Here is a 140658-nt window from a genome sequence, read left to right on the forward strand (position 1 = left end):
CTCATGGTTCTCTAGAAGAACTACAGGTGCTGCCGGAGGTTTCCAAAGGTTGTCACATCGCAGAATGTGGATATGCTATAAATTGTGAAACTTGCAAACTGGCAAAGGTAAAAGGATGCAGTTATCCAAAAGTGGAGAGGGTAACCACGAGACCTTTTGAACTGGTCAACATAGATTTGTGGGGTCCTGTAAAGGAACCAAGTCTGGGGGGGGCAAGGTATCTGCTGACGGTGCAGGATAATTTTACACAGAATACATGGACCCATGGTCTCAAATCCAAGGATGATGCAGCACAGCTGATCAAAGGATGGATTGAGGAGGTGGAACAAAGGTTTTCCACCAGAGTGCAAGCGGTGACCAGTGATAGCGGAGCCCAGTCAACAGGTTCTGCTTTGCAGAAGTTCTTTCGCAAGAAAGGGATACGTCACTCAGTGACTTCACCCAATCAGTGGGGGGTGGCAGGGCTGAGACGCCAGGCTCTGGTTCAGGCTGCACAGGTGTTGCTGAAAGATTCTGAGTTACCTCCAAGGTTTTGGCTGGAGGCAATCAAGTATGTGAGCTTCACCTGGAATCGTACTTACAATACGCTAGTAGGTGACACACCTTTTAGATTGTTGCATGGCAGGAAACCCCAGATTCATTTTTTGCGTATGTTTGGTGCAAGTGCATCTGTGCCGGTACCTACTGCTTTGCAGGGGCCAGATGGATCCAAGTTCCGGAAAATGATCTTCTGTGGGTATGAGCCAGCAGCGAGTGCATGGAGGTTCGCATTTCCATCAGGTGATCAGAGTAAGTTACTGATCAGTAAGCACGCTGAGTTCTATGAGCAGGAGAAAAGGTCAAAAACTGCTGTCCAGCGTGATCTGCTCTCAGAATGCCTATCTGATTCTGAGGAGGAAAGAGAAACAGAGGCTGATCCCGATGATGAGGACCAGGTACACGATCAGGGTTCAGAATCCGATGATGATGATCAGATCACGGGCCAAAGTCAGGAGCAAAGTCAGGAACAGGAGGAGGTATCTGTAGTTTCTCCACAAGATGTAAAAAGAACACCCAAAAGCGAGCCCAGTTCTCCTGTGAGTGTAATGGAAAGGATTCGAAAACGTTTTAAGTCAGAGGGGGAATCCCGTGATGCTGAGGACACATCTTCTGGTGGCAGTGAGTCAGAGGTAACATCTGAGTTTGTGCCCAGAAGGTCTAGTCGCTCAACAAAGGGCGTTCCACCTGAAAGATACCAGGCAACAAGTGCGTGGGCCAGATTCGCACAGTGTGATTCTGGAAGTGTTGAAGGGGTTCAACAGGTGCCTGAGAAAGATGCCGAGAAGGGGCACAAGGCAAAGGGGAAGGTGTTGAACTCAAAAAGGGTCTTGTCAGAATGGGCGGCAAAGGGGGGTGTTGGGATTGGAACTTAACAGGTTAAGTTATTCCCATGGTGCCACCATTCTGACGTCAGTTTTCGAAGGTGGGAGGAGTTTGTCAGTCTCACTCTGTGTTGTGAGGGGAAAAGAGCAGTTTTGTAATGGCTGCAAGCAGTCCTGGATTTTTCTGAGGAAATGATGAAATAAACGGCTGTAAATAGACAAACCTGTGCTCTGTGTGTTCGTCTGCAAGCTGAGCCGAGAAACATGACAGTTTTACACCGCTGTGTGAAACCCTGCTGAGACGTGACTGAGAGCTCCGCTGCGGAAGTGTGCCGGGCGGCCATAAATCGCTAATCGAGGATCGCAAATCAATTAGCGGGAGGCACGTGAGATTAAACAGTCCAATATGATCAGAAGGTCGGTGGTTTGAATCCCCACGACGGGGTGAGCTCCCGTTGCTCGGTCCCTGCTCCTGCCAACCTAGCAGTTCGAAAGCACGTCAAAGTGCAAGTAGATAAATAGGTACCGATCTGGCGGGAAGGTAAACGGCGTTTCCGTGCGCTGCTCTGGTTCGCCAGAAGTGGCTTAGTCCTGCTGGCCACATGACCCGGAAGCCGTACGCCGGCTCCCTCGGCCAATAAAGCGAGAAGAGTGCTGTAAACCCGGAGTCAGCCACGACGGGACCTAATGGTCAGGGGTCCCTTTACCTTTTTAAGGAAAAGAGGGACATTCCATGATCAAATCAGAAAACGGAAAGACTTATGTAAATCTGGGGCTGACCTTGGAAAATAGGGACACTTGGAGGCAGGGCCGTCTTACCCATAGGTGCTAGGGGTGCGGGGCAGCCAGGCACCGGGCTTTCAGGGGCACCAAGCCGAGTCTGGGGCCGAGATTTGGAGTCCAGGTATTGGGAAGAGCCAGCAGTTGCTGCCAAGCAAAGTAGAGCCCTCAGAGCGCTGCAGCTCTTCTGCTGCAAGCGAGCGAGGCGCTGAGGCAGCCGGCCAACTCTGCCCTCCTGCGCACCTGGGATTGGCAGGCTGTTGAAAGGCCTACCCAGCTTAAGACAGCCCTGCTGGGAGGGTCCGTTTAAACTACTTAGTTTGATTACCGTATTTTTTGCATCTTATGGAGCGAATGCCGGCTGCGCAGCTATCCCAGAAGTCAGAACAGCAGGAGGGATCACTGTTTTCACTGCACAGCGATCCCTCTTGCTGTTCTGGCTTCTGAGATTCAGAATATTTTTTTTTCTTGTTTTCCTCCTCCAAAAACTAGGTGCGTCTTATGGTCTGGTGCGTCTTATAGAGCGAAAAATACGGTAATTCAACAATGTTAACGAACTTCATCCAGGGATGCCAGCTTTTCAGAGATTGATTGTGGTTTACACCTCCAGCAGCCCTTGAAACTCTCTTACCTCTTTGCCCCCCCCTAGGAATTCTTAGCCCCCCATAGCTATGAATATATATCCTTTGGGCCACAGCAGTGAGGCTGAGGGGGGGGGGTCTTGTCGTCTGGGCAGCCCAGGAGCTCCAGACACCCTGCCCAGGCTTGCACCCGGGGAGATCACGTCGGTGAAGCAAACACCCCCAGAGGTGCACTCCATTATCTCTTGAGCCGGAGAGATGGCAACATTCGTAGCTACATAAATATAAGCAAAATTGCATTGAGAGGACGTGTTGACGGCCACCCAGCCAGGAGCTGCCGTTATGCACCGGTGCAATACTTCAACCACATTCTGAGTTTCAGTCAGTTAAAAAAGAAATGTTTCTGTCGCAGGTCCTTTGCAAGGTTCAGCTCAGAGCAAGACAAGCCTCTGCGTCTCCAGCTTCCAGCACCAACCACAAGCCTCACACATTGCTCCTTCTTGGCCTATTGCTCTCCATTCTAGAATGGGTTGTGAAAAGTCCCGTCCATTTGCCTCTATGGCAACAGAACTCCCTCTTTGGCCATGTAAACATCCGTCTGTGCTTAACTGACTAGCTAAGGCCATTATCTTACCAATAAACCAGTATGACCGATTCACCGTGCTTCCTCTTGTAGAATCTAGACTCACAATGGCAGGATCACGGGTGCGCAAGGGACTCACGGGTTATGACCCGTGACTGACCAGCCCACCACCTATAACACTATTTTCAATGCGATCGGCTTGTGCATTTCCTTTCTGTAAATGGTGTTAGATGAGAGATGCTGGTGGTTTTTTTCATTTGCTTAGTCTTTTTGTTTTGTCAACCACGTACCCTGAGGCTTATTTTGGTATAATCAGCACATAAGGAACAAATAATGAGCCCTGAAAATTGCATTTTGGTGGGGAGGGGTCCTGCAGGACAGCAAGCAGCCCAGGCTTTGCTGTAGCTTCAAAATGCTACTCCAGAGTAATTCTGCTTCAAAGTGCAGCAGCCCTTAACAGCGGCCTCCTCCCTCTATTTTCCGCATGTTCCTGTTTTAAACTTTTAACAGAGAAGCATGCCAGCGAGGCTCCTTTCCTCAGTGACCCTAGAACATGAGTCTCCCGTGGGTGGGGGTGGGCGGGTTGGGCTCCAGAGCTGTCATGCTTTTTTGAGCTAGAGAGGGAAGTACAGGGGAGAGGGATGTTTCCTCTTTTCTTCTCCCCAGAGAGTGCAAGGTTACTTATTTATGCAGTAGAAATAGACTGAAAGAGCATCTTCACCCCCATCGTTCAGCCCGGATACAGAGGTCCAGCTCCGAGGGCCTTCTAGTGGTTCCCTCACTGCAGGAAATGAAGCTACAGGGAACCAGGGGCGGCCGCCAAGACCACGTAACACCGGTCTTGAAAGACCTACATTGGCTCCCAGTACGTTTCCGAGCACAATTCAAAGTTTTGGTGTTGACCTTTAAAGCCCTGAACAGCCTCGGTCCAGTACAGTGTTACCTCGGGTTAAGCACTCAATTCGTTCCGAAGGTCCGTTCTTAACCTGAAACTGTTCTTAACCTGAAGCACCACTTTAGCTAATGGGGCCTCCCACTGCTGCTGTGCAGCCACCATGCAATTTCTGTTCTCATCTTGAAGCAAAGTTCTTAACACGAGGTACTATTTCTGGGTTAGCAGAGTCTGTAACCTGAAGCGTATGTAACCCGAGGTACCACTGTATACCTGAAGGAGTGCCTCCACCCTCATTGTTCCACCAGGACACTGAGGTCCAGTTCCGAGGGCCTTCTGGCAGTTCCCTCATTGTGAGAAGCAAAGCTACAGGGAACCAAGCAGAGGGCCTTCTCGGTAGTGGCACCCGCCCTGTGGAACGCCCTCCCATCAGATGTCAAAGAGATAAACAATCACCTGACATTCAGAAGACATCTGAAGGCAGCCCTGTTCAGGGAAGTTTTTAATGTGTGACATTTTAATGTATTTTTAATCTTTGTTGGAAGCTGCCCAGAGTGGCTGGGGAAACCCAGCCAGATGGGCGGGATACAAATAATAAATTATTATTAATATTAGTATTATTAGTATTATTATTATTACCACCAGGCAGAGAGCTTTCCCTGTAGTCGCACCCTCCCTGTGGAATGCCCTCCTGTCAGATGTAAAACAGATAAACAGCTCTATTACTTTCAGAAGACATCTGAAAGCTGCCCTGTACAAGGAAGTTTTTAATGTCTGAGGTTTTATTGTGCTTTAAATATTTTGTTGGGAGTCACCGAGAGCAACTGGGGAAATCCAGTCATGTGGGTGGCATATAAATAATAAAACAGAAATCAACATATAGATGATCATTAAATGAAGGATTATTAAAGAAGCCAGAGCTATAGGGGAAAGGGATGAAAGTCCTAAAAGACTACGGTACTTTGAAATAAATTTAAGCAAAGGGACAGACTTAAATATGGTACAGGATGCCGGTAAGGCAGTAATAAGAGGCTTCTTTATATACAACTAAACACTTCCCAAAATAAATCAGAAGACAAGAAGCGAGAGATAATATAAGAACTTAATATGAATGAAAATAAATGAAGTGAAAGACTGGGAAACACGGTTGTAATGCAGACTATTAAAATGCTACAAACACAGTTATCAATTCTGACTCTACATGAAATTAAAATATCCTAAACGGAAAGAGTCTGAATTTGCAAACAAACCTGGAAGATTGTTGCTGTGGCAATTAAAGAAAGAAAAGAAATCTAATGTGATTAACCCACCCACCAGCCGCTGACACTCTGGAGGGAGTAAAGAAAGTGACGTTTTGGTTTTAAGTGACTAACAAAGCAAAAATTGCAACACTGAGCTGGGTATTTGGTGGCTGGATTGCCCGACCACAGGTGACCCATCTAGCGCAGCATCCTGCTCCCAGAGTGGTGAACCTGATGCTCAAAGGTAAGGCCATGAGCAGGATGCGGCCGCAAGAGCAGTGGAGGGAGATAGGAGCCGATGGTGGCCTCATCCTACGTGATTTGGGGGTGTTCAGAAGTAATAATAATAATAATAACAATTATTATTTATTATGTATACCCCGCCCATCTGGCTGGGCTTCCCCAGCCACTCTGGGCGACTTCCAAAAACAAAAAAATTAAAATACTGTAATACATCAAACATTAAAAGCTTCCCTAAAGAGGGCTGCCTTCAGATGTCTTCTAAAAGTCTGGTAGTTGTTCTTCTCTTTGACATCTGGTGGGAGGGTGTTCCACAGGGAGGGCGCCACTACCGAGAAGGCCCTCTGCCTGGTTCCCTGTAACTTGGCTTCTCGCAGTGAGGGAACCACCAGAAGGCCCTCGGCGCTGGACCTCAGTGTCCGGGCAGAATGATGGGGGTGGATACGCTCCTTCAGGTATACTGGACCGAAGCCGTTTAGGGCTTTCAAGGTCAGCACCAACACTTTGAATTGTGCTCAGAAACGTACTGGGAGCCAATGTAGGTCTTTCAAGACCGGTGTTATGTGGTCTCAGCGGCCGCTCCCAGTCACCAGTCTAGCTGCCGTGTTCTGGATTAGTTGTAGTTTCCGGGTCACCTTCACAGGTAGCCCCACGTAGAGCACATTGCAGTAGTCCAAGTGGGAGATAACCAGAGCATGCACCACTCTGGCGAGGCAGTCCGCAGGCAGATAGGGTCTCATCCTGCGTACCAGATGGAGCTGATGAACAGCTGCCCTGGACACAGAATTGACCTGCGCCTCCATGGACAGCTGTGAGTCCAGAATGACTCCCAGGCTGCGCACCTGGTCCTTCAGGGGCACAGTTACCCCATTCAGGAGCAGAAGGGGCAAAGTGCATTTTGGATAGCAGCTCCACCCTACATTTCGAGAGATGAACAGCAGCACATTCCACACAAACATCTGGCGGCTTATTTTCTCCGAAGGAAGTCCTGTTGGGTTTTTTTCAGGAGTTAACGTTCCAGTAAGTCTGGTTAAGGCGGCACCCTTATTTGATTTGGATACGAGCAGTGCAAGTAACCACAGGGGTCCAGTTGTGGGGTGGGGCAAGTAGAGTAATAAGCTGCTTGCCGTTCCCTCCTCCCCTCTCTCTCCCCCCCCCCCCGCACCTGCCGCAACCCTTTAACCACTTGAGAACCTCTATGCAGGGTTCACATTTCCATATTGCAAGGCAAAAACATAATAAGAGCTTGTTGTTGTTGTTTAGTCATTTAGTTGTGTCCGACTCTTCGTGACCCCCTGGACCAGAGCACGCCAGGCACTCCTGTCTTCCACTGCCTCCTGCAGTTTGGTCAGACTCGTGTTTGTAGCTTCAAGAACATTGTCCCACCATCTCGTCCTCTGTTGTCCCCTTCTCCTTGTGCCCTCCATCTTTCCCAACATCATATCTTTTCCAGGGAGTCTTCTCTTCTCATGAGGTGGCCAAAGTATTCGAGCCTCAGCTTCAGGATCTGACCTTCCAGGGAGCACTCAGGGCTTATTTCCTTCAGAATGGAGAGGTTTGATCTTCTTGCAGTTCATGGGACTCTCAAGAGTCTCCTCCAGCACCATAACTCAAAAGCATCAATAAGAGCTTACTGGGTCAGATTACCCCTAGGGGAAGTGCACGAGCAGGACCTGAACACAAGACCCCTCCTGTGGTTTCCAGCAACTGGGATTCAAAAGCATTTCTGCCTCCAACTGTGGAGAGCCATCGTGACTGATAGCCATCAATACCCCTTTCCTCCCAAGAGTATGTTTAATCCTTTTTAATTCTTAAAGGTATATCTCTAATCCCTCTCTAACACCATCTAAGTTGGTGGCCCTGTCTCCTGTGGAAGGGAGTTCCACAGATTTAATTCTGCCTTGCAAGAAGAAGTCTTTCCTTTTCTCTGTCCTGATTTGTCCAACCTTCAGCTTCATTGCATGCCATAGAATTCTAGAACTGTAGAGTTGGGAGAAGGTCCGTCTAGTTAAAGCCATGGTTTTCCCAGTAGTGATGTATGGAAGTGAGAGCTGGACCACAAAGAAGGCTGATGGCCAAAGAATGGATGCTTTTGAATTATGGTCTGGAGGAGACTCTTGAGAGTCCCATGGACTGCAAGAAGACCAAACCTCTCCATTCTGAAGGAAATCAGCCCTGAGTGCTCACTGGAAGGACAGATCCTGAAGCTGAGGCTCCAAGACTTTGGCCACCTCATGAGAAGAGAAGACTCCCTGGAAAAGACCCTGATGTTGGGAAAGATGGAGGGCGCAAGGAGAAGGGGACGACAGAGGATGAGATGGTGGGACCGTGTTCTCGAAGCTACCAGCATGAGTTGGACCAAACTGCGGGAGGCAGTGGAAGACAGGAGTGCCTGGCGTGCTCTGGTCCAGGGGGTCACGAAGAGTCGGACACGACTAAACGACTAAACAACAACAACAACAAGAGTTGGGAGGGAACTCGAGGGTCATCTAGTCCAACCCCCTACAACGCAGAAATCTTTTGGCCATCACGACCCTGAGCTTGAGAGTCTCACGCTTCACCGACTGAGCTAAAGAGTTCTAGTGTTCGGAGGAGAGAGGAAGGAAAACGCTTCTATCCAATTTAGCCATGAATTTGCCTAGTCTCCATCCGAAGTGGTGACCGCCCTTTGCCTCTTGCGAGAGTGAAAGGTAACTACAGTATTTGCTGAGAGAGAGCCCTCTTTAAAAAAAGTTGAAGGGCTGGTGGGGACGAGGAGCCTGGGGGGCGAGGCCTTCGGGAAAGAGGCGCGGCCGCCGTGGGGCTGGGCGGTTCTTAAGCGCGCGGCTTCCCCATCGCGGGCGCGTCGCCTTCTGCTTCTGCTCGCGGACCGTGAAACCGTCGGGGAGGCGCAACAACTGCTGTTTTCTTGCTTTGCTGCAGCAACTGCGCGGGGCAGAGACCTTTTCCTCTCCCCTTGCCGGGCATTTTTGCGGGGTGCGTCCCGCCCGAGGACTGCGTACAGGCGAGAGCCATTCTGGAGATGCACCTGGCCCCCGAAGAGGCACCAGCGAGCGCGCAGGAGCTGCCGGGCTGCTGAGAACGCGCCGTCGAGGGAACGTCGGAAGGCGGCAGGCAGGTGAATCTGGGGAGAGACGGCGGGGACATGGGAAAGCCGCGACCCTCCGCTCCCCCGGGAATGGCAGGAAGGAGATGGGTCGCACGAGGGAAGCGTAAGGAATGCTTAACCCGGAGTCTTGTCTGTGTGTTTAAGGCCCTGGAGCCTGTGGAATGATAAGGCAGCGGAGAGCGTGCTCTAGAGCATGTGCAGAGTTTGTTTTCCTCTTCCCCCGAGTCATCACTCACCTGCGCTTTTGGCTCATCTGGGTAGTCGTGAGCCAAGGTACTTCTCTGTTGCGAAGGCTCTGGGTGCCTTGATCAGACGTCTCCTTTTTCAGGGGGGTTTGTAGGGGACGTGCCCCCCCCCAAACCCTCTGTTGTTTGCATTGTATAGCTCATAAGTCACCCCACTGAATTTCAGTGGCTGTTGCGGCAGGAGCTGAACCTTGCAGTCTGAAACATCTGGAGCCTGGAGGGCACCCAGTTGGAGAAGGCTGCTGGAATATGTAGCCAGGTGGTGAAAGAAAGGAGTTTCACAAGGACTCAACTCACCCTTTCAACTAAATGTATAGCCCTCAACCGTGCTATTCAGTGTGCACCTGAGAACGTGCTGTACACTGCAATTGAACCGGAGTTAAGTCGCGCAAGCTCTGGTGCCCTAAGGCTTTTCAGCACATCATAGATTCTAGAGGCACAGCAAAGATATTCTAAGGGAGGGAACAATGGAGGAAATCTAGCATCTTGATTCTGTTTTAGTCTGTATCGCAGCTCCGTGGGAGGGGTGTCCAGCTCTGTCCTTCTGGTTGTTTATACACACTTACTCCTCCCCCTGCAAAAGCTGCAATCCACTGCTCACCCAGTGGGGGTAGGGATACAAGTACCTGCATTTTTCTTCCAATAGTTGTGTGAGGAAAGACTAACCATTGGCCTGGCTGCCTCAGAATGTTAAAAGGGTAAAAGGACCCCTGACCACTAGGTCCAGTCGTGGCCGACTCTGGGGTTGCGGCGCTCATCTCACTTTATTGGCCGAGGGAGCCGGCGTACAGCTTCCGGGTCATGTGGCCAGCATGACTAAGCCGCTTCTGGCGAACCAGAGCAGCACACGGAAACACTGTTTACCTTCCCACCAGAGTGGTACCTATTTATCTACTTGCACTTTGACGTGCTTTCGCACTGCTAGGTTGGCAGGAGCAGGGACCGAGCAGTGGGAGCTCACCCCGTCGCGGGGATTTGAACCGCCGACCTTCTGATCGGCAAGTCCTAGGCTCTGTGGTTTAACCCACAGCGCCACCATGGTTTATTAAAATCACACACACAAACTTTGTCCAGAGGTATAACTATGGTTTCCAACAAACCATGGTTTGCTATTGGTTTATGAACCTTGGTTTGTTTTAACTGCAGCTTGTCATCATGCTTGAACTCGACACCCCCTCCTGAACCAAGGTTTGTTTGGCCACACCACCTCAATTGCAGGAGCAACTGGAAAAACAACAAACAAACAAACAAACAAACTTAGGATTGTTTGTCTGATTGTAAGCCATTGTTTGTCTGATTGTCTGTGCAGCAACTCATGGTGAACTTGTAGTTTGTCAAACCACAGTGTAGTGTTACATGGAAACCTCCAACACTGCTGCTTTTGGGGGTAGTAGCAGCTGTAGTTTGGACTGGAATGTGCACTTAATATTCTTATTGTTGTTTCCTTAGTTTTGGTATATTTGAAAATCATCTCTCTTCCTCTCTCATAAATAAAATGAAATTGGTTTGCTTCTGTGACCCAGATGGCACGTCACAGTAAACCATAGTTGATGGTGGGTTGTCCTGTCCCCTCAATGCACAGAGGAAACAAACCATGGTTCCTAGTGTCAGGAGCATTGCACATAGGTCTAGGGCACAAATTTGCATTAGCTGTTGCATAATGTATGAATGCTTCTGAGCAAATTGTGCAGAGTGTGTTGTGTGTGTCATAGATATATCTCCACTGGGTTACCCCCCAACAACTCTCCTGCTGGGTGAAGTATGTCCATTGTGGTTGGTTTTGCTCCAACAGAGCACGAGGTCTTTTAGAGGCCAAGGGATGCTCAGCGCATGGGCTCCGGAAGGCCAGGGATGCTCATGTGAGCCCAGTAAGATCTCGCAAGAGCACTCCAGAATTGGTGCACCAACAGGGCTTTGCCCCCCACCCCGCCCCCCCTCCAAGCAAGGCAGAGAGCTGAAGAGCTCATACCACGCTGTTTCTGCTTGGCTTACGTGGTGTGGAAAGAGCTTTCAAGCTCTCGGCTTTGCTTGCATTAAACTTGCAGAATTCAACCAGCCGGCCCCTAGCCACACATGGTTGAAATTGCGCGATCTAAGTGGCCAAAAGATTCAATTGCATATTCTCTCTGCAAATGCTTTAGCTTTAGCGTGACTCGGCAGCTTTGATGTTTCAGACAGGTGAGCCCCTGCTGTCACTCCTCAACTTCAGCACGCCTTGAAAATATTCCCCGTCTCGTCAGCACCATTTTATTCGAATTGATCTCATAATTTGTACTTGCACACACTTTTGCCAATTAAAAAATATTTGTGCAATGGTGCTTAAGTGGAAAAATGTGTTGATGCAAGTTTAACACCGGTCTTGAAAGACCTACACTGGCTCCCAGTACGTTTCCAAGCACAATTCAAAGTATTGGTGCTGACCTTTAAAGCCCTAAACGGCCTCGGTCCTGTAGACCTGAAGGAGCGTCTCCACCCCCATCGTTCAGCCCGGACACTGAGGTCCAGTGCCAAGGGCCTTCTGGCTGTTCCCTCATTGCGAGAAGCCACGTTACAGGGAACCAGGCAGAGGGCCTTCTCGGTAGTGGCACCCGCCCTGTGGAACGCCCTCCCACCAGATGTCAAAGAGAAAAATAACTACGAGACTTTTAGAAGGCATCTGAAGGCAGCCCTGTTTAGGGAAGCTTTTAATGTTTAATAGGTTATTGTATTTTAGTGTTTTGTTGGAAGCCGCCCAGAGTGGCTGGGGAAACCCAGCCAGATGGGCGGGGTATAAATAATAAATTATTATTATTATTATTATTATTATTATTATTATTATTATTATTAAAAACAGATTTCCTTCTTTCTTTTAGAAAAGTGCAACATGCGCCCTTTCCAACTGGGACAATTTCAGGCCACATTCATGCCATACTTTTAAAGTTCTGTGATACCACTTTAGACAGCCCTATTGTATTCCCCAAAGAATTTTGGGAGCTGTAGTTTGTGAAGCTTGCTAAGAGACACCCCCCCCATTCCCCTCACAGAACTACAATTCCCAGAGTTCACTATGAAGAGAGATTGGCTTTTAAACCATTCTGGGAATCATAGCTCTGTGAGGGGGATGAACCTCAGTAATTTTTGGTCTTTTCAGACAGGCCCCCTGGAGTTATAAAGTTTGAGAAGCCTTGGCCTAATCCCCTTTTAAAGTCACAAAGCTTATCTCATCGTGTGACAATGAATGCAAACAATTAAATTCCCCACATTTTTCTTTGGCCAACGGACCCATTTGGAAACTTCAGAAGGCTCCGTGGGCGCCGGTCACAAAATGGCTGCCATTAGGCAGGAGCGTAACACCTAATAGCTGCCACATCTGAAAGATCGGGGGGGGGGGGGAAAGAGATTGGGGGCCCAAAATGGAGCAAGCAGCTCCTACCCCCCCCCCCCCCCGTCTTGGGCACTGTAGATTTTTGAGGGTATATTTACTGGAACACTTGTGGCCACCATAGGAAAGAGGAGCTGGCAGGGCCCCTGAATCAAATTATGCACTGTGGGGAAAAGTCTTAATTTCCTGAGAAAGTTCCCCTTCCTCATGCAAAAGCATGGTCAGTGCACAGGGGCTGCCTTGTCTGCAGATCTGATGAGCCAAAAGACAAGTTCTCTTTTTAAATTATTTTTAAACCACTGCTAGGAACCAAAGGGGACGGGGGTGGTACTGTGGGTTAAACCACAGAGCCTAGGACTTGCCGATCAGAAGGTCGGCTCCCGTTGCTCGGTCCCTGCTCCTGCCAACCTAGCAGTTCGAAAGCAAAGTGCAAGTAGATAAATAGGTACCACTCCGGCGGGAAGGTAAAAGGTGTTTCCGTGCGCTGCTCTGGTTCGCCAGAAGCGGCTTAGTCATGCCGGCCACATGACCCAGAAGCTGTACGCCGGCTCCCTCGGCCAGTAAAGCGAGATGAGCGCCGCAACCCCAGAGTTGGCCATGACTGGACCTAATGGTCAGGGGTCCCTTTACCTTTAAGGAAAAGGAGGAAATTCCGGGATCAAATCAGAAACTGGGATGGCTTCTGTAAATCTGGGGCTGTCCCTGAAAAATAGGGACACTCAGAGGGTCTGATCTACTTAGTTTGTTCTACACACTGACAGCTGACAGCTCAGCCAGGCCTACCTGGAGATGCTGCTGGCCCTATATTTGCAAATGTGCAATACATTAAAATGCTTAATATTGCACTGCTGTCGGTTTGGGGGGTCAGTCTGGATGATGTCCTGAGTCCCTTCCAGTTCTTGGGGTCCAAATGCTTGTTTACAAAGCTGTTGTACTACCAACCTTACTGTATGCTTGTAAAACATGGACCACTTATCAACGCCATCTCCAACTCCTCAAAAGATTCCATCAACGGTGTCTCCGAAAAATTTTACACACCACTTGGGAAGACAGGCGAACTAATACCAGTGTACTGGAAGAAGCAAAGATCACCAGTGTTGAAGCAATGATTCTTCAACGTCAACTTCATTGGACTCTATGCCGCAACTCTATTCCTGAACTTAAAAATGGAAACCGTAATGCTGGTGGTCAACAAAAGAGGTTGAAAGACTGTCTCAAGGCAAATCTAAAAAAATGTAATATAAACACTGACGACTGGGAAACACTGGCCTGAGAGTGCTCCAGTTGGAGAACAGCCTTTACCAAAGGTGTCCTGGGCTTTGAAGACACTCAAACTCAGGACGCAAGGGAGAAACGTGCTAGGAGGAAGGCACGCTTGGCAAATCCACACTGTGATCAGCTCCTGCCCGGAAACCAATGTCCCCACTGTGGAAGGATGTGTGGATCCAGAATTGGCCTCAACAGTCACTTGCAGACTCATTGTTAAAACCGTGTTCATGGAAGACAATCTTACTCAGCTACAAGTGATTGCCAAAGAGGAGGAAGAAGAAGAAGGAGGAGGAGGAGGAGGAGGAGGAGGAGGAGGAGGAGGAGGAGGAGGAGAGAATCGCCAAACTAGTTAGACAATTCTCTTAGGACAATGACCTCTGCAGGCCACTTAAGCGTCCTGGTCAGCACCTCAAAAAATGAGCTAGGTTGCAAGAACTACAACTGAGTGGTGGCACCATCTGGGCAGATAGGTGCCCCTCATCTCCTAGCTGCTAGGTAGGAGAACAACTGCCAGAGTTTTGGGGTGTGAGCTGAGCTGGAAGCAGGCAGGAAGCTGGATGCACAGACCTGCTTGCTCTGTGCTGGGTCCAAAGCAGTGACTCATTGAGAAGCAAGATCCTTTGGGGTATTCATGCTGTCGGCCCCTCTTATCTGAGCCCCCTGAGCTGTCGGCTCAGGTTGTAGATACAGTCATACCTTGGTTATTGATTGCCTTGGTACTCGGACGTTTTGGGTCCCAAATGCCGCAAACCCAGAAGTGAGTGTTCCGGTTTGCGAACGTTTTTTGGAAGCCAAACGTCCATCACAGCTTCCAACTGAGTGCAGGAAACTCTTGCAGCCAATCGGAAGCTGCACCTTGGTTTTCGAGCATTTCCGGGAGTTGAACGGACTCCCAGAACGGATTAAGTTTGACAACCAAGGTACCACTGTGTGTGTAAATAAAGCCATATATGCAAAAGACTAGGGACGCAGGTGGTGCTGTGGTCTCAACCATTGAGCCTCTTGGGCTTGCCGATCGGAAGTTTGGTGGTTCGAATCCCCATGACGGGGTGAGCTCCCATTACTCTGTCCCAGCTCCTGCCAACCTAGCAGTTTGAAAGCATACCAGTGCAAGTAGATAAATAGGTGGCAGGAAGGTAAACGATGTTTCCTTGCGCCCTGGCTTCCATCACGATGTCCCATTGTGCCAGAAGCGGTTGAGTCCTGCTGGCCACATGACCCAGAAAGCTGTCTGTGGACAAACGCCGGCTCCCTTGGCCTGAAAGCGAGATGAGCGCCGCAACCCCATAGTTGCCTTTGACTGGACTTAACCATCCTTTACCTTTTACCTATACAGTGGTACCTCAGGTTACAGACTCCGCTATCCCAGAAATAGTAGCTTGGGTTAAGAACTTTGCTTCAGGATGAGAACAGAAATCACACGGTGGCAGTGCAGCGGCAGTGGGAGGCCTCATTAGCTAAAGTGGTACCTCAGGTTAAGAACAGTTTCAGGTTAAGAACGTATCTCCAGAACAAATTAAGTTCTTAACCCAAAGTACCACTGTATCCAAAATACCTCAGTCTCTGCTGACCTTCATTCCGAGGAAATTGAACCCTGAGTAAGTGCCCGGAAAGCCTTGGAGTTTCCCCGCTCACAGAGTGAGGTGGCGTGAAACAGCACTTTATAGCAAAAGAACTTCCCGTTTTGAAGTTCTGCTAGTGCGAACCCCTGCAAAGTGACAGGCTGAGCTAGATGGACCAGTGTGTGGAGCGGCTTATGACAGTGCTGCAAACAGGGCTTAATTTCCCCGAAACACACAGTTCCACCCCAGCAGTGCCTTGGTCTATTGTCGCAAGTATGTTCAGAGGCACTTTGGGCCTGTTGTTGCATGTCACTCTTCCTTGGCTTCTGACCAGCGTTCAAAATTAGCCAGGCGCCAGGCACATTTTGCGACTGATTGCAAGCAGTTTGAGAAGTCTTGGCGACTCAAGATTTAAAATTGCTGCCACTGGCACAGAGGGCGCAGGAGGAGAAATGCCTCCCCGATGTTTTGGGGGCAACTCGCAGCTGTGCCGGCCGGAGCTGGCGCGAGTTGCCACGCAAATGTCTGGAGGCCGCCATTGCAACAAATGCAATATGTAAAGATCGAAACCCAAAATGCTGGCAGGCGGAGGCCAATTGAAACCAGTAGCTTGTGTGTGTGCTTCTTCCTGTCCCCGGAGAGAGAGAAGAAACTTTCTCTTCCTCCTAACCAACTTCCGCTGTGCTGAGGAAAGCTTATCTCATACCCTTGTGGCGCCGCTTTGGGCCGGTGGCCCAAATTCTGTTCCCTGTGTGCCATGCCTCTGGATCCACTGAGTTGAGAGCGCCTTCTGCTTTTCAGAGGCTGAGAGGGGATGTTAAATGTCTACAGGGGATCATGTCAGCGGGGAAGGAAATGGGCTTTCCCCACTTGCCTCCTATCACAGCTCTGTGGTTATTGTGGTGGCCATGGTTTGTAGGGAGATAATGCTCTAGGGCGAGTGTTTTTCCTGAGAGCGTAAGGTGTTAAGAATAGTCTGCTATTCATGATATGTGGTGCAAATGTAGAGAAATAAAAACAAATTGGGAAATGATATATAATGAGTTGAAGAAAATGTTTAAATTAACATTTGTAAAAAAACCAGAAGCATTTTTGTTAGGGATTGTAGGAAAAGACCTGCCAAGGAAAATAAAGAATCTATTTACATATGAGACATTAAAAAATTCTGGGAAATGATATATAATGAGTTGAAGAAAATGTTCAAATTAACATTTGTAAAAAAACCAGAAGCATTTTTGTTAGGGATTGTAGGAAAAGACCTGCCAAGGAAAATAAAGAATTTATTTATGTGTGCGACAACGGCAGCAAGAGTCTTAATAGCACAAGGATGGAAGAATGAGGAAATCCCGACAAAAGAACAGTGGCAAGAGAAATTGATGGATTATGCAGTACTGGCAAAATTGGCATGCAAGCTGCGAGACAAGGACAACTGTGACTTTAAAGAAGAATGGGAACTTTTTACAAACTACTTAAAAAAACAACAACATGAATTGGACTCCTTGGAAGGTTTTGTATAAACACACACAAATTTATTGATTGTTAACATAATAGACAGAGAATTTGAGGATCTTTACAATTTTACAATATGCAGAGAATAACATGTGTTGAAAAATCAGAGGAGCTGAGGGAAGTCTTGGGGTTTCTTCCTGGGGTTGCGGAAGGGGGAAAAGGGGGGGAAACAATGAAGATGATATGTTTTGATAATTTGTTTTGTTGAAATTCTTAATAAAATTATTTAAAACAAAAAAAGAATAGTCTCCTGGATCAGGCCAATGGCTCATCTGGTCCAGACTCCAATTGTGCAAGCCGGATTCAAGCGCAAGGGTGTAGCACCACATGAGTGAAGGCCTCCACCTGACCAAAGCATAAGCACACAGCCAACACTTCCCTGCACATGGGGAAAAGTTGGAAGCAAGATCATCTTCCTGAAGGGCTTGCTTTCTGTGTGCAGGGAACTCGGTTTCCACTCCCAAATTTTTCACCTGCTGCACAGCCTCACAACTCTGACCATCTGTGAGGGAAAATTCCTGTTCCTGATAGCAGCAGGAGCACCGCCGCTGGGTTAGTCTTTTAAATATTGCTTTGCCTATTTCAATAATGATGGACGGGCCACGGGGTTAGCTTGAAGCTTCCAGAATTATGTTGGCTTGAGTTACAAGGACAGAAGAAGAAAGGGTCTGTTTGGGATGCAAATTGGATGCAGCTCAACTCGGACGCTGAGGGTGCTGCGCTCATGGATGCAAACTCTGAAGCTTATGGTTGCCCACAAAAGCTCACAGTGTTACTATTGGTTTGCAAATCCCTTAACGGCTTGGGACCAGTTTACTTGTGGGATATGCCCTCTTGACGGCACAACATCATACTTGTTCTGCACTTGCAAGAAACCAATCTGTTAGTGTGGCAGCACCTGCACTTTGGAACTCCCTGCCACTTGACGCCTTGGCTGTACTTTTTGACGTTGCCTTAAAACATTGTTATTTAGGCAAGCCTACAGACGTGTCGAAGTTACACGTCTTTTATTTCTTTTTAGCTGCTGTTGATTTTAACAATCTTCTGAATATTTTAAACCACCTGCTTTTACTTGTTTTAATCAGCAATGTTAATGTTTTGTTTTATATCTCTGTAAACCGCTTGGAGATTTCCTTACCATCAAGCGGTACATAAATTTTGTTAGATAAATAAAGAAAAAATATGTATTTCTGTCTATAGCCTGGGCTTAAGATCTCTTCTCTCTCTCCCTCCCATCTCCCAGAATGGGCTGCATGAAATCCAAAGAAATCAACCTCAGTGAAAAAGTCTCAGGAACTCGCCAGAGCTTGGGTGATCCGAATAATTACATACCAGACCCCACTGACTGTGTAAGTCTAAATTATTTGCCAGTCTCAAAGAAAAAGTCAGGAGAGATACTGTATTTTTTGCTCCATAAGACTCACTTTTTCCCTCCTAAAAAGTAAGGTGAAATGTGTGTGCCACTTATGGAGCGAATGCAGGCTGCGCAGCTATCCCAGAAGCCAGAACAGCAAGAGGGATTGCTGCTTTCACTGCGCAGCGATCCCTCTTGCTGTTCTGGCTTCTGAGATTCAGAATATTTTTTTTCTTGTTTTCCTCCTCCAAAAAGTAGGTGCGTCTTGTGGTCTGGTGCGTCTTATAGAGCGAGAAATACGGTATTTTATGAAGTGTTAAGGGTATTTAACGGAGTGTTAAGAACTTTCTGATGGTAAGGGCTGTTTGACAGCAGAACGGATTCCCTCCAAAAGTGGTGGACTTTTCCTTCCTTGGAGGTTTTTAAGCAGAGGGCTGGATGGGCATCTGCCATGGATTGGTTAGCTGTGTTTCCTGCATTTCAGGGGGCTGGAATCGATGACCTTTGGGGGTCCCTTCAAACTCTTGAAGTATTAGCTTTAAAGGCTGGTATATTTGTGATGGGATAAGCTTTTTGGGGGTTAGAGCTCACCATTAGAGGAAGCAGTCTCTAACGCCTAAGAGCTGATGCCATCTTCCGTAAGGCCAAGAGAAAAGAGCACACACCAAGAACTCAGGCCAATATAAATTTCAGTAGTGGGAGTGGTCCCTACTCGCAAAAATCAATAGTCAATTGTAACAAGAACTACTCCATTCAAAAGTATGTATTCTGACAAGAATTACAAACTCAAATAGAGTTATGACTGTTTTACAATTTATGTGAATTTAAATGTATTTTCATGTAATATTTGATACTTCCAGCTGATGAAGGTGAATACATCGAAAAAGGGCTCTGTCCTGGTTTCTGATCCGTAATTGACTTCTGACATCTGCTCAGTGATCGAAACTAAGACCTTCTCGTCAAATCTGACTTAGGACTAACATGAACTTACTGGTTTCTGATCCGTATACAGTGGTACCTCAGGTTACATACGCTTCAGGTTACAGATTCCGCTAACCCAGAAATAGTGCTTCAGGTTAAGAACTTTGCTTCAGGATGAGAACAGAAATTGGGCAACAGCAGCGTGGCAGCAGCAGGAGGCCCCATTAGCTAAAGTGGTGCTTCAGGTTAAGAACAGTTTCAGGTTAAGAACGGACCTCCGGAATGAATTAAGTACTTAACCTGAGGTACCACTGTACATATCCTTATGAGTTTGAGTTGGTAATCTCTGTTTGAGTTTGCAATCCTTGTCAGAATACATACTTTTGAATAGATTAGTACTTGTTACAATTGACTATTGATTTGCAAGTAGGGACCACTCCCACTATTGAAACTTATAGTCATACCTCGGGATAAATACGCTTCAAGTTGAGCGCTTTCGGGTTGCGCTCCGCAGCGACCCGGAAGTAACGGAGCACGTTACTTGTGGGTTTCGCCGCTCACGCATGCGCAGACGCTCAAAATGACGTCACGCGTCTTACGTTCTGTTCGGGATGTGAACGGGGCTCTGGAACGGATCCCGTTCGCATCCCGAAGTACCACTGTATTGGCCTGAGTTCTTGGTGTGCTCTTTTCTCTTGGTATAAAGGTAAAGGTAAAGGTACCCCTGCCCGTACGGGCCAGTCTTGACAGATTCTAGGGTTGTGCGCCCATCTCACTCAAGAGGCCGGGGGCCAGCGCTGTCCGGAGACACTTCCGGGTCATGTGGCCAGCGTGACATCGCTGCTCTGGCGAGCCAGAGCCGCACACGGAAACGCCGTTTACCTTCCCGCTATAAAGCAGTCCCTATTTATCTACTTGCACCCGGGGGTGCTTTCGAACTGCTAGGTTGGCAGGCGCTGGGACCGAGCAGCGGGAGCGCACCCCGCCGCGGGGATTCGAACTGCCGACCTTTCGATCGGCAAGCCCTAGGCGCTGAGGCTTTTACCCACAGCGCCACCCGTGTCCCTTTCTCTTGGTATATTTGGTATATTTAATAACAAGACCTCCATCTTCCGTAAGGCCTGCAGTGATGTGACTTGTCTGCTGAAACAGCTGGAGGGCACCAGTTTGGCAAAGCGTGCTACAGAGACTGTGGAGCAGACTGAGGATTAGAAATGCTGTCTTGCGGAGGTTCTGTTTTCCTGTTCATAAATTATTTCTGTTCTCTTGCATCCCAGCTTGGCCCAGCACCCAGCAAACCGAAGCCTCCCACAACTGATGGTATGTATACCTGCCTCAATGGTCTGTCTTGGCGGGAGGGAGACCCATAGATCTATGGCCCCTGGCCTACATCAGAGAGCTGTGTGCTGCAAGGACATACGTCCCCTTGTCAGCCAGGGGCTCAGCTTTCCTCAACCATAAAGAGATAAAGGGTAGAGGGACCCCTGACCATTAGGTCTAGTCGTGACCAACTCTGGGGTTGCAGCGCTCATCTCGCTTTACTGGCCGAGGGAGCCGGCGTACAGCTTGCGGGTTATGTGGCCAGCATGACTAAGCCGCTTCTGGCGAGCCAGAGCAGCGCATGGAAACGCTGTTGACCTTCCCACTGGAGTGGTACCTATTTATCTACTTGCACTTTGACGTGCTTTCGAACTGCTAGGTTGGCAGGAGCTGGGACTGAGCAATGGGAGCTCACCCCATCGCGGGGATTCGAACTGCCGACTTTCCGATCGGCAAGTACTAGGCTCTGTGGTTTAACCCACAGCGCCACCCGCGTCCGTTGTTCCACATCCATACCTGCCTATCAACCAGCTGGTTTTATTTGTTTTATTTTGTAACGTTTATATACCAATTGCAAAAACAAAAATAAAAAATCAGAGTGGTTTACAAAAAAGAAAAAAAGATAGAGGAATAAGACCATCAATGAGGAAATTCAGCAACAATAACTTAGCAATAATTTAGCTGCCGGCGAAGTGAGGTTTGTCCCTGCGTCCAGAGTAAACACTGTTTTGTGTGAATACAACCCTTGCTCTTCTCGCAGGAACAGAGGAGTTTATCGTTCTGGCTCTTTACGACTATGAAGCCATCCACAAGGAAGACCTGAGCTTCCAGAAGGGCGACCATCTCAAAGTCCTAGAAAAGTAAGTACAAGACCCCTTCTAGTGGAGCTGTTTACTGAGCGAAGGTGGGGGGGGGGTGTCTTATCTGGGGCCCTGATCTGCTGCCTGCTTTCTTTGGGAATCTGGTTGACCCAATTTGTTATATCCTATCTGCTGGATCCCCATAAGTGTTAGGGCTGCTCTGCAGGGGTGGTTTTCCCCCCTGCTTTCAGTTTGGTGTGGCAAATCCACCCCCGCCCCTCGCACAGTAAGGGGTTAGGGTAATCTATTAGTTCATTTGTGTTCTTGCTAAATAGCATAAAAATATGTTTAATATATAATACAGTACACTTCCTGGTGGCTATTTGCAGATTAGCTGCGCCGCAGAAGGCGTGCTGGGGAGACCACACATTCAAGAAACGCAAAATAACTTTTGCTAGGTTTTAGCTACAAAAACTCCTTTTACACTAAACTACAATATATCAATAAGCATGACCCATCTACCAGGGTACTGAGAGAGCTGCATGCTGCTCTTTATATACCATACCCAACAAACAGCTTAATTACCACAACTTAACAGCACATGCTATACTGCTTCACGGCTGTAAAACTAGGTCACGTTATTTGCTCTGGCCTTTAAAGAAATACACACCTTGTGGAACCATAATGAACCTTCAAATTTAAAGAGACCATTCAACACTTCTATGCTACAAGTCTAAGACACAGAAAGCCATAGCTGTCAACGTTTCCCTTTTTTAAAGGGAAATTCCCTTATTCCGAATAGGATTCCTCGCAAGAAAAGGGAAAAGAAAAGGGGAAAGGACATGGGTGGCGCTGTGGGTTAAACCACAGAGCCTAGGGCTTGCCGATCAGAAGGTCGGCGGTTCGAATCCCTGCGACGGGGTGAGCTCCTGTTACTCGGTCCCTGCTCCTGCCAACCTAGCAGTTCGAAAGCACGTCAAAGTGCAAGTAGATAAATAGGTACCGCTCTGGCGGGAAGGTAAACGGCGTTTCCGTGCGCTGCTCTAGTTCGCCAGAAGCGGCTTAGTCATGCTGGACACATGACCTGGAAGCTGTACGCCGGCTCCCTCGGCCAATAAAGCGAGATGAGCACCGCAACCCCAGAATCGGCCACGACTGGACCTAATGGTCAGGGGCCCCTTTACCTTTACCTTTACCTTTACCTTTATGCAGAAAGCATGTAGCAGCATTCATATCTCTACACTACGAAGCAGCTTTGGTTGTCTACCTCTTTACCTGCTGTCGCTTCCTTCCAGGGTATTGTAGTTCGTTTATGGTACTGAGATGTCTGTTTCCAGCTCCCTCTAACAGATCCTAAACTTACGTAGCAGAGGTATTTCCCCTGGGGACAAGGAAGGATTATAAAACCTGTTTAAATCCATAGCATAGGTAGACTTGCCCCTGAGACTCCTGTTATACCCCACCCATCTGGCTGGGCTTCCCCAGCCACTCTGAGTGGCTTCCAACAAAATATTAAAATACAGCAATGCATCAAACATTAAAAGCTTCCCTAAACAGGGCTGCCTTCAGATGTCTTCTAAAAGTCAGATAGTTGTTTATTTCCTTGACATCTGACGGGAGGGTGTTCCACAGGGCGGGTGCCACCACCGAGAAGGCCCTCTGCCTAGTTCCCTGTAACTTGGCTTTTCGCAGTGAGGGAACCACCAGAAGGCCCTCGGCACTGGACCTCAGTGTCCAGGCTGAACGATGGGGGTGGAGACGCTCCTTCAGATATACTGGACCGAGGCCGTTTAGGGCTTTAAAGGTCAGCACCAACACTTTGAATTGAATGCAGCCATAGACCTTTGAGGCCCATTCAGACAACTACATAGACACGTGTTGGTGGACCCTGGGAAAGTCTGTGGCTCATAGCCCTTGAACCCTTGCCACATACCCTTTAAGATGCATTTTAGCATCTACCCAAGCACAGCATCTTCTATCATGCCTCGATTACGTTTTGGCCTTTGGCAAACCTCAGCAGCAAGCGGTCTGCATTGCAGGGGCGTCGCTGCGGGGAATGCCTCTCTGAGCACCCGTTTTTGAACTTGCCATTTGAGCGTGTGATTGCTCCTCCTCAGTGACAGAAGATTGATATTCTCGACCTCTTTCCTCCCCCCTTCCTCTCTCTTTCTTTCTCTCTGCAGCTCGGGCGAGTGGTGGAGTGCCAAAGCCCTCTCGACAGGCCAAGAGGGTTATATCCCCAGCAACTATGTCGCCAGAGTCAACTCCCTGGAGACGGAGGAGTGAGTCTGCTCTGTGGCTGGGGGGTGGCGAAGGGGGTATTCTCTGCACGGCGCTTATCTAGGACTGCAATTAAAGTGCCCTTTTTGCTGGGGGTGGGGGGTGGGATAGTGAACAGGGGCAAAAGACCCTCTCCTCCTAGCCCTGCCAGCTTCCACCAGCATAGAATTCACTAGTATCAACCCAAGTATTGATGGATTTTCACGAGGACTTTAAAAAAAAAAAAGAAATTAAGAAAGCGGACCAAAGACTCTTTATGTACGCCACAGCAGCGGCAAGAAACATGCTTGCCCCAAACTGGAAACTGCAAGAAATTCCTACTATTGCAGAGTGGCAGACAAAATTGATGAGTTATGCAGAGCTAGCCAAACTGATGGGAAGAATTTGGGATCAGGACAATCAGAGGTTTCAAGAAAGTTGGAGTAAATTTATGGTGTATATAAAGGATAATTGTAAAACTTTAAAAAGACTGGCAGGATTGAAATAGCTCTTACAATGTACGACAGATAGAAGGTTAAAAAGTAGAATACGCAATATAAGAAAATAAGGGATACCCGCTGAAGGGAGGGAGGGAAGTCGCACGCTCGGCAGAGCTAGAGGTATTTATGTGATTTAATGTCTTGTATTGCAAAAGTATGTATAAGGAAAATAATAAATACAGAATTGCAAACTGATGTGGAAATGTGGAGAAACAAACTAAAGTTCGGGAAAATGAGAAACTGAAATGGACCGATTTGCCCCTGCCTGCTTGGGAAGGTGCGCAGCGCATGCAAAGCCAGATCTGGCTTGCTCACCCTCCTGTCTTGTGACTGTTGCCCCCCCCCCCCAGGTGGTTTTTCAGAGGCGTCAGCAGGAAGGACGCTGAACGGCAGCTGCTGAGCCCTGGGAACGTGATAGGCTCCTTCATGATCCGAGACAGTGAGACAACCAAGGGTAAGTGGCGCTGGTTCATGTGTGCATGTGCCAAATCAGCTCTTCCCCACAAACAGCTGGACCTGCTGGAGAACAGATGCCCTGTTGTTCAGAGAGGAGCTGCTCGCGCATAGAAATAGCCTGCTGGATGCCTCTGGGAAACCCACAAGTGGGGCAGAGCGCATGTTGTTCAGTTTGCTTTCCTCTTCCACCGTCCAGTGGCGTAGCAAGGTCAGGTGGTACCCAGGGCGGAAAATTTCTTGTGACCCCACCCCCACATTGAAATTTATTTATTTTTGCCTGCAAAAATGGTTTGACTTTACAGTCATACCTCATGTTACGTTTGCTTCAGGTTGAGCGTTTTCAGGTTGCGTCCTGCAGCAACCCGGAAGTACCGTAACGGGTTACTTCCGGGTTTTGCCGCTCACGCATGCACAGACGTGCAAAATGATATCACGCGCATGCACAGAAGCAGCGAATCATGACCCGCACATGCACAGACGTGGAGACGCGGGTTGCGTTCTTTTTAGGTTGCAAACGGGCCTCCGGAACGGACCCTGTTCGCAAACAGAGATACCACTGTATTTCATTTTATTTTGCGGAGCCAAAGTTGTGGGGCTATTTAGTTGTGGAGCTTTCTTTGGGGAAGCCGAAGTCACACACCCTACAGCCTGCACGCCAAAACCAAAGCGTCTCTCGCAGACCTTGAGTGCCGCACAGCATTTTGTCACCCCCCCCCCTCGGAGGTGGCACCCAGGCCGGACCTCAACCCACCTTGCAATGCCTCTGCCACCATCCTGATACACCATCTTCCTTTCCCCTCTCTTCCTGTGGGGCAGTCCCAGAGTGGAGGGTTTGGGCAGGCCCCACTTGTTGTGTGAGCCTCTCCCGTGCAGGGGGCTGAAATTGGGTTGGGGAGGAAGTGCTGGCGATCCAGTGGCACTTTCCAGTTCTCCCTCCCAGTGGCGTAGCGTGGGGGTGCAGGGGGGGGCCGGCCGCACCGGGCGCAACATCTGGGGTTAGGGCAAATCCACAGGTTAGGGGGCGCAAATCCACGAGTTAGGGGGTGCAAATCCACGGGTTAGGGGGCGCAAATTACTTGCCTTGCCCCGGGTGCTGACAACCCACGCTACGCCACTGCTCCCTGCTGCTGCTGCTGCTGCTGCTGCTGCTGCTGCTGCTGCTGCTGCAGGACAGCTTGACCCACCTCTGCTTCTTGCAAGCTTTTCCCTATGTGTGACTTGCAGGAGGAGGCGCTGACAGCGACAGGGAGGTTAGATGGCCAGGTTCCTGCCTGGTGCTTGAGGACAAGTCTTGCCCAGCGCCTGAGGACAGGTCCTGCCCTGCCATCTGTATCTCTTGCTTGAGCAGGATGTTCTTCTGCAAGGACCACAGGAGAACCCAAACGGCCCCTTGCAATCTTCCCCAATTCCTGGGTGAGTCAAGGCAATCGCAGGGCAGGGGTCAGTAGGCTGACTTGTGAGGGTTGGGCTTGAACATAGGAAAGACAGACTCTGGCCTGGTTTGTGTGTAACACACAGTTTAGGAAAATACCGTATTTTTCGGTCTATAAGACGCACCAGACCACAAGACGCACCTAGTTTTTGGAGGAGGAAAACAGAACAGCAAGAGGGATCGCTACGCAGTGAAAGCAGCAATCCCTCTTGCTGTTCTGGCTTCTGGGATAGCTGCGCAGCCTGCATTCACTCCATATGACGCACACACATTTCCCCTTACTTTTTAGGAGGGGAAAAGTGAGTCTTATAGAGCAGAAAATACGGTACCTTTTCATCGTTCAAACCCTGCCTAGTGGTTTGTTTCCTGCCAGCAAACCACAATGGGGAAGCCATGGCTTGCTAGTTAACAGACCTTGGTTTGTCTTAACTGTGGCTTGGCATTATTGGCAAAACCTATTTGGTGTTTCGCAACTTTCTAACTAGTTGCAGGACCTCAGCCAGACCTAGCAGAGTAAACGCAGAATCCATGGAAGCAATTGGCGACTTGGCTGCAGACAGGATAGACGAAGCAGGAACCAGGAACTTGTAGTTAGGTGTTTATTATATACAGTGGACTGTTTACAGGAACAGAACACGGATCTTTAGCTTGCTCTCTCTGAAACGACTCACAACTCCTACACTGACACTGACCCACCAAACTAACAGTTAGCAGGCCATTAATTATCACTCCCTTGAGAGAGCTTGACCAATCATGGAGCTGTCTCCATGCCTCTTTATCACCAGGCAGACTTACTCCTTCACATGACCTTTTGGCTGTCTGCCAAACCCTAATTGACTCTGTGTGAGTAGCTGCACGTACACAATTTCCCAACAGGAATTGCATGTGAACCGTGGTTCGCTTGGCCAGCCCACCGGAGACACTTGCCAAGCTAAATAGGCATGAGGCGAGAGCAGTTGGTAAACAAACCATGGCTAACTTGTGGTTTGCTAAACAAACCATGGCTTGAACCAGCCTCCCCCAGCCTGGTGCCCGCCAAACCATGGCTTGAACCAGCCTCCCCCAGCCTGGTGCCCGCCAAACGTTGTGCACAACTCCCATAAGCTGTGTGGCTGGGGCTGATACTGGTCCAGTATATCTGAAGGAGCGTCTCCACCCCCATCGTTCTGCCCGGACACTGAGGTCCAGCTCCGAGGGCCTTCTGGCGGTTCCCTCACTACGAGAGGTCAAGTTACAGGGAACCAGGCAGAGGGCCTTCTCGGTAGTGGCGCCCGTCCTGTGGAACGCCCTCCCATCAGATGTCAAAGCGATAAACAACTACCTGACATTCAGAAGACATCTGAAGGCAGCCCTGTTCAGGGAAGTTTTTAATATGTGACATTTTAGTGTATTTTTTATCTTTGTTGGAAGCCGCCCAGAGTGGCTGGGGAAACCCAGCCAGATGGGCGGGGTACAAATAATAAATTATTATTATTATTATTATTATTATTATTATTATTATTATTATTATTATTGGAGTTGTAGTCCAAAACTTCAAGAGGGCATACCGGGTTGAGGAAGGCTGCCTTACACAAACCATGGTGTAGTGTTACATGCAAACCAGGTCATTGCACCCAGCCTGAGGCAATGTCCATACGGCAGATATCATCAGTAGTTTTATATGTTTCTCGTTGAAGCTGGCTCCTTAGAAACACTCCCCTCCTCCCGTTTATAATGGTCTAGATCCAAAACCCCAAGAGCAGGTATGGGAGAACTGGTGAAATGGTCACGTGAACCTCCTTTCTCAGTATGCATTCCTCCCTCTTGGCCCAGGTTCTTACTCCTTGTCTGTGCGAGATTTCGACAACCAGAAGAAAATGGAGACAGTGAAGCATTACAAGATTCGGACGCTGGACAGCGGCGGCTTCTACATTTCTGCTCGGAACACTTTCAGCAGCCTGCAGGAACTGGTCAGCCATTATAAGGGTGAGCCTGACCTGGGTGCTCCCTGGAACGCCTCCATCTCTTTGTGACTGGCTCACGGTCACCCGGTGTGTTTTACAGCCAGGAGGGATTTGAACCCTGGTCTCCAAGGTCTCTAGTCCAGAACTCTAACCACTACTCCACGCCACTCTCTCACGTATCTGCGATGGGTTCATATCATAAAGATATTTTTTATTAAAATTTTCAACATATTACAAAATGAAAAAAGAAAAATACAAAATAAAAATAGTTAAAAAACAATTCGATCTTTCCATTACTTATCTTTCATTTGCTTGTTTCCCGGACCTCCTCACACCTCCCTTTTTGTATTCCAATTCAATTTGTTAGTTCAGCAAATCCTTCCCCTCTTTGTTTATCCTAGTCTTTAATCTTAAAATATTGTAACATTAAATTTTTACCTGTTAATAATCCATTTTTTCATATTCCTTATAGCGTTATAACTAAAAACCACTTAACTTTTTATCCAACATCATTCTAACATTCATTAATTTTACAAAATTTCTGTAGATAGTCTTTAAATTTCTTCCAATCTTCTTCCACCGACTCTTCTCCCTGGTCTCGGATTCTGCCGGTCATTTCTGCCAGTTCCATATAGTCCATCACCTTCATCTGCCATTCTTCCAGAGTGGGTAGATCTTGTGTCTTCCAATACTTTGCAATAAGTATTCTTGCCGCTGTCGTGGCGTACATAAAGAAAGTTCTATCCTTCTTTGGCACCAATTGGCCGACGATGCCCAGGAGAAAGGCCTCTGCGATGGGTTCATATCAAGGCTTCTCCATGGTGGCACAAGTGTAACAAAATTTGTGGTCCGTTTGGGGCCTTGTTTCCAAAAGCGCCAGCCTGCAGCCTTGCCTTGGGATCCTGCGGGGTAGAATAACCTGGTGTTCTCTTCCAGGGCAAGCTGATGGTCTGTGTCAAAAGCTGACTTACCCGTGTATCGCTCCGAAACCTCAGCAGCCCTGGGAGAAAGATGCCTGGGAAATCCCCCGCAGCTCTCTGAAACTGGAGAAGAAACTGGGAGCTGGGCAATTCGGAGAAGTCTGGATGGGTAAGAATGTCGGAACCGGCCTGTCAAAGGATGAGGCTGAGGGTCTCCCTAGTCCTCTATGTTAGTTCCCTGTGATGGCCAGCCAGATGGGCTTTGGGAAGAAGAGTTATACTGCCTCTGAACATGGAGGCCACATCTGGTAACCATCTGTTGCAGCCAATTCCATATGTTATAATAATAACAATAATTTATTAATTATACCCCGCCCATCTGGCTGGGTTTCCCCAGCCACTCTGGGCGGCTTCCAACAAAACACTAAAATACAATAACCTATTAAACATTAAAAGCTTCCCTAAACAGGGCTGCTTTCAGATGTCTTCTAAAAGTTTGGTTTTTTCTCTTTGGCATCTGGTGGGAGGGCGTTCCACAGGGCGGGTGCCACCACCAAGAAGGCCCTCTGCCTGGTTCCCTGTAACCTCACTTCTTGCAGTGAGGGAACCGCCAGAAGGCCCTCGGTGCTGGACCTCAGTGTCCGGGCAGAACGACCGGAGTGGAGACGCTCCTTCAGGTATACTGGACCGAGGCCATTTAGGGCTTTCAAGGTCAGCACCAACACTTTGAATTGTGCTCGGAAATGTACTGGGAGCCAGTGTAGGTCTTTCAAGACCGGTGTTATGTGGTCTCGGCGGCCACTTCCAGTCACCAGTCTAGCTGCCGCATTCTGGATTAGTTGTAGTTTCTTCATATGTTCATGAAGAAACCCCAGGAGTCTGGAACCGTGCTGCCTGATGTGCTAGCTTTCTAGATGCAGGGTGATTCTGACACTGGGTCTTGCCAAATAACGCCCTTAGGCTTTGGGGGCCTGTTGTTTTAGTCTAGAAACTGTTCTTAGCTAAAGCTGAAGAATTCCATAGCCCATTCCACATTCTGCTTTTACACCGCACCCCGTGCTTGCCTGGAAATCACAGACTGCACAACATCCCTGGGCATGAGTTAGCATAGTGTTTTGGGTCTCATATGGCCTCCCTGGGTATGGTGATGGAAAGCTCCATTTCCCATGATGGATAGCTCACTTGGTAAAGCATTGGACCCTTGACCTCAGGCTCATGAGTTTGAGCCCCATGTTGGGCAAAAGGATCCCTGCATTTCAGGGCGTTGGAATGGACGATGCTCTGTGATTCTGCCGCTCTGAAACAGCCCCTTCTCTCCTCTCCAGCCACCTACAACATGCACACAAAAGTGGCCGTCAAAACCATGAAGCCAGGGAGCATGTCTGTGGAAGCCTTCCTGGAAGAGGCCAACATCATGAAGACCCTGCAGCACGACAAGCTGGTCAAGCTGCATGCCGTCGTGACCAAGGAGGAGCCCATTTACATCATCACCGAATACATGGAGAAAGGTGAGACGCAGGAAGGAGCGGAAGGTTCCGCAGCAGCCTTTGCCAACCTGGTGCTCTCCAGATATTTGGGGCTACAGACTCAGCCGGCACATCTGGAGGGTAGCAGGTTGGTGAAGCCTGTTCCATCCCCAAGCTTCTATCCCCAAAAGGAGGTTTTCGCAAAAGGCACCTGCCCAACAATACCTTTTTCACTCGTCCTTCTCTTTTTTTACTTTTTAAAATAATTTTTTATTGGACATTTTATTTACAACATAACATAAACCCCCACCCCCCAATACAGAAATCCACCCTCATTAAACATAACATACAATAAGCATAACATACAACAATACAAACAACCAAATAAAATACTTCCTTTATCCTGTATCTGACCTCCTTGTTTACTTCTTATAAGCTGTTTCCTTTATGAGTAATTATTAAGATTTTTCTAATTATAACTTGAATATCCACAAAGTCTCCTGCAGACATTAATTGAAACAAGTCCCAGGTATGTACTTTAGGGCACTGTTTTGTGAAGTATTCACTGCATTTTCCCCATGCTTTTTGAAACTCTTGTCTAGTGTGATCTCTAACTTCCTCTGTTAATCTAGCCAATTCAATATACTCTAACAGTTTGTTTTGCCATTCCTTTTTTTTCCCACTCGTCCTTCTCTATCTGTTTTCAGCCTTATCATCACAAACAAGAAGGCTAGAAACTGGAAACATTTTTTTAAAAGAAACATGAAACCCGAGTTCCTTAAGAATCGGGGTTATTGCCTTGTTTTTGGCAGCAGGCAGCCTTCCTCACTGTCTCCCAGCATCTACGGGGCTGGTACAATTTAGCAGCATTCTGCGGAGGCGCCGTCAGCTCCTAGCACACGAGTGCCACATGCCAATGAGGTTGCGCAGGATGCAGCACGCAGCTGGGAGGAAGAGATAGCTGGGTGGGGAGCAGCATGAGAACGTGGAGGAAGAAGATACTAGAATTGCAGAGTTGGAGGGGACCCCGAGTGTCATCTAGTCCAACCCCTGCAATACAGGAATCGCAGCTGAAGCATCCCTGACAGGTGGCCACCCAACCTCTGCTTACAAACCTCCAAGGAAGGAGAGTCCACCGCCTTCTGAGGGAGTCTGTTCTGCTGTCTGACGGCTCTTGCCGTCAGAAAGTCTTTCCTGATGCTTAGCTAGAATCTCCTTTCTTGTAACTTGAATGCATTGATTCAGGTCCTGCCCTCTGGGGCAGCAGAAAATGAGTTTCTCCGTCTTTCATGCAACAGTCCTTAAGATGATGATGATGATGATGATGATGATGATAATAGAAATAAATAAATAAATAAATAAATAAATTATTATTATTATTATTATTATTATTATTATTATTATTATTATTTATACCCCGCCCTCCCCAGCCAAGACCGGGCTCAGGGCGGCTAACACCAGATATAAAACAATTGATTGAAATACAACTTTAAAAAACAAGATTAAAATACAACATTAAAATGCAGCCTCATTTCTGCAGAAACTCAAAAACTTTTTTGGGGATGAAAATGTCAAGTCTTCACCAAGGCTAACTATCCAGACTGGTCCTACGTGGACCAGAAAAAAGCCAGCGAAGTCCCCAAATAGGAGTTCCATCACAGAAGAAAAAAGGGAAAAAGAAAGAGGGGAAGGGGATCAAGTTGATTCCAAGCCAAAGGCCAGGTGGAACAACTCTGTCTTACAGGCCCTGCGGAAAGAAATCAGATCCCACAGGGCCCTGGTCTCATGAGACAGAGCGTTCCACCAGGCTGGGGCCAGTGTTGAAAAGGCCCTGTCTCTGGTTGAGGCTAGTCTGACTTCCTTAGGGCCCGGGACCTCTAGGGTGTTGCTATTTATGGACCTTAAGGTCCTCCGTGGGGCATACCGGGATATTTGAAGTCAGAAAGTGCCTTTAACTCTAAGATGGGAGTAAGCCCCTCTGGAACAGAGGAGATTACTCCAGAGTCCAGATGCAGAAGACTCGGCTGCATCATTGAGAGGCCACCTTACCAGATGTCCCTGCAAAACTCTTTGGTGCTAATTATGATATAGGGCAGCTTTTCCCAACCTGGTGCCCTCCAGCCGTTTTGGATTACAACTCCCACCAGCCCCTGGGAAAGGCTGATTATAGGGAGACAGGGTGGGGTAAGTCCGTGTCTCTGAGCATCCAGACACCCCATGTCTATGTGAGCCTGGGAACAAAGTATGTGCTGCCCCACTGAGCAATGGGTCGCTTCCTAATGGAAGATCTGGCCCCCTCTGAAGAACACAATGGACTGCGCCCTGATGAGTTTATTTCCTCTCCGCAGGTAGCTTGTTGGATTTCCTGAAGAGTGATGAGGGTCACAAACAGCAGCTCCCTGTATTGATAGACTTCTGTGCCCAGGTGAGTGTGACCTAAAAGAGAGACCAGCTACTGGATCAGGCCAAGGGGAGCTCCTCTAGTCTAGCATCCTTTTCTCTCTCTCTCTCTCTCTCTCTCTCTCTCTCTCTCTCTTTAAAAAAATTAATTCATTTTTCATTTTCATTCATTACATACATCTCAAATTTTTAACGTTTCCTATATATTCCTCCCCCCCCCCCCCAAGACTTGCGTTTCTGGTTTGTTTCTCTTTTCATCTGCTTTGCTATCTCTCTACAGAAAAGGTTATTAATAGCATAACATCAAACCTATAAACCTAAAAATAAAATTAACTACATCATCTTATTTCTCTATCTTCTAAACATTTTCTGATGCTAATGATGTGGATGTTTATTTAAATCCTGCCATCAAGTCTATCGCCTTTCTTTGTTTCTGCAAATATAATATGAATGGTTCCCAATCTTTTTCAAAGTCCCTGTTGTCTTTTTCTCTTAGTCTTTCTGTCACTTTTGCCAGTTCTGCATAGTTCATCAACTTCTCTTGCCATTGTTCTTTAGTTGGGATTTCTCCAGGCTTCCAATTTTGTGCAATCAACATTCTTGCTGCTGTAGTGGCATACATAAATAAAGCCCTCATTTCTTTTGGTATGTCTTGACCTAAAATACCTAATATAGCATCCTTTTCTCACAGTGGCCAACCAATGCTTGCGACAAACGCACAAGTAGTACTTGAATCTCTCCCCTCCTGTGGTCTCCAGGATTTAGAAGCCTAGTAGCCATTGATAGCCCTCTTCTCAATGAATTTGTCTCATCCTTGTTTAAAGTTGCTGGCCATCCCTGCCTTCTGTGGCAGCAAGTTCTGTAGTTGTCAGGTGTGCGTGCAGGAGCCAGGCCCTGTGACCAGTAGGGCTTCGCAGGACTGGGGCCTTCCTAAGTTTGTTCTGAAGAGGCAAGACGCAGCCACACAGGTGAGGCCGCTTGGTAACTCACTGCACCTGGTGGCAAGAGCCGGGAAGGAATATAAGGTCAGCATTTCTTTGCCACAGCAACACGCTTCCTGCCTTGCTGCGTTTGACTCCTTGATCCTCGGACCCCTGACTTCATGACTCTTTGCTTCTTGATCCTCGGACCCTTGACTTTGTGACTCCTTGCTTCCTGATCCTCGGACCCCTGACTTCTTGACTCCTTGCTTCTTGATCCTCGGACCCCTGACTTCGTGACTCCTTGCTTCTTGATCCTCGGACCCCTGACTTCGTGACTCCTTGCTTCTTGATCCTCAGACCCTTGACTTTGTGACCCCTTGCTTCTTGATCCTCGGACCCCTGACTTCGTGACTCCTTCTTCTTGATCCTCTGACCCCTGGCTTCATGACTCCTTGCTTCCTGACCCTCGGACTCTTGGCTTCCTGACTTCTGGCTTCTGGACCCCTGTTCCTGCTCCCACCCCGCCATCTTGCCCCCGGTCCTGACGTCCCCTGCAGGACCGTGACAGTAGTTTTATCTGTGCACTGTGTGGGAAAGGACTTCCTTTCATACCTCTCATAGCTATAGGCAAGAGACACTTTTTAAAGCCTGACCCAAGTTGTCTCAACCCAGTGGAGTCTCTGTTCCCTCTCTGCAGGGCAGGGTCATCCCAGCTAGAATTCCACACCTGCCCTCCATCCTGCGCAGCCAAGGAGCTCCTGCAAAACTGCATAGAATCATAGAATTGCAGAGTTGGACCACAAGACTCATCTAGTCCAGCAGTGCAGGAATGTTTCACCTGACATGTGGCTGAAACCCAAGACCCTGAGCTTAAGAGTCTCATGCTTTACAAAATGAGCTATTCCAGCTCTTGAATTTACTCAGCTGATGCTAAACTTGTCCAGCTACTAAAAAGTCCCCAATGCTTCAGCCTTTCTTTATAGGGTGTCAATCATTTTGGGCGCCCCTTTCTGAACCTTTTTCGACTCTGCAATATCCTTCTGGACAGGGGCAATGCCACCTCACCTCTACCTGAGCCTCCCTTACCTGGTTTGTGTTGTGGCAAAGTGGCAGTGGCAAGTTCTGGTGAGTTCTTGCCAGGAACCGGTACTGCTACTGGCACCAGCCTGGTGGTGTGGCGCTCTTGGGTTCTGCCCTGCTTTTTGAGGCCAGGTGGCTAAAACTCTGCAGAGGATTCCAAATGCAGTCGTACCCTAGATTCGTACGACGGCAATAGGTTTCGCTCGCTGCCCAAAACAACTCTACGAGGATTGTCCCACCTGTTCAGGGCCAAAGAAGCTGTCCAACGGGTCTTTAGGTGTGTGTGGGTCATTGGGCCATGCCAGCCGCAATGGCTGCTGGGAGTTGGAGTCCTACGACATCTGAAGGGCCACAGGTTCCTTCCCCTGTCCCTGCATGAGCAACCCTGCAGATGTGAGAGTTCCTAGGCTTAGAGACCCTCCAGTGGGTTCCTAACAGCCAGGCACCAATTCGTTGGTTGGGTTTTGTTGCATTTAATATCTAGGGATGTGAGAGCATTGGGCCATGGTTGTGAGAACCCATTGTTTCCCGCAGTGATGCAGATTTGAATATGCAAATCTGCCTAGTGTGCTTTGTTTGTGTGCATTGACTCCTAAGGAAGTAGGAAACCTGGAACGGGTCCAAGGGCATTTCCTTCCTCTGGGTCTCCCTCCGCTGCTGCGGAACAAGGAGGCCTTTGTCACAACGGTCTGTGCTCTCCCTCCCTCCACCAAAACCAGTCCATCAAAAGAGCAGGTGTGCCCAGGGTGCCATCCGTCTTGCTTAGGTTGGTGGGGCTGACAGTTAACCCCTTGGCTTCAGGTCTCTGCGGAGCCCCAGAGATATGTCATCCGATAATCGCTCAACGTGAATCTCGGAATCAAAATCTCACCTCACCCATGACATCACATGGTTTTTGACAAGCCGCTCTCAGGGCGTAGAATCATAGAATTGTAGAGTTGGGACCCCGAGTGTCATCTAGTCCCACCCCCTGCAATGCAGGAATCTCGGCTAAAGCATCCATGAAAGATGGCCACGCAACATCTGCTTAAAAACCTCCAAGGAAGGAAAGTCCACAACCTTCTGAGGGGAGACTGTTCCACTGTTGATCACCTCTTAAGGCCAGAAAGTTCTTCCTGATGTTGAGTCGGAATCTCCTTTCTTGTAACCTGAAGCCATGGGTTCGAGTCCTACCCTCCAGAGCAGGAGAAAACAAGATTGCTCCTTCTTCCATGGGACAACCCTTAAGATACTTGAAGATGGCTCTCATATCGGCTCTTAAGTCTCCTCTTTTCCAGACTAAGCATACCCAACTCCCTCAACTGTTCCTTATAAGGCTTGGTTTCCAAACCCTTGATCATGGTCGCTGCCCTCTGCACTCGTTCGGCTTGTCAACATCATTCTTAAATTGTGGTGCCCAGAATAGGACACAGTATTCCAGGTGTGGTCTGACCAAGGCAAAATACAGTGGTACTATTACTTCCCATGACCTGGACACTATACTTTTGTAAAATCGCATTACAGTGGTACCTCGGGTTACATACTCTTCAGGTTACAGACTCCGCTAACCCAGAAATAGTACCTCGGGTTAAGAACTTTGCTTCAGGATGAGAACAGAAATTGTGCTCTGGCAGCGTGGCAGCAGCGGGAGGCCCCATTAGCTAAAGTGGTGCTTCAGGTTAAAAACAGTTTCAGGTTAAGAACAGACCTCCGGAACGAATTAAGTACTTAACCTGAGGTACCACTGTAGTGTTTTCTGCTGCTGCAGCACACTGTTGACTCTTGCTAAGCTTGTGGTCTACTAAGATCCCTAAATCCTTTTCACATGTACTACTGGCATCTTCGGGTACAAGTAGTTATACTTTCAACTGGGTTTATAATGCTGTTTCTGGGTTTGGAGTTGCCTTATTTGACTCTCACCATAGTTGAGAATGAACATAGTTCTTTGGGGTTTGGACGGTACAGCAAGCTGCAGTTGACTGAAGCTTTAGAAGTTCTCATGACTTGCACGGTGGGAAGAGAAGGTGTGATTTATCAACCAGCCCATGATTCCTCAACCTCACCTTACAGGGTTGTTGTAAGGGTGAAATGGCGCAGCGGGGAGAACCATGTGCCCCTCCTTGTGCGCCTCAGAGGAAACTTAATAAGTGAAAAGGAATCCTGCCTGCCGCAGTTCTCATCAGCATCACAAATCTCTCTCCTTCACTTATTTATTAATGTAAATTATTATTTATTTCATTTATTAACCGGCTTCCCATGAGGCATCCCAAAGCAATTTAATATAGCAACGTATATACAACTGTTGCATACTAGAAGGGTCAGCCGGTGTCTTGATTTGCTGTTCTGTTGTGGAGACTGCTTTGGTTTGCATTTGGGGGCGCATGAGACTTGTTCCATTAACATAGCCTGGAAGCAAAATCCTCCCCCCAAAGGGGGGAATTCCGTGCAACTGCAAGAAAACTTGTTTAAGGAAAGCTGCAGACTTTGCAGGTCATCCTTGATTTCATTTTACAGAACATACTCGCCAGAGGCTGCTGCAAAGATTTACTGGGGCTGTGGAGGGATGTGAACCCAGTTCTAAGGGTGTGTCTAGTGAACCCCAGTGGTACTCTCAGCACACCAGTCCTTTATGTTGTCCCAGCCTCCCCAGGTGCTGCACTATCGCTCCCCTTACAATAGATCTATCTCTCTTTACTGCAGATTGCAGAAGGCATGGCTTTCATTGAGAAGCGAAACTACATCCACCGGGACTTGCGAGCTGCCAACATCTTGGTCTCGGCCATGCTGGTGTGCAAGATTGCCGATTTTGGCTTGGCTCGGGTGATTGACGACAATGAATACACAGCCCGGGAAGGTGCAAAGAGAGGCTTTTTGTATGCTTGGTTGCACAAGCCAGCCCCTCCTGCTTTTGTCCTGTCAATCTTTCTGTGTACAGTATGCATTAGGGTTTAGACACTTAATAAGGATGGAGGGCAGAGAAATTTCAACCCAGTTTGCACTGAAAGGCAGACCTACCCAATTTGCACTTTCCGAAGCAACACGCGAACCAAAATTCACACTTCTCTGAATTTTGCAAGGCGCTTCTCCGGAGTATTCTGAACAATCACAGGCAACACGCGACTAATAATGTTCTAACAAAACATTTATAAGATGTATTCTTTCACAATTCTTAAACAGAAAAAATGTAGTAAGAGTCACAAATAATAGAAGTCAATCAATATTGCATGAACAAATTTAGAAAATGTAGTCAATCAGTATCAAAGAGGCAAACAAGCCTTTCAACAGTCACAATCCTGTAACGGTGCGGTAATGGATGTTCCAAACGTAGCAATTCTGAAACAGAAAATATGTAATGGAGTCACAAATAATAGAAATCAATCAATGTTGCATGAACAAAACTAGAAAATGTAGTCAATCAGTATCAAAGAGGCAAACAAGCCTTTCAACAGTCACAGTCCTGTAACCGTTCCAGACGTAGAACAGTTTTTCCGGATGACGAACTGTTTCGACAGTCACTCTTCATCAGCGAATAAATGGTCCTAACAGGTACATCAAGTAGCCAAGGATCAGTACTCACTTAGAAGTGTAGCAAGCTGATATTCTATGGAATAAACCCGCATAGCTTATTACTTGCCTTTTCTCTAAACTAAAAAGTCCCGAACACTGCATCCGGAGGAGAATCGCTTCATCCACTTTAGGATGCAGCTTCACGAACCTTTAGGAGCCAGATTTCCTTGCAGTAAAAGACCAGTAGTGCAGGCTCTTGCCTGTGTCCACAATGCAGTTTGGAAAGCAAACCTGCTATCTGCTGATAAGCCACTTCTTGCCGCGCATACCATGCCACCTTTCTGAGCCTCACCTTCTTTGTTTTGACCATCCTGGGCAGGTGCCAAGTTCCCCATCAAGTGGACTGCGCCCGAAGCCATCAACTACGGCTCCTTCACAATAAAGTCTGACATCTGGTCTTTCGGGATCCTCCTGATGGAGATCATTACCTATGGGCGGACCCCATACCCAGGTGCGTAATAAGAAAAGTCTCTTTGCAGGCACCCACACCAAACCTTTAAGGCACATGGCTTTTCCTTGGAACTGCACTTTGTTAAGAGTGAGTTTGAGGGGTAAGCTGCAGTTCTCGAGAATCTTGGGGGGAAGCTGTGACTGTTAAAGTCCTATCAATATTCTTTAGATACAGTATATGGCGCGGTTTTGATGTTCAAGTCTCCAGATTTTTTTGGCTCGTGGATACTTGGTGGAAAGGAGGAGCAGGGGGTGGTGATGGTCGCAGAGAACCCCACAATAACTTTAAGGGCTGGGACAGCTAGGTAGTTATCCACCCTTGTTAGAAACAAACGTCCAAATAGCTCCACCAAGAGATCTTATTTTAATAAGAATAGCATCCTGGTCAAGCTTCCAAGAGGAATTGGAAAAACTGCTTAGGCAATAAAACAATTTAACCTCTTGGATGGGGCTATTTTGAGGGACGCGGGTGGCGCTGTGGGTTAAAGCCTCAGCACCTAGGACTTGCCGATCGAAAGGTCGGCGGTTCGAATCCCCGCGGCGGGGTGCGCTCCTGTCGCTCGGTCCCAGCGCCTGCCAACCTAGCAGTTCGAAAGCACCCCCGGGTGCAAGTAGATAAATAGGGACCGCTTACTAGCGGGAAGGTAAACGGCGTTCCGTGTGCTGCGCTGGCTCGCCAGAGTAGCTTCGTCACGCTGGCCACGTGACCCGGAAGTGTCTGCGGACAGCGCTGGCTCCCGGCCTCTTGAGTGAGATGAGCGCACAACCCTAGAGTCTGGCAAGACTGGCCCGTACGGGCAGGGGTACCTTTACCTTTTACCTTTATGGGGCTATTTTAAACTGCCCGATTAAATATGGGAGATTGTTTACCAAATACAACCATGTGCTCTCAAAAATCTCTGTTTGGCAGCTTTGTATGTTCATATTTTCATGCAGTGTTCCAACTTTTCTGCTTTCAGAAGGGATGTTATTTGGTGAGCAGATGGGTCCAATTTTACTCCCTTTTTTAGTGGGCGATATCCAATGCATTTGTTTCCATTAGCAGAAGGACTGCACTAGCACATCCAAAATTCTCCCCCCTCCACCCCCGAATGTGGGCTGGGCCCTCCTCAAATCTGCTACAAAGTGTTGGGGGCAACTCCTAGAACAGATTTAGGAAGCACTCAGGGGAAGGAGAAGGGATGCGTGTAGCGCTGTGGGTTAAACCACAGAGCCTAGGACTTGCCGATCAGAAGGTCGGCGGTTCGAATCCCCATGACGGGATGAACTTCCGTTGCTCGGTCCCTGCTCCTGCCAACCTAGCAGTTCGAAAGCACGTCAAAGTGCAAGTAGATAAATAGGTACCGCTCCCGCGGGAAGGTAAACGGCGTTTCCGTGCGCTGCTCTGGTTCGCCAGAAGCAGCTTAGTCATGCTGGCCGCATGACCCGGAAGCTGTACGCCAGCTCCCTCAGCCAGTAAAGCGAGATGAGCGCTGCAACCCCAGAGTCGGCCACGACTGGACCTAATGGTCAGGGGTCCCTTTACCTTTACCTACAGGGAAAGGAGAGGAGAAAGGTTCAAGTGCACAAGGAGAAATCATTGTGCTGATGGAATGAGTCACATAGCTCTGCTTTGGATGCAACCCTTAGCTTCTACAAGTCCATAGGAACCTAGGAATGCTGTCAGAGCATTGGTCTACCTAGCTTAGCATTGCCTACAATGACTGGCAGCTTCTCTCCAATATTTCAGGGCTGGGATCTCTCTCAGCCCAACCTGGAGGTGCTGGGAACGGAACCTAGCACCCTCTGTGTGCAATGCAGGTAGACAACCACTGAGCGATGGTTTCTCTCCCTTCCGTTTGAATTCAGGGATGTCACACCAGGAAGTGATCCGTGCCCTAGAGCGTGGCTATCGGATGCCACGCACAGAGGACTGCCCAGAGGAGCTCTATGAAGTGATGATGCAGTGCTGGAAACGCAAGCCTGAGGACCGCCCGACGTTCGAGTACAATCAGAGCATCCTGGAGGACTTCTTCACTGCCACCGAAAGCCAGTACCAGCAACAGCCTTAAAGGAGATGGAGGACCTAGACAGCAGAGTGGGACAGTCACTGCAATACGATGCTTGAGAGAGAGCCAGTGTTTGATGTCAAGATCGCCCTGTGGCTTAGGCAAAAGTAGCTGCCTCCATCTTGGGAGCTTACAAAGGAACATTTTATTGACTGCTGTTGGGAGACGGGACTGTACTTGATGGACCCTCAAGACGATCCGACATAAGCAATTGTTGTGCTCATAGCTAAACTGCCTTTTAAAAAACTCCATTCAGTAGATGCCATTTCTGCTGAAGCATGCCATGCACTTTTTGTCTCAAGGTTTTGTTGCCTGCTAGAAAACCACTGGCTGTTGCTCTAGAAGTGTCTGGTGTGAGTGTGTGTGTGTGTGTGTGTGTGTGAGAGAGAGAGAGAGAGAGAGAGAGAGAGAGAGAGAGAGAGAGAGAGATTGTCATTTGACGGGCGTGGAATGCAAGAGAATCTGACTAATTGACCAGGCAAATAATATTATAAATATACAGTACCACTACTTACAGGCATTCTAACTAAGCTTGCCACCTCTTTCTTAATGCAAGCGATGGTTGCTTATTTAGCAATATGAAATTTTAATTCTGGATAGGAATCTGTTCCCTGAAATAAACCACAGATGGTGAACCTAATTGGCTTATATTGATCGCAGGAGCCCTGGTAGCAATGAGATTAAATCCTAAACTATTCTGATCAATGTATTATTTATAGGTTATAATATTATTGAAATATCAGTGTATGCCGACAATATTCAAGGGAACAAACTGTTATTCCTGGTTTTTACTTGGAGTGCCAGGGAAGGGCTGACTGTTACAGACAAAATGAACGCATAATGAGAAGCAGGTTTATTTTTTAATTATGGTTGCAGTTGTGTGTGTTTGTGAATCTAGATTCCTGAAGTAGGAAGGAGTTGCTTCTACCCTATCTTTCAACTTGAATAAAGCCATGATGGCATTAAAAGGGCACTGAAAAGCTATCCTTAGATTCATGGAATACCTGACTACAGTCAAATATCAGGCATCTCTGCTGCCAGTCAGAGTAAACAATATGCAGCTGAGTAGAGAAACAGTCTGCCCTGGTATAAGGTGACTTCCTACAACCATTACAGGTAGACTGGACATTTGTATGGTCTTTCTTCTGCTGAATCAGGAGTTTACAAGGCTCTTGTGGCTTAGGCACCCTTTGATCCTTGTGCAAGAGAAAGGGCACTAAGACCACATCTGTTCACAAGAGCAGGACCGCACTGTTTTCACAACTGTGCATTTCAAGTTTGGGGCGTATGTATTTTTATAGAAAATTCCCAAACCAGGTAACAATAAAACAACATAGAAAATAGAACTGCAAAGTTGCAGAATCCTAAAACATAAAAGATTGAAAGAATGAGATTTTTTTAAAGAAATATGGCAGAGAAGTAGCATAAGGAGCAATAATGGATCAGTGCCAGTTCAGTGTATATTTGGAAAAGATGACCTCAGTAGATCTCCTCCCAAAGACCCACCTCCTCCTTAGGGCTGTCCCCACTGCCCAATCCCTTGCCCCTCCCAGACCCAATACAAACGGAGGGAGTGTGGAATTCCTTCACCTGCCTACTATTCTCTCTCTCTCTCTCTGGACCAGAGGGAGAATGGAAAACCAGTCAAGGCTACTGTCCCATCTACATGATCTTGCATGCTCAGAGGAGTGGCAGAGCCAGGAAGCTCTGGGGGTTGACAATGCACCCCCCCCCAAAGAAAAAGAGTGTGGATAATGAAAGTTGACCAACAATGCTGACCCCTGCCGTTGACCCTGTATCAGATAAAAACAGCATATTAAAATAATTCGGAATAAAAATTAGCCAGTTAAATATCCATATATCTAGGTTCTATCATTTCAAGTTCAAGGTAGGTAGATTTCATGCCAAATTATACATTTTCACAAGGGGGTGGGGAGCTGTCAAAGGGTTATTTCAGCGGGCTATATCCGTTTCCTCTTCCCTCCACCCATCTGCTCTGCAATTTTGTTGATGTTTTTCTTTAAAAGTTAAATTAAAATATACAGATATTTTATCTAGTGTAGAAGGGAGGAAGAGGAGAACTTTTCACTTTTCACACATCCTTCGTGTCTGCCCATTTTGTTAGTATCTTTGTGACGTCATCTGGTGAGCTGTCCACAGGCTGGACCCAGAGCGGGTGAAATCCAGAACCTCCACAACTTGGGATGTTTGCATTTTTAATGCCAGTGAAAGTTGAGGAAATACTTTCCGCAGATAAACAGAAGCACCCTTACAGCCGGCCTCTGCCTTGTCCTCGTTTTCTGCCTGAGCTTAACAGCTCTGCAAAACTAGGATGCTCCGTAATAAATAAAATAGGATTTGTTTCAGGATATTTTGAAATGTTTGGATGTAAACTTTTTTGCATGTTTTGTAATGATAAAAAGGTTAAGAAGTCAAACGTGTGTGTGTGTGTGATTTGGACATGGGCTGTGATAATTTTGGAACAGTGCATTTGGAAGCCAGTTTGAAACTATATTGGCAGGATCTAAATAAAGTTGGATCCCGTGTCCATATGATCAGAAGCAACTCCCTGAGTTAAATGTGGGTTACACCCCCATGTAAATGTGCCTACAATTCTCTTTAAGGAACTGCAGTCCTGACAATCCTAAGCATCAATAGGACACCCTCTTACTTTTTCTAAATGTTTTCAGGCCTTAAAATACTATAGATTCCACACCACAACTATGAGCAATGTCCAGCATAACACTAAAAGACAGCAAAGGGTGTCATGCATGTACTAGATCGGGTTGTCCTCCTTAAAAGAGCAGATCAGCAGCTATGTATATACCCTATGCCCTTTTAAAATATGGGGATTTGGGGGGGTTATTGGGTTGTTGTTTTTATTTTGATTACATATTTTGTGGTTTTATATTTTGATATTCTGTGAACTGCCCTGAGACCTCCAGGTATAGGGTTGTACCTAAATTCAATAAATAAAATTATAATGATGTTCTTAGAGATCTAGATGCTTGGAGTTCTCTGATGCTTTCCCAGTGAACTGCTGTCGCTCCTGTTAATGGAGAAACCTGAGGGCTCCCTTGGACAAAAAACAAGGACACCAGCCAGGAATACCAGAGCAAAACAGCAGCCAGTAGGCTTGGTCTTTATTGAAGACTGTCGCGACAGGACTCCCACCTGCCACAAGGTGGAACAAGATGGAAGCCCCAAACAAAAGTGCCCCCAAACTTTTATTAGCTGCTAATCCCCATGTTACACCCCCCCCCACAACTACATCACTAATACATCATGGTTACATGGTTATCCCATGTTGATGGCCTTTCAGCTGATTCCCTGGTGGCCCGCTGGAATGCGGAGTTAACCAGGGCTATCGACTGTCTGGCTCCGAAGCGCCCTCTCCGATTGCATGGAGCCCGGACAGCCCCGTGGTTTTCTTCGGAGCTGAGGGCGATGAAACAATCGCTGAGATGGCTAGAGCGTCGGTGGCAGAAAACTCACTCCGAATCTGACCGGACACAGGTTAGAGCTCAACGTCGAGCCTACCAAGTGGCGATAGCGACGGCAAAGAAGACTTTCTTCACCGCCTCTATTGCATCTGCAGAAAATAGTAGCAGGAGACTCTTTCAGGTGGTTCGCAATTTAACGGAACCACCTTTACCACCGGGGCCTTGTAAAGACCCCAAGATCTCCTGCAACGATTTTGCAAAGTTTTTTGCAGATAAAATCACTCATATTCGGAAGGAGCTAGACACCACCGTGGGAGCAGGGCTGGGGCGGGAGAGTGCTGGAGCTCTGTCTGGTCAAGTTGCATGGAATCAATTTCAATCCGTTACCCCCGAGGATGTGGACAGGCTGCTTGGACGCGTGAAACCAACCACCTGTCTCCTTGATCCTTGCCCATCCTGGCTAATAAAAGCAAGCCGGGAAGGGCTGGGCGATGGGCTCTGCGGGGTGGTGAATGCTTCCCTCTGTGAGGGAACATTCCCAGATCCGCTGAAAGAGGCGGTCGTTAAACCGCTTCTTAAAAAACCATCTTTAGACCCGGCCAGTATGGCCAACTATCGCCCAGTCTCAAATCTTCCATTCTTGGGCAAGGTGATTGAGCGCGTGGTTGCTGAACAACTCCAGGCACGCCTGGAGGATGCGGACCATTTGGATCCCTTCCAATCGGGATTCAGGCCTCACCATGGGACTGAAACTGCCTTGGTCGCACTGGTTGATGATCTCCGGCCGGCTAGGGACAAAGGTGAGAGTTGTTTCCTAGTTCTGCTGGATCTCTCAGCGGCCTTTGATACAATCAACCATAACATCCTTCTGGACCGCCTAGAGGGGCTGGGAGCTGGGGGCACTGTCATACAGTGGTTCCGCTCCTTCCTCCTGGGCCGTGTTCAGAAAGTGGTGGTGGGGGATGAGTGTTCAGACCCCTGGGCCCTCACTTGTGGGGTGCCTCAGGGTTCTGTCCTCTCCCCCATGCTTTTTAACATCTATATGAAGCCGCTGGGAGAGATCATCAGGGGGTTTGGACTGGGTGTTCATCAATATGCAGATGATACCCAGCTCTACCTCTCTTTTAAATCAGAACCAGTGAAGGCAGTGAAGGTCCTGTGTGAGTGCCTGGAGGCGGTTGGAGGATGGATGGTGGCTAATGGATTGAGGTTGAATCCTGACAAGACAGAAATACTGTTTTTGGGAGACAGGGGGCGGGCTCGTGTGGAGGACTCCCTGGTCCTGAATGGGGTAACTGTGCCCCTGAAGGACCAGGTGCGCAGCCTGGGAGTCATTTTGGACTCACAGCTGTCCATGGAGGCGCAGGTCAATTCTGTATCCAGGGCAGCTGTCTACCAACTCCACCTGGTACGCAGGCTGAGACCCTACCTGCCCGCGGACTGTCTCGCCAGAGTGGTACATGCTCTAGTTATCTCCCGCTTGGACTACTGCAATGCGCTCTACGTGGGGCTACCTTTGAAGGTGACTCGGAAACTACAACTAATCCAGAATGCGGCAGCTAGACTGGTGACTGGGGGCGGCCGCCGAGACCACATAACACCGGTCTTGAAAGACCTACATTGGCTCCCAGTACGTTTCCGAGCACAATTCAAAGTGCTGGTGTTGACCTTTAAAGCCCTAAACGGCCTTGGCCCAGTATACCTGAAGGAGCGTCTCCTCCCCCATCGTTCTGCCCGGACACTGAGGTCCAGCTCCGAGGGCTTTCTGGCGGTTCCCTCATTGCGAGAAGCCAAGTTACAGGGAACCAGGCAGAGGGCCTTCTCGGTAGTGGCGCCCGCCCTGTGGAACGCCCTCCCATCAGATGTCAAAGCGATAAATAACTACCTGACATTCAGAAGGCATCTTAAGGCAGCCCTGTTCAGGGAAGTTTTTAATCTGTGATATTTTACTGTATCTTTGGTTTTTATGGAAGCCGCCCAGAGTGGCTGGGGAAACCCAGCCAGATGGGCGGGGTACAAATAATAAATTATTATTATTATTATTATTACATCATGAAAAGGGAGGTCTGGTGGCCGTAATCTGAGCATCCTGGACCCTGCTCCACGGTTCTCCTTGCCCTCCACCAAACACCCATCAAGTGTATCAAAAAAGATATTTACATTTATCTGTTTCCCAGCCAAGTTACTGTAATCACACCCTTTTGTCTTCATCTGGGTTTGTTATTTCTGGAATGGCTACCTGTCTGGCACTCAGGTATCAGGAGGCCAGGGATTATCCCTCAGGCAGAGGGGCCGCTGAGTAGCTGAGCTCACATGTCTATATGAATTTCTGAAGTTTCCCCAGTGAGCCAGTACATAGATACATTTATCAGTGAATTGTTACATTTGGTATTGTGCAGAAAAGGCCCTTTGAATAGATAGGAAGAAACTGTGACGGGGTGTTTCGTGGGGACAAGTCACAAAAGCGTTTGTGCTGATTTTGGTAGTGGGCTGCATGTGCATGATATCTGCTGGAGGGGCAACCCCCCCAACCTATACATAAATTCCTACAACACTCCTAACAAATAATAATAATTGCACATGGCGTCTGAAGTGTCCAGGGACCGTGGCTTGAAGATCAAGGAACTAATGTTCTTTCAACTGAGTCGAGGTCCTTCGGGAGAAACGGCGCCCCAAAGACACCTGCCCTTTGCAGCGCACACACCTGCCGCCCTTACCAAAGATGGCGACTATGCTTCGAAGCGTAAGGTCACGGTGGGGTAAAACACCTTCAGCAGCCAATGACGCTCCAGGCTGTAACCAGAGCGCGTTTGCCAGCACTAAACTCGCGTTTGCCAGAGCACGGTATCTGAAGAAGTGTGCATGCACACGAAAGCTCATACCAAGAACTAACTTAGTTGGTCTTTAAGGTGCTACTGCAAGGAATTTTTTTTGTTTTGCCAGCACTAAAGATGACGTTCCGGTCAAACCGCCGCATCTTACCCACGAAAAAGATGGCTGCCTCACTTATTCCCCGCTCCCTTGCCCCTAGTAAAGATGGCGAGGAGAGGGTAAGTAGCCATTCTGCCAATACCCAAAATGGAGACGCGGAAAGGAGGGCCGCTTATTTCCTCCCCTCTCAGCAACTAAAAAAAACCCCACGGCTAAACTGTTCTCGCGAGCTGACGCTCCTTTCGCGGAGGCTTCCTGCCTTTGCGAGCGGGAGAGAGCGACTCCGCCGGGCAGAAGCGGAAGGCCCTTTCCCCTCAGCGGCGACGGCCTGCTTCCGTCTCCATGGCGACGAGCCGCCTCGGCCAACCGCGAGCCGCTTCCGCTGACGTCGCCGCCGACACGTGGATCCAAGATGGCGGCGTCTGGGGTGCTGGTGAGTGGGGAGGCCGGGGAGCCTCCTTCCCCTCGCGCTGTCTCGCGGCCGCCGGGGGCTCCGAGGGCCCCTTTCCGGGGCGGGGGTCGCTTCGCATCGCGGGCCCAGACCCCTCCCCGGCCCTTTCCGGAGGGGGGGGGGCGGTGGGGAGGGGGCGTGGGGGGGATGAGGGGGCCTCGTTTGCGCGCCTGACGGGACCCTCCTGAGGTGACACCCGCACCCCAGAGAAGCCCCTCACCCAACCCCCGAAGTAGCCGGCCAAGGCGTCCCTCTCTGCCGCCTACAGCGCCGGGCGCTCCCTCCGGAGGTCTCCCCGGGAGGGAGCCCGGCAGAGGCGTCCCCGGCTGTTGCTGCTCTCGCTTTGGGCCACCCGACGAGCAGCAAGCCCTGAGGGCTCGCCTCGGTGTTTGCGTCCCTTCCTTGCAGGGGGTGGGCTGGATGACCCTCGGGGTCCCTCCCGGCCCCGCGGTTCTGCGACAGGCGACAACGGCGCGTCCGCTTTTTGTTGCTTCCGCATCGCGATCCTGCGTCTTTACTGAACTGCGTTAGATGGTCTTGGTGAACTGAAAAACCAGCAAGACATTGCGATCTCTGTAACGTCAAACGGGGTAGCACATAAATGAAGCCAATGGCAATGAATTCGTCCAAGCAATGCACAAAAAAGGCGTAGTAATTCGAAATGATATTCTGTTGCAACTGTTTCAAAAACGATGGGTAGGAATGCTTTGCCACCTGTTTTGTGAGGTCTGCCTGAAAAGCGGTATATCAATCAGTGCTGGTGGCACTAACAGACTCAAAATAGCCGAAAAGGTGGAAACTGCAACCGGAACCAGATATAAGCTACTGATGGGACATTATTTTTCCCATCCTTGATAGCTATATTTCATAACATGCCTTGCTGGTTCACTGTGTTCTGTGTGCAACTGGATTCCAGTCTCAAATCTCACATTCCCCATAGAGCTCTTGTTTTACACAGCCAGATTGGGCCAGGAATGATGCTGTTGTCCATGGGAAGGCAAACTAAGGCCCGGGGGCCGGATCCGGCCCGATCGCCTGCTAAATCTGGCCCGCGGACTGTCTGGGAATGAGTGTGTTTTTACATGAGTAGAATGTGCCCTTTTATTTAAATTCATCCTTGAGTTGTGGGGTATAGGAATTCATTCATTATTATTTTTTTCAAAATATAGTCTGGCCCCCCGCAAGGTCTGAGGGACAGTGGACCGGCCCCTTGCTGAAAAAGTTTGCTGACCCCTGCTGTAGTGCCTCTAAAGAGGTTGCCATTTTCAAGGACTCCTGCTGTGTTTAGACAGCTGTGGTCCAGCTTTCAGGAAGTTGTTGGGCGTGAGTGACCGACCTGAGATTGTGTTCCTGTCTCGAGGAAAATTACTGGTGAATTTGCTCTGAATCGAGATTGTGTTCTGGATCCCATGTTGCAGGGACTCCTTGCACAGCCTGAGACAAAGTTTGTGTCCTTTGTCAACCTTGTGTTTGCATTCAGAACTTTCTTGCAACACGCCTGGAGGCAGAGAGTAGCATCACTTCCTTTTCTGTATGCTAACAACCAGAAGCACTGAGTTTCGGTGCACTGCACACCAAAGCTCTGCCATAAACTTGATAAGAATCACACAGGCTGGAGCAGCTTAACGGGCTCAGTCACGGCAGTGGAATTTTGTTGGGCAGGGCACCTTGTGGTCACTTGATGATCTCAAGGATGATCTCAAGGTTTGTCTAAAGGCAAACAGTTTTGTGTCACAGTTTTTCTAGTGCTGATGCTTCTCTTCTGTACTCTTAACTTGCAGAACATGTTGTTTCTGCAAGGAGGCTGATACTCAGTGATGATGTGAGAAGGTATAGAGAGTTCTTATCTCATCCCCTTTCTACAGAGGATTATCTCTCTGGGAAGGAGGAGGGGAGGCCTTATTCCTATTATTCCTATTCCAGAAGTCCATCTGCTCCAGCACCCTTTTCACGGCATAGGCTGGCCATATACTTTGGGAAAGACAGCAGCTCAGTGATATATTTGCTTGGAACATGAAGTTTCCTGGTTGGTTGATCCATCTATCCATTTCCATGAACATGCCTAATTCACTTTTGAAGCCATCCAAATTATTCATTATTATTTTTGTTATTTATTGAATTTCTATACTGCGCTTCGTCTGAAGATCACCAGGCGATTCACAACATAAAAATAAAAAATGAAAACACAAAATACATAATAAAGCAAAAGCAAACAAAAGTGACAAGCCCACTCTCACAAACACATTTAAAAGGCCATAGAATGGTTAATCAGCCAAAGTGCCTCAGAAGATAATAATAATAATAACAATAATTTTTATTTATACCCCACCCTCCCCAGCCAAGGCCGGGCTCAGAGTGGCTTACAAGCAATAATAAAAACAAGTTGAATGATTACAACTTAAAAACAAAATTAAAATACAACATTAACATATTGAAATATTAAAATATTAAAATTTAGCCTCATCGCAGGAGGAGAAGGAAAGGAAAAAAGAAAGAGAGGGAGGGAATCAAATTGGCTCCAAGCCAAAGGCCAGGCGGAACAACTCTGTCTTACAGGCCCTGCGGAAAGAAATCGGATCCCGCAGGGCCCTGGTCTCATGAGGCAGAGCGTTCCACCAGGCCGGAGCCAGAGTTGAAAAGGCCCTGGCTCTGGTTGAAATCAATCTAACTTCCTTAGGGCTTAGGACCACTAGGGTGTTGCTATTTATGGACCTTGAGGCTCTCCGTGGGGCATACCAGGAGAGGCGGTCCCGTAGGTACGAGGGTCCTAGGCCATGAAGGGCTTTAAACATCAAAAGCAGCACCTTAAATCTGACCCTGTACTCTACCGGGAGCCAGTGCAGTTTGAAAAGCACTGGGTGAATATGCTCCCATGGCAGAGACCCCGTGAGGAGCCTCGCTGCAGCATTCTGCACCCTCTGGAGTTTCTGGGTCAGCTTCAAGGGCAGCCCCGCATAGAGCGAATTACAGTAGTCAAGCCTGGAGATGACCGTCGCATGGATCACTGTGGCCAGGTCAGGGCAGGAAAGGTAAGGGACCAACTGCTTGATGCGGCGAAGGTGGAAAAATGTCGCCTTGGCTGTTGCTGTAACCTGCACCTCCATGGAAAGGGAGGCGTCAAACCCAAACTCTTTAACGGAAGGCAATGGCACTAATTGGGCCCCCGCAAGAGAAGGGAGTTGGTCCCTCATCCCCATACTATCCCGACCCAGCCAGAGGACCTCTGTCTTCAAAGGATTTAGTTTCAATCGGCTCCCACAAAACCATCCAGCCACAGCTTCCAAGCATCTGGTCAGTGTGTTCGGGGCCGAGTCTGTGTGGCCATCCATCAGCAGATAGAGCTGAGTGTCATCAGCATATTGGTGACAGCCCAGCCCAAAGCTCCGGACAATCTGGGCAAGGGGGCACATAAAGATGTTAAAAAGCATCGGGGAGAGAATTGCGCCCTGCGGCACTCCACACACCAAGGAATGGCGCGACGACATTTCCCTCCCTAGTGAGGAGGTGAGCTCACTAGATGAGCTCAGGGTCCAAGTTGGTTCATATTGTGAGAGGCGGTCCATGAGGTATTGGTGTCCTGAGCCGTTTAAGGCTTTATAGGTCAAAACCAACACTTTTAGTTGGGCCTGGAAAACAATTGGCAGCCAGTCCAGCCCAGCCAGGATCTTGTGATCATCTCCTCGCCTTGTGACAGCAGATGCTATAAATTAACTATGCATAGTGTGAAAGGGCACTCTCTTATCTGCCCTGAATCTCCTGCCAGTTTCATTAAGTTACGTCTGCCCACCTTCTCCGCACAATGCTTACTGGTCTCCAGCTTTTGTGAACTTGCTATGAGGAGGTGAGCACAAGGAGAAATTGCCAAGGGAGATTCTGTGCATCAGTTTTCGCAAGAGTTTAGAAAGCCCCATTGGAACTTGCATCTCAGTAAACATGCCTAGGATTGCCTTTGCTTCAGATAGCAGGACAATATGTGGAAACTGTGAGGAAGCAGATATAGGTTAAATGAAACAGTAAAAACTGTTTGGCAGTGGAACCTTTGGGTAGGTGTGGGTCTCTCTTCCTGGAAATGTAAACAGAGGCCTGGGCATCAGTCAGCGAGGCTGTAGATGCAATATTTTTTGTACTGGGCCAGGAGTTGGACTAGATGCCCTTTGAGGCTTCTCCCAACTCTGAAATTATCTAACTCGGTACAGTGGTACAGTTAAGTACTTAATTCATTCTGGAGGTCCGTTCTTAACCTGAAACTATTCTTAACCTGAAGCATCACTTTAGCTAATGGGGCCTCCTGCTGCCGCCGCACTGCCGGAACTCGATTTCTGTTCTTATCTTGAAGCAAAGTTCTTAACCTGAAGCACTATTTCTGGGTTAGCGGAGTGTGTAACCTGAAGCGTATGTAACCTGAGGTGCCACTGTACTTTGAGACCTGAGTCTTGTCTCTTCCTTCCCTACCACACCCTCAAATTTTCTTACCTAGTTGCGTTAGCTTCTTGAGTTGTGATGTTTGCATAGTTTTTAACTGTCCTGGTTTTGGAGAAGGGCTGGTTTATTTTATTTTTTAAAATGCACATAGCTTAAAAATGCTGTATATGGTTGAGACTTTTAGGGAGTTATTCGTAAAACAAGTGACTGCTCTACAGCACCAACTTAAGGCTCACCTCTGTTGTCTTGCTTCCATTGCTGTTCCCCTGCCTCCCCTTTGTCTTCAATTTTTTATATATATAAAATTTTTGAACCCTGTTTTTGTTTTGAGCCATGCATTTACGTTGGACACAATCAGTGAGCGACTTTGCCTCACATTCTGTTGAATGAATGTGACTTAGGCAAGAGCTTACTTCTGCTTCAAATGCAGCTGTTTCTCACACTTGCTGAAAAACTCCTTAATTCTGACACTTGCTCAACCACCCAAGTGTGGCCTAGAAAGGTTGCTGACCCTGGTAATAGATAGGCTGGTTGGTTAGGAACATAAGAAGAACACAGGAAATGGAGTCAGACTGGTGGTTCATCTAGCTCAGTATTGCCTACACGGACTGGCAGTGGTTCCCCAGGGTTTCAGGCAGGGAACTATTCCCAGCCCTACCTGAAGATGCTGAGAATTGAACCAGGCATCTTCTGCACGCAAGGCCAGTGCTTTACCACTAAGCTGCTGCCCTTCTCAGTTACGGTTGTAGTTGATTTATAGAAGTGGCTGCCAGTGTGTTTTGTAAAAAGGGTATTTTGCTACTCCTGCTTGGTTATGGTTTCTAAAGTTTTGGACGGGAGTTGCTGTCTATCCTCTGCTGCTTTTCAAGACTGTGTGTGCGTGTGCACAGTGCACCACTTGATGTGTCAATATGTCTTTAATTACTTTTTTATTTGCTTTCATTCAGTTACACATTTTTAACACTCTTTACAATACATTCAAATTATAACTGTTTCAATACTGTGTGTGTGTGTGTGTGTGTGTGTGTGTGTGTATTCCTTTTTCTTATCCTTGTAACTTATCTCCACCACATTACAGCTTCTATTGTGTTGTGAATATTGTTTTTATTTTTATCCATACAACATCTATCCATATTTTAGCTGTACGAAATGTAATCAATGCATATCAATGGTTTTGTTTCAGAGCAACGTTTTGTCACATATTCTTCCACACATTCCCATTCTTTCCTAAATTTCTGATTTGATTGATATCCAATAGCTGCTGTCATTCTGGCCAGTTTTACGAATTCACATACCTTATTTTGCCAATCTGCTTTTGATGGGACTATGTCCCCTTTCCAATTTTTAGCTATTAGTATTCTGGCTGCAGCTGTGGCATATAAAAACACCTTTTTCTTGTCGTTAGGGATATCTGTTGATAAGATACCTAATAGAAACGCTTCTGGGTTGTTTTTCCAAATGATATTTTGAACATCTTTTTCCATTCTACATGTATACTACTCCAGAATTTTTTAGTTTTTTCACATCCCCACTATACATGATACATCGTTCCTTCTACCATATTGCACCTCCAGCAAGTGTTAGATTTTAATTTATATATCTTAACTAGTTTAGTGGGAGTCATGTACCACCTGTACACCATCTTCATGAGATTTTCTCTTATTGTATAACAGGCAGTGAATCTTACGTCTTGTTTCCACAGTTTTCCCCATTGTTCCATCTGGATGGGGTGGCCAATATCTGGGCTCACTTGTGTCCAGATCTGTGAGGGTAGCTGAGCGACCGTTTTCTAGTGCAATGTCTAAAGATGAGAGTCATGTTGTTTACGGATACAGTACATGTCAACTTTGCCTTCTTTGTATTAGAGGAATTAGTTACTAGATCAGTCATCTGGGTCCTCTCCTCTCCTAGTCATCCTGGATGAAATTGTGAAGAAATTGACTTTTGTAAGAATGGGTTGGTGGTGTGTCACTTAGAAGCAGGAGTTGGAAACAAAGGCCTTAGTGGACTTGTAGGCCACAAACCCTTTCTTCGGATGAGACCCTTTAGTTGGACCTGTGATGATGCCTCTTACCTGTTGCAGGTGAGATGTTTGTGCGCCCAGAAGCTTTTAACTTTTGTGTGGCTGGAATCCAGCCAACTGTACATAGCCCACCCTGTCTCATAGCCCCTTGAAAGCTGCCCACAGTGGAGTGTGGCCATTGGTTTCGTCTCCCTTGCTTTAAAGTCTATAGTTTGAGATGTTGATCTATGTGATGGATTTGTTGCTGTACTACAGGCTTCCTCAATCTTGGCCCTCCAGATGTTTTGAGACTACAGTCCCCATCATTCCTGACCACTGGTCCTGCTAGCTAGGGATCATGGGAGTTGTAGGCCAAAAACATCTGGAGGGCTGAGGTTGAGGAAGCCTGCTGTACCATTTGAGCCTGCAAGTGGGTGAACAAAATGTTGGAAAGTATGTGTGTGTGAAATGCTGTAGTCCAATGACACATAATCACATGGTACTTTCTCTGCTTTAGCTCGCAGTTAAAAGTAATAGTCATTCCGCAAGTGTGTATGAGAGAGAAAATACTTGGGGAAGGAGGTTTAAGGCAGCAGTGGGGAATCTCCACCCTAAAGGCCTCCTTAGGCCCACGAGGCCATTTCTCCCAAACCTCAGCTGGTTGCCCAACACATGAGATACGGGACTTGCTGTTGTCAGGGGAAGTTCAGCAAGTGGATCCTAGAGAGGAGGCCTTCTCAGTGGTAGCACCCCACTTACGGAATAGCCTACCCAGAGAGGCTCACCTGGTGCCCTCCGCATGGTCTTTTCAGCATCTTTTTATTACCTAGGCATTTTAAAACAAACCCAGGGCTTAAATTAACTGCGTTCTTGGTCCTCGAGTATGCTTTGCAGCTGAGCTGAAAATATGTTTTTTGTTTTTTTTAAATGATTTTTTTTTTTTTAAGATGAAGATTGGAAGAAAGTTAAAAAATTTATTTAGAGAAATATTGTAAAATTAATGAGTGTTAGAAAAATGTTGGAATGAAACTATATGGCTTTAGCAGAAATGTTATAAGGAGTTATGTACAAATAAGTTTTAAGTTTTAAGTTTTAGGGTTTTTTATGGTAAGATAAGGTTAAAATAAATTAAGACAATTAAATGATAGAAAATAGTGAAAGATGGAAAGGATTTGCTGAAATAATTAATAACTAGAATACAAAAAAGGGAGGTGTGAGGAGGTCGATGAAACAAGTTAATGAAAGATAAAGATATGGAAATATTGGATCTGTTTTTAATTTTTTGCTTTTGTTTTTGGTTTTGATGTATTTTGTCTTTTGTTCTTTTTTTTTCTTTTTTATATGCATTGACTTGTATTGTTTAATTTCTTTTCTCTCTTTTTTCCCTCACTTTTTTCTGTAATCTTAAACTTTCAATAAATATCATTTTTTAAAAAAAGCTGAAAATATGTTTTGTTCTAAATTTTACTGATCTTTTTTCAGTTACTGTACTTTTAAATACTACCTGCTTTTTGTCTTGTAAACTAGAGAATTTTAGTGATTTTAATGATGGATGAATGTATAAAGGATGTTGAAATGGGTCTTGAATGGGTGGACTGGATTGCTGCCCCCCTAAACTCGAGAGTTGCATTCTTATTGTAAAGAAGGCAGAGAGAGTAGTGGTGGATGAGAGAGCTACGCACTGACTTCGATACCCTGCATTTCTTAAGGGTTTCTCTTTCCTCGAGAATGGAAAGTTTTCTGTCTCCAGTAAGACAGGGTTCAGCTTCCTGACCTGGCCTACACCTGACAGGCTTAGATGTGTTGCCTTCTGCGTGAGGCCTCATGATTGGTCTCTGTTTCTCAGCTAGAATTCCCTCTTTCTTTTAAAGAAACAAGTCTTTCGGGGTTTTAGTGGCAGCAAATAGATTAGGTATCACTCTTGGTTTCCCCTCTGTCTGCGACTTCTGCAGTTCTTGCGGATTTGCCCAAAATTACTGAGCCAGCTTTGTGGCTCAGGTTTGTGTTCAGACTTAAAAGCAAACAAACAGCCAACCAGTGTTGGGAATTGCTTGCATCTCCCTGAATGCCTTTGGCTATGGAGACAAAATCTCCTTTCTCGTTGCAGGAGAAGCTCACGTGTCCATTGGTGCTACTGCTCTTGTGCCATGGGGTGAGCAGCTTCTACGTGCCGGGGGTGGCACCCATCAACTTCCACCAAAAGGATCCTGTAGAAATAAAGGTAGGTTGGTGATGTGGTTGACCATTTGAATACAGTGGACGCTCGGGTTGCGAACGTGATCCGCGCGGGATGCACATTCGCAACCCGCAGCGTTCGCAACTCGTGTCTGCGCATGCACGGGTTGCGATTTGGCGCTTCTGTGCATGCGCAAAAGTACGATTTAGCACTTCTGCGCATGCGTGACCGCCGAAACCCGGAAGTAACCCGTTCCGGTACTTCCAGCTTTTGGCGGTCCACAACCTGAAAAAAACGCAAGCTGAAGCGGCTGTAACCCAAGGTATGACTGTACACACACCAAGTGTGTGTGTGTGTGTGAAATAATAATTAACAGTGGTACTTATGCCAGCCTGGAAAACCATTAGTTAGCTATATTTGCGAAACAGTAATAATGCCCTTTTAAAAAAGGATGATTTATTACGTTAAACATTTTGTACTTTCCTTCCCCCATAAGAGCTCAGAGTGGAATGCATAGGTTTATTATTACTTATTATTTTATTTTTATTACATTTATATCCTGGCCTTCCTCCCAAAGTCGCCCAGTGTGGTGTGTCTCATAACATCCTCCTCCTCTCGCGTTGGGCTGAGTGTCTGTGAGACTGGCTTGATGCCATCTAATGAGTGAGGGTTGCCTCCCAGTTTGGAGATGCTTGTAGCTCTAGCCAGCAGGAGAAGCGTCTGCTGTGCATCTAAGTTGGCCCCAGCTGCCGTAGGGCTAGCGAGCAAGCTGCCTTTAGGAAAGGGTTCGCTAATGAAATTGTAAGGAGAAAAGGTACCTATGACCACGATCAAACAATACATGATCAGCCGGCAATATTTGACAGTTCGGTTGGGCCATTTGCGAACCCTGGAGGGAGCCTTGGAGGAGCTGAGAGCAAAGTAGTGACAGCATTCCCAAGGAACATTTTCTTGAGCTGTGGCTTTCGGACATTAATGAGAGGAATATATCTCCCACGCCCTACAACATGAACTGCTAACATGGCACCCACGGGTGCATGTGGGCCTTCAAAGTCTCTTCGTGGTGCTGCAGGGTCTGATCCCCCAAGCCTGTGTGTGGTGTGAGGGTACAGCTGATCAGGGGAGAGTCGACTCCCATCATCCCTGACCATTCGCCATGGTGGGTGGGGCTAATGGGGAGTCCCACAACGTCCAAAGGGCCACCATGCTGATTTCCCTTCCTCTAAAGCGTAGGTCTGTGTAGATACGCCTGGCAAAAGAGAGAGCGCAAGGGCAAAGGGACATTTACTTTAAAAAAATTAAAATTGGGAATCATGTTGCAATAAAACTGCATCCCAAACCTGAAAATGTTGAAGTCTGTTCTAAAGTGTTGTAGAAATGCGGAATGCCCTGTGAAACCTTTTAAAGAATTGTAGGTTCCATTCCCGCAATGTTTTCCTTGCAGCTATAACAAGCTGAAAACCACAGTGGTTTCCTCTGTCTGTGCTTCAGCATTTTTGAGGGGTGTGGGCAGGATCAAGTACTACAGGAAGTTACGTTCTCCAAGACCATTAATACATGGTTCTGGGGTTGTTTGCAGCCTCTTGGGGGTGGGTCAGACATAGGCTCAAACCTTCCGTGGCCTCGTTGTTTTTGTTTTTTTTACTAAAGCTTTATCTTGCCATGTAAGCTTCCACACCGATACCAGCAAGGTTTGGCAAGTCCTGCAGAGCATAAAAACATTTTTATGCGGCCAAGCCCTGGTGTCTCGATGACCATATCCTGTCTTGTATGTTTCCTCTGTGTTACATAATTTATCTCCGTGGAAGGGGTAGAGGGGCATTGGTCCAGCTGTAAAGGTGGAAACTAGGGAACTTCCTTCTCTCTCGGTAGAGCTGGGACAATGAATCTGATAATCCCCTTGTTTTTCCAGGCTGTGAAGCTCACCAGTTCACGAACACAGCTACCTTATGAATATTACTCCTTGCCTTTCTGCCACCCTCAGACAGTCACATATAAAGCTGAAAACCTAGGTAAGGGCACAGAGTCCTCCACTTTCCTTTGCGTACTTTGGTGTCTGTGGTTGACTGCAGGATCCGTGCACTGTGTACATGAAGTGGGGGCACCCATTCCAGGCCTTTCCCCAAGGCCCTGGCTCCAGCATATTGCAGTCTCCCCTTGCTTTACTATTGCCTGTAGTCTAGAATGCAATGGGCAATCAGTTATTCATTTGGGCTGATGCTCTTTCACTCTCCTTGTGTGGATCTCTCTAGGGAAACTGGTACAGTGGTGCCTCGCAAGACGAAATTAATTTGTTCCGCGAGTTTTGTCATCTTGCGATTTTTTTCGTCTTGCGAAGCACGGTGTTGGGAAAGTTTTGGGGAAGCTTCAAAAATCACCAAAGTCTTTAAAAACCTCAAAAAAGGCTACCACACCGCGTTCTATGAGTTGCTCCTCGAAGTCAAGTCGCAACTGTATTAACGGTGTTAAGAAAAAGGAAACAAACTTGCAAGACGTTTCCGTCTTGCGAAGCAAGCCCATAGGGAAAATCGTCTTGCGAAGCAGCTCAAAAAACAAAAAAACCTTTCGCCTAGCGAGTTTTTTGTCTTGTGAGGCATTTGTCTTGCGAGGTACCGCTGTAGTTTCTAAAGGGAGGGATGAGGTGCCAGTTCCACCCAGATTGCCTGGTAAAGAAGAATAAAGTAAGCGCATTGTCCTCCCAATAACACGGATGGTATATTCCAGTAGTTCCCAAACTGTTTTGGGCCACCGCCCCTTAGTTCCATAAAGTGATTCCAGTGCCCTCTATCCTAGGAAAAGCATTATTCAGAATGGCCGTTTGCATGACCCGCTAAGGAAGATAATAACACTCTTAAAATTCAAAACAGTAACAATTAATTGCACATTTATTCCAAATCTAGTTGAAATTACTTAGCTGAGTTAATTCAACAACAGCAGTGAACTGGATTCGGTGATACCAGCTTTTCAAAATATGATTGCTATTTACACTTCCAGCACCCCCCTCCTACCCCCTTCCTCTTAGTGCCCCCCCCTCCGCCAGGTAATCCCCCCGCAGGGGTGGTCCCGTCCCCTTTGGGAACCACTGGTGTGTTTGGATGATTTAACCTATAAAGCTGCCTTGTCCTGAATCAGACCATTGGCCCATCTGGAAGAGCGATGGGGAACCTGTGTCTTTCCTGAAGTTGCTGAAGGGCAACTCCCATCATCCCTGACCATTAACCAAGGTGACTGTGGCTGATGGGAGTCATCGAAATCCAAAAACATTTGGAAGGCCACAGGCTCCTGGCTCCTAATCTTGCCCAGTAGAGTCTGTTCCAGCTGTCAGCTTGAGATGTTAACAGCAGGAGATGCCAAAGTTTGAAGGCTGGGGGTTTGTTCTGCCACTCACTGCTGTGAGCTCTCTCATTCTCATTCTCCCTGCCTGCCTTTCATTTGCAGGTGAGGTCCTTAGAGGGGACCGGATCGTCAACACGCCATTCCAGGTCTTCATGAACGTTGAGAAGAAGTGCGAGGTCTTGTGCGAATCCCCCAGCAAGCCTGTAACCCTGACCAAGGAAGCGAGCAAGCTGATCGCCGAACGGATCCAGGAGGAATACTATGTCCACCTGTGAGTCTCTGTCCTCTGAGCATGAGACAGAGCAACTCAGTGGGAGTCCTCCTTACTTATGGCGAGTCAAGGAGGCATAGGGTGGCAGCAGTGGGCAAGTAGTTCTGACTCGAGGGCTTATCTTTGCAGCATCGCTGACAACCTGCCTGTGGCCACGCGGCTGGAGTTCTACTCGAACCGCGAGGAGGAAGAGAAGAACAAGGAGAAAGACATACAGTTTGAGCATGGCTATCGGCTTGGGTTCATGGACAGCCGCAAGGTGAGGTTAATAATAATAATAATTTATTATTTATACCCCTCCCATCTGGCTGGGTTTACCCAGCCACTCTGGGCGGCTTCCAACAAAGTATTAAAATACAGTGGTCTGTTAAACATTAGAAGCTTCCGTAAACAGGGCTGCCTTCAGATGTCTTTTAAAAGTTTGGTAGTTCTTCTCTTTGACATCTGGTGGGAGGGCGTTCCACAGGGCGGGCGCCACCACCAAGAAGGCCCTCTGCCTGGTTCCCTGTAACTTGGCTTCTCCCAGCGAGGGAACCACCAGAAGGCCCTCAGCACTGGACCTCAGTGTCCGGGCAGAACGATGGAGGTGGAGACGCTCCTTCAGGTCTACTGGGCCGAGGCCGTTTAGGGCTTTCAAGGTCAGCACCAACACTTTGAATTGTGCTCGGAAACATACTGGGAGCCATTTAGGTCTTTCAAGACCGGTGTTATGTGGTCTCGGCGGCCGCTCCCAGTCACCAGTCTAGCTGCCACATTCTGGATTAGTTGTAGTTTCCGGGTCAACTTCAAAGGTAGCCCCACATAGAGTGCATTGCAGTAATCCAAGCGGGAAATAAGTAGAGCTTCGGTCTCAGCTTGCGTACCAGATGGAGTTGGTAAACAGCTGCTCTGGACACAGATTTGACCAGTGCCTCCATGGACAGCTGTGAGTCCAGAATGACTCCCAGGCTGCGCACCTGGTCCCTCAGGGGCACAGTTACCCCATTCAGGACCAGGGAGTCCTCCACACCTGCCCGCCTCCTGTCCCCCAAAAACAGTAGTTCTGTCTTGTCAGGATTCAACCTCAATCTGTTAACCGCCATCCATCCTCCAACCTGTTCTTTTGCCTGGGGGAGGAGGGGATGATTCAGGGGCGCCACAACAGCATGAACCCTCTGAATTTTACTTGTAGGCACCTGTTTCAGTTGTTGTGGAAAATAAAGCAGTGACCACAGCAGCTCCCTTTAAAGCACACTTTATTTTGCATTGTAATATTGAATGTACCAATCATAGGCCTTTGAACTTTGCTGTGAATGTTGTATGGAAATCTGAGTGCGCATGTGCACACATACCAGAAACTGAAAGGTGGCAGGGAGGAAAATTCAGGCAGTGTTTACCACAAACCTGCATGCTGCTCTCCCAAAGTATTCGAGCTGCCTGGACACTAAGCCTGCCCTCTCCTTCCTGCCCTCTGGAGATCAGATGACACATAGGCTGGTGAATGTGTGAGATCTGAGAATTACTGTTTATTTGTCAGGCACCTAAAGCTTTTCCTTCTGTGCTGTACAAAGATTTCCGTGCTGTACAGGGATTTTAAAAAGCCAAATGCTGACAGGCTTGCAGTCTAATACGCCCCATACAAAACAGGAAGCCTGGATTTTTAAATATTAGCCCAATGGTTTGATACGGGCAATTTATTCTGATTTCCAAATTCTGAATTATCTTCTGCCGGGGGAGCGGGGGCAGCATCCTAAATGGGTTGCACGATCACAGCTTAACATGCTGGGCGGCTGGCCAGCTGCGATTGCACAAATTAAATGCACGCAAGATGGATTTTCCATGCTGGGTTTTCCTGCTGTGGAAAGCACTTTTAAGCTCTCTGGCTTGCTTTTCTGGGAGGCTCTTGCATGAGACCTAGCAGGCGCCTCCCAGAGCCTCATAAGCAAGTCAGAAAGCTTAAATGCTCTCCGCCTTACATGGTGGGCAAGGCTCACTTAGTGTGTTGGCTCTGGAATGGTAGGGGTGGTTGCACAGGGGGTGGTTCTGGCTCTATGTGATAGCAGCTTTACACACAATCCCTGGAACCCACCCCCCAGGGCAAGTTGTGAGTCTGTAGTTTGATGTACAGTGGTACCTCTGGATGTGAACGGGATCCGTTCCGGAGCCCCGTTTGCATCCTGAGCAGAACGCAACCTGCGCGTGCGCGGGTCGCAATTTGCCGCTTCTGCACATGCGTGTGACATCATTTTGAGTGTCTGCACATGTGCGAGAGGCAAAACCCGGAAGTAACCTGTTCCGTTACTTCCGGGTCACAGTGGAACGCAACCTGAAAACACTAAACCTGAAGCATATTTAACCCGAGGTATGACTGTATCTTCTAATCTGTACTCCCTTATCATGAAGAGTTTGAGGAGAAGTGCAACACACGAAGGAGACCTCTGAGCCTGCAAACCACTTGGAGAGATAGTGCACATCACCCCAATTAATTTGTATTTTCTTCCTCCAGGGCTTCTAACATCTCTCTTGATATCCCATCTGTTCTAGTTCTACCTGCACAACCACCTCTCCTTCATCCTTTACTACCACAGAGAGGATGTGGAAGAGAACCAAGAGCCCACCTACAGGGTGGTCCGCTTTGAGGTCGTTCCGCAGAGCATTAAGCTTGCTGGTAAGAGAAGAGAGCAAGGGCTTTGTGTTGACAGGGAGGCCAAGCTCTGGACTTGAACTAAGAGGGACATTTTGGAGGAGAAAGTACAGGTGGGAGAGGAGATCCCCTGATTCGGCCCCAAACACACTGACCAGATGTCTGGAAGCTGTGGCTGGATGGTTACGTGGGAGCCGGTTGAAGCTAAATCCTTCGAAGACAGAGGTCCTTTGGCTGGGACGGGGCGATATGGGATTGAGGGGGCAACTCTCATCTCTTGCGGGGGCGCAATTAGTGCCAACATCATCCGTTAAGAGTTTGGGTGTAATCCTCGATACCTCCCTCTCTATGGAGGCGCAGATTACAGCTATAACAAAGGCGGCATTTTCCCATCTCCGCCAAGCTAAGCAATTGGCTCCTTATCTCTCTCGCCCTGACCTAGCCACTGTGATCCACGCGACGGTCACCTCCAGACTGGATTATTGTAACTCGCTCTACGTGGGGCTGCCCTTGAGACTGACCCAGAAACTCCAGCAGGTGCAGAATGCCGCGGCGAGACTCCTTATGGGGTCTTCACTGCGAGATCATATTCATCCGGTACTATACCAGCTGCACTGGCTCCCAGGTGCTGGTTTTAACCTTTAAAGCCCTATACGACCTAGGACCCTCTACCTACGGGACCGCCTCTCCTGGTATGTCCCACAGAGAAATTTACGGTCTGCAAATAAAAACATCCTGAAGATCCCAGGCCACAGAGAAGTTAGGCTGGCCTCAACTAGAGCCAGGGCTTTCTCGGCTGCGGCTCCAATCTGGTGGAACACTCTGTCACAAGAGACTAGGGCCCTGCAGGACCTGACATCTTTCCTCAGGGCCTGCAAGGCAGAGCTGTTCCACCAGGCCTTTGATCAGGGCACAGCCTGACCCCCTCCTCTGGCAATCTGCACAGAATTTTGCTTGATGGTTGCCATTAATTTGATTTTAATTAATTTTATAATGAATGTTTTTAGAATGTTGGATTATTTTGATTGTTGTTAGCCGCCCTGAGCCCAGCTTCGGCTGGGGAGGGCGGGATATAAATAAAAAATTATTATTATTATTTATTATTATTATGATGTGTTTGGGGTGAGCTATGGGAGGGAGAGAGCAGCTCTCGCTCAATCTTGAGGGTTTCTTGCATGTTCTCTCTGGCTGGCTTTAGGCATGGACCCAGAAAGCAGGGAAAGTGCACTGAATGGGATTGGGAAACAGGAGCAGTTTGGGACACCGGGGATTCCTGTTGCCTGCTACCCAAAGCAACTCTCTTATCAATCACAGCTCCGACTTCACTCATTGGCAAAAAAAACCCATGGGCAGGCAGGTGCAGCCAGCCTGGTCCATTTCACAGAAATCGTTTAGAAAGGGACCTGCACGTTTTGCAGAGTCACTGCCGCCCAGTGCAGGTGAAGGGTGGGGAACCATAAATGGTTGGGACTCCAGTTTCCTCGCCCCTGACCATTGGCTACACTGGGTGTGCAGCTGATGGGAGTCCTCTAGCACCATGAGAAGGGGGTGCATAGGCCATAGGCTTCCATCTCTGGTGTGGCGGGATCAAAGGTCTGACTCCATGAAAAAGTGTTTCATGCGTTGCTGCTTTTGCAGCAGGAACATGGTAGGGATACGTAGCTCAGGGCCGTAGCTCAGTGGTAGAGCATCAATCCTCACCATCTCTAGTAGGGTTGGGAGACACTCCGTGTCTGAAATTCTGGAGAGCCTCTGGCAGTCAGTGTAGACAATACTGAGCAAGACGGACCAATGGTCTTACTATAAGGGCAGCTTCCCACATTCCTGTGTATCCGTTTGTTCAACCGGAGGAACATGCGGGGCAGCGCAGCCAGAGGATTGCCACACGAGGCTAGTTGGGGGTGAGGGGACCCCAAGCTTGTATAGGGCCTGGGTCCCTGGAGTCAGGCTGCTGCTTCTGACGCGTGAGGCTTTTTTGCCCCCTAGATCTGAAAGCTGACGAAAAGGGTGCCTGTGTCTTGCCTGAAGCTGCCAACTCTGCTCCTCAAGAGATTGACCCCACGAAGGAGAACAAGCTGCTTTTCACCTACTCTGTGCATTGGGAGGTGAGGGCTGGCTTTTTTATTTGGGGAGGGGAGGGGAGGGGAGGGGAGAAAGAGGGGAGGAGGTGGAATTGGTGTAGGGGAAATGGTCACTGTGGGGAGAAGGTGTCCGAGGGCTGGGAAACCCTAATTAAAAAGAAGAGTGGGAGCCAGTGTTGGAACATGGATTTGGAGGGCCTCAGCTGTCTTTAAGGGAACTCCTTTCATCTCCTGTACATTTCTTTTAAAAACAAGTAGGTTTCCCACCACAGGTTAAGACTCAACAGGAGAAAGCTTGCTTCAGGTGCTACCTTCAAAGAAAAAATTACGGAGTCACAAAAGCACCCTTTCCCAGGTTAGGACTACAACTCCCATCGGTCCCAGCCAGCATACGCTGATGGAAGCTGCAGTCCAAGGCGTCAAGAGGGTGCCATGTTGAAGAAGCAGAGCTTTTTAGGTGGTGGCACCCATCTTGTGAAAAGCCTTGCTCCATTTCAGCCTTTGGGGAACCTGTTAGGGTGTTTCTGGCTGGTGTGCCTTTTTGTCCCCTAGTCTGCTGCTTGGGAATTGGGTGTGATTTGCCTTTGCGTGTCGGTCGTTCGTTCGTTTATTTATGTACAAGATTTAAATCCCTCTTTCTGTCAAGTGAATTGTAGCATGAACTTAGCAGCCTTTAGACCTCTGGCTGATGCATGGGCCCAGAGTTTGCATTCCCAGGGAATCTTGTCAGTTGGAGCTGAGTGTACATGCTAACAGGGAAGTGAGCTGAGGGGATTCCAGGTCCCTGCAAGTTGCTCCTTCCCTGGTCAACAGATGGAGCCAAGCTGGTCTTCTCTTGATCTTTAGGATTATTGTCTTGCTTTCTTCTTGGGCAGCGGGGTATGTATGTGTTTGCATCCAGTGCCAGTCATGCTCTGAGTAGTCCCACTAAAATCCATGGGCATGGCTAGCTTGGGGCCATTAATTTCTGAGTGGAACCTAGTTGAATACAACTCCTGTGGGTTATTTCTTTATTCATAAAGCACTGATTTGCAGAAAACCAAATACCCCACTTACCCCTTTGCCTCAACTTTCCATCTCCAGCGTGGGAATAATAGTGGACCAACTCAATTAACCTACTAACTAGCTAAACTTCTCCTATAGGAAAGCGACATCAAATGGGCTTCTCGCTGGGACACTTACCTCACAATGAGTGACGTGCAGATCCATTGGTTCTCCATCATTAACTCTGTCGTGGTCGTGTTCTTCCTTTCGGGTAAGAGAGAAGCCAGGGGGTTTTGTTGGGTGGGGAGGGGTGATCTTGCCACTATACGGTAGGAATAGAGACTTAACTAGCCAAGTCGTGTAGACCCAGCTGGGCTATCATTTATGGATATGCTGAGCGAAAGAGTAACAAATCAGAAATAGTCCAGTGGGCTTGGGTTCGCATCCTACCCTCACCACATGGCCCGATGATCCTGGCTGGGTCTACTACCCATGTAGAAGGACTTTGGAAAGACTGCCTCATAATAAAATAAAAGGGAAACCCTGCGCCAGTAGAAAACCCAACGCATAAGGGCTTCATAGAATCATAGAATCATAGAATCCTAGAGTTGGAAGAGACCACAAGGGCCATCGAGTCCAACCCCCTGCCAAGCAGGAAACACCATCAGAGCACTCCTGACATATGGATGTCAAGCCTCTGCTTAAAGACCTCCAAAGAAGGAGACTCCACCACACTCCTTGGCAGCAAATTCCACTGTCGAACAGCTCTTACTGTCAGGAAGTTCTTCCTAAGGTTTAGGTGGAATCTTCTTTCTTGTAGTTTGGATCCATTGCTCCGTGTCCGCTTCTCTGGAGCAGCAGAAAACAACCTTTCTCCCTCCTCCATGTGACATCCTTTTATATATTTGAACATGGCTATCATATCACCCCTTAACCTCCTCTTCTCCAGGCTAAACATGCCCAGCTCCCTTAGCCGTTCCTCATAAGGCATCATTTCCAGGCCTTTGACCATTTTGGTTGCCCTCCTCTGGACACGTTCCAGTTTGTCAGTGTCCTTCTTGAACTGTGGTGCCCAGAACTGGACACAGTACTCCAGGTGAGGTCTGACCAGAGCAGAATACAGTGGCACTATTACTTCCCTTGATCTAGATGCTATACTCCTATTGATGAGGCCCAGAATTGCATTGGCTTTTTTAGCTGCCGCGTCACACTGTTGGCTCATGTCAAGTTTGTGGTCAACCAAGACTCCTAGATCCTTTTCACATGTACTGCTCTCAAGCCAGGTGTCACCCATCTTGTATTTGTGCCTCTCATTTTTTTTGCCCAAGTGCAATACTTTACATTTCTCCCTGTTAAAATTCATCTTGTTTGTTTTGGCCCAGTTCTCTAATCTGTCAAGGTCGTTTTGAAGTGTGATCCTGTCCTCTGGGGTGTTAGCCACCCCTCCCAGTTTGGTGTCATCTGCAAATTTGATCAGGATGCCCTTGAGTCCATCATCCAAGTCGTTGATAAAGATGTTGAATAAGACCGGGCCCAAGACAGAACCCTGTGGCACCCCACTAGTCACTCTTCTCCAGGATGAAGAGGAACCATTGATGAGCACCCTTTGGGTTCGGTCAGTCAGCCAGTTACAAATCCACTGAGTGGTAGCATAGTCAAGACCACATTTTACCAGCTTCTTTACAAGAATATCATGGGGCACCTTGTCAAATGCCTTGCTGAAATCAAGGTAGACTACATCCACTGCGTTCCCTTCATCTACCAGGCTTGTAATTCTGTCAAAAAACGAGATCAGGTTAGTCTGACATGACTTATTTTTCAGAAATCCATGCTGACTATTGGTGATCACAGCATTCCTTTCTAGGTGCTCACAGACTGTTTGCTTAATGATCTGCTCCAGAATCTTCCCTGGTATTGATGTCAGACTGACTGGGCGGTAATTATTTGGGTCCTCTCTTTTCCCCTTTTTGAAAATAGGGACAACATTTGCTCTCCTCCAGTCTGCCGGGACTTCGCCTGTTCTCCAGGAATTCTCAAAGATGACTGCCAGTGGTTCTGAAATCACATCTGCCAGTTCTTTTAATACTCTTGGATGCAGTTCATCTGGCCCTGGAGACTTGAATACATCTAGACTAGCCAAGTATTCTTGTACTATCTCCTTAGTTATTCTGGGCTGTGTTTCCTCTGCTGAATCATTTGCTCCAAATTCTTCAGGTCGGGCATTGTTTTCTTTATCGGAGAAGACTGAGGCAAAGAAGGCATTGAGGAGTTCAGCCCTTTCTGTGTCCCCTGTTTGCATTTCACCATCTTCTCCTCTGAGTGACCCCACGGTTTCTTTGTTCTTCCTTTTGCTACGAACATACCCATAAAAGCCTTTTTTGTTGTTTTTAACCTCTCTAGCAAGCCTGAGTTCATTTTGTGCTTTAGCTTTTCTGACTTTGTGTCTACACGTGCTGGCTATTTGTTTGAATTCCTCTTTGGTGGTTTCCCCCCTTTTCCATTTTTTGTACACATCCTTTTTTAATCTTAACTCAGTTAAAAGTTCTTTAGATAGCCACCCTGGCTTCTTTAGGCACCTTCCATGTTTCCGTCTCATTGGTATTGCCTGAAGTTGTGCTTTTACTATCTCCCTCTTAACAAACTCCCAGCCATCTTGAACTCCCTTTCCTTTTAGTATTACTGTCCATGGGATCTCACCCAGCACTTCCCTAAGCTTTATGAAGTCGGCTTTCTTAAAGTCGAGAAATTGAGTCCTAGTATGCTTGGCTGCTCCTTTCCGCTGTATAGTAAACTTCAGAAGAGCATGATCACTCGCGCCTAATGATCCTTCCACTTCTACCCCACTAACCAGGTCATCAACATTGGTTAGGACCAGATCTAAAATGGCTGTTCCTCTTGTTGCTTCTCCCACTTTCTGGACAATGAAGTTGTCTGCAAGGGCAGTGAGGAATCTGTTTGACCTTATGCTCTTGGCTGAGTTTGACATCCAACAAATATCCGGGTAATTGAAGTCCCCCATTACTACTATCTCCCTTCCTTTTGCATGCTTGGCCATCTGTTCCAGGAAGGCATCATCTATGTCCTCCGTTTGGCTTGGGGATCTATAGTAAACTCCCACAATGAGGTCACTGTTATTCTTCTCTCCCTTAATTTTGACCCAAATGCTCTCACTTTGGCTTTGAGGTTCTAAATCTTGGATCTCTTCACAGGTATACACATCCCTGACATATAACGCCACTCCTCCTCCTTTCTTGTCTGGTCTGTTTCTTTGAAATAGATTGTATCCCTCCATTATTACATTCCAATCGTGGGATTTATCCCACCAGGTTTCAGTGATTCCTATTATGTCATATTTAGTTTGCTGTACCAGGAGCTCAAGCTCATCTTGTTTATTTCCCATGCTTTGCGCATTAGTGTACAGACATTGAAGTCCATTAATCATTCCCCCGTGTCTCTTATTTAAGGATTTTCTCCTCCCACCACTAGGTCTGCATGCTCTTTGCTCCATTCGGTCTATGACATTTGGATGATCATCTTCATCAATTGATAGACTCCTACCTTCAGGAGCACTGTCTCCCTCCCCCACATTAGTCAGTTTAAAGCCCTCCTGATGAGGTTTCTGAGATTTTTTGCAAAAACATTCCTCCCAACCGTTGTGAGGTGCAGCCCATCGCTTGCCAGAAGTCCATCTTCAAGAAACTGCATTCCGTGATCTAAGAATCCAAACCGTTCCTGTTTGCACCATTTGCGAAGCCAGTTGTTCACTTCCACTATTTTTCCCTCTCTCCCTGGGCCACGTCGTTCAACTGGGAGGACAGATGAGATGACAATTTGTGCATTTAATTGCTTCAATTTCCTGCCCAGAGCCTCGTAATCTCTTTTGATCTTCTGGAGGCTATTGCTTGCAGTGTCATTGGTTCCCACATGAACCAAGAGGAAGGGGTATTTGTCAGTGGGTTTTATGATTCCTTGCAGTCGTTCAGTTACATCTTGGATCTTAGCCCCGGGGAGACAGCACACTTCCCGAGACATCTTGTCAGGCCCACAGATCACTGCTTCTGTTCCCCTCAGTAGGGAATCCCCTATCACCACTACACGCCTCCTCTTAGGTCTGGTCGGGGTTCTTCTGTGAGCTGTCGGTTCCAAGGTCGCCTGGACATTCCCAGAGGACTGCCTTTGCTCCTCGTCTTCATATACCTGATCGACTGTAATGAGGGAGAGATCCTCAAATGGAGTCTGCTCTTCGTCTTCCATGCTAGGGGAAAGGACCTCAAAGCGATTGCGTATTTCTAAACAATCAGAGCGAACCCTGGGCCTCCTACTTCTTTGAGTCACGTTTCTCCATATATCTGGCTCCTGTGTTGGTGAACTAGCCACCTTCTCAGGGGAGTCCCCTGTCTCTTCCTTGGTGGAGACGGTGTGCTCTGTTGCTTCCAAGAAGAGTTCCAGCTCTCTAATTCTTTGGAGCGTAGCTACACGTTCCTCCAGTTGCTGGACTTTGTCTTTTAAGAGGGCAATCAACATGCAATTGCTGCAGGTAAAGCTGCCTGCAACCTTTGGCAAGATGGCAAACATTGCGCAGGAACCACAGGCGACTGCAGCTGTTCCCTCACCCTCCATCTTGGGAACGTGTCGTTGGGGGTGACTACAGTGGTCCTCTATCATAAAAAGTGTGGAGACAGGACAAATAAATCCCTCCCAAAAAACCTAGGTCTCCCCCAACAAATGTTTGAGACTAGCTCCCCTAAATCTAAAATATGGATCAAACTGCGCAGCTAAACAGCCACAAGAAACTCACACAGGAAAACCCTTTTTGTTCCTTCTTCAGCTGCTGCCCTAAAGCTCTGATTCTAGCCCTAAAGCTTCAGTTTCTAGCCCACCTTTTTTCACCCTGTTGTGGAGCCCTTGGTGTACAAACACAGTCTCAGGCCTAGAAGGGCACGTTCCGCTCTGCCTCCTCATTCTGCTTCATAGGTAGACTCTGAAAGACTGTGAGGGTATTGCAAAGATTGGAAGCTGGTTGTAAATATGTACTGAATGCTTCTGGCACCCAGTCTGGTCACAGTGGTTTTCTTCACCAGCAACTTGTGTGTCCGTCAGTGTCCTTAGCTGCCTGTCTTTGCTCAGTGCTGGTGTCGTCTGCGTCTCAGTTTTGCTGCCTGCAGATGGGGTTGAGCTGCAGCAGGGCCGGTTTGTGCCTTGCTTTCCCTTCAGTTGTGGCCAAGCAGTGTAGGGTAAGGGCCACAGTCCATGCTGCACCCTGTATGTGCCACTTCCTCAGCATGCCTGTGTCTTTGGGCAACTCACCGACCCTGCGCACTGGATGGAAACTGCTGCAAGCAATTTTGTGTTGCTACATGAGGGGAGGGCCAATGCACAAGTCTTCCTTTTGACCCGTTTTTGGAAGGAAGGGGCGCCCCCTGGCGCACAACGAGAGCATTGCAAGAAATGAGGGATGTAGTGATTTGTTTTTATTTATTTTTTTAAAATAAGAATAGGTTCAATAAAGAACATTATCTGCTTAGAATAGAATAGAATGGAATATAACCATTAGAAGACATATGAACACAACCCTGTACAGTGGATGCTTGGGTTGCGAACGTGATCCATGTGGGTTGCATGTTTGCAACCTGCAGTGTTCGCAACCCGCGTCTGTGCACGCGCAGGTTGCGATTCGGCGCTTCTGCACAAAGCGCGATTTAGTGCTTCTGCGCATGCGCGACTGCCGAAACCCGGAAGTAACCCGTTCCAGTACTTCTGGGTTTTGGCAGTCCGCAACCTGAAAGAAGACTGTAACCCGAGGTATGACTATATAGGGAAGCGTTTTAATGGGTAATGTTTTCTAATGTTTTTATGTATGTTAGAAACCTCCCAGAGTGGCTAGGGCTACCCAGTCAGGTGGGCAGGGTACAAATATAGAATTATTATTATTATTATTATTAGTGAGGAATATATGAAATACTTCAAACAGTCCATACATAGGACTCAAGTCATTCCACTATGACACAGAGGTACTGTTTACCTGGTTAAAAAGAGTTGTACGGGTATTAACACTGGTGTGATTATAATAAAGTCCTGGGACTTACCGGGGTTATAACTTCATCTTGAGTATATCCAGGAGCAGGTATAGATCCCTCTGGCTCCCTTTACTTGACTACCTTGCTTTTTCTCCCCTCCTCCCCTTGGGCCCCACTGCCCAACATGGCAGCCCAAGAAAGAGACACTTTTAAAATGCCTCTGAAGAAGAAAAGAATCCCCTCCAAGGGCCTGTCCAAGTGGCAACTTCCTCTGCTTTTGCTGTGGCCCCATGTGCGTTGGCAGAAGGCGTGAGAAAATTGAAAATGAATACTTGTAGCAGCAGCAGCAGCAGCAGCAGCAGCACCTCCATTGGTGTAGGGGACTCAAAAGTGCAATTCTTGCTGTGAGAACCCAACCTCACCCCCCATTGCTACTGTCTGAGGACACGGCTGAAGCTCTGTGGGCAAATGTGGACTGTGGGGGACTCTGTGTCGACTGACGCATCACCCCTCATGACCCTCTGCTCCCGTATGCTGCTGGCTTGCAGGTGCTTAGCTGCTCAGTGGAATAAACGGCAGTTCATTCATTCCAGGTCTTATTCGTTTCAGGTATTCTCAGCATGATCATCATCCGGACGCTCCGGAAGGATATTGCCAACTACAACAAGGAAGATGACATTGTACGAGAAGCGTGATGTGCTTGGGGCTGTCAAGTGGGGTGGGGTGGGGTGGAGAGGGAGTGGAGACCCTTCCTTGCATCTTGAGAACGTTCCCAGACTCTCCTTTTGAGAAGGGTAGAGGGGAGGTAGCCAAGGAAATGGGTAGAGAATGTAAGAAGAGCTCAGCTGGATTAAATCTGAATTTATTCAGCACTGGGTTTCCCATAACACTGGTCTTGAAAGACCTACATTGGCTCCCAGTACATTTCCAAGTACAATTCAAAGTGTTGGTGCTGACCTTTAAAGCTCTGAACGGCCTTGGTCCGGTATATCTGATGGAGCGTCTAAACCCTCCTTGGTTCAGCCCGGACACTGAGGTCCAGCACTGAGGGCCTTCTGGCGGTTCCCTCACTGCAAGAAGCCAAGTTACAGGGAACCAGGCAGAGGGCCTTCTCGGTAGTGGCACCTGCCCTGTGAAACGCTCTCCTACCAGATGTCAAAGAGAACAACAACTACCAAACTTTCAGAAGACATCTGAAGGCAGCCCTGTTTATGGAAGCTTTTAATGTTTGATGCATTACTGTGTTTTGATATTATGTTGGGGGCTGCCCAGCGTGGCTGGGGAGGCCCAGCCAGATGGGCTGGGTATAAATAATAAATTATTGTCAGCCAGGCGGATGCCTCTGGGAAGCCCAGTGGAGCAAGGCTGAACCTGGAGGTAGCACATAGCTATAATGTCCAGTAGCCACCTGGTCCCTTTCTGCTGTTCACCTGAATGATCCCCTTTTAAAAGCGCTGCTGTGTCTTGTGGCATCAAATTCCATAGCTAGTGATGTGGGTAGAGAGTCCCTTGCTAGTCCAGAGTTTATACTGGGGCTTAACCGCTTAACAGCAGATTCTCAGCAGACCTTGCCAGGCCTGCCTTCTCATTCCTTGCTGGGGAGAAACACTTTTCAGCTGCAGCCAGTACCCAGAAGGGCTTTAAGGTTTCGTGAAATGTGGTGACTCCCTGCAAAGAGCAGAGCCCTGGGGGAAGAGAGGACATGCTCTGCACATCTCTGTGGCAGTAGGGGGAGAATAGCAGCCCGTTTTGTGGGGCTTGATTTCAATCCCCCTGTGTGTCGATTTTCCCTGCAGGAAGACACCATGGAGGAATCTGGGTGGAAGCTGGTGCACGGTGATGTGTTCAGGCCGCCTCAATATCCCATGATCCTCAGCTCCCTCCTGGGCTCCGGAATCCAGCTCTTTTGCATGATCCTGATTGTTATTTGTGAGTATCCCACCTGGGGAGCCTGGGGGTGCTTCTTTGGGAAAAGGGGGCAGGGGAGAAGAGACTCTACAGGCTAAGGAGGAAGACAGCTTGTTGAACAAGCTGGTGCCTCTGTGCTGGGAGGTGTGGCCTTACATCAAAGCCCTTATGGCAATTGCCAAGACACCTTGTTACATCTGCTCTGTCTGAATTCTGATGCTCAGATGTCAATTTCCTCTTGAAGCCACTTCCTGACGGCCCCCACCCCCTTGAAAGACCCCTTTGCATTCTAGGGAATCGTGGGCTGTTGATAGTTGTTTGCTTTAAATGTATATCGGAGCTGTTTAGGGATTATGTCTCCTAACTGTCTGCGGACTGTCTTGCCAGAATGGTGCATGCTCTAGTTATCTCCTGCTTGGACTACTGCAATGCGCTTTATGTGGGGCTACCTTTAAAGGTGACCCAGAAACTGCAACTAATCCAGAATGCGGCAGCTAGACTGCTGACCGGGAGTGGCCGCCGAGACCATATAACGCCAGTCTTGAAATACCTACACTGGCTCCCAGTACGTTTCCGAGCACAATTCAAAGTGTTGGTGCTGGCCTTTAAAGCCCTAAACGGCCTCGGCCCAGTATACCTGAAGGAGTGTCTCCACCTCCATCGTTCTGCCCTAACGCGGAGGTCCAGCGCCGAGAGCCTTCTGGCGGTTCCCTCATTGTGAGAAGCAAAGCTACAGGGAACCAGGCAGAGGGCCTTCTCGGTGGTGGCGCCCGCCCTGTGGAATGCCCTCCCATCAGATGCCAAACAGAAAAACAACTACCAAACTTTTAGAAGACATCTGAAGGCAGCCCTGTTCATGGAAGTTTTAAATGTGTGACATTCTAATGTATTTTTAATCTTTGTTGGAAGCTGCCCAGAGTGGCTGGGGAGACCCAGCCAGATGGGCGGGGTACAAATAATAAAGTATTAATATTATTTTCATGACTGCTCGCTAACCCACTTCAAGCCTGTTTGAAAAAACAAGTGGGGATAGAAAAGTTGAAAAATAGTGCCGCGGTGAACAAATGTGCTTTGTGAATACTCAGCAAAGCACACACACCCCTTCTCAGTGTGCAAGGGCTCTCTTTGAATTCTGGCAGGTGGGCTTTCTGCAGTGGAGTATTGGTTTGTGAGTGGTGGGCCTTAATACTCCTCCTCTTGCCTTTCAGTTGTGGCCATGCTGGGGATGCTGTCTCCTTCCAGCCGAGGTGCCCTCATGACCACAGCCTGCTTCCTCTTCATGTTCATGGGGTAAGTGGTGTGGCTTGTCCTTTGCATCAGCCACCATCCCTCTGCCTGACCTGTGATGGGAGGTAACTGTTTCTCCTCTCTGTGTCCTCTGCACTAGGGTTTTTGGTGGTTTCTCTGCTGGCCGACTCTATCGGACACTGAAAGGCCACCGGTGGAAGAAAGGGGCTTTCTGCGTAAGTGATACTGATCTTCACAAACCCCAAGGGACTTGGGAAAGTGTGTGAGGGCAAACTGCAGAGCCTCATTTGTTTCTGATGATGAGATAACCACTGTGGCTGTTGGAAGGGGCCCTGGCATAACCTTGGGATAGAGTTGCTGGGGGTGTGATGCCTTGGAATCTGACTTTTGCATTACAACACAAAACAGGCATAATAGAAGAAATTAGGCTTTGGACAGGGATAAAGGGCACAGTGAAAATGATTTCTTTCTGCCGCCGCCTGTTTTATTTATCGTTGGTGGGTTTTATGATATTGATTTATTTTGTTCTAGATTTTTATTGGGACGTGGGTGGCGCTGTGGGTTAAACCACAGAGCCTAGGACTTGCTGATCAGAAGGTCGCGACGGGGTGAGCTCCCGTTGCTCGGTCCCTGCTCCTGCCAACCTAGCAGTTCAAAAGCACGTCAAAGTGCAAGTAGATAAATAGGTACCACTCTGGTGGGAAGGTAAACGGCGTTTCCATGAGCTGCTCTGGTTCGCCAGAAGCGGCTTAGTCATGCTGGCCACATGACCCGGAAGCTGTACGCCGGCTCCCTTGGCCAATAAAGCGAGATGAGCGCCGCAACCCCAGAGTCGATCACAACTGGACCTAATGCAAATTGAGATGAGGATGATTCCTAGCATTTTAGGTAGGTAGGTGGGTGGGTAGGTAGATAGGTAGCAATTTTATGTGTTTATTGCTGGAAGTCTCTTTTGATAAAACTGAAAGGAAGTACCTTTGAGCGTGCAGAGACTTTGCACTCCTTCTCCCGTTGCAATCTTTACAACAATCCCGTGTGGCTGGTCAATATTGTTATCACCGTGTTGCCGTTGGCATGCACCCAAGGAAACAGGGGCAATTGGCAGGCCCCCAGCTGGCTCCAGCCCACCGGCCGGTGTGCCGGGCGAACTCCGGTCCTTGGTGCAGCATAAATCTGCAACCCAGGCTTTAGAAGACGGAGCATGCTATTCAGCAGAGAAACGCTGCGCAAACAGAAGTGGCAGGAGAGGCTGTGTGAGCATATTCACAAGCAGGTTTATTCAGCGTAGATCAAGACAAAAGGAAACATGTCTGATCTCCTTCGTGTCCAAAGCAAAACAGAAAGCTGTACACAAACGGAAGTTCCCAGCATACAATGCTGGTGTGTGTTACAGACATGGGACACGCAACAGTCCCATGTCTGTTCCTTAAGATGGAATGGAACATCCCAACAGTTGCAGGTGCTGAAGCAGTGTGTGTTGAGGGGACTAATCTGTGGCAGATCTGGAATTTGAATCGGGGCTTTGTGAGTCATAGCTTGGTCTGTGGATCACCGGCTCTCGCAGGGGCTCTCAGGCTGCTGCCTTCTGCACCTGGTGCTGTGAAGTGGCGTAGGAACTGCATTAGGTTCCTTGAATGAGCCTTGATGACACCGTCTGCCACTGTCATCATTCAGCCCTTTCTTTTCTCCTTGCAGACAGCCACCTTGTACCCAGGAGTCGTCTTTGGGATATGCTTCATCCTGAACTGTTTCATCTGGGGCAAACACTCGTCGGGAGCGGTATGTATCTTCCCAACTCTCTTTGCTCTCTCTGGAAACACTTGGCTCCGTCTACTCTTTTCTAACTCTTACATTGATAATTAGTGTGTGTCTATATGTTCTGAGACATAAGAAATGTTGGTTAGCTCCTTTTAAGCTTCTCATATGTTTTGCCTTCCCTAATATACACATAGGGACGTGGGTGGTGCTGTGGGTTAAACCTCAGAGCCTAGGGCTTGCCGATCAGAAGGTCAGCGGTTCGAATCCCCGCGACGGGGTGAGCTCCCATTGCTCAGTCCCAGCTCCTGCCAACCTAGCAGTTCGAAAGCACGTCAAAGTGCAAGTAGATAAATAGGTACCGCTCCGGCGGGAAGGTAAAGGGCGTTTCCGTGCGCTGCTCTGGTTCGCCAGAAGCGGCTTAGTCATGCTGGCCACATGACCCAGAAGCTGTACGCCGGCTCCCTCGGCCAGTAAAGCGAGATGAGCACCGCAACCCCAGAGTCAGCCACGACTGGACCTAATGGTCAGGGTCCCTTTACCTTTACCAATATACACATACTACTACTACTACTACTACTACTAATAATAATAATAATAATAGTAATTTGTTTCTTGTACCCCCACCCATCTGACTGGGTTGCCCCAGCCATTCTGGGCAGCTTCCGACAGAATATAAAAGAACATAACAAAACACGAGACCTTAAAAGCTTCCTGATGCATTCTGTGAAATTATCTCCCTCCCCTCAGGCCCCACCCCCAAGAGGATGCTGCCATTTCTGTAGCTATTAAAAAAGACATTTAAGAACAATTTTCTAAATCTTGATTTTTCCAAAATATTCTGTGAAATACCCAAGCAGGGCACATTTTGAACATTAGGAATTATGAAACCACGTTAGCTTCCTGGTGTTGCATTCATTTCCCCCCTGCCAGGCGAGTTCTCTTAGACTCACCTTCACCAATCTGGTGTCTTCCAGATCAGGGAGCCCTTTCTGGCTGGTGGACCAGATCCTTATCTCCTGGCTGCTCCTGGGCCAAATTTGGCAGATGTGCAGAGCCCGGGATCCAGTTGTGCCGGCCACACCAGTCTTTTCAAGTGCTTTTGCCCAGCAAGGGAGTGTGTCTTTGAACTGTGACAATGCCTCTTGCCTGCCAGCTTGGGGAGAGGGGTGTGTGGCTGTAACCGTGCATGGAAACCTCTGGCTTTTATGTGGGCTACTGCACCAAAAAAATAAAACAATCTCACTTGTTTCTCTATCTTCACTGCCATTATTATGTGGTCCCCCAAAGGCTTCCCATCAGGGAATGAGGTGCTTGGACTGCCAAAGGTTCCCCACTCCTTCTCTAAAGAAATGCTAGGCCATAGTATCACCTTGCGAACCTTCCGTCTCGATGCTCTGGGGCAAAGGGGTGGCTCCAGGTACATCTTGCCTTGCCAGGTCCCGTTCAGCCATTGCCGCACCTTCTGCCAGCCACCCGTTCTAAGAGTTGGGTTGCCGTTTGCAGGTCCCTTTCCCCACCATGGTGGCTCTCCTTTGCATGTGGTTCGGCATCTCCTTGCCCCTAGTCTACCTGGGATACTACTTTGGATTTCGCAAGCAGCCTTACGACAATCCTGTGCGGACCAATCAGATTCCAAGGCAGATTCCGGAGCAGAGGTGGTACATGAATCGATTCGTCGGGTGAGTGACCCAGAAAACCCTTTCCTGCGCAGCTGGGCCAAATGACAGTTGGGTAGCTCTTTTCTTTTCTTCTTTTTGGAGATCAGTGAGCAAATTGCTGCAGAAAAGTTTGGAAAGATCCTTAGGCCCTCCCACTGCCAGCTCAGGCAGTAAAGCATGAGACTCTCAGGGTCATGGGTTCAAATTCCACAGGGCAGAAAGATTCCTGCACTGCAGGTGGATGAGCCAGATGACCTTTGGGGTCCCTTCCAACTCTACAATTCTAGGATTTGATGATTCTGAATATGAGCTGGAGCACTGCTGCTGCTGCTGCTGGGTTTGGGATGACGTTCAGTTGAGCTACCCAGAATTTGATGGCTCCGTCTAAGGGCTTATTTCTAAAAGGATGTGTTGTTCCGTTGCTGGAAGGGAAGGCTTTCTAGTGAGGGCAAGCAGTTTTGCCTCTCGGACGGCTTATCTTGTCATGTATAATCATAGTTTAGAGGTCCCGGGCCCTAAGGAAGTTAGACTATCCTCCACCAGGGCCAGGGCCTTCTCAGTCATGGCTCCGACCTGGTGGAATCCTCTGTCCCATGAGACTGGGGCCCTGCAGGATTTAACTTCCTTCCGCAGGGACTGTAAGACAGAGCTATTCTGCCTGGCTTTCAATTTGAACTTAGCCTGATCTTTTATTCCCCTCCCCTTCTTTCCCTCCCTCTCCCCTTTTTAATATTACCTGCTCTGGGATCCCACAGCTAATTCTCCCCTGGCCGCCTCGCTGGCCCAAATAGGACTAATTTAGCCAGCTAGCCCTGGTGATCATCTAATGTTTATTGGATGGATTTCCCCCCTAAATTGACTTTTGAATTCTGAATTTATTATTCACGTTTTATACTGTATTTTATGCTGTTTTTTGTTGCATCAATTAGGTGTTTTAAATTTGTTGTTAGCCGCCCTGAGCCCGGTTTTCTGAACCGGAAAGGGCGGGGTATAAAGAAAATATTATTATTATATTATTATATTGCTGCCACCACCAGCACCCCAGTCAGCTGGATCACCTGCAGCCAACCAGGGTGGGGCTCAGGCACTTTGAGTGGCAGAAAATGAAAAGATGGTAACTGTAGCTCAGTGCCAGATCATATGTTTTGGAGCCAGGTGATGCCAGGTTCAGTCCGGGTCATGTCCTGTTGAAAGGGTCTTGGATTACAGAGTTCAGAAAGCTGCTGTTTGTCAGTTTTGTCACCAACTCTGTGCTGGATGGCTCAAAATGCTGATGGTACGAGGGAAGCTTCCTAACTTTCTTACAGCCCCAGAGCTGGAATAGATGGGAACACAGACTTATGGATGGCCACTCCCCATAGTAACCGAATGAAATACTAGTTTCTGGGCGAGGAAAAGCAGCCTAGAGCTGTTGCCTTCAGGCCCTGCTTGTGGGCTTCCTGGAAGCGGCTGGCTGGCTTTTGTCAGAAACTGTGCTTGACTAGATGGCCTTGGCTCTTATCCAGCTGGCCTGCTCTTAGGTTTGCAATGTGTGCAGCCCTAACTAGCATCACCGGATCTACAGCTGCTCCTACAGTAACCAAATTCTGTCTCTCATCTTTAGGATCCTCATGGCTGGAATTCTGCCTTTCGGAGCCATGTTCATTGAACTTTTCTTCATCTTCAGCGTAAGCGCCATTGCTGCTCTCTTCTTTTCTAACATGGGCTTCCCAGACAGATGCACCATATGCCTTTTAAAGAGTGGTGTTGGGATGGGGTCTGTCAGAACAAACAGGACTTTTATTCAGATCTGGCACCTCTCAAGTGGTTGTCATTGCTGTTCTAAGAGAACCAGGGAGAAGTTAATGGTGAGCTCCAGCCCCTCTTTTTCTAGAAAAATAGCACTGAGAACAAGAGTGTTTTTGGGTGGGTGTGCACAGGATGAAGAATGCTTGCTGTTCCTTGTCAAGTCTTCTGGGCTTTGCACTCTAGGTTGAGATGTGGCCCTGCAGAGCCTTCCAGTATCAGTCGTGGCAGCCCCAGATATTGAGCTGCAACATTTTGCTTCTTTAACTGTCTCCAATTGGGGAATGCCTTGCAAGAAGGGATGGGTGCAAGACAGAGATGCCTTTCATGAGCGTAGAACGGATCCAGGATCCCTTACAATTCTCCTGAGGAAATGGTCCAGCAGAACAGAAAATGCAACTTAGTTCTGGGAGACCTGTCTAGAGCCAACTCGGTTACACAAGCAATTGAAGAATCCCCCGATTCTTTGAGGAAAAGCCATGGTTAAAGTGGAGAGAGTTGGCTAGAGGTTTGTGATGTAGGTTTGCTTTGCTGCCTTTTTCTGCGAAGCGATAAGCTTCTTGTGTATCAAGAGCTGTCCCACCATACTCATGTCTCCTCCTTTGTGCACATCTTCTTCTCTCGCATCCAGGCAATTTGGGAGAACCAGTTCTACTACCTCTTTGGCTTCCTCTTCTTGGTGTTCATCATCCTCGTGGTCTCTTGCTCCCAGATCAGCATTGTCATGGTGTACTTCCAGCTCTGTGCAGAGGTAATAGAACAGATTAATCCTGGGGTTGTCGTTGCGGGGTTGCAGGGAATGGAACCCAGTGCCTCAAAAGGAAACATGGATCAGATTTAGGCAGAGAGACAGAGCTCCTGTCCTCAAGTATACAAGCCAGTTAATATTTTCATCTGAATTGCTCAGTAATGCTTTTCCAGAACTGCACAAGAAAGCCAGCATATCCTGGAGGAAAGTCGGCTTTTCCCTGGCATGCTAATTTTCTGTGTGCAAGGAGGGCTCTTGGCTTGTGTTTCTGCGAGGAAGAATTTACACTTTCACGTGTCTGGAGAGTCTGGCTTCAGCTTGCAGTCTTGCCTAGTTTGAAGAGAACCGCAAAACAGTGCAAAACAGTGGGTGCCCAAACACGACTGGGCACCTGCGAGGGTTGTTGAGAGTGCTGGCAGAATGATGCTGTATGTCTTTCCTTCGTTTGGCAGGATTACCGATGGTGGTGGAGGACTTTCCTAGTGTCCGGAGGTTCTGCCTTCTATGTGTTGATTTACGCAGTCTTCTACTTTGTGAATAAGGTACTGCTGCTATTTTCACCAGATCTGAATCCTACACTCAGTAACTATTTATTAGGCTGCGATATCTGGTCAGGGAGGCTGTCGAGTGGCAAAACTTGCTGCTCTTGAGCACTTCGGGTGGGAGATAAATAAATACTTTTTAAAAAAAATTATACCCCGCCCTTCCCTGTTCAAAAACTGGGCTCAGGGCAGCTAACAACAAATTTAAAACACTTAATTATAAAGACAGCATAAAATACAGTATAAAAACATGAATGGCAATAAAATTCAAAAATCAATTAGATAATCCCCAGGGCTAGCTGGCTGAATTGGTCCTACTTGGGCCAGCGAGGAGGCCAGGGGAGAATTGGCTGTGGGGTCTCAGAGCGGGTGATCTTCATAAAAGGAGAGGGGGAGGGAAGAGAAGGGACGGGAAATAAAAGATCAGGCTGAATTCGAATTAAAGGCCAGGTGGAATAGCTCTGTCTTACAGGCCCGGCGGAAGGAGATTAAATCCTGAAGGGCCCTAGTCTCATGGGACAGAGCATTCCACCAGGGTCGGAGCCATCACTGAGAAGGCCCTGGCCCTGGTGGATGTTCCATGATACACAACATGGTTGAGGTGGGAGGCCAAGCGAGGTTCCCACCCTGCTTTTCCTTGGGTTAGGAGGGCTACTGCAGAGGCTTTGGCGCACGCTTCCTCTGCCCTGACCTCCTTCTGGTTCTCTCTTGCAGCTGGACATTGTCGAGTTCATTCCTTCCTTGCTGTACTTCGGCTACACAGCTCTCATGGTGCTGTCCTTCTGGCTCTTGACGGGGACCATTGGCTTCTATGCAGCCTACATGTTTGTCCGCAAGATTTACGCTGCTGTGAAAATAGACTGAAGATGCTCTGGCGCCACGTGGCACAAAGCAGCTGGTCCCCTCTGTTTCCTCCTAGGAAGGAAGTGGGGAACTCTCACTCTCTCTCCCTCTCTCCTGTTTCTCCCAAGGAAACAAAACCCGGCTGGAGTGGGGGACACAAGGAATAAAAATAGTTCAATTTTTTGGAATGTAACCTTTGGCACAGCGTCCGTGGAATCGGGTTTCTTGGTGGGGAGGGTGTGTAGATACTTTGCATTTTAACTTTTATCCTATTCTGGTTATAAGGGATTTATTTTCTCTCTTCTTCTTTTTTAGCCGAGACGCATTCCCCTCAATGAGTAATCTTTCTCCCGCCTCCCTTTTCGTCTAATTCATTTTCTGTAATGACAATAATAGGAGATTGCAATGGTTACAAATTCACGAATGAGTTTGGGGAAGATTCATCCTTTGGTGATGGCACAGCGTAGCCTTTTGCTGTGCCTTTGCTTGGAGCGAGACGGTAGAAAGAAGGTCTGCTGCCGCCTCATCATGCTCCAGTTCCGGCAAGTGCAGTTTTCTCACGGAGGGCTCTCAGACTGCCTCCCCTGGGCTGCTTGATGCTGGGAGAGTCACAGTTCAGACGGTGGCAGACACCTATTGTCTTAGGACGCTCACTTGCTTTGAACCACGATAAACTGATGATGTGGAACCACTGCCTGCTGAAAAGTGGAACAGGCCTGCAAACTGGAGGAAGGCTACTTGGAAGTCCTGGGGTAACCCCAGGGGATTTCTCAACACTGGGATTTGGGTGAGGTTTAGAGACTGGAAAACGTGCTCTGTTGTTCATGTGCCAAGGAATCCATGGCTCAGATGTTGGGAACTGCTGCTGTAATGTGCAAGAGAGGGGAGGGAACTGGGAGAGCTCTGTTCCCCTGACCCCAATGTCAAAAGAAAGGAATTGTTCTCCCTTCCTACCCACACCCCTGCACATTTGGCCACCCCCCTTTACTCGCTTGTCCAGTTCTGTCTCTCCCTCCAGAAATTGAAGTGCGTTGGCAGCTTTACTCTCGACTTCTATGTGAACTAGGTTACGTAGTCACAAGACCAAGGTTATACTATCAAATTATATTTTAGCCAAGCACAATGGATCTCAGTCTCCCTTCTCAGAGACAGGAGCACCCCGCTCTCTCTCCCGCTCTCTCTCCCGCTCGTAGTGCGCTGCGCATCGCAAACGAGCCTGAATCAATTTACTGGGAGATGGTTGTAAACACTTCCTTTGATAAACAGAAACTTGCTTATTTGTAATCAGAATTACAATACTGGATTATTATTATTTTCAATTGCTGAAAATTAGGTCTAATTGTGGAATGGTCTAGTTGCAGTTTTCTGCTTTATGGACGCGCTGTTCCGGCAAAAGTGGGTATGCCATGGGTGGGGTAGGGAGGCATGCACTGGGGGGGGGGGGGCATTTTTTCCATGGAAAATTAATCTCTTTGGGAACACATATTTAAGATCGTTAAACATGCATTTGTCATCAATGATGATGCCTCTTATGTGTGTCTTAATTTACCTGCCCTGTGGTAACTGCAGGAAACTACTGGGGTGAGCCTGCAGACTAGCCTGCAGGCTCACAGGGAATGAGGGGCTTGCTTGGGCATTGCTCCTCTGCCCACCCATTGCTTCCTTGCCCCCCACGCCAAAGCCACGCCAGCCACGAATCAAGCAAAAAGGGGGAGCCATGGCACTTACTACTTTTGCTATGGATCCCTTGGTGAACTCTGATCTGAGCTACCATTAGGGTACTTGACTAGGGCCTGGAGTCTACTAATTCTGCACACTAGCAGAAGCAGAGGTGTGGAAGAGTTCCAGCTACTGCAACAGGCTCCACCACCCAATGCGCCCTTGCAATTCATTCTGATGAATTGGGAGAAACCCCAGAACAGCAGGGCAGGGAGGAGGGTGGATTGTTCCGTGTGGGAAGTAGGAAGTCTTGCGCTGACATAATGATCAGAAGAGTGCAATGTTGATTTATTCCCCAAGTCCTTTCTCCCCCTCCATTTTCTTTTTCCAACCAGATCTGCTCTATCCCTGGCCTTCCACTATGTTTCTTGTATTTTTTAATGTATTGTTTGAGCCCAACTGTAAATAAATATGCTGTTGTTGTCATTGTGTCTTTGATTGTGCAACTTTAGCCATGGGTGAGCTGTCTTAGGTTTCCAAGTTGCAGGTGACATAACTTGCATTTGCTCCGCTGTTAATCATTCTGATCACATCATTTGCCCAAAACTATGTTCTGTGAGAAGGGAAACTTTGCCAAGGACGTCTGAGCTGGCAAGAGGAAGAATGCCCATCTTCTCCCTGCAGGACAGCCATTCTAGAAGCTACCTGATGGCTTCATTCCATTTCCGGGTTGGGTGGGTCTCCTTCCCACCTGAGTCCCTACTGCTTCTATCCTTGAAGGGATGAGGTTCTGAGTAGTCCCTGTCTCACTGAAACCATATATGGAGTGTTGGGTTTACCATTTAGTTTCTAAAATATTGCCTTTAAATGTATGGAATAAGTTTGACCCTGCCACAAACTTGAAAAGGTCTTATGTCATTCAAGGTGGTATTTCAAAGCCCCAAAAAAGATCAAGACTTGGGGAAGATCTCTTATTCTTTGCAAGGGAGAGAAGTCTTATCAACAGTAATTTTATTAGTCTGTTATATTCCATGTCACTGGCATTTAAATATAAACAAGTAGGACCAAAAACAAAATGTTGCTGTATGTCCCAACCCCTCTAAGCACTCGTTTGTTCAGGGTTGAAGCAGCAAGTTACTTCCTCCACTCTTGTTCAATCAATCCCGCCCCGCCCCCCAGTCTTATACTTTTCCAGCTAACAATTCACAAAGGCTTCTTAAGCCCACTAAATATGTTCACTCTACATAGAAGTCTATCTAGGAACCACTATTCCATTTGCAGGTGTTTGTTTCATAGTAGCACACACTCAGCTTGCTGTGGCTGGCATCCATCTCTTTCAAGAGAAATAAGAGTATACCTTGGGGGGGGGGAGTCAAACCGCTGGAGAATCACAGCACCTGCTGTGGCAGCCGAAAATGGTAACTCGGACCTGCTACCTCCCACATTATTTTTGTTGTGTTAGCAGCACTGAAGTGACGTCCCCAGGGTGCGAGCCTGGACAGTGTATGGAGGTCCTGGGCTGCCCGGACAACAGGACGCCCCCCCATGGATGCTGGCTAGTGAAGGGACTAACGTGCAACAGTTGCCTCACCCCGGGCAGCGGCAACCCATGCTACACCCCTGGGATAGGTTTCTAGGGAAGAGCCAGAGGCTCCAGCAGGATGATATTGAATATGGATCCTGAGTATATACAACCTGCGTTGTTCATAGGTGTTCCCACTCCCACAAACAAACAGCATAGCTTATACTTCAAACATTTTTAATAAGCATTTTCATTTTTAAAAAAACAAAACACACCCTCTTTCATTTTGGACTTAATTCTGTAAGACAAAAGAAAAGCTAACTGAACAATGATGAACTGTACACTTCCTAATGGCACTTCAATCTTTAGTTTTAAAAACCTGGACTTGTAAGAAGTCCTACAATACTTTTCATCAGAGGAGGTTATTTGCTGTATTTAGAAAAAGTGCTAGATTTGTTTGAGAAGTCCCAGCTTCAGGCCTAGAGGGCCTTGGTGGCTCTTGCGGAGGGCAGGCAGGCGGGCCGGCCGGCTTGGGAGACGAGGCAGGTACGGCTCAGGTGAGCCAAAGAGGTCAGCTCCCTCTTGCAAGGTCGGAGAAATTCCAAATGAGCCCTTGAAAGTTCAGCTGTTAAGACCACAGCCCTGAGCAGGAGAGCAAAAACACAAGTCACGGGACAGACACTCTCAGGCAGAGGGGCCACCTGTGAGTTCAAGCCATCAGTTCTCCTTATGCTGTTCAGAGGAACAGGAAACTTTCCCGTGAAAAATGACTAGGAATACTGTCCCAAATCTCAAATTCCAAAGCAAGAATCGTGCCCCACTGCAGGCAGATTATGTTGTCCTCTGCCCATGTTCCCTGCCCCCCACCCTGCCCAGTACAAAGCACACCGGAGTCACAGTGTATGCTATTAAGGCTTTTGCAGGAGCAACCAGAGCTCGGCTGTCTGACCCGGGGCACGTGCCATGCCAAGTGCAGGCACCCACAGGCTTCAGTTCCTCTCTGGGGAGGTGCAGGCCACTAAGTCTTGTTTCCTTCCTGCAATGCCTCCATCACCCCCTTTTTCTCATGGGTGACAGCAGTTGCCCTGTTCCCTTACCATCCTTTATATGCACACAGAAGTACAATGAAATTATGAGAACATGGCCACCATCGAAAGCAGCAGCAGGTACATGGGAGTGATGGCCGGCGCCTTGAGGTGGCAGATCACAAAGTGTGTGTGTGTGTGTGTGTCTGTGTGTGTGGCGGGGGGTATAGCCCCACAGCCTGCTCTAAGGCAAAAGCATCCTGTTTAGCAGGTAGGGTAAAACCTTGGTTAAAACACATTACAAAGCATTCATTTTTAAAAACAAACAAAACAAACCACAGCTCTTAGTTATTAAGACTAAGCAAAAACCCAGAGTTTTAACGAGATGCTCGCTAGAGGTCGAGAACACACTAAAACTGGAAAGGCGAAGGCAGCCATTCCAGACTACCTAGTTTTTTTGGGGGGGGGGGTCAGTTTAAACAGCCATGGATAACAGCGGAGAGATACTTAGTTCATTGACACGACACATAACATTTCTTTCTTTGGGTGGATGGTGAGAGGAAGCACTCTGAGATGTCCCAAGGAAACAGCTGTTGCAAAAAAATGCAGAAAGACACAAACCAAGCCAGAATCACAGAGGGTTCAACAACATACGTACTCACTCTCTCGGCCACAAAACTCCCACTTTTTGTTCGCATACCATTTTTTGTTAAGATCTGGCAGTCTAGGGGACCTTTCCGCTAGGACCACCAATGCAGAGGGGAGCATGCAGTGCACATGTAGACAACACACTGTAGGTGTAACTCTTTGCACAGAGCTTGCACTTGCAGTCATTCATTTTATCTGGCATAACTATTTAAGCAAAGATTCCTACCTAACACTAATCCGAAAGATGTTAACTTTCCCTCTTCCTTTTAATCCCAGGAGGCTGCACAACTTTTCGCTTTCGCCCTTTCTAATGGGCAAGTCTAGAAATAGTGGTATTCTAAAATTTAATTCCACTGCTGTGAAGGACACATTCTTCTTGGGGACAGTCAATCCCACAAAACAAGGCAAGAAACGAAAGAACTTGCAAAGGCATCATCTGAACACAAAAGGACGGGAGAGCAAAGCGCTCTGGGACAGAAGAGTGTGTTAGAAAATAAAATGTCAGTCAGAAAATAAAATGGGTTATGAGTTTTAAGATGTGCCAGTGAAAGGAAGGGACGGTACAACCCTCCCTGCCCCTTGATGAGTTTACTATTTACAGAGAAGAGGTCAGTGCTGGTAAAATAAAGCCATTGGGCTTATTGCTAACTAAAAGGGAAATAAACAGCTTGGTCAATAGGAAAGAGTCCAACACAGAGAGCTGTGATGTTGTAGCATTCGGCATAAGACAGGTGGCTAACTGGTACAGGAAGAAACCACAAAGCTAAATTTTTGAGGTGCTGTAACACTGGCATCACTAAAGCTAAGAAGGGTCTAAGTACCAGCTTCTTCAAGAGGGAGGCTAAAAAGGTACACCAAGGGTGATCAAATGGCCAAGAGGAACCAACAAACTACAGCCATTTTAGCCAATCCCCCCCTTTGACATGGTAGAAATCTTCAACAGGTGATCCTACCAGTCTTTGTGCCGCATGAACTGGCATCTGCCACACCATAAAGGAAGAAAAACCTTTTGCCTTCAATGGTTCATGAAAGGGTGGTAAGTATCAGATTGGACTACACAAGAATACAAGCGGCATTTAACAGAGCATGGCTGTGGCAAGATCACCTCATCATGACCTGAACCATCTGTAAGCTCTAGGAAAATAGGGGAGGGGAGAGATGAAGGAATGGTCTTGGTTAAAGCTGAATTCTCTCTGTGAGGAGGAATGAAACCTCTTTAACTCCAAGACCCAATTCTACTTCACAATGGGCATCACACTATGAAACAAGTCGTGTGAAATTAAGTCCCCTATAAATATGCCACATTTAGGATCAAAATGAAGGAAACTGAAGTATTTTTTAAAAAAAAAACCACATGCCAGTTGGAAAGGGTGAATACAGACCAGTTGTTTAGCTTTCCAAATAATATGGGCTTCAATGAAATTCACTTACAGTAGCTTAACACTAAGAAAATATCCTTATTTCCACCGGCTATAAGTTTGTAGAACTAGTTGTCATTAAGTGTAATAATGGGATAAGGATTAACAACTACTAGGTAAGATAATCAGCTCATCTAACTTTTCAAGGTAACCTGAAAGCTGTGTACTGATGAGCGGTGAGAATGATGGACCCTTTCCTTTTACTGTAGCACTATCCCTGGGCTAGGCACCAAGGGGAGGAAACTGCTAATTCCTATCTTAAGTCTTGCTTCCTTCCCACTGCCTAGTTGTGACACTAGGCTACCTTCGGATTCAGACAATTTCACTCCTGAGTAAAGCTAAGAGGGGTGGAAGAAGTACCACCCCCCCCCCAAAAAAAAACTTCAGTGAAAACTTAGTTCTGCACAGAGAGAATGCCCTGGTAGTGGGACAGAAGATTCTGCAACATTTCTCCTCCTCACCCCAGTTTGAGCTGCTCTGTGTTTTTTCCTCCTGCAAAATGCATCCTGGCTGAAGAACACGGGGACATGATGGCAAATCTTACATATGTAACATGTGAACATGGCTTCAGTGGATGGTTCTCACTCAAGTTCTTACCCCACCCCAAATTATTAGCAGAGAAATATTTTGGTATAAATGCGAATACTAAGCTTGGGGTCCAAGATGGCTCTGAATTACTAGGCAGGGTTGGGGGGGGGCAGAGATCTTACCTATATTTTTGTTAGGTAATAGAGCAAAGAAACACAAGTCATGGAGACATATTCAAAAGAACAAGGGCTAGAGCCTGAAATATTCTCCCGAGTCAGACTTTTGTCAAAACTCAAGGCTGGAAGCAGTAAAGCAGGCAACAGACAAGGCAAGAATTGCCAAAAACTGGAAGAGTCACACAACAAAAAGGCAACTCAAACTGAGAAAATCGTGGATCAGTTACGTTCAAAAGTCTGAAGAAGGCAGAAGTGTGGAGATTTATCACAAGTGTCGAGGTAGGGATGTGGTGAGGATTGCATAAGAGACTGTGCAGCAATTTCTGGAAAAAGAGAGGAACAGGAAACACAACTGAGGTATTTAAAAATACTGAATGATAAGGAGAAGCCCAGGCACTCTCCTATTTACCCAGCGCAAGGCACTCGCTGAAATTAGAAAGGCAACGTCTTAAAAACAGATCAAGAAGCATGGCTTGTGGAACTCACTTTCACATGCTGTTGTTGAGGTAAGTATAATGCAAAATACTAAACTGATATGGAAAAATTCCAGCTAGAGAAGGGCTAGCTAAGCCTACAAAGCCTGTCCTTGCGACAGGAGGGGGAATCCTGCACTGAAAGCATCTAAACACTGGAAGGCAATGGGAGAAAAACCCAGACCTTAAAAGCAAACTGGAACTAACTGGAACTAGTAGAAAACAAACTTGCTATGTATCTGCTGAAGCAGAAGGGGCTCCAGAGAGACCACTAACTACATCTTAGGATGAAGGCAGAGGTAGGCTTATACGCAGGCAGGCAAGAGAAACAGATCCTACTGTCTTAACCCCTACTCCACCCCATATATTGATTTATATATGTATGTATATATCTGAGGTATGAAGAAGTGAACATCTGGGGCTCGTGAAGATACCCTGAAGTGCCACACAGGCAGACTGACCCCAAACGAGGTTACCAAGTGCGAGTTCATAAGGACAGGGAAGAAGGGAACCTACTTCATGAGGTATTTGCTGTGATAAGAGACAGAATAGTCCAGGAAAGCAGCTTGCTGAAATGGCAAGGGAAAAAGGAAGTGGAATCCAAGCAGGAGGGAGAAAGGAAGCAGCAAACCCAGCACGCAAATGCATGATGGAGAAGCAGAAACCCAGGGGCAACTGGGAAGCACCAATGGGCCCAGTTCATCAACTTGCCTTGGAAGACAAAGCACGCAAGGACCCTGAACTGTCGCAGAAGAAGCAGGCGGCAACCCGGAGAGCCACTGCACTCTTTGCATGTCCCCACCCTTTGGTTTACTGTACGGGTGCAAGATCGCAGAAAATACTACGAAGCAGCCCTCATTTTAACTGGGTAACACATTATTGGAACACAGGGGAAATGCTAGGAACTGGCTGTGCAAGAGGGGGGGGGGACAGAAAAGCCCAGGGGGTCTTACAAAGGAATGCAAGGTCCCAAGGAGACAAAAGAGCACAGGAAGTTTTGGGAAGCAGACCCATAGCGCAGGAACAAGGGTACGAAGGCATATTGAGAACACAACACAGCTGGGTCAAAGTTGCCAGCCACAAATGCTACCAAACTTCCTTCAAGAGGCAAGTGGCACAAGTCTTGCTGAGCCACTGGGAGAGCAAGACTGTGGCCCTATTCCTTTGGGCAAAGGAACGGCTTGGGCAAGCCCACTCCAATGCCTATGAGGCTGAAATATTGAGTTCTGTGGCTACTGCAAAGCACAGACCAATGGCTTCCTCCAACAAGCACTGGGGTGAGGTAGAAGGAAGCTTCTTCTCAGGACTTGTTGCTGCTGGGCTGAAGCGTTGGCTTCTCTCAGCAAGCTCCTTTGTGCTTCAAAGCCAAGGACCAAGTGTCAATTGCAAGGCATTGTGGCAGACCTCAGTGCTGAACTTAAGTAAGCCACAGAAGTGGAGAGAAGCCCTCAAGCAACGAGCTTCCATTAACAGGTGAGGCCGTGGTCCACTCCCCTCCATCCCTGCGTATGCTTTGGGAAAGAGTGCTCACAAACACAGAAAAACAAGCCGGGCTGTTTGGGCTGCAGGACCCTTCTGACCCACGCTGAGATTTAAGGGAACATGACCTACAGGGCAGTCAGCTAAATTGGCAAAAGCAATCCATAGTCAGTTTTGCTTTCCCCACAGGGGAAGAAATGGAAGTAGTGAAGTGAAATCAGGGAGACCCGATTCCATTGTGTAAACAGTGTGCGAGCTGCGCCAGAAACAAGGACGGTGTTCCTGGCACTTCCTGATTTGCAATGGTGGGGGTGATGGGTGGGTGGGAAGACTTTTTACGGGTGCGTAAACACGATTCGGTTGGAATGAGTCTTAATGACGCGGCTCTGAAGAAAGGAAGTGTTGACTCTGCACGCACTCAGCACTGTGTGGGCGCAACCAGCAGAGGTGCTGTGGGAAGGGCAGCGGGCGACAACAGGCTCTTCCACCCTCGACTGAGGCGCTGAAATGCAGAAGAAATGTTGTGCCCTAATGTGAGGCAGACCCCCGATTCAATCACCTCCTAAAGTGGAATGAGGACGGAAGCCCCAAGGAAGGTCAGTGTGATGCTTGATTTACCAAACAAACAAGGTTGGGGAAATACCTGAATTTCTATTTGCTGCAACCTACACACTGTCTGGGACTGAGGCGCACATCAAAGTCCGCGTGGCAGTTCCAGTCCACGCAGGCACTCCTCCCCTCAAGCCTTCCCAGGTAGGAAGGAGAACAAATCCGGGCACCTTTGCCGTACCCAATCCACACGCCGAAGGGAAGTCCCGTTCTTTCCCCGGCTGCCTCACTGGAACGCTTGGTGAAAACGTGGCAAGGTGGTTGCACCCAAGCCAGGAGAGAAGATGGAGGGCAGCGAGTGAAGTGCTCCGAAGCCAAGGGAGGTCGCAGCTCCTGGCGCCTCTTGCGGTGGCAAAGTGGTGAGGAGTGACTGGGTCTCTCCCTGTGAGTAGCCCATGACCAGACCCGCCGAGGACACGGGAGGGTTGCATGACGGGAGGTTCAAGGGGAGGAAGCCCAGGAGATGGGAGAAGTCCATGTTAGCAGCACAGAGAGCCTCAGAAAGCAGAGCGGGGCTCTTGGAGAGCAGAGTCTCCTCCAGGGTGATAGGCTGAGGAGAGGACGAGGATGGCTCACCAGGCACCAGGGACAGGCCTCCAGGGAGCTCTGCCAAACAGCTGTCCACCTCTGTTTTGGGGAGCTTGTCAGGCAAGTATGAGGTAGATCCAAGCTGGTACTTTGGGGGAGGTTGTGGTGGGGAGGAGGACTCCAGGGGGTAGCTCATTCCCATTGGCAGAGGGTTGGGGACTAAAGAATGGGGCATTCCTGAGCTGGGCATGGTGGGGACATGTGCCCCATACATGCCCATTGGCAGCATCCCAGGGAAGCTCTTACTGTTCATCACATCCCGGGATGCCATGCACAAGACGGGGCTCAGTTCCTCTTTCACTGCAACGGCTGAGCTGCAGCTGAGCAGGCCTAGCATGTCCACTGGCTCCGTCTTGATCTTCAGCAGTTCTTGGGAGTGGCTCTTCTTCATGTGTCTGGTCAGGTGGTCTTTGCGGCCAAATCGCTGGGCGCAGTACTGGCACAGGAAGTCCTTCCGGCCCGTGTGCACGACCAGGTGCCTCCTCACATCTTTGCGAGTGTAGAAGCGGCGGTCGCAGTGGTCGCACGGGTGCTTCTTCTCCTTCACGCTGCCCGAGGGCCTCCGGGAGTGGGCCTTGAGGTGCTCCAGCAGGACTTGGGTGCTCTCAAACATCTGCAAGCACACTTTGCAGCTGAGATCACCACTGGCGGCAGCATGCATGGCCAGGTGGCGCCGGTAGCCGAGCTTGGTGTTGTAGTTCTTGCCGCACTCTGGGCAGTGGAGAGCTTCTTTGTTGGGGTCATGTGTCTGCAGGTGGTTGCGAAGGTGGTCCTTGCGGTGGAACATCTTCTCACAGTACATGCATTGGTGGGGCTTCTGGGCAGAATGGGTGGCCAAGTGCCTTGCGGGGGAAAGAAGCACAGGTTATAAGCAGCTTACTTGTGTCCCCGCCCCCGCCCCCACCACAAAAGCTGGGCAGGGTAGCTTGGGCAAGGAGATTCTCCTCTGCCCGGTTTTAAGAGTTATAGGAGTGAAGGAGAGCAAAGAATTTGACATTTGCCACACCCATCCGCACATCTTACACCATTCAGATCATAAATGGGACCTGGGGGGAGAATGCTATGGAGGCTTGTGTGGCGAGGTTTGTTGCCTTTCACCAGCAGCCCCAAACTTTTCATCTATGGCCGCATAGTGTAAGTTATCTTTCCTACGCTTGGGAAACACTGCTCTAAAACAAACCTGTTCCATGGCCAAGTTTGAACCTGAGGCTGTTCCGTCCTAGCCCAACCCTCTAACCCAGGGGTGTCCAAACTTTTTTCAGAAAGGGCTAGATTTGATGAAGTGAACATGCATGAGGGCCGACCAAAGTTTTTGACCTTTTAGGGTTGAAGTTGTTGAGCTTCTTTTTGCAGTTTGCCCAAGGTGATAAACTGCAGCAGGGGCTGGATTAAACTGACCGTCGAGCCAAATTAGGCCCCCGGGCCGGACTTTGAACATGCCTGCTCCAACCCATCCTCCCTACATACCTGTAGAGCTTGTACTTGGAAGCAAAGGCCTTGCCACAGTGCACTTGAGGGCAGCCGTACGGTCTCTGCTCTGGGTTTGCTCTCAGCTTATCCACACTGGGGAAGGAGGCTCCTGATGGTTCGTGCTGGCATTTCCCTTGGCTCTCGCTTTCTCGGCCCTTGGGGCGGGGGACTAGTTTCCAGCCCGTCTCCTCCTCCTCCTGCTTTGCATCTTGAATCCAGTTGGGGACGCTGGTGAAGAATGCGGTCATGGCAGGCCTAGCAGAGGAGGGCCAAATGAAGCAGAAGTCCTGCCCATGGGCATCTCACTGGTATAGCCACACCCACTGACAATTTTCAAAAGTTTCAGCAAGAAGAGGTTGCTACCTGGAATGATGAATTGCGTGATTAAGGGAAGTGAATGGACAGGTACACAGAGATGGTGGGACAAGACTCCAAATTTTAAATCTACTTTTAGGCACCAGCCCTATTCTGAGTACAGGAGAAGATTTAGATTCCTAGATGTCAACGTCAACCTTTAAAGAGCACTTGTGACTTGTTTTCAGTTTCAATGTTTAAAGAAGAGATTATTACCACAATCTTAAATGCTAATGCGAGTGTATAATTATTGCAGCAACAGTGGAAATCTGTCTGCATTAAAATAAAAAAGGCTCAGGACACAGTCCAGCTCATCTTGAGGTTTCATTTCTGACACAGTTTATCTTGGATTCAATGTATGACACTCCTTTTACTTTTGCAAATGCCTGATAAAGGAGATGGCATTTAGCTTACCCAACACTTACCCACTGAACTAGTACACTGCTTTAATCAGGTGAGCTGCATGATGTAAGGGCAGGGGTGGGAACCTTTTCCAGTCTCAGGGACGCCTTGCCTTCTGGGCAACCTTCAGGAGGCAAAAGTGGAGAGAGCAACTCATGTAACTTTTACCTTTGTACATTGGGCTAGTTGCTGCACCCCCCTCTCACACTTCTTTATATGCTCTACCTAGGCCAGCAAGAGGCATAGCCATCCAGGCAAAGCAGTGAGTGTGTGTGGGGGGGGAGCAGGACCAGTAAATTCCCACTCTGCTATAAGGCCTGGAATACTCCCACTTGGGCGATGGAAACTACATCGTTACAATCCAAATTCCAGAAGTGTCGGGGCTGACCTTTCAAAAGTATCTTGCCTGCACTACCCCATTCCTTTGTTGATCTTCTAAATACAGACGCCACTTTTTCTTTTTTTTTTTGCCATATAATTTTTATTGATATAGAAAAAAAAAGACAAGGGAAAAAAAAAAAAAAAGGGAAAGAAAAAAAATAAAATTTTTCCATAGGTTTTCCATTCATCATTTTCAAATCACATATTCAATTTGTCGAACTCCCCTCAACTCGTCTGAAGTCTTCCATAATTGTTTTCTTAGCTACACATTTCTTGATTTCTCTATCACCCTTCAATATCTATTAATTCCTCATTTATCTTCTTGTGATATTCATTTTTTTTCACAAAGCCTCTTTGAAACATACTAGCGTTGTATTCTCCTCACATACAGTTTTCAAATACTCTCTAAATTTTCCCCAATCCTCCAAAAACTTATGATCTTTTTGAAATCTAATTTTTCCAGTTAGTTTGTCCAGTTCCGAATATTCCGTTAATTTTGTTCTCCAGTCTTCCAAAGTCGGTATTTGTTCTTGTTTCCACCGTTGAGCTATCAACATCCTCGCTGCTGTTATAGCGTATTGAAAGAGCTTAAAGTCCTTTCTGTTTATCTCCTTTTTAGTTATGCCTAGTAAAAAGGTCTCTGGTCTCTTTACAAAACTATACCTTAACATTTTTTTTAATTCATTATATATTTTTTCCCAAAACCCCTTCACTATTTTGCATTCCCACCACATATGCATAAACGTACCCTCTCTCTCTCTGCATCTCCAGCATTTATTACAGATCTTATACATCTTTGCCAGTTTAACCGGCGTTAGGTACCATCTATATACCATTTTCATGGTATTTTCTTTCAGTGTAATACATGCTGTGTACCTCAAATTTTCATTCCATATCTTATACCACTCTTCCAATTCTATGTTGTATCCTAAGTCTCTCGCCCAATGGATCATTACCTCCTTCACTTCCTCATCCATCGTATGCCATTCTAGTAACATTTTATACATCTTGGATATGATTTTACAATCGTTGTTAACCACCTCTGTTTGAAACTTCGACTCTCTTTCATTATATCCGTTTTCCTTCAGCTCTTTTTTAAACATATTCGATATCTGATGGTAATGCAACCAATCATACACGTGTTCTTTTACCTGTTCATATGGCTTTACTTTCCAATTCTCCCCTTCCTTCATCACCAACTCTCCATAAGTAATCCAATTACTTCTCATATTAATTTTCTTTACTCCTATAGCCTCTAATGGAGATAACCAATGTGGTACACCCCTTTCCAATATATTCTTATATCTGTCCCATACCTCAATTAACGATTTTCGAAATATATGATTTTCAAATGATTTATGCCCTTTCTTCTTCTCTTGCCATAAGTAAGCGTGCCACCCGAATCCTAAATCAAATCCTTCTAGATCCAGTAATTTCGTATTTTTGAGTTTCACCCAATCTCTTATCCAACAGAGACATGATGCCTCGTAGTATATTTTCATATCTGGCAGGGCAAATCCCCCTCTTTCTTTTGTGTCTATTAACAACTTATGTTTAATCCTCGGTTTTTTGCCCTGCCAGATATATCTCGATATCGCTCTTTGCCATTCTTTAAAGTTTTTAACACCTCTTAATACTGGGATCATCTGAAATAAGAATAACATCCGCGGTAGTACGCACATCTTAATCATTGCTATTCTGCCCCAGAAGGATAGTTTTAACCTACTCCATCCTTCTAAATCTTTTTTAATTCTATTCCATACCGGGACATAATTATTCTGGAACAGATCAATGTTCTTTGATGTTAGCCACACTCCCAAATATTTAACCTTTTTAACGATTTCTATTCCTAAATCCTGTTGTAACACCTCCATCATTCTTTGATCCATATTTTTGGTTAAAATCTTAGTTTTCTTCTTATTTAGAACCAAACCCGCCACTTCGCCAAATGCTTCAATTTCTTTTAGCACTTCCGCTGCATTACTCAATGGATCTTCCACCGTTATTACCACATCATCGGCAAAGGCTTTGATCTTATATTCATTTCTACCCACTCTCACTCCTTTTATTCTTTCATTATTCCTAATTGAGTTCAAAAGAGTTTCTAAGACCATTATAAACAACAGAGGTGAGAGGGGACAGCCCTGTCTTGTGCCTTTTGATATTTTAATCTCCTCCGTTATTACATTATTTATTATCAACTTTGCTCTTTGATCTTTATATATCGCCTTTATACCATTGAGGAAGTCATTCCCCATCTCCATATATTCCAAATTTTTCAACATGAAGTCCCATATTATGTTGTCAAATGCCTTTTCGGCATCCACAAACATTAGCATTGCTCGCTTCTCATTCCTAGCTGACAGAAGTTCTAGAATATTTATTATTTTTCTCATATTATCTCTCATCTGCCTGCCAGGAAGGAAGCCTGCTTGGTCCTCATGTATGATTTCCTGTAAGACCTTTTTTAATCTCCTAGCCATTACCCCTGTAAAAATTTTGTAGTCTACATTCAGTAAAGAAATCGGTCTATAATTCTTCACCTGTGTTGGGTCTGCCTCCTCTTTTGGGATAAAGGTTATAAATGCTTCCTTCCAGGTCTCTGGTAGCTCTTTCTCTTTTAATATCTTATTCATTACTTCTTTTAACGGAAGCATCAGCGTTTGTCTTAACTCTTTATAATACCTTGCTGTGAAACCATCTGGGCCCGGCGCTTTCCCATTCTTCAAATCGTTTATCACCACCTTAATCTCTTCACTCTCAATCGGAGCATTCAAGCTCCCCCTTGCTTCCACCGAGATCTTTTGTACCTCTTTCTCCTTCAGATACCTCTCTATTTTCCTCAGATTATTCTTTTCCTTGTTTCTATATAGTTGACTATAAAAGTCCAGAAATCCTTTTCTTATACCTTTTGGGCTAATTATTTCTTCTTCTTTTACTTTAATTTTATATATCATCCTTTGTTCTTTCCTCTTCTTAATTTGCCACGCAAGCCATTTTCCTGATTTATTTGCAAATTCAAAACTCTTCTGTTTTAGATTTTTAATGTGCCATTCTATCTCCTTATTAATTATCATTGCAAATTGTGTTTGCAGGGCCTTTATACTCTGTCTAATTTTTAAGTTGTTTGGTTTCTTAATTAGTTTCTGTTCGTATTCCATAATTTGTTTTAAAATTTCGTTCTTAGTTTTCTCCCTATTCTTTTTTTTATTGAGTTTTGTTGAATACAAAACCCTCTCATTACCGCCTTCCCTGCATCCCACACTGTACTTATTCTCGTCCCCTTATTGCAGTTGTCCATAAAGTATTCACTCAGCTTTTTCTGGGCTTCCTGTGTAAATTTTTGATCATCAAATAGATAATCATTTAATCTCCATCTAAATGTTTTTTCTACAAAACCTTTAATTTCTAGTCTAATCGGATTATGGTCTGAAATTACTTTTGGTTCAATTTCCACCTGGAGAGTTCTTGGAACCAGTTCACCTGAAACCCAGATTTGATCAATTCTTGATAACGACTCGTTCGGGTCAGAATAAAATGTAAATTGTTTACCCAGTGGGTTTCTTAACCTCCAGATATCTATTAAATTGCAACTCTTGACCAACTCGAAAAATGTTTTAGGTAGTTTCCCTTCTTTTACTCCACCCTCCCTTAATCTATCCATTTCTAATGAAACTACCCCGTTCATATCCCCCATCAAAATTATCTTTTGGTCCGCATATTCCAACAGTCTCTCTTCCAAGTTTTCATAGAACTCAGTTTTATTTCCATTGGGGGCGTAAATCCCAACAATTATTATTTTTTCACCTTGCCAATTTATCTGAACCCCCAAAATTCTCCCTTCTTCATCTTTAAACATTTGTTGAGTTTCTAAATTACTTTTTATATACATAATCACCCCCCTTTTCTTATCCTTATCTGAGGAAATAAATTCATTCCCCAGTCTTTTGTTTATCAAGATCTTCCTATGCCTCCTTGCCACGTGTGTCTCCTGCAAGCAGATTACGTCTAACTTTTTCCTCTTTAGAAACTGTTCCACCTTATTCCGTTTTTTTTTATCGTTCAGTCCGTTAATATTCCAACTCCATAGTTTTAGTGTCATTTTGCTTCTTGTTAATAAAATATCTCTTTCCAGTTTTTAATTATTTGATTTATAGTCTTCCCTCTTCTTCCTCCCTATCCTCCTCCTCCTCTTCTTCCTCTTCCTCATCCAATTCTTCTCCAACTTTTCTCCACTGTCTCCCAGCCTGTTGTCCTTTTACTTCCACTCCCCCCGTTGCACCTTTAATTTCCTCCTCCCCCTCTGTCAATAGTTCTTTATATTTCCTTTGAAATTTACCTATTTCTTCCGTGCTGGTCAGTCTGTGTCTTTTATTTTTGTAAGTGAAAGATATCCCTTCCGGGAACTCCCATCTGAACTCTATATTATTCTTTTTAAGAATCTGTGCCTGTCTTTTGTAAGGGTCTCTCCGTTTTAATAATCTGACTGGAATGTCTTTGAATATAATTATATAACTTCCATCAATAGATAATCTTTTTTCTCTATTTTTTTGAAGTACCAAATTTCTCATATCCCTATCCTTAAATGTTATAAGACAATCCGCTGGATATTTCTTTGGTTTAGTTGTCCTCACTTTCATTCTGAAAACATTCTGTACAGTATTTGCCACTTCCTCTACTTGAAGCTCCAGCCATTGTGCTAATTCGTCCACCACCTTTTGCCTAATGTTTTCTCCTTGATTCTCTACTATCCCCCTTAACCTTAAGTTAACTTCCCGTTGCCGGAGTTCGTTCATGGAGATGGCATCCCACAATTCTTCCTGAACCCTATTAGTTTCCAATAAACCTGCCCTAATTTTGTCCTCTTCTCGCTTCAAATCTTTCAAATCCAGTTTCGTCCTTTTCATTCCTTCCTCTAACACATGGGTTCTTTTGGATACTTCTTTAATTTGTCCCTTCAGTTCGTTTACTGTCTCATCTATTTTCTTATCCACATTCCCGATCTTTAACTCAACCTGCTCTATCTTTGTTTCCAAATTCTTTTCACTTTGTCTGATATCTGCGAACATCCTTAATATCTCCGATCTAAAATCCGATTCTTGCTTTGACCCCTTTCTCTCTGCCGGAGTCCCCCCATTCCCCCCTTTTTTTGGCACATGGGACATTTTAGACTACAATATCTTGTTTCCCCAACTCAATAGAATAATAATAATATATTGGTAGCCTGTACGAAATCCCCCTTTCCTCCACTAAATCAAAAAGAGAAAAGGAGGGGTTAACAGAAAGCTAGAATTGGGTGATTGAGTTATAATTCTTCTCTGGACACTTTTCTAAATTAAATTATAATCTTCAAACATCACAGAGCCCCAACCTCGGTGGATCCTAAAATTTTTACCAAAAATCCCGAGAGCCCCCCAGCAGTCTTAATCTATACAATAGTCAATTATTTGGTTGTAATGTTCCAATATCCTATTTGACCCAATAGATGATTCTTAATTCTTCTTGCCCCAGTTGGGCTATTCCTTGTGAATTTGTCTATGCAATCAGCATTCTCTTGGTCTTCTTGCCCACTCTCGGGCTAGATCCCCAGGATTTCCGAAATTCTCAAATCAGTCTAAAAATGTCACAATAGCAAGAGGAAGCAAAAGAGAAAGAGGCAAAAAGAAAAAACAAACAAACTGTAGTTTCACCCCTTTCCACCAGGGGTCCGTCCCCGGCACGTGACAAACTTAATATCCAATTAGTTTCTAAATTTTAATTAGGGAAAGTTTTCCAACGTTTCCAAAGTTTCCCCAATCCCTTCCAAGATAGGAAGGAACGAAGGCTCAAAAGTCATTAACAGAAAAAACAGAGCCAAATACCAAATAATTTCTTTTTCTTCCTCCAAAACACCTTCTTCTTCTTCCTCCAAAACACATCAACTGCGGCTAAATAATGCTCTCCGTAATGGAGACCGGGCGTTGGCTTAATGAGATCTCCTGACGCGGAACTTCCACAGTCCAAACTGAAATGCAGTTGAGCTCCTCTCTACCATCCAACGAAGGTTTGGGAAACTCAAAAAGGATAACTCAATATTGTCGCTTTGCTCCCCTCCACCTTTCTCCTTTGCCAATTAGTTTAACTCCCCGCTGTAAACAGCAGCAAGCAGCAGCAAACGGCAAACCTAATGGAGAGGGAGTAGACCATTCACCGCCAGCGTCCCACATACGTTACTCCGCCTTGTTTAGTTTCCTGCGTCCTTAATGACTCCCGATAAAGAGTTGAGCTCTTAATTAACTTCCTTCTTTTCAAGTCTTTCCTTAAGTACTTTTCTCAAATAGTCCCCACTCTTGTTTAGACTCGAATCTATTTTCCCGGAGAATCCAGCGTTTCTCCTGCAAGCTCGGGGCTTCACTTTTCCGGAGGCAGTTATGGCTTCCCTCAGCCTGTTTCTCCCCCCCGCCGTACTCTTCGCTCCAGCAAGCTGGAGTTACCTGACGGCCAGGAAGGCCACGTTCGGCTGCGCGGGATCCAATGTGTCTGGACGCCCACCAGACACTTTTCAGGGGGCCACTGCGCCCTGTGGCACCCCTATTTTCCTCCAGAAAGTTCGGGATTCTCCGCAGTGAAGAAATCCCCGCCTGCGTCGGAATCGCGCTGAACCGGAAGTCCCTACAGACGCCACTTTTTCAATTGCTATTGGGAAAATGTCTTTTGGGATGAGACGAGTGATCTGGGAGCACCAGCCCCATAGCAATGGAAGCCAAGGAGGTGGGGGGAAATACCTGATAACTGCTCAGCTGGTAAGACCACATGAACACTTTCTACAGCAGCTCTGAGATTTCTGAAGTATGTTAAGAACAAAAAAGTCACAGCACCTTAATGTCCTCATCTTGGCCTACTAGATACGTAATTATTGGTTACATTTTACATCTGGGAAACTGAAGAATGCCCTTGTTTCTGTTTTGTCATTTACATTGTTAAATTTCAAATGCCTTTTGGGAAAGATTGGGCTACCGTACACTGTAAAGCACCACAACAGTGATGGTCCTATGTAAACATCACATCATTTTCAGAAGATGGTTGAGTCAGAGTTCTTCATTGTACATGCCCTGGCACCTCTCAGTTGCTTTCTCATACTAAAATTACGCCCCCCCCAACCAGCTTCAAAAGGAGGGCCACTGAAACGAAACAGCTTAGAAGCCCCAACCTTCTGACTATAGCCTCATCCCTGCCATTTCACTTAATTCATAAAGCTTACTGTTTGATCCTTGTTCAAGTGACGTTCCCTACTCGCGTCACCTGCCGGAGGGATGCCAAGATTTATTTTTAATGTGATTGTTGTACTTGCACATCTGCCTGGGAATTTGGCAAGCCAACAGGGCAGGCTGCCATTCTGCTGGGGCCAAGTGTTTCCATCCAAGTAGGTCAAATCAGGACAAGGCCATGTGACCTTCTCAGGGAAGGTGGGCACAAAGCCAGGGCTCCAGCACTTTTCTCCTCTCATGCCCTTCCCTCTCCAGGCAGAAAAGAAACTGCCCATCAGCACTCTGGACAGTGAGCATGCAGAACCAACGGAAAGCCTTCTGCACATAGCCAAGGGCTCAAGTAAGACCTGAGCGGCTAAAATGCTGTTTGTGTGGCTGAGGTACATTGCTTCTACTGCATCCAAGACTCAGTTAACCCTCTTTGAATAAACAGGTGCAGAAAGTGCTTAACCTAGTTTTATGGAAGAAGTGAGGATTGAAGGGGGAGAACAGGGCAAGCAGAGTTCACAGCGCTAAAATCCCATGCACTCCTCTACTACGGGAAGCTCCAAGTTTTTCACGTTTATTTTAAGGGGAGAGAAACTATGGAGTTCTCTGTGTATTTTCTCTCTTGGCAACGGAAAATGGGAGTCAGCCCCATTCCAAGCCATGATTACTGTCTCAAATGGTCTGCTCTGATTGGCAGCAGCAGCTTAGGGGCAGAAAAGGTCTTTCCCAAGACCTCCCACCAGATCCTTTTCACGCCAGAGGTTGATCCTGGAGCCTCCTGCATGCCAAGTACCCGCAGCGACACCGCTGACCCTTCCCTCCAAAAGGCACAGAGGCTGGTGTCTTCCTAGCTACGACCCCCCCCCCCCACCACTCTGCCGTTCTTCAGCCCCAGGGCTCCTTCCTCCAGTCCCGTCCCCGCTTCCACCTGCAACGAAGCAGAGCTGCACCTGCTCTTCCTGCCCGCCCGTTTCCCACCTTAGGTCTGGAAGCTCCTCGGGGCAGGGAACTGACCTTTGTTGTTGTTGTTGTGGCTCTGTAAACGCGCGCACGGCGCTACTGGAATATTATGGCCTATCTGAGGAGAGGGAGGGTGTCCCTAACATTGGAGGGGGGGGTTTCTTATGCTGGCGCCCCGAACTCCATTAACCCCCCCCCCACGCCACCCCCGCGCATGCGTACTTTCGAGAAACCGTGTCCCGTCCCCCGCCACTAATACACAACCCCCCAAGGCCGCTCGCTCACCCCCACCCCGCGAGTCGGTCCCCTCCGCTGGCTCGTCCCGGCTGGAGGAAAAGGCGAGGAAGAAGACGACGACGAAGGCGGGCCCAGCTCTTGTTGTGGTAACTGAGCGGGCGGCGGAGGCCCCATGACCGGAGGCTGCGGGGAAGAGGAACCGCTCCGTGAGGAGAAGGAGGCGGCGGCGGCGGCGGCTGAGGGGACTGAGGCGGCGGCGGTTCGTTCGCCTTTATTTTCCTCTCGCGGGCTCGCTCGCGCCCCTCAAGGCCTCCATGGCGCCACATCCGGCCCAGACCGGAAGCCGCCTCGGCCCGGCCGCTCTGCCCTCACGAGCGCCGCCGCGGGGCCTGCCGGGAAAAGGGGCCGGTCGCCATGGAGACGGGCGCGGCCTAGCCTGGCCTAGCGAGGCAGCTTCTCTCCCGCTAAACTCTACGAGCCGAAGCCGCTTCTTCCAAGCCGGAGGAAGAGACGGAGGGAGGCATGGCTGTTCCCGGGAAGGAGCCGGCCGGCGTCGCGGGCCTGCAGGTGCTGCTCGTCCTGTTCCACCTGGGCAGCGGAGGCGAAGGCGCCTGGGACCCGTCAGGATACTTACTCTACTGCCCCTGCATGGGTGAGGCGGCGGCGGGGGGGCGCCTCCATTCTTCCCCTCCCAGGGCGCCACTCGGGTCCTCACCGTATCCTCTCCCCCCCCCTTTCCTCCTTCCTCTCGCAGGCCGTGGCTCTGCAGGCCGGGGGCTCTGAGGGGCCTTCCCGGTGCCGTTGGACTACAACTCCCGTCATGCCTCTCGGCGGACCGCGCTAGCTGCTGGGAGTGGAAGTCCAGCCGTACCTGTTTTTTTCAGAACTTACTCAAAATCAAGCAAATATTTAAAGTGGAGATGGAGTATTAACCACACTTGCTGTCACTGAGAATATACGTTAAGGTTCACTTGGGGGTTTGTTTGTTTGTTTTGCTGCATGCAGGGATGTAAAGGGGCAGCTAATGGATAATCATTTTATCAAATTCTGGAGGGTGTTAACTAGAGTTTAACTGAGAACAAAGCACAGCAATAGGGGCACATCTCATGCAGAGAGTGGGAAACCGGTTTTGGAAAACTGAATTGAATTGAATTAATTTGGCAATGAAAATCAGTAAATCAGTAAAAATAATCGGCAGTGAAGTCCAGTCATACCTGGAGGCCTCAGATTCACATCTTGACTACTGCAATGCGCTCTATGTGGGGCTACCTTTGAATGTGACCTGGAAACTACAACTAATCCAGAATGCGGCAGCTGGACTGGTGACTGGGGGCGGCCACCGAGTCCACATAACACTGGTCTTGAAAGACCTACATTGGCTCCCAATACGTTTCCGAGCACAATTCAAAGTGTTGGTGCTGACCTTTAAAGCCCTAAACGGCTTCGGCCCAGTATACCTGAAGGAGCGTCTCCACCCCCATCGTTCTGCCCCGACACTGAGGTCCAGCTCCGAGGGCCTTCTGGCGGTTCCCTCACTGCGAGAAGCCAAGTTACAGGGAACCAGGCAGAGGGCCTTCTCGGTAGTGGCACCTGCCCTATGGAACGCCCTCCCACCAGATGTCAAAGAGAACAACAACTACCAGACTTTTAGAAGACATCTGAAGGCAGCCCTGTTTAGGGAAGCTTTTAATGTTTGATGCATTACTGTATTTAGTAATTTAGCCAGATGGGCAGGGTATAAATAATAAATTATTATTATTATTATTATTATTATTATTATTATTATTATTATTATTATTTCTCCTCTATTCCTTTTACCTTTGTGTAAAAAAACCCCAAACCAATAACCAACATGTCGTTTCTTCTGCTTTGCTTTTTTGTAACTTGGGATGCAGCTTCCTTGGATTGCAAACCAAGAGTCCTTCCCAGGCCTCTATGGCCTTTTAAATTGTATGTGTGGAAGGCTGTTATGGTTTAGTTTATTATATTATGTATTTTTTGTGTTTTTAATACTGTAAACTGCCCTGTGGTCCTTGGATGAAGGGTGGCATCTAAAATTAATTCATATTAATGATAATATTGGGGATCAAACCTGGGGCCTTGTGCATGCAAAACAGGTGCTCTGCAGTCGAGTTATGGCCTTTTACAAGGCTGTTTCCCCCTGTCCGTCAGATGATGGCTCAGAGGGACAAGTTCATTCCTGCTGGGTGCTGCTGCACAAGTGTGTTTTCCACAGGGCAAAGCAGACCTGTGCTGCCAGCAGGCTTGAACCTTCTGCTCATCATTTGGTGAGCAGAGAGTTCCATCCTGCTGGGTGCTGCTTCACCAGCATGTTCCTGGTGGGGCTGCTGCCCTGTAGGTTATTGTTAGGTTGCTGCATGCTACTATTGCATTATAGGTTAGGGAGTGACCTGCTTGTGGTTCTTGTTCAACCTGCGGTGTGTTGGACTCCTATGTAATGGTTCCTCTTCTCTGCAGTGGAAGATAAATGTTAAAAGTCAAGAAAATAATACAATGGACTTAAAGTGTGTGTGTGTGTGAGAGAGAGAGAGAGAGAGAGAGAAAGAGAGAGAGAGAGAGAGAGTGATTTAAAGACTGCTAAACTATTGTATGCCCCCTGGGCAAGCTTTCAATTAAAGTGACTGCAACTGTGATTTTTATTTCAGCTTTGTAAATAGCCACTTGATTATTCGCTATGGGTATAATTTGCCTCCAGGTTATCAGACATCTCATTGCCACCTTCCTTGATACCACTTTCTGACAGCTTTCCAAATAAATCCACAGAGGTCAGAAGTCTTGCTATCCAAGTATACTTTCTTCTGTTAGTCCTTTGTGCAATAAATTTCTTTTGTAAAAGTTTCCTTTCTTGTTATTTGGAAGTAATTATTGGTTGCCGTTGATTACTAGGGCTTTTTTATGGGGGGAGAGGACTTCTGCAAGATTCTGTGGGTTGGGAATAGTTCCAGAGTCCTAACATTTATGCGACTTGCCTTATGCTTAAGCTTTGTGAATAATTCAACATAATGAAGGAAGATCTGCAGCATTTTGATTTTGGCAGCCATGTAGTTCTTCAGTATGAAGTTGCCCTAGGCTTGTTGCTCTGGTGACTAAGAAACAGGTCTTTATGTTCTATTTCAAGGGAGATTTGGGAACCAAGCAGACCATTTTCTGGGTTCTTTGGCGTTTGCTAAAATGGTGAATCGGACCTTAGCTGTGCCCCCCTGGATTGAGTACCGGTATCACAGGCCTCCCTACACAAATGTAAGTAGTTCTGAGAACTTCTGAGGTCTATTTGGGTTCTGTGCTTTTGGAATGCTAAGTATTTTCCCAAAGCCACACATTGTGGTGTAGTGGTTAAGAGCGGTAGTCACGTAATCTGGGTAACCGGGTTCGCGTCTCCGCTCCTCCACATGCAGCTGCTGGGTGACCTTGGGCCAGTCACACTTCTCTGAAGTCTCTCAGCCCCACTCACCTCACAGAGTGTTTGTTGTGGGGGAGGAAGGGAAAGGAGATTGTTAGCCGCTTTGAGACTCCTGAAGGGGAGTGAAAGGCGGGATATCAAATCCAAACTCTTCTTCTCTTCATAAGCAGGCGCAGTGAATAGGTCCTTGGAACAGATGAGTTAATTCTGCTGGTGTTGGGTGCTATCTACATTTTGAATACTTTGTACAAGCAAAATACATATATATATATATATATATATATATATATATATATATATATATGCAGGTTTTGGTGTCCTCGGGTATCTTCCCGTGTAAAAGTTGGGGTGTCTAGGCGACGTTTCGACGAGGTCTCACTCGTCATCTTCAGGCTGGTGCTTTCGGCTTCTTGTTACTGGAACAGAGCAGGATCTCAGTGTTTGAGTTCCTATAAATACTGTTGAGGAGGTGTGGCCTCCAATGTTCTGGGCAGAGAGGAAGTTCCCAGGCTAGTGTGCCTTTTCTTCTTTTGTTCCTTAATTGCTTGAGGGATATCTTGAGTGATTTCTTGAGTGATATCCTGAGTACCACTTAGGTGGGTCATTAGGTGTGGATTAGTTGCTAAAGCCTTTGTGTCTTGACCTCTTGAACTTTGTGAAGAGTTTTTCTGAGAAGATGGGTGTACTACATTTAGTTGTGCTCTGGCTTGGCTTCGTGTATAGGGGCGAGCTGTGGTTTTGTGGCCTGTGCCAGCCAGATCTGTGTAGGGATTGCAGGGGGGTGCAGCATCCGGAGGTGCCACCATGGTTTGGCTACTGGATGGTGTCTGTAATTTATCTGTGGAGAGGGTCTGGGTTTGGGATTTTGCTAATTTTATCTGTAGTGTCCTTATATCAAGGGCACTACAGATAAAATTAGCAAAATCCTCCATAAACACAATATCAAAACAGCCTTTTGCGCCAACCAAAAAATAGCCAATATCCTCAGAAACCCCAAGGATAAAATCCAGTTGGAAAACCAAGGGGTCTATGAAATACCCTGCAAAGTCTGCCCAGCCACGTACATTGGACAAACAAACAGACGAATAAATGCACGTATCGCAGAACACAAGAATGCCGTCAAAAAAGAAGAAGAAACTTCCTCTCTCTTCCAACACATGAAAGAAACAGGACACGAAATTAATTTTGCAGATTCCAAATTGCTCTCTAACATGGAACATCACCACAAGAGAATAATCATGGAAGCCATCGAGATAGAGAAACACCCTCACAACATGAACAAGCGTGACGACACATCCCGCTTGCCAGACATCTGGAAATTAGCCCTCCCCACAAAAACTGACACCAGATCCAGAGGCACACAGAACGCCATCACCAATCAACCACACCAGACCCAAACCCAGACCCTCTCCACAGATAAATTACAGACACCATCCAGTAGCCAAACCATGGTGGCACCTCCGGATGCTGCACCCCCCTGCAATCCCTACACAGATCTGGCTGGCACAGGCCACAAAACCACAGCTCGCCCCTATACACGAAGCCAAGCCAGAGCACAACTAAATGTAGTACACCCATCTTCTCAGAAAAACTCTTCACAAAGTTCAAGAGGTCAAGACACAAAGGCTTTAGCAACTAATCCACACCTAATGACCCACCTAAGTGGTACTCAGGATATCACTCAAGAAATCACTCAAGATATCCCTCAAGCAATTAAGGAACAAAAGAAGAAAAGGCACACTAGCCTGGGAACTTCCTCTCTGCCCAGAACATTGGAGGCCACACCTCCTCAACAGTATTTATAGGAACTCAAACACTGAGATCCTGCTCTGTTCCAGTAACAAGAAGCCTAAAGCACCAGCCTGAAGATGACGAGTGAGACCTCGTCGAAACGTCGCCTAGACACCCCAACTTTTACACGGGAAGATACCCGAGGACACCAAAACCTGCATTCCTGTACCCGTGAAAATCTACGAAAGCATATATATATATATATATATATTAACCATTAAGCTCTGGTCCCCTTCTAGTCTTTAATTAGCCAACTGCAGGTCTTGAAAGCTCTCCTGGGCTCTGCTTCAAGCCGGACTTTCATGCATAGTGAAGGAGTCAATAGTATATCAAACCTGCAGATCTGACAGACCAGGGTAGACTAGGCTTTGGAAATCCTTCAGCCCTTTAAGTTATGCTGCTCGCTTTTCCTTCAGACGGTTGTGGATTCACTATTGCTGGAACAAAGATGTGTGTGGGCAGGCTCCTAAACTCTGTTTTCTTTGCATTGCAGCAGCACGTTCCCTACAAAGAATACTTCAAGCTGGCGCCTCTCCTGGAGTACCACCGGGTCATCACTTTGGAAGAATTTATGGAAAAGTTGGCACCCATCCACTGGCCTCCTGGCAAGCGAGTGGCATACTGCTTTGAAGCGGCAGCTCAGAGGAGTGCTGACAAAAGGACTTGCCCTATGAAGGTAGGAGTCCTTCTCATCCCTGAGGTGCCTTCTGTAACCCTGGGCTGTAGTAAAAGCTCCGCTGCTGCCGTTCTTCTAAATCAAGAAAAAAGCACACCAAGAACTCTGGCCAATATAAGTTTCAATAGTGGGAGTGGTCCCTACTCGCGAATCAATAGTCAATTGTAACAAAAACTAATCCATTCAAAAGTATGTATTCTGACAAGGATTACAAACTCAAATAGAGATTACGAACTCAGAGATTACAAATTCAAACTCATAAGGATATGTATAACATAATAATTCGTTACAGTATTAGAGATAAGAGTTCGTGTTAGTCCATAGTCAGATTTGACGTGAAGATCTTAGTTTCAATCATTGAGCAGAAGTCAATTATGGATCAGAAATTATGGATAAGAACCCAGGACAGGGCCCTGTTTCGATATATTCACCTTCATCAGCTGGAAGTATCAAACATTGCATGAAAATACATTTAAATTCTAAATTATCATAAATTATAAAACAGTATTATGCAACAGCTAGCTAGGGACCATGGGAGTTGTAGGCCAAAAATATCTGGAGGGCCGAGTTTGAGGAAGCTTGTTCTAGATAATGTTCTGTGGATCATTTCAGTGTGTTTGTATTTAACTTCCTTTCATCCTCTCTATACTTGGAAAGCTGAGAAACTTACACACAGGTTTCAGTGGGGGCGGGACTATGGAATATGGGTTGTGTCAGCTAGGAGCTTGCGGCTCCTGTAGCAACTGCAAAGCTGCCTGTTTCTCTGGCCTGCCTCACCTTTCGTCTGCCGCAGTGAACGAGCAGCTGCCTTTGCTTTTGCAGGATGGAAACCCCTTTGGCCCCTTTTGGGATCAGTTTGCTGTGGATTTCGATAGGTCGGAGCTGTTTGGAGGCCTCTCCTTCAGTGCCTCTTACAAGGACCACTGGATTCGAAGGTAGCAAGTGTCGCTTGGGGGTGGCATTGGGCAAAGGGCATGGTTAGGCACTGGGCACACTCCTCCATTGCTGCTCTGGCTTGTAAAGGGTTCTTGGAAATCATCATCATCATCATCATCTTTTATTTGTATCCCGCCCTCCCCAGCCGAAACCTGGCTCAGGGCGGCTAACATCAGACATATAACTGTTGGGATGCTGCTAAGGAATCAGGGGCAATTGGCAAGCACTCAGCTGGCTCCAGCCCACTGGCCAACGTGCCGGTCAAGCTCCAGTCCTTGGTGCAGCATGAATCTGCGACCCAGAGCTTCAGAAGCTGGGCACGCAACTCAGCAGAGTAAACGCACAACAGAAGTGGCAAGGAGAGGCTGTGTTAAGCATATTTACAGGCAGTTTGTTCAGCGTACATCAGGACAAAAGGAAAAACATGTCTTCTCCCTTTCATGTCCAAGCAAGCAGCATAAACAGTAGCTATACAGTGGTGCCTCGCAAGACGAACGCCTCGCAAAACGAAAAACTCGCAAGACGAAAGAGTTTTCCGTTTTTGAGTCGTTCCGCAAGACGAATTTCCCTATGGGCTTGCTTCGCAAGAAGAAAGCCCATAGGTAAATCTCCGGGGACCTCTTTTAAAATGCTGGCGGTCGGGAGCAAAGACTTTCGCCCACCGCCGGCCTTCAGAAGAGGTCCTGGACCTCTTCTGAAGGCCGGCGGGGGGCAAAAGTCTTTGCTCCCCCCCGCCTGCCTTCCTGGGACAGTGGAGAAGCGCAGCGCGTTTCTCCGCTATCCCGACCGCTTTTGAAGGCAGGCGGGGGGGAGCAAAGACTTTCGCCCACTGCCGGCCTTCAGAAGAGCTCCTGGACCTCTTCTGAAGGCCAGCGGGGGGCAAAGGCCTTCGCTCCCCCCCCCCCCCGCCTGCCTTCCCGGGACAGCGGAGAAGCGCAGCGCGTTTCTCCGCTATCCCGACGGCTTCTGAAGGTTCGCTGCCGCCCGCCAGCATTTTAAGATCGCCCCGGGACAGCGGAGGCTTCGCTGCCGCCCGCCAGGATTTTAAGTCTCCTCTGTCCTGGGGGCTTTTAAAATGCTGGTGGGCGGCAGCAAAGCCCTCCTGTCCCCGGAGCTTGCGGGGCGGGAGGTGGGGAGAAGGGCTTTTCTTCCCACCGCCAGCCTTCAGAACAGCCTTCTGAAGGCTGGCGGTGGGAAGAAAAGCCCTTGCCCCCCCCCCCCCAGCCTTCAGAAGTGGTCGGGGGACAGACTGTCCCCGGACCTGGTCTGAAGGCGGTTTCCATAGTAACGCATTGATTGATTTTCAATGCATTCCTATGGGAAACCGTGCTTCGCAAGACGAAAAACTCGCAAGAAGAAAAAACTTGCGGAACGAATTAATTTCGTCTTGCGAGGCACCACTGTACACACAACGGAAGTTCCCAGCAAGCTGTGCTGGAGTGTAAACAGACATGTGACATACAACAATTCCACACATCTGTTAAGGTGGAACGTAATATCTTAGCAATAACATTGGTATAAAATCAAACAATAATTGAATTACCTCCTAAAAAACAAGTCAGTATCAAATTAAAATCTAATTAGATGGCTTTCCGCAGGATTAGGGTTGCTGTCAACTTTCAGATTTGAAAATAAGGGATCAGCAGCCTCACCTGTCCCGGGGACAGTCTACAGCAGTGTTCCCCAACCTTGGGCCTCCAGCTGTTTTTGGACTACAACTCCCATCATCCCTCACTAGCAAGACCAGTGGTCAAGGATGATGGGAATTGTAGTCCAAAAACAGCTGGAGGCCCAAGGTTGGGGAACACTGGTCTACAGGATATCTAACGATCCGGGATAGCAGCCGGAAGCAGCGGGAAATTTTGCTGGAATAAGGGAATTTCCCGCAAAAAAAGGGAAGGTTGACAGCTATGGGTCATCAGGCCCAGCTGCTTACGCTGTTCTTATATGGGCCTTCTTATATGCTGGGAGGCCTCTTTCATACTAGTTCTTATACAAAAAGGGGATTCAGGCTGAGCCCTGACCAAAGGCCTGGCGGAACTCCGTCTTGCAGGCCTGGCAGAAAGATGCCAAATCCCGCAGGGCCTTGATCTCTTGTGGCAGAGTGTTCCACCAGGCCCGGGCCAAGGCCAGCCTAATCTCCCTGAGACCTGGAATCTCCAAGATGTTGTTATTTGCAGACCGTAAGGAAAGAAGGACAAGTATCCTGCCTTTCTGCACGGATGGCAACCACGGTAATTTAACAACAAGAAAACACAAAAACAGACAAAATATAATAACAGACAAAAACTGAGCAGATAAAAATGCCTTGATAATAACATTACATTTTCCATTGAGGACAGGAGAAGAAGCAGTGGTATATAGCAAAATAGGGGTCTTTCTGGTTCCTATTTTTGGGAGATGACCATCTGGGTCCATTAGACTTTCCTCTAAATCATTTAGGAAAAAGCTAAACAATGTGGGGGTGAAAATACAGCCCTGTCTCACTCCCCTTGCCATCTCAATACAATCTGAAAGTTGGCCCTGCAACCCACATCTAACCTGCAATTTGCTATCACTGCACAGAGCTTTAATGAGGAAGAAGAGTCGCATAACGGTCTTTGGGTGGTATGGGTTTTGTAAGAAGAATCCTTGATCTTGGGCAGTAGAACTAGGAAAGACACCTCCAGCTCTGAGACCGTAAGACACTGCTGCCAGTTGGCATGCGTAGGGCAAAGGTCTGTGACAGTATTAGGCAGGTGCATGCATGCATAACTAAAGACTGCTTGCTTAGTCTGTTGATTTTTCAGAGATTGCTGCCGTAGTTTAAAATACAGGGAGGTGCCCTTTGCAACTTCTTTCCCCTAAGGAGGCCCGCCTAAGCTCCAGTATGCAAATATTTGGGAGGTGATGCAAGTGTCTGGGGAATTAGGAAGTTCTTATGAGCTGAAGAGCATGACAACAGAAATGCAAAATACAGATTAACTTTATTCGGGTTAGCATATTCTTCATAAATCTTGTTAGTAATTCATCTCTTTGTTGTAGGTGTGTTAAAAAAAAATTAACTAGAAAAAAGCATTTGCATTAAAAGTTCTTAACAGTAAAAACTGAGCAGCACTAGTGCGAGCAAACATGGCAAATTGTAGCTCCTGTTGATCTTTCCACTGTGTCTTTTTCTAGGTTTCCCTCCTCTGAACATCCTGTTGTGGCTCTTCCGGGGGCCCCAGCCCAGTTTCCAGTTCTGGAAGAGTACCGCTCCCTGCATCAGTACATGGTATGGTCTGATGAGATGGTGAACAAAGGCGAGTCCTATATTAATTCGTTCCTGGTCAGACCCTACGTGGGAATCCATTTGCGTGTCGGTTCAGACTGGGTATGGTTCTTACATATACTTCCATGGGGACTGTAATGTGGGCAGGGCTGTAATAGAGTCTGACTGGCAGCTTCTAGCTCCATATAAATAAAAAAGGGAGAGGGTGGGGCTGTTAAGAGCATATGCTGGTTCAGAACAAAATCCTACCTAGCTCAGCATCCTGTTGCCTACCTAGGGCCATCCTTTGCCAGCTGGGTGCCTCTGGGAAGCTCATAAGCAGGAGTTGAGATCAGGTACCCTCTCTCTGTTTTCTTCCCCAGCAGCTGGTGATATTCAGAGGCATGCTTTCTCTGAACCTGAAGGGCTGTACACATTGTGACTTGCAGTTATTGACAGCTTCCTGCATACTTGAACTAGAGTGTTTGGGGATGGGAATATAACTGAAGCTAACAACAACAACAACAACAACAACAACAACAACAACAACAACAACAACAACAATAATAATACATTTTATTTATACCCCGCCCTCCCTGTCCAGAGCCGGGCTCAAGGCGGCTAACACCAATAAAATCACATAATAGGGGGAAAAGAGAGAGAGAGAAACATAATTTAAAATACAGGTTAAAATGCAATTTAAAATGCAGCCTCATTTTAAAATAGCCGATAAATCAAGACCATAAGGGGAAAGGAACATAAGGGTCAGACCGAGTCCAAACCAAAGGCCAGACGGAACAGCTCTGTCTTGCAGGCCCTGCAGAAAGATGTCAAGTCCCGCAGGGCCCTAGTCTCTTGTGACAGAGTGTTCCACAACGTTGGGGCCAGTACTGAAAAGGCCCTGGCCCTAGTTGAGACCAATCTAACCACCTTGCAAATGGGGACCTCCAGAATGTTGTCATTTGTGAACCTTAAGGTCCTCCGCAGGGCATACCAGGAGAGGCGGTCCCGTAGGTACGTGGGTCCTAGGCCGCATAGGGCTTTAAAGGTCAAGAGCTGATCCTGTACTCCACCAGGAGCCAGTGCAGCTGGTAAAGCACTGGATGAATGTGATCCCGTGGCAAGGACCCTCCATTAGCAATGTGGTTTTTTTGCCTGCTTTGGCTAGCTGTATGGAATTCTCCATTGCTATAAAGTCCTCCTGCCTTTGTATGATGCTCTGTTTCTCACCACTTCTACCTGTGTGTGATGTTCTGTTTTTCTCCTCCCCCTGCCTTAGAAAAATGCATGCAATATGTTGAAAGATGGCACTGCTGGGTCTCATTTAATGGCGTCGCCACAGTGTGTGGGCTATGATCGGAACACCGCTGCCCCCCTTACCATGGATATGTGTCTGCCAGGCCTGAAAGAGATAAAACGAGCACTAAGACTCTGGGTGAAGAAGACAGATGCAAAAGCTGTGTACATCGCCAGTGACTCTGAACCTTATACGAAGGAAATACAGCAGCTTTTCAAACAAAAGGTAATGTCCTGCTGGAGCAATGAGTAGTTACTGGTGATGCAAACTTCAGTGCTTTTCTCTCTCTGGGTGTATGCACTGGAAATATTCATATCTTGCCTTTCTTCTCAGACGGAGGAATCAGGGGGCTTACTTCAGGGATGGGCAGAAGAAAGTTTGGGCTCTACTGGGTCTTTGAGTGATTTGGCAACACAGTTCTTTTGCTCAGAATATATGATGCGGTTGCATTAGATATAGGGTAGCTGAACACTAGTTCGGAAATCATTCAGGTGACTTTCCACATGGCAAACCAGAGGTGAGACATCATAGTGGTTCTTGAACCAAGGACTGTAAGACAGAATGGCCCCGTCTGAAAGATACTCTGGGAACCTGAAGGCGCTATAGAAAGGTGCGGCTTGATGAAACAAGTTCAGGTGGAGGGATAGAGTGAGCAGGTAGACAGCTTGTGGCAAATCCCACGTCTGCTTGTGTCTGTTCACTTTCAATCACTGGGCTCTTCTTGTTTTCCCCTTTTCAGATAAAAGTGGTGTACCTGCAGCCTGAAGTGCCCCAGGTAGATTTGTACATTCTCAGCAAGTCTGACCACTTCATTGGAAACTGTGTTTCTTCCTTTACTGCCTTTGTGAAAAGAGAACGCGATGTGCATGGGAGACCCTCGTCCTTTTTTGGCATGGACTATCCACCCACGTCAAGGGACGAATTGTAGTCCCTAGAGGAAGAGATGCCTTTCAACCCACTACTTGCATACAGTTCTCATAAATACAAGGTCTCCCTCAAAGCAAGCACTGGATATATCTGGATTCTACAGGTTCATCCTCATGGCAATCCTTGAATATTACTAGAACGTGACCTGAAAGGAGAAGTGGATGACTTCCAGGAAACATTCCCTCCTCCCACAGTTGTGGTTCAAATGAGCAAACCCACTCTCCCGTTCCTCTCTTCCCCTTTCTGTGCTGTCTTGCTACCTCTTCTGGAATTAATGACTGGTCTGGTGCTTCCTTAATGCACAGTATTCTCAAGACAGCTTGTTCACTGACAAGAAGTGTTCTGACATTAAGAACTGGGAACCAGCAGATACGTTCTCAGTTGTGCAACCGACTGACATTTGCCTTGTGTGCTTTTGTTTTCTGAGCTGCCAAATGGATTCAATTCCCATTCCCCCTTGCTGGGAGTGGGGAGACTATAAGCAAATGATTTTGCTATCAGCTGTGACACATTATGGGACTTTCACAGGAGTTTTAGTCCTAATAACTCTGGTGCCCTGTGGACCAGTTCTGTTTGAGGCAATTCCCAGGTAGCATAGAGATACTTTTTTTTTTTTAATCCTATTACACAAGAGCCTTTTAGAGCAGTTTTGTATTTTACAAAATTGGCAGTCTAAGCACTGTACACAGTATAAAATAGAAGTTAAGAAATAATATCCTTTTTGAAACACCATAATAATTCGTAAATCAAATACTATGCACCTTTTATTGGGCCCATTTGCAACTTCGCTGAGAGCTCAGTGCATCAGTTGCATTTTAATGGCTTGTGGTGGGTCAGCAATCATGTCTTTCTGAGCTCTCTATTCTGGAAACCTAGCCTGGCTGCCGTCTTGAAACTATCTTGCTGCCTTGAGCAGGACTAGGAGACCTCCAACATTCCTTCCAACTCTTGTACACTCATTCTTTGAGCATCCTTTTTATGTTTAGAAGCTGTGACCTTTTAAAAGTCTCTGAAAGGAATAACCACTTGGTCCACTTTGAATTTGAGATACAGTGGTGCCTCGCAAGACGAAAAGAATCCGTTCCGCGAGTCTCTCTGTCTTGCGGTTTTTTCATCTTGCGAAGCAAGCCCATTAGCAGATTAGCGCTATTAGCGGGCTTAGCGGATCAGCTGTTAAGCGGCTTAGCGGATCAGCTGATTAGCGGCTTAGCGGATCAGCTGATTAGCGGCTTAGCGGATCAGCTGTTAAGCGGCTTAGCGGATCAGCTGATAAGCGGCTTAGCGATTAGCTGATTAGCGGCTTAGCGGATCAGCTGATAAGCGGCTTAGCGGCTTGGGGAAAAGGGGGGGAGGGGAAAAACCCTGCAGGAACTCGCAAGACATTTTCGTCTAGCGGGTTTTCCGTCTTGCGAGGCATTCGTCTTGCGGGGCACCACTGTATTTACTTTGAGTCTCTTGAAAAGAGGAGCCAACAGATAGTGGATCTTGATTTTTTTTGTTTTAAGGTGTTTATGCACTTTTCTCTGCATAATTGCTCTGAAATCATGATTCAGCTTTCTCACTGTACATCTGAACTATGCTCACTAATTTACCTATTGAGTTTTCCCACAGAAAAATCCTCAGGCAGGAGATCTGCAAACTGTCAGGTTACCTAGTTCTTGTTATGTTTCCTCATCACATCAGTAGTAACTTTCTGTGGTGACAGCGCAGCATCTTACCCTCTGATGATTATCTGCTCCTGTGCATTCTGAACATCAGCTGACAAATTCTCCTGGCTGCTGACTGCAAGCCTGAACTATCCTTCCATCTGCACTCTATATTAAGACTGAATATGTTGTGCTGGGGGAAATAACTTTCTGGAGCTTTCTATTTGCTTTATTGGGCTTAAATTGCACAGACAGCATTGTTAGCCTCTGTATCTTCCTTTTAGGTGTTGATGAAGCAATCTTGCAACAGCAGGATTGAATTGCAAATGACCTTTTCCTAGGTTTGGTTGCTTGTGGTAGCAGCATTGCCTCCAGTCTCTTTTCTGTCTTCCTCTGCCATCTTCTGAAAAGACTCTGGTTCATAAATGCTAACAGTTTCAGCTGACCAGTAAACACTTTTATAAGCAGCAACTTTGCAAGTTTATTAATTTAATCACTACCTTGCATCACTTACTTTATTGATAGCGAATTATCACTGGCAAGCTACAAATCTGAAAACCAGCATTGTATTTGCTGGAAACGTCTTTGCTCACCTTTATGAAGTGCTGAAGAAGTTTGTTTAAAAGTTCCGTCTTAAAAGGTATAGAGAAGCACTAGGCTTGGGAGAGAAATGCAGTTCCTGTGTTTTGGTAGATTCTGCAGTGAAACCATGTGTTCCAAAGCTACCTGTAATATGGATGATAATGATGGTGATGATCAAATGAAAAAAAGACTCTCAATAGATTGTCCAGGAATATTTATGAAGAACAACAAAAAAACCCAAGGAAGGCTGAGGCCGTGACAGCACATGGATCTCTGACTTCATCTGTTAGGTGGGATCCTCCCTTCTGCTTGAGCTTCTGAAAGAATACAGTATTTTGATTCCAAAGATCAGTAAGTGCCACAATATTTCCGCCTGGAGCAGCAAGAACAAACAGTTACTCTTCTGAAATTCGTCAATAAGCATAAGAATATAGCAATTTCCTTGATGGATCAGGCAAAGGTCCACCTTAAACCAACCTTTGGTTCCCAACAGCAGCCATCCAGAAGACAATGGAAGGGCCTGAAGGCAGCAGTTCTCCTCACCAGCTCACCTCCATCTTGTATATCAAGTTATATTGCCATATGCAAGTTCTGATTAGCTGTTATGGCTAATGGCCGTTTGTAGATTTCACCTCCAAGAATCTGAAAAAAAGCTGTTTTACTGCCTGATAAACCCATGGATAGCTCCACATATTATCAAAGGAAGTTCCAGAGATTCAATTATGTCCTGTGGCAAAACTTACTTTTTTTGTCTGCCCGGCAGTAGGTGGTTAGGTCTGTTTTGTTAGACGAACCTGGGTTTCCAGTATTATGAGAGGTAAGGGGAATCTCCCTTTTAGCTCTTCACACTATTCATAGTTTTGTAAACTCTTTATCATGTATGCGAAGTTACTCTGCAGTTCATATATTTATATATAAAGCCCATTGTCTCTTAGCCAGCACTGAAGCATCAACATTCGTATCTGGAGGCTTCCTAATGGGCATGAGAATTCTCTGTGCTATACCTTCAATATATCTTGCCTCTTTGTGGGAGGAAATGCCAACCTCTGGTTTTAAATGCAGCTAATGAAATATTTTTAAGGTGGCAATCCTGTACACCAGGCTTCCTCAACCTCGGCCCTCCAAATGTTTTGAGACTACAATTCCCATCATCCTTGACCACTGGTCCTGATAGCTAGAAACATCTGGAGGACCGAGGTTGAGGAAGCCTGGTGTACACCATTATCTGGAAGTAAGTCCCAGTAAATTCAGTGTAGATACTCATAGGGCTGTGCTATTAATGATGTTGACCATATGGAATTTGCAGGGGTGCAGCTACACCGTGCCATGAGGAGGCAATTCATCCATGGGGTGCAGCCTCACCAGCATTTGTGTACAGTGGTACCTCGGGTTACAGACTCCGCTAACCCGGAAGTAGTACCTCGGGTTAAGAACTTTACCTCAGGATGAGAACAGAAATCACGCGGCGGCAGCAGGAGGTCCCATTAGCTAAAGTGGTACCTCAGGTTAAGAACGGTTTCAGGTTAAGAACGGATCTCCAGAACAGATTAAGCTCGTAACCAGAGATACCACTGTAAACTCCATTTATGTGGCTGGCTCAGAATGGAGGACATCTGGGGTATTTGTGTGCTATGCACAATATCAGAAGCCATGTTTTACTTTTTTTTTAAATTAACTAATGTACAGAGGATAACTTTGTGATTTTCATTTTCATAATAAAACATTAATCTTTCTCTTTGAGTGTTTTTATGACTTGAAACATTCCTTCTAGCTTTGGCTATGGTTAACATCCGCCTGGTGAAACCATGTGCTGATGTTTTCTCCTTTTAGAAAAAAGGAAGTTGTTGGCCCAGATGGCTGCCTTTCACTCTTCAATTTAGGGATCTCCAAACATAGAATCTCCCTGCCATGGAGCTGATTAGGCTTATGCCATCGGCAGAAGGACCCAGCTTAGAAGTGAGGTCATGGGCTCTCTCTTTCCACACAAGCTGTGCACACTTCCAAGCATCTGTTTTTAAAAGCAACAGATTCTTATGCAGAGTGGATTAACCAAGAGCTTCTTTGCACAGTTGAAGATTTTATCTGACTGCCCAAGAACTGTTTTTCTTCCATTGCATTTAGTAGTAGTAATAATAATAATTGCCTCGAACAATTTGATTTTTTCCAGACAGATGATCAAATTCTAAATGGTATGAAGTGATATTGATTTCTGTTACTTGCAAGTCAGCAGTTTAGGGCAGCAGTTTGGGCAGTGTTGACTTAAGATTGGCACATGGGGCAATTCACCTGTTAAATAGTGTCAGTTGACCACCTACTATTTGAGTGTAGTTCTTAGAATGTCATTATGTAAAGGGCAGCACACCACCTTACTTCATTCAAGTGTAAATTTGTTAGCTGTGGCAGAAAGGCAGCCTGACCCCTTGGCCAGGAAGTGGTGAGTGTAAACTTTGCAGAGAACCAAAGCTTCCCTCCTTGAACACCTCATATGTAGGCATTTCTGTACAGGAACGCAATACTCTGAAGAGATGGAGTCTCTGTTGGGCTTTCTTAACCACCTGGGTTGTATTTATTTTCCAAGTAAGGTCTTCACAGGGACGCGGGTGGCGCTGTGGGTTAAACCACAGAGCCTAGGATTTGCCGATCAGAAGGTCGGCGGTTCGAATCCCCGCGACGGAGTGAGCTCCCGTTGCTCGGTCCCTGCTCCTGCCAACCTAGCAGTTCGAAAGCACGTCAAAGTGCAAGTAGATAAATAGGTACTGCTTTGGTGGGAAGGTAAACGGCATTTCTGTGCGCTGCTCTAGTTCACCAGAAGCGGCTTAGTCATGCTGGCTACATGACCCGGAAGCTGTACGCCGGCTCCCTCGGCCAATAAAACGAGATGAGCGCCGCAACCCCAGAGTCGGCCACGACTGGACCTAATGGTCAGGGAAGACCTTTAAGGTCTTCACTGAGATAAACTCCTAGGAATTTAAAGGAAGAGACTCTCCACACAGCCCTCCCCGATGTACAGCGGGGCTAGTTCTCCTCTCTTCCTCCGAAAGTCCAACACCATCTCCTTTGTCTTGCTGATATTAACGTGCAAGTTGTTCCCTAGGCACCATGTAGATATTTTTTGGACCTCCCCTTTGAGCCCTCTGCCCACCTGTGATTCCCAGCAGCTAAGCATTCAGAGGCATACTGCACAGAGGCGAAGTTCAAATAGTGTTGTTTCCAAGCCCCAGGCAAGGTGTAAAGTTCTGTGCAGCTCCTGTCTTGAGCTGAGGCCAACAGCATCTGGGGAGAGCTGAGCACCCCTCTTTTAAATGCTGCTCTTTGTTTATACTGTATGGTGTTCTATCCCTTTTTTTAACCATGCTGCAAAGTGAAGGGAAGTATATAAATTGACAACGTTGTGACAGCTTAACCAAAAAGCATCTCTGCTTCTCTTCCTTTTTCAGTTGTCTCCCCTTCCCTAATGGGGCTTCACACACTCTCTTTAATGAATCAGAGACAGAGAAATTTTGCACAGCAAGATAGCAAAGTAATGGAGAAATTGCATCCAGCAAGCATAAGGCTTTGGGCAACAGGCCAAGATCTGGAACACTGAAGGCTTTATAGCCTCAGATGCAATTTCCCTGGTCTCTTCCAGAAAGTCCCATAAAACACATTAATCACAATTAAATTTTTTTTATCAATACACTCCTCCAGTGGGCACTTGTGCTTCCATTCACTTGATGTTTTCACTGCCAGAACTCCCATAAATTATGCTCCTTCCCCCACTTCCATTCTACCAGAATTGCTTCACTGGGCGCCAGTGCCAAATTTGAATTCCTAGAAGTCCTTTTGCCCTTAGGACTGAGATCAGATGGCATTTCTAGCTGTAAAACAAATAACAAAGATCATCTGTTGTGCAGAGAAGATGAATTAGGATTGTAAGGCTTTTAAGATAGTTTTAAGAACAAAAATTATATATTTAGGAAGGGGCTTTGATGAGCCTAAACAAAAATTACATGCATTGGACTTTAATACAGATTGAATTCTGATGGACACAACACATGTAATTTTTCTGTGTGTAGACGCAAAGCTAGTAGGGTGTGCTGAGGCGCAGAGGGACCCCATTTTCACCAGCTCACTTCAGATAGTCATTCAAATCACGTAACTTCTCACACTTCTTCAGTCCCATGTGAACCAATGGTTTGGAGGTAGCACTAACCATAGTTTCCTGATGTGGAAAGGCATGGGAAACAGACAATCACAACGCAAAAGTGGAGTAGGGCATCTAGTAACAAAAGGGGGAGAAAGCAACACCTTCCTGATCCTCCAAACCATGGCTGGATGATTGTACAAATGGATATTACTGGTTTAGACTGGTTTGGTTAACATAATGTACAAACCATCAATAGGGTAACCTGAAGAGACTCAACTGACCGGTATATTTTCAAGAAAAACATTTAAATGCAGTTTACCACACATCAAAACATCAAATCAAACAATCCAGAGCAAAACATTACTGACAAAAGTCAAATATAAATTATACGTTCAAAGCAACATAATTAGCGTGAAACTAAAATATTAAAAGATTTCAAAAGAAAACATTACAAAGGTGGTGAACTACAGAATAAACATTGAACGCAGCGAAGTTAATAAAAAAAATCCAAACCATTATTTTGATAGAAAACTTTAGTAAAGGAAGCCAGATATAAAATGATCATTTAAAACAGCATAATTAGCAAGAGGAGCGGGGCTGCTCTTTTGGAAAGGGAGGCGGTCCCTTGATGCCACCCCAATCCTTGTCTGCCACAGGGAGCTGCCCCATTGCTGTGGGGTTTTGGGGAGCGACTTTGCCTATCCCAAGCTGCAGGAGCTGACCCAAAGCCCAGGCTTCCCTCTGGAGAGTCGGGGCAATTTCCTCCTAAGGTGCCACCTCACTGCACTTATCCAAATTGCATCCCATCCGCCATTTTCCTGCCCACTCACCTGTTATCGCGAGATGATTTGGCAGCTCTCCCATTCTTGCTCCCAGCTGGACCACTCTGAATAAATTTGCATTGCCTACAGGTTTTTTCATCACTTCAGCATCCTCTCTTCCTTTATGCCCACATCTTGCCACAGCTCCCTTCCTACTCCTGGCAGTGGAGCCATCTAGTCTTTGAGGGGCCTCCTCTTGCCTCTCCCACTGCCCCCCAGCGGCTGCTCTGCTCTCCTTCCGCTTCTTTTCCTCCTTGCCCTTATGGGATGGTTTTTAACAGGTTGTTGTTGTTGTTTAGTCGTGTCCGACTCTTTGTGACCCCCTGGACCAGAGCACGCCAGGCACTCCTGTCTTCCACTGCCTCCCGCAGTTTGGTCAAACTCATGCTGGTAGCTTTGAGAACACTGTCCCACCATCAGGGTCTTTTCCAGGGAGTCTTCTCTTCTCATGATGTGGCCAAAGTCTTGGAGCCTCAGCTTCAGGATTTGTCCTTCCAGTGAGCACTCAGGGCTGATTTCCTTCAGAATGGAGAGGTTTGATCTTCTTGCAGTCCATGGGACTCTCCAGAGTCTCCTCCAGCACCAGAATTCAAAAGCATCCATTCTTCGGCAATCAGCCTTCTTTATGGTCCAGCTCTCACTTCCACACATCACTACTGGGAAAACCATGGCTTTCACTATACGGACCTTTGTCGGCAAGGTGGTGTGTCTGCTTTTTAAGATGCTGTCTAGGTTTGTCATTGCTTTTCTCCCAAGAAGCAGGCGTCTTTTAATTTCATGAGTGCGGTAGGAGGGTATATTAATTGCAATTTATCCTTCCAGGCCCCCCCCCCCCCCATGTGTGACTGTTAAACAGAGTTTTAAATTCCCATCCTTGGCAGCAAAATTGAAAGCATAGGAATTATGGTAGGCTGCAAAGCCTCTGAGCAAGTCCAACAAACAAAGGAAGCTGACTTCCTTCCCTCTTTGGAAAAAATCAGGCAACAGCTTGTAAAGTAAGTTTAAAAATAAGATTTACTTACTTTATAATCCAGCATTGGTTCACAGTAAAGGCAGCACTAAAAACTATGCACTTTTAAAAAAAAATTACACTATAACCAGCCTTAGCACCAGCCAGGGACTAGAGCAAACAGAGCACCAATAAACACTGTTAACGAAGCAGCAAGTAAAAGATGCGCTAAACATCCCAATGACAAGGAGAGAGAGGCTATTGGTTTTTTGCTTTATTATGCATTTTTTATATTGCACTTTTATGTAGCGGACAGCCCTGAGATCTATGGATTCATATCAATGTCATATATACATAAGTTTATTTATATAAAAACCCGTATATCAATGATAATGTAAAAGAAATACAGCAAAAGCCGTATGATTGGCAGCATTAACAAAACCTAAAAAGAGAAAGACCAAGCTGAGCTCATCGAAACTCTGGATCTCCCGCTTTCTCCAGTGGATTAAAACACACCTAAGCCATACAGCTGAAAACGCCGGCAGCATTCAGATAAATTCAGCGGTGTAAATTAGTTTTGATGGCTGTAATAATGGAATACTGAATTGTATGGTTTTTGTAAAATATGCAGGGATTTAGGATATGTAAAATGAACCATGGAAAGAGAAGAAGGGAAGCGATTGATAGCTTCAGGCTGTAAAAACGAGTATTTTAAATTGTAAAAACAGAAAATTTAATAAAAATTATATTAAAACCACCCCTGTAAGCCGCGCATGGCGCACGTGGCTGGGGCGCCTCGAGGGCCAGAGGGGCGTGTCGCGTTGCCAGGGGCGTGTCCCGTTGCCAGGGCCGAGGAGGCGGGGCCCGTTGCTAGGGCCGGGGCGTCGCCAAGGAAGTGATGGCTTCGGGGCGGGCGGCCGCGTTGCCAAGGAAGTGAGCGGCGGCCGCGGCGGGGCCGGACTCCCCCTGCCGTATCCGGTGCTGCTGCCGCCGCCGCCGTCCCTGCCGCAGCGGCGGGAGGAGGAGCGGGGTCTCCATGGTGACGGCGCAGGTGAGTGAGGGGCCTCGCCCTCGCCTTCTCCACCCGCCCCCACCCACACACCGGGCGCGCGCCTGGGGCGGCGAGGGGGTGCGCGCGCGCGGCGGGAGGAGGAGGAGGAGGAACCGCATCTGTGGGGCGGGGGCCTCGGGCGGCCACACGCCTCTCCCTCTCTCTCCCCCCTTCCTCACGCTCAGGGGCACACGCGTGTCTGGGTGTGGTAACGTGGGAATGCGTGCTCGCGCACCGGGGTGCTCCCTCCCCCTCCTCTCCCCATATCCTTCTGCACTCTCAAGGCGCACGCGTGTCTGGGTGAGGTAACGTGGGAATGCGTGCACGCGCACCGGGGTTCTCCCTCCCCCTCCTCCCGCCGCCTCCTTCTGAGCTCTCAAGGCACACGCGTGTCTGGGCGTGGAACCGTGGGAATGCGTGCACGCGCACCTGGCTGCTCCCTCCCTCTCCTCTCTACCACCCCCCTGCCTCCTTCTGCACTCTCAAGGCACACGCGTGTGTGGGTGTGGATGGTGGATGCGTGCACGCACCCGGATGCTCCCCTCACCTCCTCCTCTCTCTGGAGGATGTGGGTCGGCGTCTGCCCCATTCACACAAGGCCATGCCCTGCTGTGACCCCTCCAGGTGAATTGACCCCGCAGGAGGAGGCAGGGAGGGTCACCAGCTGGGATGGAGACGGATCCATGGAGGAGGCTATTCAGGCAGCGATGCTTCTGAATCCCACTTTCTGGAAAACCACAGCAGGAAGGGAGAGGGATCTTGCGTTCGAGTCCTGCTTTTGGGTTTTCTGTCGGGGCATCTGGTGGGCCACCGTGAGGAGACGCTGCTGGACAACATGGGCCATGGGCCTGATCCAGCAGCCAGCTCTTCTTATGTTCTTCCTCCTTATGTTATTAAATGCCTGTCCTTATGTCCGCCCCCTGCAGTTCTTTGAATGTGGGTGTCCTCAAACACAAGAGGCAGCAACCAGCTGGGATGGCTTTTGCGAGACGATTAGACAAGACACGGCTGTCCGTGGTCGCTAGCCGTGATGGCTGAGGCATTATGCCTCTCAGCACCATAGCATTGTAGAACTGTAGTGTTGGAAGGGACCCCACGGGTCATCTAGTCCAACCCCCCGCAATGCAGGAATGTCAACTAGATCATCTGTGACAGGTGGCCATGGAGCCTCTGCTGAAGCCCCCTTGTGCTTCCCATAGCCATATGAGAGCAAGATGCCGGACCAGATCCAGCAGGGCTCCTCTTATGGACCAGAACTCACCCCTGGTTGTGGCTGAGCTTGCTTTCTGGTGGGAACACCTGCCCTCCTGCCATGCTTTAGGTGTCATATATGAGGATGCTCCTACCTGTGTTCAGGAGGCAGCTTACACATCAAGGTTGCTCATCAAAACATTTAGGGAGATGGAAGGAGTGTACCTCAGCAGTGGGGCATATATTTCACATGCCAGGGTTGAATTACTTATCATTTATATGTCAAATTTTAAAAATAAAAAAGTCTACAAATTAAATGATAGGAAAAGACCCTGGAGAGTTTCTGCCAGTATTAGAAACTCAGATTTATAAGCTAATTGCCAAATAGCACCTTGAACCTACAGTATGTCTAGGTGCCATTTTTTCCACCCAGTGAGATTTCTTTATTGTTATTAATATTTTTCATTTCATTCCTGTACCAATTTATATTTTAAAGGAAAAAAATTCAAAGTGGTTTACAACACATTAAAACATAAAATTAAGTAATCCAGAATAAAACAAATTCAAGCTTCAAGGAAAATATTTCAGATCCTTCTCTAAGTGACATTTTGCTTTCCCCATATTTATTTACCTACTTAATTTATATAGCGGCCCCACAGCAGAAGTACTCTAGGAAGCCAGTGTGGTGAAGTGGTTCGAGTGTCAGACTAGGACCTGGGAGATCAGGGTTCAAATCCCCACTCAGTCCTGAAGCTCACTGCGTAATCTTGGAGTCAGTCACAGCCTCTTAACCTACCTTACAGGGTTGTTGCAGGGGTTAACTGAGAGGGGGGTGAACCATGTACTCCACTCCTTGGAGAAAAAGGTGAGATATAAATGCAATAAATGAGTTATTCTGCTTGCCTGCTTAAGAAATCTGGAGAGGCCAGCCAGATGAAGATGTCAGTCGCCAGCCTGGCATCCAGGGATCTCCACGTGGTTGCAGTTGCACCCCTGCCAGTAGCAAAATGTGCCCGGCGCCTGGCTGATTTCTAACACTGCTTCCTAGACTCTGCCTTCTGGGTACCAGTTGTGCTGTCTCCATCCTGTGGTTGTTGAATCTCCTTGGCTTGTAGGCGTGCACACATAACCGTGCACCTAAGTTTGTAATCCTGCACACACAACTTGGAAGCAAGTTTTGCTGCATTCAGTAGGGCTTGCTTCTGAGTAAGCACGCTTAGGATCAGGCTTCATATAGACAATGAAGACCAGGCACCATCAAAGTAGCCGGACTAGAGGGAGCCATACTATTGCCAGCTAAGACGATCAGGAGGAAAGAACTAGATAAAATAGTGGTCAACTGCAAAGGATATTCGGATATTTAATTTGGCACATTTTACTAGAGAATCTTATTCCATTCTATTTTATGCAACATGATATTGCTGGTGCAATATGAAGGCAGCATTATGTTCATTGCTCATCTGTGCAAAGGGCGGTTGGCTGTGGTGGTCTTATGTAGCAGTTCGTTGCTGCAAAAAATGATTTCATCAAAGCAAGAAGGGTGCTTGTTTCCTCTCCTTAGACAGGAGAAGGAACCCAATTCTGCAAATGAATAGTTTATTCCGTCTTTGTTCTCAGGACGGTGTGTTTTAACAGAGCCTGTGGTGTGTTTCCCTAAACTGCCATAGATCTGATTTTGACAGTTGCTCTGTTGCTTGGCTGTATTGGTTGTCACTGAATGCCTAGCAGTGTGGGGTCATATAAGGGCGATTGTCATGCAATTTTCAGTCAATAAGAAACACAGAATAGACTGAATTGATATATTTTCTTGGACCATCTTTTAATGAAGGAACATGCGAGATTCTGTGGACCGATAAAATTGTTTACATATGCAATCAACCTTGTCTTGTAAAAAAATACTTTAGATTTAGCTATTTTTGTGTTCCAACTGATGGGAGAGCATTGTGCAATTATGCACCTACCCAGCAGATGTTGTCCCTGATCAAAGGCCTTGGTTGACTCTTATGTATTTCATGGGGATGAAATAAGAGCATCAATTAGTATATATGGGGGGGTTTTTTGTACATGACTGTGATGTCTATATGAGAGGGAGACATCTGGGAAAGGTAGGATGAGGATAGATTTTGAGGTGGGTGATTTTCTCTCACCCTATTAAAGCTGAAAGATAGCAAAGCTTGGCTTTTTCAAGAGAAGCCAAACAGCCATTGATTGCTCTGCTTTTCTGAAGGGTGTTCAATTTCAATTTTCAACTCCTTAAAAATAAAATCACGAGAAGAAATATATCTTACCTAAGACATGTCTGTGTTTCCAGTTTCTTTGAGCCCATAAATCAGGGAACATAAACACTATTTTTTTAAAAAAAATATACTATTCTTACTAATACACTAATACTACTATTTTTTAGCTGGAGGTTAAGTTGTGGTTAACTCAGTAGAATTAGTTCAGCTGAGAAAAATACCCCATCATAATGCTCCACAGTTCACACCTAGAATATTCTCTCTGATTTGAGACACCTCTTTACCACAAAGAGGAAAAATTGCTGAAAGAGAGGAAAATCACAAATTGCCCATTTATTAGATGGAATAATGGAAGGAGCCAAATGATGCTAAGAAGGAACATAATTGCAGATACTTGACATGTTCAAGTAGCAAAAATGGAAAATAATTGTTCTTAGAATCTCTTTAAATCTCAGCCTCCATCTTCCAGGTCTAGTGTGGAATCTTGTGTATACACTACTAAAATAAAATTAAAGGCAACCCTGGAATATATCCAGTATGTAGCAATCTTGTCCTAGCTTGTTGGTTCTCAAGGCGCAGGCTATTTGAATTAACTAGTCTCCTTAATTTCTGATTTCTTCTAAAATTCTCTGATGATTGAACTGCCACACCAATTTAATTTCAAATAGTACCAGGACTTAATTTTCAGGCATGACTTCATCCTACGCTCCAAGAAAACAGGCTTTGAATTGCTTCCCGTATTCTGTACAATTGGAAATGCAATCTGAAGCTCTGGGTGAGTGTAGTGGATTAGAGTCAATTTGGGATCTGGCCAGATTGCTTTTGGATTTCAGAAGAGTGAGAGGGCTCTTTGCGGAGAGCGCCGTGTCCTAAAGGCTTGTCTAAAATAGGATGTTGGGCCGGGCATTCAGCAGGGATGGAGTGCGTCGCCTCATGAAATGTTTGGTTACAAATAATTGATGTATTTGGGTGCAAGCAATTAAGGCACCGTGGCGCATGGCAGAACCTGCTTGACAGACATTTGCTGTCACATGTGGTGTATTCTGCTTTTGGCAAAATAAACAAGGGCACACTGCTGGGAACCAATGCCTTTCCTCCTATCATGTGGTTCCCAGAACGTCTCCTTGACCCCCAAATTATTCAGCTGCCATCCGTGCTAGTTTCAAAGAACCTCATTCCAGGATGAATACCACCCCTTTGTCCTCACAATGTCAAAACCAGGCTTGAAATCCCAATTTAGTGGAAGGTAAGGAGCTGCCTTAAAACTCAGACAAACCTCTCCCTCATCTAGTTCAGTAGCCTTTGCTGTGGCTGGCAGAGCCTCCCCAGGGCTTAACAGTGAGGTCTCTCAGCCCTCCTGCCAAAGGTCCTTTCACGGGAGCTCCTTGTGGCAGAAACGGGAGCATTCAGCATGCAAATCATGCGCTCTGCCACTGAGCAGCAGCCTCTCCCCTTGACTTCACCCACTTTGTATAAATTGTTAATTGAAAGGGGGAAGAAAATCCACCCTCATTATCTCTCCTTAGCCAGCCATACAGTTAATACGACGAGGCAATTCATCTGCGCTGAGTATACTTCAGTTCGTGCCTTAAACTGAAACAGGGCCCAGTGGATCATTCAGTTCATCTCTCATCCTAACTTTCTGGTGCTTGTGTGTTCCTTCGGCGTGGAAATAGAGAACCTGCGTCACCGCTTTTCAGAAAGCAGCACCTTTTGCATGATTTGGACTACGTCACATCAGTTGTGCCGCTTGGGGCTGATGGGAGTTGTAGTCTAAAACATCTGCAGAGCACAAATAGTTGTTATTTTTTGGGGGGAGGTTGTAATATGGGTTATGGAAGATGCACCAGGTCTCAGTGGCGTCCTAATCTCTGGCATGGTGCAGTTGCAGCGTTCTGAATCTTGTATCTTGCACCAAGTTGAATGGGCTGCTTTACACCCGACAGCTCTAAAATAAAAAATGTTCCGGTCATGTCAATACAGAATTAGAACTGCATTCAGGCCAAGGCATGTTGTGCTTGAAGGTTGGACGGGCAGGAATTGCTTTCCCATTGAAGCTGCAGGCAGCCTGACCGAACTTGTTTATTTGATGCTCTTAGATCGTGGCTCCTTGTCAGGCTCTGTCCCTGGCAGGGCTGCTTGAACGTTTATTTCCTCTGGCTTCTTGGCTCTTCCACTGGTTTGGTTATAGCAGGGGTGGGGATCTCCAGCCTCCAACCCGGACTAATTAGGCCTGCCAGGCCTCTGCACTCGTCCCACAAGGCCCTTTTGGCAAAGCCATGGCCAGCTGCCCTGCATGTGAAGTCATATATGATGTCTGTTGTGTGGCAGGTAAGTTCCTAGGGGATTGCAGGCACTGCCTGCTAGCTGATTGGTACAAAGCACATTGAAAGGGGCTTTTGAAGACCTGACAACCGGTCAGATCTTCAGAAGCCCCTTTCAAAATGCTATTTTCCGCAGCACTTTAAAAGAGGCTTCTGAAGACCCCTGTGGGCAAAAAAGGTCACCTGTCATCATTGTGACATTAGGTGATTGACAGCTGGGCTGCTCCACTGACCTGTCCTACTTGGCCTGCTAGGGGTGGAAGAGCTAAGGCTCTGGCCCTCTTGCCAGAGCCAGTTCCCAGCCTTGGTTTGCAGTGACTTTCCAAGCACAGAGATGGAAGCAAAATCAGATTAGTCAAAATTACTCCGTTACTGCAGCCATACAGGCAGTATTTGATTTCTAGGAAAGGATGCCGGGTCTGTCTGGAAACCTCTCATAGTCTGCTGTATGGCAGTTCTTTGTCATTGCTCAGTTGTGGGGGGAAAGTGCTCAATACCTGCTCCTCTTCTTCTTAAGCTTTACACTGAAAAAAGTGCCATATGTAGTCAGACGGAGGCAGAATAGAACTGTACTATGACTTCCCTTGATCGGAGTACTGTCCTTCTGTTGATGCAGCCTAGAATAAAGGTAAACGGATCCCTGAACATTAGGTCCAGTCGCGACGGCTCTGGGGTTGCGGCGCTCATCTCACTTTATAGGGCAAGGGAGCCGGCGTACAGCTTCCAGGTCATGTGGCCAGCATGACGAACCAGAGCAGTGCACGGAAACGCCGTTGACCTTCCCACCGGAGTGGTACCTATTTATCTACTTGCACTTTGATGTGCTTTTGAACTGCTAAGTTGGCAGGAGCTGGGACTAAGCAACGGGAGCTCACCCCGTCATGGGGATTTGAAACGCCGACCTTCTGATCAGCAAGTCCTAGGCTCTGTGGTTTAACCCACAGCGCCACCCGCGTCCCTGCAGCCTAGAATAGCATTAGCCTTTTTTGCTGCTGCGTCACACTGTGGACTCATGTTCAGCTTGTGGGCCCACTAAGATCCCTAGATCCTAGACCCCAAGGAAGTGGAAGAGGGAAGTGCGAGGATGTCGTGCCGTTCATTTTCTAGCAGTCATACATTGTTGGGGCAAGAGGGTGAGAAGGAGGCAAGAAGTCACTGCTTTCAGTGCCAGCCATGCATTTTCTGGAACGTTATCATTCTGGCCGGAACGTGTGGTTTCCTAGCAATGATGAGCCCCTTTGAGAGTTTTATTACGTTTTTAATTAAGGCGAATGAAGGTGACTTGGAAGCATTTTAAGTAGGAAGAAAGCAAAAGCTTTAGGGCAGTTTTCTAGGATCTAAAATTCCTGGATAGCGTTTGCAATTGCTGCATCGGGGAAATCTTAGAATCGTAGAGTCCAAGCAGGAATCTCAGCTAAACCATCCATGTTTGATGGCCATCCAACCTCTGCTTGAAAACCTCCCAGGAAGGAGAGTCCACGGGGTACAGAGTTATAAAGTGTAGGACTGTAGCTCAGCAGCAGAAGATCCTGGGTTCAGTCCTTGGTATCTCCAGGGAAGACTGGGAGAGGACCATGTCTGGAAGCCTGGAGAATTGCGGCTATTCAGTGTAGACAATATTAAACTGGGTGGTCCACCGGCCTGACTCATCAGTGTACGGCAACTTCCTGTGTTCTGCTTTCTTATCAGGAAAAGCTTCTCCTTGGGCCAATCCCTGGCAAGAAATCCCAGTTTTGAATAATGGTGTTGTTGGTTTTTTTTAATCGAGCAGATCATTACCGTATAACTCAGCTTGCACCATGACAGTGCTTTGAGTTGCTGAGGTCAGCAGCTGTCCAGGTGGAAAGGAGAGGCGTGCATTCTAGAACATGGTTGGAGGGCAACAGGGTTGTGACAAAATCTGGGCCCGCGAGGGAAGGAAGGAGGAGCAAAAGGAGGCCTGCAGCATGTGGACAACGTCCCTGAACGTACAAGAGATTCTTAACTTGGAAGCCGGCTGAAAATAATAATAATAATAATAATAATAATAATAATAATAATAATAATAATAATTTATATCCCACCCTTCCCAGTTCAAAAACCGGGCTCAGGGTGGCTAATAACAAATTTTAAACACTTTAAAACAATTACAAAAGCCGCATAAAATACAGTATAAAAACATGAATAACAATAAAATTCAAAAATAAATTATATAATCCCCAGGGCTTTGTTGTTGTTTAGTCGTTTTGTCGTGTCCATCCATAGTTCTTCAGGCACTCTGTCCACCAAATCTAAATCCTTAAACCTGTTCCTCACTTCCACTGTGTATTCATAAGGGATTTGACTTAGATTGTATCTTACCGGCCCAGTGGTTTTTCCTACTTTCTTCAGTTTAATCCCCAGGGCTAGTTGGCTGAATTGGTCCTACTTGGGCCAGGGAGGAGGCCAGGGGAGAATTAGCTGTGGGGTCTCAGAGCAGGTGATCTTCATAAAAGGGGAGGGGGAGAGAAGAGAAGAGAAGGGAAATAAAAGAGCTAGCACCGCCCTTTTGCACATTTTCCTTGAAAGGATGAAAGTTCAGAATTTCAGAATGGCTAGACCTCTCTGAACCTCCTAGTCAGCTATTCAGACTTAAGATTTCAAATGAAGCTGTAGGAGCCACTGCAGATAATCCTCCGAGGCCCTTCTTCATGTGCCCCCTCCACGAGAGGTCTGGAGGGTGGCAACATGAGACCAGGCCTTTTCTGCAGTGGCTCCCCTTTTGTGGAATGCTCTCCCCAGGAAGGCTCGCCTGGCTTCTCCATTACTTATCTTTAGATGCCAGGCGAAAATGTTGCTCTGTAACCAGGCTTTGGGCTGATAAACATTCTGTGGCCTTTTAAATGTGTTTGTGGGAAGGTTTGTTTGTTGTTTGTTTGATTACATATCATGTGTTTTGATTTTGTATTTTTATGTTGTGAACTGCCCTGTGATCTACGGATGAAGGGTGGTATACAAATTTAATATATTATCATCAGTACTACTACTACTACTACTACAGTAGTACCTCGGGTTACATATGCTTCAGGTTACATACGCTTCAGGTTACAGACTCCGCTAACCCAGAAATAGTGCTTCAGGTTAAGAACTTTGCTTCAGGATAAGAACAGAAATCGTGCTCTGGCGGCGCAGCAGCAGCTGGAGGCCCCATTAGCTAAAGTGGTGCTTCAGGTTAAGAACAGTTTCGGGTTAAGTACGGACCTCCGGAACAAATTAAGTACTTAACCCGAGGTACCACTGTACTGTTATTTCTGTTATTTCTATTATAATAGTTATTATTATCATCCTCCAAAGTGATATTTCTCATTTTTAACAAAACTTGAGTTAAAAGCCATTTGCTTCTGCACTAATACTGATCAAATGGGAATAGGAAGCACTTATTTCCTGTCATTTAGGAAGGGGAAAAACATTTTACATTGTTATTTCTTCTTGTTGTTCTGCCTCACAGTAACTCCGAGAGGGATGCTTTTTTGCTTTTTTTTATCTTACAGTTGGGAAATTGAGATTTTGAGATGGTGGCTTGGCCTGTGCACTCTGGGAATTGATGTATGGGCTTGGGTTTCACCTTTCATCTCTAGTGTTAAAAGCCAGACCGGGGGTGGGGGGGGGGCTGGTTTGTACTCACTGCTTTTGTGCCTTACCTCTGTGCTCAATTCTGGCCTTTGATTCTTCCCAGGTTTGGAAAAACCCCTGGCCTTCCTGGTCCTGCCGGCTGCTGAGTTTGCCCTAGCGCCAGCCCGTTGTCATGTCGAAGCTAAAGTGCTCAGAGTCGGTCAGAGTGGTGGTGCGATGCCGGCCGATGAACAGCAAAGAGAAAGTAGCCTCCTATGAGCAAGTGGTCCAGGTGGACGTCAAGTTGGGGCAGGTGTCAGTGAAGAACCCCAAGGGGACTTCTCACGAGCTTCCAAAGACTTTCACCTTTGATGCCGTTTATGACTGGAATTCCAAGCAGTTTGAGCTCTACGATGAGACCTTCCGGCCCCTGGTGGACTCGGTCCTGCAGGGATTCAACGGGACCATCTTTGCCTACGGGCAAACCGGCACGGGGAAGACCTACACGATGGAAGGTGTGCGTGGCGACCCCGAGAAAAGGGGCGTCATCCCCAATTCCTTCGACCACATCTTCACGCACATCTCCCGGTCTCAGAACCAGCAGTACCTGGTGAGGGCTTCTTACCTGGAGATCTACCAGGAGGAAATCCGGGACTTGTTGTCAAAGGATCAGTCCAAGAGGCTGGAGCTGAAGGAGCGGCCAGACACGGGAGTGTACGTGAAGGACTTGTCGTCCTTCGTCACAAAGAGCGTCAAGGAAATAGAGCACGTCATGAACGTGGGGAACCAGAACCGCTCCGTCGGGGCCACCAACATGAACGAGCACAGCTCCCGTTCGCACGCCATCTTTGTGATCACCATCGAGTGCAGTGAAGTGGGGCTCGATGGGGAGAACCACATACGCGTCGGGAAGCTCAACCTCGTGGACCTTGCTGGCAGCGAGCGCCAGTCTAAGACCGGAGCCCAGGGGGAGAGGTTGAAAGAAGCGACAAAGATCAACCTCTCTCTCTCTGCCTTGGGCAACGTCATATCTGCCCTGGTGGATGGCAAAAGCACTCACATTCCCTATCGGGATTCCAAGCTCACCAGGCTGCTCCAGGATTCGTTAGGGGGCAATGCCAAGACCGTGATGGTGGCCAACATCGGCCCCGCCTCGTACAACGTCGACGAGACCCTGACGACGCTGCGGTACGCCAACCGGGCCAAGAACATCAAGAACAAGCCGAGAGTGAACGAAGACCCCAAGGATGCGCTGCTGAGGGAATTCCAGGAGGAGATCGCGAGGCTCAAGGCGCAGCTAGAAAAGCGGTCCGTTGTCAAGAGGAAGAAGAAAGACAGGAGGAGAGACGGAAGCTTCAGCGCCGGCGGGGAGGACGAGGACGAGGAGGAAGATGGCGAAGAAGGGGAGGAGGAAGGAGGAGGTAACAAAGGTGACTACTGGAAGGAGCAGCAGGAGAAGCTGGAGATCGAGAAGAGGGCTATCCTAGAGGACCACAGTTTGGTGGCCGAGGACAAGATGAGGCTGCTGAAGGAGAAGGAGAAGAAGATGGAAGACCTAAAGCGAGAGAAGGAGGCAGCTGAAAGGCTGGGCGCCAAAATCAAGGTAGGAGGCTCTTTGCTGAGTTCTGTGGATTCAGAAAAGTGGCCTGGGAGGAACCTCTCTGGGGGAGGTTCAGTGTTGAAGACTAAAAACAGAAGCATAGGGATTGGGAATTGTTCCTGAAATGCTTCTCTGATGTTCAGAGTGGTTCTGAGATTCTGAATTCAAAGGTTTCTTTCCAAATTATTCACAGCTAGAGAACTGCAGCCAGCAGTTGGAGAGGTGTAGGTGATTTAAGACCTGGTTTGGACAATCAAATTCTGGCTTCAGAGGCAAGGACGGATGCATGAGATCTGTGCACTCACAGACTGCCTCTTTGTGCAAGCAGGGAAGCAAGCCAAGACCTTGCAGCTAGCCATAGTTTTCTGTTGTGTGCTAAGCAGGGAGCAATGGACAATGGCTTCCAGGCATTGGCAGGCCAGCTTTATTTTATTTATTTCATAAAATTTATAAAACACTGTAAAAAAACAAACAAACAACCTTGCAGTTGTTTGATTTATCCTATCTTATCCTGGCCAGTTCAGAAGCTATTGCCCATAGCTTCCTAGTCCAGTTCACATGTAATAGAAAGCTATAGTTTATTGTGACTTCCTGGCTTGTTTCCTTGCTTTCATGAAGGGAAGAGTGAAGGGGTGGCATGCATGTGAAGAGCTTGTGCACATTTAATTAAGTGTTGCCCACAGCTGCCAATGAACCGTCTTCATCCTTCCTCTGTCAGCTGCTCGTAGAGTCGAGGATGGCCACCTCACCTTAATGAGCCAAAGGTGAAACAGCTTCCCATCTTGGTAAGTTTTCACAAGATCTGAAGGCTGGTCAAAAATCAGTGTTTTCTTCTAACTGTGGTTAGTAAAAGAAATGCTTGATGGGGGGGGAAAGGAGTGGGACCTGAGCAGGTATTCTCAACCCAACCCAATTCATTTCCTTTCATTATTTATTTGCATTTTACAAATCTTAATGAACATGTAACAATCAACTGAGACCTGAAAACAATGATAATGTAAAGCAAAGCAAGCCAATGACCAAATCTTCCACTGAGATGTGAGGAAGGTGTGGAAAGAATTAGAAAAAAATATGCAGGGACATGGGTCACAAGCGGTTGCCATGTGATTCAAATGAAGACCCAAAGACACAGCAGGTTTTTATACACCGAGACCTATGTAGATAGTATGAATAGTCCCATGCAAAGTCATATTTGGCAGGTTCAGATGGGAACGATTATTCGTATATGTCATGAAATTCCACCAAACAGCTAGAAAGCCACCTTGAGTCCCTGTCAGGGGAAAAGGCGGGATATAAATAAATATGATGATGTTGATATAATCGAGACTGATCCCTCTTAATTTCTCAGTGATCTGTTGGTGTGAAAGGACTGTAAAAAGTCACTCAGAGAGGAGAACCCCAAATTTATGAGTGTACTAGAAAAGGCCAACTTGTCTTCTGATTTGCATAGGGCAGGCATGGCCAAATTTGGCCTGCCAGCTGTTTTGGGACTACAACTCCCATCATCCCTAGCTAACAGGACCAGTGGTCAGGGATGATGGGAATTGTAGTCCCAAAACAGCTGGAGGGCCAAGTTTGGCTATGCCTGGCATAGGGGATGTCCTCCATCTTCACCCAAAGTGTAGAGTCATTATAATGGACTGAGGGTATCAGCTGCCTTGGATGACAAGGCGTGCAAGCATGGGAAATGTATGGGGAAAGCACATCTTAAGATTCTAGGCTCACTCCCTGGTATCCCCAGGGTTGGGGCAGTTCTCCTCTGCTGGAGTCCTTTGAGAGATGCTGTGAGGCCGAACAGCTGCTTCTGGGCAGCACAAACCAAAAGCCAAACTTTGGTCTAAGGAGGCACAGTTTATGAGACAACTGTGTGAGATCTTTACCCATTTTATTTTATTTTAAAGAAAGCAGTAATTGTGAGGCTCTGCAAGATGCTGACTTCGGTTATTGGAACCCTCCACCCCTCCCATTCTGCTTTTCAGGCAATGGAAAGCAAGCTCCTTGTTGGAGGGAAAAATATTGTGGATCACACAAACGAGCAGCAAAAAATCCTGGAACAGAAGCGGCAGGAGATTGCTGAGCAGGTGAGAGGGAGAGGGAGACGTGCGTGCGTTGAGATGGGTTGCAGGGGTCCCAGAGTGTGCAGAACGGTGGGGGGGGGAAGCCTGTGGCTGGACTACAACTCCCATCATTCCTTTCCACTGGCCCTGCTTGCTGGGGCTGATGAAAGTTGGAGGACTGAACATTCTCCACTGCCCTGCGTTGTGGCCCTGGGAAGCTCACAGCACGTTTTTCCATTCCACCGTGGATCAAGGATGTCTATAACATTTGGGCAGAACCCACTGGGAACATTTCCTGGGCAGGCATCTTTGGAATCCAATCAGCAGCAATGCGAATAAGAGCCTTGCTGGATCATTTATTTATTTATTAGATTTATATACCAGTTTGGATCAGAGTAGTAGTTGGTCTAATCCCGCATCCTGCTGCCCACAGTGGAAAACTTCGTGCATCTAGAAAGCGCATTTGGGGTTGAAGGCAAATTCCCCCCTCTTCCACTGTTGCTCTGCAACAGTTGGTATTCAAAGGTATACTTCCTCTGGATACGGAAGTTCTGTTTAGCAAGGCTAATGCTGCTGTTTTGAAAGTCCTTTCAGTTTCAGTGATGAGTGTACCAGGGATGTTCTCAGCGGCTTTTGCTCTTACTGCTTCCTTTTTTAATACATGAGGTTCATGAACTTAATTGCTTGAAAACTTTGAGAACAGCTGAAAGCTAGTGAAATGCAAACACTGTAAGATCTTCAAGAAGCTGCATGAGAAAAGCTGTTTTACTGAACTTTGCTTACGTTTTTCGTTGACTCTTTCCCTTTTCCATCCTTTAAAACCCCTCTGGCCAATTAACGCTTTGCAGAAAGGAAGCCCATCTTTTGAAATCCAAGACTTTTGCTCTTTCCTTTAAGGTGTGAGAACTTAGAACAGGGGTCAGCAACCTTTTTCAGCCGCGGGCCGGTCCACCATCCCTCAGACCATGTGGCGGGCCGGACTATATTTTGGAAAATAATATGACCGAATTCCTATGCCCCACAAATAACCCAGAGATGCATTTTAAATAAAAGGACACATTCTACTCATGTAAAAACACGCTGATTCCCAGATCATCTGCAGGCCGGATTTAGAAGGCGATTGGGCTGGATCCGGGCCCCGGGCCTTAGGTTGCCTACCCCTGACTTAGAACGTAGGGGTGGGATTTGACTCAGTTGGTGCACAAGCAGAACAAAGTCTTCCTATGCAACAGGACGCCCCTCTCTCTGCCCCACATGTCCCCTGAATCTGCTCTGGTGTTTGGTGGAAAACCCAAAACAGGTTTAGGGGGGAGGAGAGAAGGGAAATCCTATTATGCAAGTGGACCTCATTCTGATCACAAATCCACCTCTTACTGCCACATTGAATTCCACTCTGTGGCTGCAGTCCAGTGCACAGGTACTTGGAAATGAGCCCATTGAATCTAGTGGTGCATAGTAAACATGGTTTGGGGTCAGTCTGCAAGTCTGTTCCGAGGTCATCAGTGAGCCTTTCAGCAATTCCAGACGAAGTTCAGGCTTCTTGAGCCTCACAATATTTCCCCTTAAAATTATTTGGAACAAAGTGAACTTTCAGCATAAAATCCTTCAAAAATGCACAGCATTGATTGGCAACGCCTTGTGTAAATTCCCTCACCCCCTGCGAATGATTGGCATGTACCCTGACAGCGCTGAACTCCAGGCCAAAAAAAAAAGAGTCATCTTTGTTGTCTCCCGCAGAAACGACGAGAGCGAGAAATCCAACAGCAGATGGAGAGTCGGGATGAGGAGACCTTGGAGCTGAAGGAGACCTACAGCTCCCTGCAGCAGGAAGTGGATATCAAGACTAAAAAACTGAAAAAGGTGAGTAGCCTCCCTGGAGGTGGGCTGGCAGGTATGTACAGGTACTGTATGTGAGCTCTGGAAATTAGCATGGATGTGGCCAAATCCAGAATTGGGCTTCCCATCTTCAAGGCACTAAGATGTGACAGTTTTCTCTGCGCTTTTAGGGCAAGCAGTAGTTAATTGTCTCAAAGGAGTCGGAGTGGATCAAACCCCCTGAATTTCCCCCCACCCAAACCGGGCACAGCTTGCATCTCCCCATGAAAAATAAGGCCCAGCGGTTCCCTTTGACCTTGGGGGAGATGCAAAACTTTTTGACAGATGCATGTTAAAATTCAGAGTTTTTGGCTGGAAAATTCTCCACTTTCATGACCTGGAAAGCTGTTGTAATTTTACAGGTTCTAACTAGTTCTATGAGCCATAACTATTATATGTAATCGGTTGTGATGCTATGTAGTCATGTACTACCTTGATTTTTTTATTCTGCAATAGAATTAATATTTTGCTAGGTTGGTTTCAGACAGGGCTGGGGAACCTCAGGCCTGAAATCCAACTGTGGCCCTCCAGACTTGGGACTGTCCCCAGACCACACCCTTCGCTGACCCTGCTTGGATCCTTGAGTGTTTTAGCCAAGCTGAAATGTGTCCTCTGATATTACCTGCTGCTTGTCTGAATGGAAGGCAGAGAGGGTTGTCTGAGTGCTTGCAGAAACTAGCCTACTGTAAAAAGGTGACATTTGCATTTGTTGCTCCACCTACTTTACCTCTGGCCCCGCCCTCCACTGGTACGTGGCCCTCGCAAGCTTGCCCTGAAGGGAAGACGGCCCCTTGGGCTGTAAAGTCTTCCCCACCCCCAGTTTCAGAGATTCGTTTTTCACTTAATACTTCTGCATACCTAATTCCTAAGGAAAAACCCTTTTCTCCTGGTCTGCCCCGCAGAAGACCGTAAGGTCCATGAATAACCATAGTTTAGATGTCCCGGGCCCTAAGGAAGTCAGACTGTCTCCACCAGGGCCAGGGCCTTCTCAGTGATGGCTCCGACCTGGTGGAATGCTCTGTCCCATGAGACCAGGGCCCTGCAGGATTTAACCTCCTTCCGTCGGGCCTGTAAGACAGAGCTATTCCGCCTGGCCTTTAATTTGAATTCAGCCTGATCTTTTATTTCCCTTCTCTTCCCTCCCCCTCCCCTTTTATGAAGATCACCTGCTCTGAGACCCCACAGCTAATTCTCCCCTCGCTGGCCCAAGTAAGACCAATTCAGCCAGCTAGCCCTGGGGATTATCTAACTGATTTTTGAATTTTGAATTTTATTGTTATTCATGTTTTTATACTGTATTTTATGTTGCTTTTATAATTAAGTGTTTTAAAGTGTTTTAAATTTGTTGTTAGCCACCCTGAGCCCGGTTTTTGAACCGGGAAGGGCGGGGTATAAATAAAATATATTATT

General features: G+C 47.2%; 5 protein-coding genes across 13 annotated transcripts in view; 4 read left to right on the forward strand and 1 right to left on the reverse strand.

Moving 5' to 3' along the window:
• The first annotated feature begins 8378 nt into the window (after window positions 1-8378).
• Window positions 8379-42988, forward strand: HCK (HCK proto-oncogene, Src family tyrosine kinase). 3 transcript variants are annotated; one of them, XM_028735595.2, is made up of 14 exons: window positions 8379-8796; window positions 17977-18082; window positions 20286-20328; window positions 21089-21188; window positions 23312-23410; window positions 24238-24341; window positions 25568-25756; window positions 27588-27740; window positions 28655-28807; window positions 29964-30146; window positions 32453-32529; window positions 37187-37340; window positions 38373-38504; window positions 40352-42988. In XM_028735595.2, exons 2-14 carry the CDS (start codon window positions 17978-17980, stop codon window positions 40552-40554), a joined length of 1695 nt encoding a protein of 564 aa, XP_028591428.2. In that variant the 5' UTR covers window positions 8379-8796; window position 17977; the 3' UTR covers window positions 40555-42988. The 3 variants fall into 3 exon arrangements, with proteins under 3 accessions (XP_028591428.2, XP_028591429.2, XP_077785585.1); XM_028735596.2 differs by lacking the exon at window positions 25568-25756 and having other exon boundaries at window positions 8453-8796; XM_077929459.1 differs by lacking the exon at window positions 17977-18082 and having other exon boundaries at window positions 8761-8796.
• Window positions 42989-47209: 4221 nt separating this feature from the next.
• On the forward strand, window positions 47210-83923 carry TM9SF4 (transmembrane 9 superfamily member 4). 2 transcript variants are annotated; one of them, XM_028735598.2, is made up of 18 exons: window positions 47210-47358; window positions 55908-56021; window positions 57889-57988; window positions 59415-59583; window positions 59713-59842; window positions 62107-62230; window positions 64193-64311; window positions 65431-65542; window positions 71898-71968; window positions 73085-73217; window positions 74405-74486; window positions 74584-74659; window positions 76140-76223; window positions 77706-77881; window positions 79464-79527; window positions 80277-80396; window positions 80846-80935; window positions 81650-83923. In XM_028735598.2, the coding sequence occupies exons 1-18, from the start codon at window positions 47338-47340 to the stop codon at window positions 81797-81799; spliced, it is 1935 nt and encodes a 644-aa protein (XP_028591431.2). In that variant the 5' UTR covers window positions 47210-47337; the 3' UTR covers window positions 81800-83923. The 2 variants fall into 2 exon arrangements, with proteins under 2 accessions (XP_028591431.2, XP_028591430.2); XM_028735597.2 differs by lacking the exon at window positions 47210-47358 and adding an exon at window positions 53819-53881.
• Window positions 83924-85179: 1256 nt separating this feature from the next.
• On the reverse strand, window positions 85180-103675 carry PLAGL2 (PLAG1 like zinc finger 2). 4 transcript variants are annotated; one of them, XM_077929460.1, is made up of 4 exons: window positions 103577-103675; window positions 94153-94253; window positions 93371-93736; window positions 85180-92745 (listed from the first exon to the last, which is right to left on the reverse strand). In XM_077929460.1, exons 3-4 carry the CDS (start codon window positions 93619-93621, stop codon window positions 91542-91544), a joined length of 1455 nt encoding a protein of 484 aa, XP_077785586.1. In that variant the 5' UTR covers window positions 93622-93736; window positions 94153-94253; window positions 103577-103675; the 3' UTR covers window positions 85180-91541. The 4 variants fall into 4 exon arrangements, with proteins under 4 accessions (XP_077785586.1, XP_028591434.2, XP_028591432.2 ...); XM_028735601.2 differs by lacking the exon at window positions 103577-103675 and adding an exon at window positions 102997-103129; XM_028735599.2 differs by lacking the exon at window positions 103577-103675 and adding an exon at window positions 102991-103126.
• Window positions 103257-119179, forward strand: POFUT1 (protein O-fucosyltransferase 1). 3 transcript variants are annotated; one of them, XM_028735606.2, is made up of 7 exons: window positions 103257-103594; window positions 106086-106203; window positions 108648-108830; window positions 109653-109765; window positions 112926-113118; window positions 114275-114517; window positions 115032-119179. In XM_028735606.2, the coding sequence occupies exons 1-7, from the start codon at window positions 103257-103259 to the stop codon at window positions 115218-115220; spliced, it is 1377 nt and encodes a 458-aa protein (XP_028591439.2). In that variant the 3' UTR covers window positions 115221-119179. The 3 variants fall into 3 exon arrangements, with proteins under 3 accessions (XP_028591439.2, XP_028591436.2, XP_028591438.2); XM_028735603.2 differs by having other exon boundaries at window positions 103332-103594; window positions 106082-106203; XM_028735605.2 differs by lacking the exon at window positions 103257-103594 and adding an exon at window positions 105582-105728 and having other exon boundaries at window positions 106082-106203.
• A 5070-nt stretch (window positions 119180-124249) lies between these two features.
• The window catches only part of KIF3B (kinesin family member 3B), a 30556-nt gene continuing 14147 nt past the window's right edge, over window positions 124250-140658 (forward strand). Inside the window, exons 1-4 of the mRNA XM_028735614.2 lie at window positions 124250-124394; window positions 133841-135319; window positions 137296-137397; window positions 139111-139233. Of these exons, the coding sequence (XP_028591447.1) occupies window positions 133910-135319; window positions 137296-137397; window positions 139111-139233 (1635 nt within the window). The 5' untranslated portion in view covers window positions 124250-124394; window positions 133841-133909. The remainder of the gene's footprint in view (window positions 124395-133840; window positions 135320-137295; window positions 137398-139110; window positions 139234-140658) is intronic.

This window comes from Podarcis muralis, chromosome 5, assembly GCF_964188315.1.
Source record: "Podarcis muralis chromosome 5, rPodMur119.hap1.1, whole genome shotgun sequence".
In the NCBI taxonomy this organism is placed as follows: domain Eukaryota; kingdom Metazoa; phylum Chordata; class Lepidosauria; order Squamata; family Lacertidae; genus Podarcis; species Podarcis muralis.

Excerpts from the sequence above, each read along its gene's own strand:
- HCK (XM_028735595.2), top strand. The coding sequence starts at position 17,978 with ATGGGCTGCATGAAATCCAAAGAAATCAACCTCAGTGAAAAAGTCTCA. Across the intron at positions 23,411-24,237 it reads AACTCCCTGGAGACGGAGGA|GTGGTTTTTCAGAGGCGTCA; the intron begins GTGAGTCTGCTC and ends CCCCCCCCCCAG. Across the intron at positions 37,341-38,372 it reads TGAATACACAGCCCGGGAAG|GTGCCAAGTTCCCCATCAAG; the intron begins GTGCAAAGAGAG and ends CATCCTGGGCAG.
- TM9SF4 (XM_028735597.2), top strand. The coding sequence starts at position 53,834 with ATGAGACCCTTTAGTTGGACCTGTGATGATGCCTCTTACCTGTTGCAG. Across the intron at positions 56,022-57,888 it reads AGGATCCTGTAGAAATAAAG|GCTGTGAAGCTCACCAGTTC; the intron begins GTAGGTTGGTGA and ends TTGTTTTTCCAG. Across the intron at positions 80,397-80,845 it reads ACTTCCAGCTCTGTGCAGAG|GATTACCGATGGTGGTGGAG; the intron begins GTAATAGAACAG and ends TTCGTTTGGCAG.
- PLAGL2 (XM_077929460.1), bottom strand. The coding sequence starts at position 93,621 with ATGACCGCATTCTTCACCAGCGTCCCCAACTGGATTCAAGATGCAAAG. Across the intron at positions 92,746-93,370 it reads TCCAAGTACAAGCTCTACAG|GCACTTGGCCACCCATTCTG; the intron begins GTATGTAGGGAG and ends TTCCCCCGCAAG.
- POFUT1 (XM_028735606.2), top strand. The coding sequence starts at position 103,257 with ATGGCGCCACATCCGGCCCAGACCGGAAGCCGCCTCGGCCCGGCCGCT. Across the intron at positions 106,204-108,647 it reads ACAGGCCTCCCTACACAAAT|CAGCACGTTCCCTACAAAGA; the intron begins GTAAGTAGTTCT and ends TTTGCATTGCAG. Across the intron at positions 109,766-112,925 it reads AAGGACCACTGGATTCGAAG|GTTTCCCTCCTCTGAACATC; the intron begins GTAGCAAGTGTC and ends GTCTTTTTCTAG.